This window comes from Bufo bufo, chromosome 7 (genome assembly GCF_905171765.1).
Source record: "Bufo bufo chromosome 7, aBufBuf1.1, whole genome shotgun sequence".
Lineage (NCBI taxonomy): Eukaryota > Metazoa > Chordata > Amphibia > Anura > Bufonidae > Bufo > Bufo bufo.
In genome coordinates, this window is record NC_053395.1 from 170167969 (window position 1) to 170289864 (window position 121896).

The 121896-nt window shown below is 44.6% G+C and overlaps 1 protein-coding gene across 2 annotated transcripts; it reads left to right on the forward strand.

Annotated features, from left to right (window-relative positions):
* Positions 1-28298: 28298 nt before the first annotated feature.
* Positions 28299-121158, forward strand: SH3BP4 (SH3 domain binding protein 4). Of its 2 annotated transcripts, XM_040440578.1 has the most exons (6): positions 28349-28420; positions 47096-47176; positions 69575-69770; positions 95519-97878; positions 106348-106536; positions 119895-121158. In XM_040440578.1, exons 3-6 carry the CDS (start codon positions 69653-69655, stop codon positions 120117-120119), a joined length of 2892 nt encoding a protein of 963 aa, XP_040296512.1. In that variant the 5' UTR covers positions 28349-28420; positions 47096-47176; positions 69575-69652; the 3' UTR covers positions 120120-121158. The 2 variants fall into 2 exon arrangements, with proteins under 2 accessions (XP_040296511.1, XP_040296512.1); XM_040440577.1 differs by lacking the exon at positions 47096-47176 and having other exon boundaries at positions 28299-28420.
* Positions 121159-121896: the final 738 nt, after the last annotated feature.

Sequence of the window (121896 nt, forward strand, 5' to 3'; positions counted from 1 at the left end):
GTCCTCTTGTAGCAGTTTTTCTTCTTTTAAATATTCTCTCCTCTTTTACCTTGTTGATTCTCTTTATGTATTTAAACGTTTCTATCATATCCCCTCTGTCTCGTCTTTCTTCCAAGCTATACATGTTAAGGTCCTTTAATCTTTCCTGGTAAGTTTTGTCCTGCAATCCATGTACTAGTTTAGTAGCTCTTCTCTGAACTCTCTCCAAAGTATCAATATCCTTCTGGAGATATGGTCTCCAGTACTGAGCACAATACTCCAAATGAGGTCTCACTAGTGCTCTGTAGAGCGGCATGAGCACCTCCCTCTTTCTACTGGTAATGCCTCTGCCTATACTCCCAAGCAATCTGCTAGCATTTCCTGCTGCTCTATGACATTGTCTGCCTACCTTTAAGTCTTCTGAAATAATAACCCCTAAATCCCTTTCCTCAGATACTGAGGTTAGGACTGTATCACTGATTTTATAATCTGCTCTTGGGTTTTTACGCCCCAGGTGCATTATCTTGCACTTATCAACATTAAATTTTAGTTGCCAGATTTTTGACCATTCTTCTAGTTTTCCTAAATCCTTTTCCATTTGGTGTATCTCTCCAGGAACATCAACCCTGTTACAAATCTTTGCGTCCTCAGCAAAAAGACACACCTTACCATTCGCTGATAAAGATATTAAACAATATGGGTCGCAGAATAGATCCCTGAGGTACCCCACTGGTAACAAGACCATGGTCTGAATATACTCCATTGACTACAACCCTCTGTTGTCTGTCCCTCAGCCACTGCCTAATCCATTCAACAATATGGGAGTCCACGTACAGCCTTATTCTACATAATTAAAAAACTAATCTTTATTTCATGATGGAATAACCTTTGGATGGTAATATATTTTCCTCAAAAAGCATTTTTTTTTAAAAAAAAATCCGATTTAAATAAAAAAAAATTGATTTAAATAAAAAAAAAATCATATTTTTTTTTTTTAAATCATTGATTTTTATCCACCCTGCCTCACAGTATACAGTAGAGCAGTATAGCACCCCACAATATACAGCACCCCACAATATACAGCACCTCACAGTATACAGTATACAGCACCCCAAACTATACAGTATACAGCACCTCACAGTATACAGTAGAGCAGTATAGCACCCCACAGTATATAGCACCCTACAGTATACAGTACCCCACACTATACAGCCCCCCACAGTATACAGCACCCCACAGTATACTGCACCCCACAGTATACAGTAGAGCAGTATAGCACTCCACAATATACAGCACCTCACGGTATACAGCACCTCACGGTATACAGTATACAGCACCCCATAGTATACAGTAGAGCAGTATAGCACCCCACAATATACAGCACCCCACAGTATACAGCACCCCGGGTATACAGTAAAGCAGTATAGCACCCCACAGTATACAGCAACCCAACGGTATACAGCACCCCACAGTATACAGTAGAGCATATAGCACCCCACAGTATACAGCACCCCACAGTATACAGTAGAGCAGTAGAGCACCCCACAGTATTCAGCACCCCACAGTATACAGCACCCCACAGTATACAGCACCCCATAGTATACAGTAGAGCAGTATAGCACACCACAATATACAGCACCCCACCGTATACAGCACCCCACAGTATACAGTAGAGCAGTCTAGCACCCTACAGTATACAGCACCCCACAGTATACAGTAGAGCAGTATAGCACCCAACAGTATACAGCACCCCATAGTATACAGTAGAGTAGTATAGCACACCTAAATATACAGCACCCCACCGTATACAGCCCCCCACAGTATACAGCACCCCACAGTATACAGTAGATTACAGTATATTAGCATAACAGCACCTTTTCCTAATGCAATCTTCAGAAAAAAAGCTCCACAGTTAAGGCAAACTTCTCCTGCAGCAACACTCCTGATAGAAAGGACCTTTGGTTACCTCATAGCCATGTGACCAGTAATATTGCTAGGTTACTGGTCACATGGTGATGATGTCATCTAAGGTCCTTTCTCCTAAGAGAATCACAGCTCTCACAGTTCGCTGCCTGGAGTGCCCGCAGGCAGGCATGGCATGGCAGCACCCCCCTGTGTAGCTGACAGCCTGACACCCGGGGCAGTGGCCAGCAGGGCTCAAGAGGGAGCTGCCTTGGGCCCCCCCAGGAGCCCCTTGTTAAAGACAGCCCTGATGCCACCACTACAGACCCACATCCCTTGAAAGGAGGGTCCAATATTTGCTCACCTTCTGGACTACTGTTATTACATACCACTGTACTAGCTGTGGTAGTATATAGGACTGGACTTCTAATGATGGGATAGTATACAGCAATTGAGAAGAAGTAACAGGGAATAGTAAATATACAACTGGACTGTTAATGAAGGGGGGTAGTGTATACAGGAATACAAGTGTCAGGGAATATATTCACCATTAGGCTACTAATGATAGAAAGGCATACACCACTGGTAATACAAGGAATAGGATAAATACCACTAGATTGCCAGTGACAGGACACAATCTATATCACTGCCAGTAAAAAGGAATAGAATATCACCCTGCATTACCATGGACAAAATAAATATACAACTGAAATACCAGTATCAGAGCACAGTATATACCATTAGACCCATGACTTGAGGCCCGGTATAAACAACAGGCTTACTAATAACAGAGCAGATCAGAGGCCTGTGGTCTACAGCACCCTGGGACCAAGCAGAGGTTGTAAGTGTGTCGGCATGGGTGGTGTAATGATGTCACCACATTGTCATACTCAGACTCAGTCCGATTTCTCATTAGGGAAATGTGGTGAGTTAAATAAAAGTTTTAAAAAATTTTTCTGGAATATATATTCTGAAAGAGGGCGTGGTGCACTTAGGGGCATTATATCTTTTTAAGGCAGCAATTGGGGGCATCAAAACATTTTAAGGGGCACTTGAGGCAATATAAATCTTGAAGGGGACACTCAGGGACATGGTTACCTTTTTATTGAGCACTCAGGGGCACTCAGGATGCATCATTACTGTCTAGGGGGGATAAGAATCACTGTTACTCTCTAGGGGGCACACAGTAAGCATTTTAATACTTTCTAGAAGGCACAAAGAGAGGAGCGAATTCTTTGGCTTTATTTCTGCGTAGGGAACTTATAAGATCACAGTTATACTTTTGGATACAAAATATGGCACTTTTACTGTGTTGTACACTATTACAATCTGGGGTACTGGGCATTAGGGTTGTCACAATACCAAAATTTTATTTGATTTCAATACCATAAAAAAGTATTGTGATAAAACAATAAAAAGAAAACACCAAAACAGCCGCGTGCATTCCGCATTTTATGGACGTCCGGCCAATAATCGAACAGTCCTATCTGATTTTTTGGGGGGACAAGGTGACTAAAAATGGCGAATCGCGCAGTTTTTATTTTTTTTTCTGTTATGGCGTTCACCGCATAGAAGATATTTTTTTATATTTTAATAGTTTGGACTTTTTGTGGCGATATGTAATATGTAATATGGCCATTCCAACATATTCCCTATCGTGCAAAAATGTAGTATTATAGGGCGCCCAGTGTGAGACAACTACATTAAAGGGATGCTCCACTTATTTAGGAATTGCATCATGAAGGAATAATTTGGATAGGAGACCAGAGCAGCGAGCGGTAACATTTTCCCTAATGGCATTATCAGCAGAATAGAGACACCTTTCATGGCGCCTTCATTCCCTATATTAAGCAGAGGGGCTGACATGGGAGCAGGGTCCATCACCCAACTTTACTCACTTTGTTTTGATACGGTGACACGTGTATAAAATTGAATTTTTTTGTCCAAAGGACTTGAAGAGCTAAAAACATCTCAGCAATAGCTATATGAAGATTTAAAATACTGGTGACCAATCAGATACAGGCATGTGTGGAGATAGGAGCACTGAGACACCACAGAAGCTACTGAGGACCAATCAGATTCAAGTATGAAATCACACATGAGGGGAGAACCAATGAAATTACAGATTCTAGCAAGGACCAATCAGATTGCGGCAGGTGGGATGATGTCACAGAAGCTAGTGACATCACCGAGTTCTGAGCCTTGAAAAACCACTGCCTGACATAATCTCGGACAGAATATCTCTGGATATAGAGAGAGACAGATAGGCTTGTGCTTTTGCTCAGCAAATCCTTGTTTTCGCTTAGCGAGTCATTTACTTTGCGCCATGGAGATCCGGGGTTTGGCATTCTTGCCTTTCCTCTGGGTTATATGGACGCTATCGGGCCTCTGTGCCCTGTTTGCCTTGACTGTCATCCCAGGCCATGTAAAATATCCTTACATCAGGTAAGAGGGGACGGGGCGGGATTCCTCTGTAGTATCATTACTGTTATTACCGTATTATCAGTTTATTCCTGGAATGTTATGATTATTATTATTAGTGGATTATTAATAAGCTACAGTACATCTCATAACTGTTAGTAGAGAAAACATCCCATTGAGCGGGGGGTCTGTGAAGACTGAGGTTTCATGCACCGGCCTTCATCTAATCTGAGTGAGATGCACAGGCCTCTTCATAAATTAGGAGTATCTCTGACCTCCATGCACCAAAAAAAATCAAAACTGCACCAACTATGACAGGCATAATTTATAAGCAAATTTGCCAGTCTGCAGAGGCCCCACCCCCTCCTGCTGAGCCCGTTTAGAACACACCCACTTTTTTGGGAAACTTGCAAGCATGGCTTAAAAATGCAAAAAGTCTTACATTTTCTACAAAATGCCTCCTACTCAAAAATTAGATACTTTTCCAGAAAACTGAAGGAGAAGAAAAAAAAAATAGTGAATAAATGAATGATGATTATTGTGTTAATGGGTTTTACCACTGGTTGTACTGGGGAAGTAATGGCTATATAGTGGGGCAAGTGATAGTATGGGGTGTGAAATATGATGCAATTGCCCATTCAGTTCCTGATTTCCTTTTACAAAGGGCCTCTGACAAATAACAGTTGCAATCTGACTGGTTGCTATGGGTGACGGCTCCATATCGTCCCCATTGTTGTTTGTCTTCTATTTGTGTCTGGACATTAGATCATATTACGGAGGATGATTACAATGGAAGGAAATAAAGTCTCCTCTGCTATTAGAAGACATGACACAATCCTGCCGTTTGTGTCCTAATAACACCCAATATTTTGCTTTCTTTCTCAGTGACACGGGACGAAAATTCCCCGAATCGGTGGTCTTTACAGTGGTCTTCTTAATATCTGCCTTTCTAGGTAAGTGGATTTAGAGAGATATCACTGGAGATTATAATCACCATCACTGGAGATTATAATCATCACTGAGTCCTGGAGGTTATTACAAGTGTCTATGGACGTTCCCGGCTGATCCCATGTATTGTCTATTTCAGGAGCTGGCAACGCTTGCATCATGTACCGGTTCATGATCATCCGGTCTGAACAATCAGAGAGGCGACATATCCTCTGCCAGAGAATCCTCTATGTCGTTGCATGGATGGGCTGCATTGGGACCGTTGTGACCGCCATAGTTTCGGTAAGTTTATATACAGATGTCTCAGGACTAGTAATACAGAGGGGACATTGCTTAAAGTCAAGAGATGTGTATAAATACAATGACGCGCCCTGGTGACTATTCTTATGTATTACTGCCCCTGTATAATTACACCACCTGCGGCCTCTGCAGTTCTGTATTCTCAGATCTTCAGGACGTCCATATTGATGACATTTATTTCTCTGCTTTTGTTCTAGATGAGGATCAGTCCTACAGTCCACAGGATCGGCGCAGGACCGGCATTTTTCTTCTGTGCCGTTTACAACCTAGGTCAAGCTATATGCCTGTACAAGAAATCCTTCAGCAGTCGCCGCCTATGCCACATTAGATTGGCATCAACCTTGGTGCCCATTGTGGCCCTGCTGACCTGTATCCTCTTATAGCTGACTGGTACAGTGCCATGTTGTTTGCTGGATACACTTACACATATGTACTTACCATCATTGCTGCTGTTTGTAAATTTGGGTCAATTTAGCAAAGACCCCCGCCCCTCCTTTAAATGATCAGGTCACTATCACTCATTGGTGGAGTTAACTAGGCCCCAAGCATTTTTGGCCCAGGACAACCCAAATTTACAGAGAGATTGTCTCTGAATATTCGGGAAAGTTTTGGCAAATGTGGGACTATTGGCAACTAGGAGATTATTCGCTTCCTCCGACCCCATTGTAGCACAGATCAGACATCACAGTATAGGAAACACTATAATAATATAATTAATTCTGTTACTTGTCCTTAACACGTCCTTCCAGTTTCTGTGTGTATGACCATCAGCTTTTTCCAGCTATGTACTGGCCGATGTCATGAGGTGAGTCCATGCATCTGTTCACCGTCTTGTATAATCTACATCTATCCTGTGTAACAGTAATATAAAAGCTCCTATCTCACCTCCATCTTCCCATCTCACTCCATATAGAGTCCCTGGTGAGTACCGCCAGGCACTAATCCTCTATTCTGTCTTCTGCAGATCTACACCAGGACAGGCATGGTGGCTGAGTGGACTGGATTTGTTGGCCTGATAATATACCAACTAATGAACTATACAGATTTCCAGGTGAGTAGATGCTGTGTGAAGGTCTAATGTGCTCCAGAAACATTTCAGAGAAGTCATATATTATATAGAGCTGTTTTATAATTAATGGTCTTTCTTCTTTTTTCTCAGCGTTTGTCTTTAACGTTGTCCCGAGAAGGTGTCTCCATTGGCCTGAGAGAAAAGACCCAGGACCCTGAAAACCCCCAATAAGATCCAAGGGGTGGAGCGCCAAGACAACTGAAACCATCATGACATTGCTGGACATGAATCTTCTGGATCAAGAGGCAGATTCCAGGCTTGGTCTCTGTCCTCAATACTGGATGTGACATTTTACCGGACTTTCCTAATACTGGATTTGACATTTACCGGATTTTCTGGATTCAACATCTAGCAGAATTTCCAAATACTGGATGTGACAATTACCCGGACTTTCCATAGCTACCTCATCTCAAATGATGGCTTTTACCCCCTTGCCCAAGGGAAGGGCAGTCCTTCAGCCATGGTTCCCTGGAGGTTTCCCCCACTAGGGGGTTTTTCCTCCCCTGAGTGTTGAAGGATGAGTTGGGGGTTCACCATCATCAGGGCCATTTCAAAACCACTGGCCTGTTAATAAATGAGTCAATACATGAGGTAGCTAACAATGTGTCCGAGCCTCTTTATTGTAGGGAATGTATTGTAACTAATGTTACCCAATAAAGACCGGGGAACTTCATAGGGGTGATCAGACCAAGCTCTGGAAGGAAAACGATGAAGGTGGTAATGGCAGGGTTAGATTTTCCTAAAGGCATATATGTCTAGAGTTTTTCAAATTTTATGGGTATAATAAAAGTGATTCATTAAAAGGGCATTCTGCTTGGGATAATTTATCTCTTATCCAGCTATCACTAGGACTTGTGTCCCCTTGTTTGAATGGAGTGTTGGTCGAGCATATGCACTACAACTCCACCCCAAATCTATGTGATTGTTAGAGATAGTGATGTTGTATTCTGCTACAGAATGCACAGAGTGGTGGTGCGCAGACTCAACCAGTGCTCTTTTAAAATTGGGGGTGTGGGTCCCTCATCATTGTGACTGGTTGCAGTCTAAGTGGGCAGACTGCCACCAATCTACCAGTTATTTACTTTCCAGGGGATAAGAGATAACATATTCTAATTTGAATACTCCTTTAAACAATTTGGAAGAAAATGGGTAAAATTATTGTTAAAAGTCATATTTATAAAACCTCTGAAAATAGGGTGCACCTTCTAGAGAGGGGGCCCCTGAGCTTAAGTCAAAACGGAGCTTTCTTCTATTGCTGGTTCATGCCCCGCACATATTCCCTATAAAATAACAATTCTGGAGCATTTATAACTTTATGTTGTGCTGTTCTTCTCATGATTAAATTGTCAACTGGGTGTTACCATTTATCTTGCAAAAGTGGTGTGTCCCTACAGTCTGACCCTGAGTGCACTGATTGGACAGTGTGAAAGCGTGCGGTGACACACCCTCACCTGGGCCAGTGACGTCATATTTATCGGTCACCTGGCCTAGGAGCAGCTCAGTAGAGCTGCAATACCAAGCACAGCCACTATCCAATGGACAGCGTTGTTCTTGGCAAGCTGGGCTGTAGCATCTGCAAACAGCTGATCAGCAGGGTTGACAGGTTTTGGACCCCCACCATTCAAGGTCACTAGTATAAGGCTACGTCTACGTCTGTAAGGCAATGATCTCCCACTTGTGGCTTTCCAGCTGTTCCAACACTACAACTCCCAGCATGTCCTGATAGCTACAGCCTATTGTAGCTGGGGAGCCACAGACCACCACTGTAAGGGAAACAGCTTCTTTGGATGGCTTGCTTTACAACCTTGGCAACACAAACTGCAGCCGTGCCCTTTTTTCTCTCCTTTTCCAAATTCTGCTTTTATTCCTTATCAATCAGCGCTAAAACATAGTCATCTCCAGGAAATATCTGAGAGTTACACTAACACTGCATGTTACAGAAGAACAGATAAGCTTGTGGGGGATTAGAGATGCTTCAAAAGTAACCTAGAAAAGCTACATACATAATGAAAAGAAAGAAGTTCATCCAAAAGACTTGAAATGCAAGGCACAAGATATTTCAGAACGCTCCTGGAATGTTGGCAGTGCCCCAGAGACATCTCCTGCGCCAAAGAGTCAGAAAGTTTCAACATAAAATGTCAAATTTAACTTGCGTAGCTGGTAATCCTGCAGATTTACAGTCAGTAAAACTTCCCATAACTTTACCCCGAAAAACCTGCATAATTGATGTTTCTATGACATGAATTGAGGGTAAATTTATATGAACATAGTGGGGGCCATTTACCATCCTTGGTACACCAGAAAACTGGCATCAAAAAGTCACAAGGTTTGGCGCATGCTGTGCTGGTGCAAAAATGTGCAACTTTTTTGGGATTTAGAGCCTCTTTCGTCACCTCTCCCCCCCCCCCCAAAAAAAAAAAAAGAAAGGGTGGAGCAGGATGGTTCAAGGGTGACTATAGCTGGCCTGGCACATTTGTTGCTACTTGGTGCCTTCTCAAATATAGGATCGCTTGAGGGGATCTCAACTACAGGATTTATGTATGTAAAGCAACACATTTTTGGATCAGACAGGAGCCTAATGAAGGGATCTGTTATTTAAAGGAGCTGGTGGGCACCGACCAATAGATTATACCCTACTATAAGGGGTGCATACAGACAATACCCCAAAAAACTTACAACAATGGAAAAGTGAAAAGAAAAATGTTGGCATTGCACAAGAAGGTACTCAGAATGCCTTCTTTTCTTTTTTTATTTTTTCTTATTTTTATTGATAAAGGATTATGTTGAATGGATTTGTTTGATCCTGAATGTATTTTCTCCCAAGTAACGTTAGTGTTAGTTATTATAGCCTACCTATGGAAGTCACGCTGGACTGTATGTATAGCTGGTGTCACCCTAGGTGCTGAGTCACATTATGTCCCCGCTTGCATTTGTTACTTTGTTCCTGCCCAGTTGGGATCTACTGGTTACAATTTTTATCATTTTGCTTTACAATTATGTTACTTAAAGGGGTTGTCTCATCATGGACCATGGGGGAATATCACTAGGATATGCCCCCATTGTCTTATACAGTAGGTTCGGATTCCACTGCTGGGACCCGCACCTATATCGAGAACGGAGCCCCGCAAGGTGGTGGCTGGTGAACTCCGGTCCGGTCACGGCTCCCCATAGAAGTGAATGGGAGCATACCGCATATGCGCGGCCCCCGCTCCTATTCATTTCTATGGGGCAGACAGAAATAGCCGAGCAAGCGCTCGGCTATTTTCGCTGGCCCCATAGAAAAGGAATGGAGGGCGGCTGCGCATGCTCAGTGAGCCCTCCTTCACTTGCGGGGCTCCGTTCTCGATATAGGTGCGGGTCCCACCTATAAGACAATGGGGGCATATCCTAGCGATATGCCCCCATTGTCCATGATGAGACAACCCCTTTAAGCACAATATTTAACTCCTCCAGCATTCATAGCCTGGGCATTTTTGTGTCCCATGTGTCTCCCTGTTATTCTGCTGCTTTTCTCCTGGTTTTGACCTTGTTTTTTTCCTGACATTCTTCTTGCAGATTCCTTTTGGTTTGGTCATTCTTTTGGTTGACTCCCCATTCTGACTAATGCTGCACCTTTTTTTTTTTTAAAGTCATCTTTATTAAAACATTTTATATATAAAAAGGGAAACAATATTCAAAAGTTACATTGTTTGATATTATTTTCAAAAGCAGAAATACATCCCTAGCCTTCCCAGCACTCACTAGTTCCCGGGATTGAAAAAGAAAAGGAAAAAAAAAATTCAGTTTGGTGTGCCTGAAATCTAGCCAAGGTTTCCAAGCATCTGTTCCTTATCTTTTGATTTACAAACATTTCTTTCTTGGGAGATATATAGCTCAAACTATTTCATCAAATCCATCAAAGAAGGAATCATAGTTTGGCTATAGTTTTCCTAGCTGTAAAAAGAGCACAATATACTTTATTTCTATATTTCTTATAGCTAATATGAGGGATCATCTAGTAAACAGGGAAAAAGCATACGCAAAGACCCTTTGCAGAAAATTAGGTACGTGTCCCCAATGTCTGCAGTTAGGCTACTTTCACACCTGCGTTCGGTGCGGATCCCTCTTGTATCTGCACAGACAGATCCGCACCGATAATGCAAACGCTTGTATCCGTTCAGAACGGATCTGTTTACATTATTCTTTCCCAAAAAAAAGTCTAAGTCAAAATGGATCCGTCCTGACTTACATTGAAAGTCAATGGGGGACGGATCCGTTTTCAATTGCACCATATTGTGTCAGTGAAAACGGATCCGTCCCCATTGACTTACATTGTAAGTCAGGATGGATCCGTTTGGCTCCGCATCGTCAGGTGGACACCAAAACGCTGTGTTCGCCTAAAAAGCGGAATGGAGACTGAACGGAGGCCAACTGATGCATTCTGAGCGGATCATTTTCCATTTAGAATGCATTGGGGCTGAACTGATCCGTTTTGGGCTGCTTGTGAGAGCCCTGAAACGGATCTTACAAGCGGACCCAGAAACGCCAGTGTGAAAGTAGCCTTATGGACATCGCTATGTACAAACATAACCCAAGAGATTTTATTATTATTATTATTATTATTATTATTATTGAAGGAAATTAGGGGAATTTGGTTATATTGAAATCCAGGGGTCGCCAGATAGGCTTGTTTTTTTCTAGGACTAGTTGTACTTTGTAATCCCACCATTTATTATTGCACACAGGATGTAGTTGGAAGCTGGAAAAAAAAAATCTAAATGAAGCGGAACTGCTAAAAATGCAATTCTGCCATTGTTTTATGGGTTTTAGTTTTGCAACGTTCTCTGTGTGGTAAAACTGACATGTTCAAGGGGTTATCCGAGACTATAAAATGCTTCCCCATATGCCACGCCGGTCAATGAATATACTTACCTGGCTCCCCGCTCTCTGTGCCGCTTCTGACGCCCGCACCGCCGCTGCTGCTTCTCCCCGTGCGCGGATGAAAACATCCGGTCTCAGGGTGGCAGCCAATGGCAGGCGGAGCGGGGAGCCAGGTAAGTATATTCATTGTGAGGGGCCCGACATATGGGGGGAGCATTGATAACCACTTTGACTTCATTCTGCAGGTCAGTCATACCAAGTTATATAGTTTTTCTTGTGCTTTCATACTTAAAAAAAAACAATACACTGCTTTTAAAATGCTTTTTTTTAAAAACTGCATCGCCATGTTCTGACCCCCATAGCGTTTTTTATTTTACATCTACAGCGCTATGTGAGGGCTCAATTTTTGCGGGGCGATTTTTCATTTCTAGGAAGGAAATATGGAGGAGGAGAGGAGAATGGACAGTTATTTAATCGTCCCCTTCTGCAAGGTGATGACTCCAGTGACACTATAGTATACAGGCAGACACGACATCTCGTCTAGTCAGTTCTAGACTAGACATGATGTCCAGTCTACTCCTCTGCTCCTGGCTGCTGTATACTAACTCATTTTAATTAGTTCTGCAGCAGCTTAAAGGGGTTGTTCATAATGAGGGAGCCTGTCTGCCAGACTCCGCCACCACAGGGCCAAACCTGTAAATGGGAAACATACCTGTGCCCAGCCACTGGGTTCTGGCTCCTTTGATCCTCCGCTGTTGCTCTGGTCTCCATGTGTCAACATCCTGTTTGACGTGGGTCACATGGCAGTTGCCATCAGTGAGGGTCCGCAGTGGTGACATGTCCCTCATGTGTCATGTCACTGGGTTTTGTGACACCTGGGGGACATGTCACCGCTGCGGGCAGTGATTGGCTGCAGTGGCCACATGACACATGTCAAACAGGATGTTGACACGTGGAGACCAGGGCAACAGTGGGGGAACAAAGGAGCGGAACCCAGCGGAAGTAGGTATGTCTCCTTCTAAGGTCTGACTAAGGTCTGGCAGAAAGGCCACAGCGCCTGAGGAAGGAGACAACCCGTCTCTGAAACATGTTGCTTTCTGTCCTCTCTCTTTTTATTTTCCCATGTATTTTATTTATTAAATTACTTTTTTGGTGATCAGCGCCCTGAAAACATTTTTTATTTTTCTCCTCGTCACGTTTCATCATACGACATAGTTCTCTGTAATCAGAGACCCTGTTGGAATGCCATACTGTCCGTGGTTCGAGCAGCATAAAAACTGATGACAGGTTCCCTTCCCTTTATTTAGTGGACATTGAAATATATTATTAAAATTTGTCTTCCAACAATTAGGCTTTTTTAGATACAATATGTTAGATTATTAATTTGCTTTTTAAATCGATAGTGCTTGATATGTAAAGGTACCTTTACACGAGGCGATGATCGGTACGATTGAACGAACGTTTCAAAAATGACCCTTTATCATTCGCAAAATCGTAATTTCGATCACATTCCATCATTTGTAAAGCAGACTGATTAATCGTGGGTGCAGTGAGCGATTCCTGTTTACATGTATCAAATCGTTAACGTCCAACGATAATTTTTGTACACAAACGATCGAACCTATGAGAAATCCACCGATTGTTAGTCGACGCTCTTTCGTTCATTGCTTTTACACTGCTGGATAATCTGGCAGATTCACTCGATTTAACGATAATTTACACGATAATCGCCTCGTGTAAAGGCACCTTTGAATACATTTCCAGTTTAACTGCATTCTGTATTCAGAGGCTCAGCAACAGGATGCAGTCTGTAGCTAGAAGGACATAAGCAGGCCTGAGCCTGAGTACAGCACGTTCAGATGTTTAGTTTTCCAAAATGAAGTGTATAACATTTTGCAAATATATTAGCCAATTGTTACAAAAGCAAATTTCTAAAAACTGGTAGAGACTTCTGCACCAAAAAAAAACAAAAAACATTGACCCGCCTTTCTTATTTTGGTGGTCTGGACAAAAGTCAAGTCAGCTAGTGATATTATGACACATTCTGGTGGCGTCTTTGTCTATTTTTTCCTCTTGTGAATAGCAAGCAAAAAATTAAAAAAAAAAATGTATGAAAGAGTATAAAAATATTGTATACAGAAATCCTCGCTAGCTCTTTGGCTTTAGTGTTCAGTACAGCAGAAACACTGTGACAAATCACTCATAGCTGTAAATTACGGTATAATTTATGCAAATTTATATCTGAACTTGTTCAAAGTGTGATATTTTTTTGTGTGTGTTGGCAGAAAGTTGCGAACGCCTTAAAAAAAGCTGTACTAGTTCTATTATCAAAGAAGTCAATTATTTAAACAGCTTACAGTATAAGGCCTCATGCCAAACAGCTCGTCCGCAATACACGGGCCCCCCCGGTTGGTGCCCGTGCATTGCAGTCCGCAGCACGGGCCCGGCTGACACACGTCTGTGTGCATGAGGCCTAAAGAGCATTTCTTCCATATAGTACTTACCTTTTCTCCGATAACCTTTCCGCCTATAGCGTGCCGCTTGGCTATATTTGACGATCCTGTATAAATGAATTGGAGGCGGCCGCGGATACGCGGTGCGCTGTCATTCTCTTTGGGAGCTTCATTCTAGAGAAAGGGGCAGGTCCCAGAGGTGGGACCTGCACCTATCCGACATTGGTGGCATCTCCTAGCGATATACCACCAATGTTCCAGGTGAGACAACCCCACATCAGATAGAAGTTATTTAACGAGCAACCTAGAAAATGATAATTTCACAGACACGGAGACACGCGTTTTAATCCTTATCGACCATTAATAGTTGTTCAAACGGACTGTACATGTTCAATGAAACTGGGAGATGGACTAAATATCTTACTGGGAATGTTCTTTCAAAGAAAAGTCCTTGGACTATCGGGTGAACATTTTAAATACTTCTTTTCAGACCATGATCTGGTTGGTCGGCTAAAATTCACCCGACAACATATCATTTTGGTTGAAATCGTTCACTTTGATCAATGTCTATCTAAGGTTTGTGGCCACCTTTAGGTCTAAGGACAGATCTGTTGAGTTTTTCTATTGCCCTGCAACAAAAAGGCTTTAGAAAGTTATCAATAAGAAAACAAACACAATTTCTGTAATTTACTAATGTTTGGTATTTGTTATAAGACTGCAGAGAACTAAAAGGACATCCACCCAACCGCATGTCTTCCCCGCCTAACCAAATCACAACAGAGGCAACCGGTTTTGTTGGAGTGAGGGTCGGTCACAGCTTTAATTGTCTTTTAATTGTTCCTACAAAAACACCAAAACTTTATCTAATGCTAAAACCCATTTCCAGGAGTGTGAGAAGCGATATGCCCCACTGAAACCCCAGTGGGCAGGTCCGTCTTCTCCTCCGCTCTTAGTATTTTATTTCAACCGACCTCCAGCTGTGACTTAAACAACTGCAGCTGTGAAAAGAAAGATATGTGAGCCAAAACATCATGGAAAAACAACAAAAGGGGGCGGGAGGGTGGGAAAATTCCTGGTGAAGGTGCTGGTGAAAAGGGACCAAGATGGGGTAAGCCCTCCTATTTATTAACTCTAGGGGAGGGGCAGGGGACGACCATCTAGACTGAACCAGAAGGGGAGGGGAAGGGGGGAGTGCCCAGAAAAACAGAACAGGCAGCAGCAGTAACTAAAGGAAAAAACACCCCTGCGGGCCAAACCACCATGCCTCAGCAGGAAGACATGATGATTTAACCGATGGGCTACCAACCCAGTCTCTGCAGTACAAAACGCCCTCGCTATGTGCTGTGGCGTTAACTATGTTTGCTATTAGCATGATATATGTAGCCATTTCTAAATCTTACCATTCCCTCAAAGTAAATATATATATTTTTACAGCTGATGTATCGGCAAAGACTAATGCAAATATCTGGGCTATTGTCACGAGGGTGTCAAGAGCCATGCCTGACTCTGTTATACCCGGGGTCAGGAAGTCGCAGCGGGTGGGTGCGCGCTCTATGTATAAAGATAGTGCTGTTTCTTAATGGTAGCTTTCTGGGTTTGCCTTGCAACCCTTTTTGGCTCACTCAGGGATCCATATCTCCTTCTCCTCAGCTGTTTCTTGTCCAGCACTCCCAACCTCCTTATATTCCCCTCTCCCACTTCTCTGGTTGCCAGATATAGAGCTTCCTGCCTGGACTTCTATACTGACCCACTGGAGCTGTGTAGCTGTGATTCTTGGTTGTTGTTCCAGAGCGTTACCCTCCGGATCCCTGTTGGGTTTCTGTTGTCTGCTGTTGTCGCCCACCTGGGATTATATGTTTGTCTGTATTGTCTGTCCTCTCCTTGGTGTTTTCCTTTAGTGTTAGTGGTGCGGACTAGTGTTCCCACCGCCCTATTCACTACGTAGGGCTCATCTTAGGGAAAGCCAGGGTTTAGGCACGTGATCGGAGTACGGGTGAGGAACCCGTCTAAGGACGTCAGGGCAGTCAGGTGCCAGCCTCAAGGTGAGTTAGTGGACACCACCTTTCCCTCTCCCTTGGACAGGGCCTTCCCTTTTCCCTCCCCTTGCGTCACGTATGTGATCGGCACGCCGGTCATGACAGCTATCTTTAGAACAGCATTCCACAAACTCATGAAAAGTTATCTGAAAGTATGTATTAACGTCACTCAGCTGCTACAGTGTAGGAGGTAGATCTAGTTTTGCAACACAAAAAAAGTGTGAAAGTGACTGAGTCATGGAGGTGTTAATGGTTGTGACATTGGCACCTCCCAAGCACCTTATGCCAGGACTAAGTTAGGAAACGTCCTTGGTATAACTGAAGAGTCCCTTGTTTTGTAACAACATACAGCTTTTACAACATCATTTTTTTAATGTAATATCATCAAGATGGTTAATAAAATAAAATTTCTCAATAGATAGAATAACATGGTTCTCCTTTTTATCTTCAGGGAAGCATTAAGGACCTGAAAAATCGAGAACCTAGACACAATGAGTGAAATTAATACAAATGCTTCTTACATGCCACATTTACGGTCCATTGTGTCTAGGTTCTAGGTACAGTAGTTCATGAATACTTAACTTCCGCAACGGAGGCGTTTCCAGGATCCTCTTTGCGGTTATGTGACCGCTAGTGCAGCGTTTTCATGGCTTCCGGTCCAAGCCTGTGTTCTTCTCTTCCTCTCTGAGGCAAGAGATGGTGCATCATCACTGACATCAGCGCCTCATGCCAGCCTTCCTTGTTCCTGATGCCTGTACAACAGGATAGCGCTATTGTGTATGCGCCAGGACCGCTGGCCGTCTTGTCAGTGTACAGGCTTCTGTGTGAAGCCTGTTCTTTACTGACTCATGCACAGTATGATGTAAGTACTGTGCATGAGTCAAACCATAGCAATCAGACTCTGTGCTGCCGCTATGCTGGTGATGGGGCACTATGGATGGCACTATGGATGGCATTGTGGGGGCTACTGTGGAGCACTGTGAGGCACACTATGGATGGACAATCTGGATGGCACTGGGAGAGCACACTGTGGATGCCACTGTGGGACACACTGTGGATAGAATTGTGGGGCGCACTGTGGATAGCACTATGGATTTTACAGCCATAATATCGCCAGCTTCTGCATCCTTTCTGCCTCCCATTAATTTAAATGAGAGGCAGTAGTAACGATCGCGAAGCGGCAGCTTATAGCCGCAGCCATGCCAAGAGAGGATCCTCACCAATGCCCCCCATTGAAATGAATGGGAGGCAGAAAGAACATGGCGGCCGGAGGGTGTTCGGCAAAATTTCGGTGCGACTGTCCGCACCAAAATACAGAGGTAAAACTTTCCATGTGAACGGTCCCTAATAGGCCTCATGGACATGACCGTGCCTGATCCCTATTAACATCCCTATGCCTTTTCCACAAGGGATACAATGTGTCCTATTCTGGTCCCCAAAATGTGAACCGGGGGACTAATTGAAGTCGTTGATGGTATCCTTATTTTATATATTCGTGATTTGAACACCACAAAGGAGATACGGCCATGTGCATGAGGGTTAAGATACACAGCTCAGGCAGTATCACACATGAACATCTTTGATATGGGAACAGTAGACTGCAGGACAGCTGATAGACTTAGACATACAAGCACAGTAAATAGCATTAGACATGGTAAGCTTAGATACACATCACCCCAGACAGTATTGTACAAGAGGGGATTAGATACACAGTTCAGCAGGCAGTATCACACACAACAAGCAACGTTACAGCAAGGGGAGGATTGGGAACTTAAAGTGGCCCTAGAAAAAAAAAACTAAAAGTGGCCCCATATTGTCGGCGGGGACAACTGAAATAGGTGGTGCCTGCAATACCGTAGTGCAGCACAGAATACTGACCCAGCACAACATACTGCCGCCCCAGCCACAGATTTTAACTGTATCACCGTCACGAGGTTCATGAGGGCACCTGCGGCCATTGAGCATCAGATCATCATGTACCTGCCTGCGGCCATGAAGAGGGCTTGAGTGGCCCCCTGGGAAATTTTCCTGTATGGTCTATGGTCAATCCACCCTTTATACAGCCACAGCAGGCTTTATCGTACATGATAGGATTATATACAGACCTATTTTGATGTGCTTGCAGTTTATTGCACTCTTGGATAGAAGTGAAGGAAGAGCCTGTGGACTGTCAGTGATGTGATGCAGCAAGAGACAAGACACTAGCAGGATTCATGTATGGGTGTAGTAACATGGGCACAGGAGGTGTAGTAGGCGTGGTTACTGCAGACTGAACAGCGTGGGGGCGGGGCCAGCCTCATCTCTCTGCAGAGCAGCCAGGCTTGTTTATAAATAAAGCTAGGTAGTGAGCAAAACAGGAAGCACTGAGTGTAAACAGACCTGCCAGGATAGTCTGATGCCCAGACAGGATGAAAGAAAGCACAAACATTAAAAACAGGTATTGGGGGCCTATATATGCATTAGGAGGGGTGTTAGGAGCACATAAAAACCAGACCACCTCTTTAATTTTGGTCGCATAGACCCCGTCCCCTCCTACCCCCTTTTTAGAAAAGTGGCTGATGTGGTATGAAACAGCAAAAAAGTTGCACATTTTTAATGGAAAAATGTGTGACTTTTTGGTGCCACGTTTCTTTCACAGGGAACTTGATATATTCATCTTTTTTCTTTTGGATTGCCAGAGAAAATACAACATGCCTTTGGGTTAACAACCAGTATATCAATCAGTACCGAGCATGTGAATCATAATTTGCAGCTAAAGAGGCCAAAATGGAAAAAAATATGTTCCAATTCTTTATGACGCATACCTCCCAAATGGCCCAAATCCGACGGGATAGTCCCAGATTTCGGCAGCTGTCCTGCTTTCAACTGTCTATGCACAAAGGGGACTGGACTGGATTGGGTGTGTATAGATTCTCTGTTTTGAAACTACAAATCCCAGCATGCTCTATTCATTTATTATATGTGAGTTTGAAAACAGCTGAGCAAGTTTGCATTCTGGGATTTCTAGTTTCACAATAGCTGGAGTTATCAGTAGTTACTGACCCGTCACAACAGGACATTTGATCCAAGACTAAAGGTCACCATACACCGTTGATAGCCTTTGAACAAGTACTTGTTTGTTCAACAGCTATTCCTCCTGACCCCCAAGACACATGCAAACTCAGCTCAGCCAAGCGTGCATGTGTTATTAATAGGAGAGGGGAATAAGCCACCTCTAACAGTGGCTTATCTCCTGTGAGAACAAAGGATAGGGCATGTTGAAATCAAACATGCCTGGTTCTTCCTTCCCCTGACATCCGTCATTTGGGGGTGTTAGATTTCCCTCTTTAATGTGTATATTTTACTGACACATTAAATGATGAGTTCAGTCATTTTCCTGGGTGATGCCCCCTTCTGCTCTAAAAAGTATCATCCATCTGTCAAATGACATCACTATCGATTTTGGTGACTATGGAATCTGACCTAATTTGTGAGGTCAGTTCCCAGTTCAGGGGCCTAGGAGAGAACATGGCAGGGAAGCTACAGTCATGAACCAAGAAGCAGTTAAGGACGACAGTTCCCAGTCCTTGACTAAAATTGAGAATGGAAATAAATGCGCTCAAAGAGTTGTTTTGTGGCAGACTTTTGCACAAGTATACTGTCATTTTGGACTATATACAGTTAAAGGGCTGTCCTACAAAAAATATTCTACATTTTTCAAAGTAACACCTGGATCTTTTGCAACTGCATGTAATAAAAAAATTTGAGTAGCGACTGAGTTATTGAATAAAATGTATCTGTATAGCGCCACCTGCTGTTTGTTAGTTTCCATTTTTTTCTGTCCACCTGCTGAGGTGGACACACATGTTCAGTTCAATCCTTCTACTGCCACCAGCTGTATCTAGAAGCTGTTACAGTTACAGGGAAAAGGCTGCAGCAGACAGGTCGCACTCCCTGAGAATGGACTCACACCATGAGCTGCAGCAGAAAGGACATGTCCCCTGAGCTGCCAACTTGGAGCAAATCTTAGCTGAACAACTGGAGCAATGAATGGGGAGATCTCTGGATCCATGTGAGGTACAGGGATGGTTTAAGCTTTGTTAAAAAGAGACTGCAGCAAGGAGCTAGTGGAGAGGATGGGAGTGGTAGGGGCCCTAATGGAGTGTTGTGTCACAAACGTATTCCCTCAGGTCGTTGCTCCTGGGGATTGGTGCAGTGAAAATGTAATATTGAAAAATGAGGCCATAATGAAATGTATAAAAGTCTCTTTTATTAAGTGTAACATAGAACTTCAGGTACACTGAATAGCAGCTGACTTCAAGTGCAATTTTCTGGCACCTGTAAGGCTCCTTTCCCACGAGTGTGACGGATTGGCTCCGGATGCGCTCAGTGAAACTCGCACCATTTTGCAAGCAAGTTTAGTCAGTTTTGTCTGTAATTGCGTTCAGTTGTTTCTGCGCGAGTGCAGTGCGTTTTGGTGCGTTTTTCATGAGCGTGATAAAAAACGGAAGGTTTACAAACAACATCTCTTAGCAACCATCAGTGAAAAACGCACCGCATCTGCACCTGCTTGTGTTTTTCACTGAAGCCCCATTCACTTCTATGGGGCCAGGGCTGTGTGAAAAACGCAGAATATAGAACATGCTGCGTTTTTCACGCAACGCAAAACTGATGCGTCAATTGAAATGAATGGGTCAGGATTCAGTGCGGGTGCTATGCGTTCACGTCACGCATTGGACCTGCACGGAAAACTCGCTTGTGTGAAAGGGGCCTAAGGAATATGGAGGTTGATTAGATGGCTGATCACATTATACACTGCTCATATCCAGGGGTTATGACCACCCTGCAATCCATCAGCGGTCATCGTGCTTGCACACTATAGGAAAAAGCACCTACCTTTCTGGTGGCCGGGACTACGGCAGTGCAAATAGTCCAGCACTTTCTTCTATAGTGTGCAAGCACGACCACTGATGCTGGATTACAGGGTGGTCGTAACCCCTGGATACGAGCAGTGTATAATGCGATCGAAAAACAAATCTAGCCAGCAAAGGAGGCAATATGGAGAATCACAATACATTAGTAAGTGCCTTTTATTAACCTTCTCTACATGATAAATGTTCATTTGCTGAAGTGAGACAACCCCTTTAATGTTTGTTGTAGCAGTTCACTCTGCTGTCTAGCGGCTCAAGACTTCACTTGAGACAAAAGAATAAATTATCTCTCTGGAGAATCGTCTTTTGGAGCAGGAGCTCAAGCTTGTTCTTCCTCTTCTTCACTTCGCCTTAGCAGGAACTCCCCCTTCTGGCAGGAAGCAGGACCAGCCCACTCCTACCAAGAGGGGAGGAAGAGGGAGGTTAACCCTATTCCTTGTCAACCCTTTGCCAACCATTCCTTGCTGGAACAAACAGCCAGAAGTATGCAATAAATTACATAATATTGTAATACAAGCTAAGTACAATTGTAGTACCCCTAGGTCTCGGGTACTACAAATGGCATGTGCTATATGATGTCTGATTGTAATTTTTTATTACATTTTTTTTAATATTAATTAGAAGTTGGATTGAGTCTACAATAGGTATTATGTATTCATTACAGATAGAGACTGCTGTGTACATACCACTGAAGTGCCAGGAGCTGAAAACAATTTACATACAAGCTTGATTGAGGTGTGATTGCTAAAAACATGGCTGCAATTAATCCTGCTTTTATTAGATTTTAATGAAGTTTATTATCTAGTGGACTGAAGTCTACACCGCATTGTAAACAGAAGACTTGGAAACACTCTGCGCTCCTTCTGTATGAGATCACTTTCTTCCTGGAGACAGTCCTGAAGCTAGGCACCTTCTTCCTGCAGACAGCCCAGACATTATCTGTTCCTTATTTCCTCTATCTTATCTACTGGTACAGAAACTTTTGCTTCTAGATGAGCTAGGTCCACATGACCTTGAAGAGCTGAGCACCAGGCTTCACTTACTGGTAGAGAAGTATGTGAATGCATTTTATTAAAATATTTATTTGATTTGATTTATCTTTATTTCAAAATCAAGAACTTACTCATTACTCGCACCAATAAGATTATATAATGTACATGACTCTCCCATATATTTTTTTCCTTTATTCTGTTGTTTTTTCTAGGTTTACCTTACCTGGCAAGGACTTGGAGCTGAAATAGGTTGTACAAAGCGAATATACTGTATATACCATTGGCATACCACTTATAGAGGTAGGGCATGTGATTGCTGTGGAGCCTGTGCTGGATGCTGTGGACAGTCATCCAACAGGCGTAGAGCTACGAGTGTCTGGTGGGTCATTTGCAGCGAGCCCCTGAGGAGTCGGTGCAGAGGATGGGAGTGGTAGTAGCCCTGATGAAGTGTTGTGTCACGGTGTACTCCCCCAGACCGTTACTCCCTGGGGATCGGTGCATTGGAAATGTAGTATTCATGGATGAGTTCAGAATTAAATGTAACTAAGTCTTTTTTTTACCAAGTGGAATTTCAAATACATTTAACAGCAGCAGATTTTAAGTGCAATCTTCTCTGGCAACAGGAAGGATTATAGAGGCAGGTTGGATGGCTGCGATTTAGCACTTAGGTTGTACTGGCCCAGTAAAGTTCTGAGTGATGGGCGTCTTAGCCATAGTCCCTCACCTAACGGCAGTGTCTTCAAATGGTGATATAGCTGTTCACTCTGCTGTCTTCTCAAGGCAGAATATAACTGTAATTCACTTTGAAGAATCCTCTTTAGGAGCAGGAGCTCAGCAGTGTGCTTCCTTCCTTCTCTGTGGTTACCCAGGAACTCCCCCTCCTGGCAGGAAGCAGAAACAGCCCACTCCTATCAAGATTGGAGAAACAGAGTGGTTAGCCCTGTTCCTGGTTGACCCTTACCATTCTCTCCTTACTCATAGCAATGGCCATAGCATACAAAATAATACATAACATTACAATATAAAGCACAATACAATAAATAACAAACTATATACAATGGTAGTACCCTCAGATCTGTGGTACTACACATGTGCCAAGGGTTCTTCGGTGCCAGGGGAGTGGCACTAACAAGCTACTCTATCTTAGCCAAGGTACTTTTTTTCTAGGAAGTCAACTATTACATCTGAAAGCTTGAAGCTCATGGGGGAGGGGGGATTTAAAGACGACCTTTAATGCGATTTTGTAAAGGGAGATATATACCTGTACTTGCGGGGTACCCCCCGCTAATGCTGCCACCCTGCTTGATTTTTTTAAATATGCCTCCTATGCCCCGCTGTGGCCCGTCGGATGTCTTCCGCTCAGTATGCTAATACTGAGCTTTGGAGCAATAAGGAGGAGGCTGAGTCTTTCTCCGTGGGCGTCTCCTTTTCCCTGGCTGTAGCGCTGTCCAATCGCAGCGCAGAGCGTCACAGCCAGAGTTTTTTTTTTTCTCCCTGGCTGTGACGCTCTCCGCCGCAATTGGACAGCGCTACAGCCAGGGAGAAGGAGACGCCCACGGAGAAAGACTCAGTCTCCTCCTCATTGCACCGATGCCAAAAATTTGCATACCAGGCGGGAGAATACAACGGGGCCACAGCGGGAAAACGGAGCAGCGCCCAGGAAAAATATTAAGTGCAGTTAGATCCACGCTGTATGCCCTACATATCCTGATACTTAGTTTATAAAGTCTGGACCCATGAAAGGTCCTCTTTAAAGGGGCCTTTAGGCTGCTCTCTTACAAGCTTCTGCTTGCATGAAGAAGTCTTCTGATTGTAGGCGTTGGCACATTTTCTAGAGAGGACAATGTCTAGCTCTTCCTCAAAATCATCAAACTCAAGATACCCCGCCCGTACGTGTAGGCACCCCGGTCCTTTTGAGATTTTGAGACAGTTGAATCCAGTCAGTTACACGTTACCTCTTCCTGTATCTCTTTGCATCCCTAATTCTTTTCAGGAGTCTATAGCAGTGAATGGTGACCAAACTGCCCATGTGCAGTGCGCTCTCCTTTACTTTGGGAGCCCCATTCTGGAGATAGGAGCCGGTCCCTGTCAGACATTGATGGCATAGCCTAGTGAAACGACCACCCTGTAATCCAGCATGACCACCGCTGCTGGATTACAGGGCGGTCGTAATCATGGAAGCGAGCAGTGTATAATGTGATGGAAAAATGAATCCAGCCAGCAAAGGAGGCAATATGGGCAATCACAATACATTAGTAAGTGCCTTGTGGTAACTTTATCTACATGATAAATACCATTTACTGAAGTGGAACAACCCCTTTACGCTAGGGATACAATAAGTCGCGCAACAAAAAGAATACAACTAGACGGCAATATGTGTTGAAGCAATGTCACGCAACATTTTTTGGAAGGGTAGTCAATGGTGTCGCACTGCGACATGCTGTGGCTACAACAGTCGCACAGAAATCCAACTTGGATGGATTTTTGTGTGACTTTCATGTCGCAGTCGCAGCATGCCGCATGTCTTAGTGCGACACCATAGAATACCATTATAAAAAAGGTTGCGCAACATTACTGCAACCAATTTCATAGTGTAGCCGTAGGCTTAAGGTTGCATGTTGTTGGCACCACACCCCCATACCCACAGGGTGATGTGCTGCCAACAGCTGCCAATTTTAGGTGCTACATGAAAGATACGATCATATTAACACTTTGCTTGTTTATCAGGTGATCAGCTGCACTTTTACTTTCACACTTGCGTTGTTTGATTCCGGTAGGCAGTTCCGTTGCCTGAACTGCCTGCCTGATCAGGCAAACTGTATGCAAACGCATGTCATTTTTTCTGACTGATCAGGCATTTTTCAGACTGATCAGGATCCTGATCAATCTGAAAAATGCCTGATCAGGCAGTAAAATGCATTGCAATACCGGATCCGTTTTTCCGGTGTCATCAGGCAAAACGGATCAGGTATTTATTTTTTTCTCATTTTTTGAATGCCGGATCCGGCACTAATACATTCCTATGGAAAAAAGATCCGGCATTCAGGCAAGTCTTCAGTTTTTTTCGCCGGACATAAAACCGTAGCATGCTACGGTTTTCTCTTTTGCCTGATCAGTCAAAATGACTGAACTGAAGACATCCTGATGCATCCTGAACGGATTACTCTCCATTCAGAATGCATGGGGATGTGCCTGATCAGTTCTTTTCCGGTATAGAGCCCCTGTGACGGAACTCTATGCCGGAAAAGAAAAACGCTAGTGTGAAAGTACTCTTACACGGGCATTTGTAGGAACGTTTATTCTTGATAATTGGCCCGATTCTCAGTCAGTGTAAAAGGCCCTAAGGCTAAGTTTGCATCCACGGCACAGACTCTATTAGAAGTCCCAATTGTGATTATTGATTCTGCTCCTAGGACCGAGCAGTACAACAGAAATCATTCGCTGTGATGTGAATGTAGGGCCTTTCACATATAGGTTTTTACTATCTTTTTCTGCACTTTTGCATTTTTCTGTGGCATTTTTTGCACTTGCACGTTTTGCATCAGTTCCAGATGTTAGCGGAAAGTCTAAGAGAATATACATGAAACTCAGGACACACAAGTGTTTTTTTGCTCCTTACTTTTTCGTACATTAGGTGGGGTTTTTTGTCTTTTTTGCTTCTTTTAAAAAAAAGCAGCATGCTGTAGGTCTTAGTATTTTTTAGGTGCTTTCATATTACCTTCTATATAGGGGAAAAAATGCCACCATAGTTAGTAACAGACTGTGTTCTGACTTTATTTTCAGCTGGTAAAAAAAAACGCCAGTCCATATGTATTTGTAGGGACTAGTGTTGAGCGAACTTGTGTTTTCAGGTTCGGTGTACATGGTCCGTGGTAGCGGAATACATAACAGAATTCTTAGATCACCTGAACCTTCTACGCTGACCTTGAAAACACAAGTTCGCTCAACACTAGTAGGGAACCTTAGGCTACATGCACACAGCAGTGAAGTTTATGAAGATTTTCCGTGTTTTTTTTTTTTGCTGTGCTTTCTCACTAAATCCACACCAAAATCCACATGTGTTACTTGCATATTTTGTTGCAGACTTTGCATTGCAAAGAGAAAAATCTGCACTAAAAATCCACAGGAACAATTGAACAACGCAGGTGAATGGCCACGCTGAAAATCTCCTAGCTGGTCCTGAGTCACACTTTTAGCCAGTGGCTAAAAATGAGTTTTCAGGATGAATAAAAAAAAATACAAGAAGTTTATGCAACAAAACTAATGAGTGCCGTTACCCGTAGTCTTTTGATTACACTGCGGGTTTTCCACATGAAAATCTGTGCTGAAAATCCTTGCATAATAAGCCCCGTGTGCATGAACCCTAATAAGACGTATATAACTTGTAATCCTTATCGTTTTCCAATATTTCCATGATACAAATGTTTGTGGTCTGTGATTTTTGGATAAGATGTCCAGAAAAAAAAAAGAAAAAGAAAAAATCATGTTCCAAACGGCTGTAGGGCATGTTTACACAGTGCGGGGGAAAAAATTGATGCGGAATCCGCTTCCGGATTCCTCTTGTATTTTTTTAGGATGCGGTTTTAAATCTGATGTGGTTTTGACATGGTGTTTAATCCAGGACACTGATTTCACGTGAAATCCGCAACAAGAATGAACACGTCATTTCTTTTTTCTGCAGCGTGGTTTATAAAACCACAAGCGATAAAAATAAATAAAAAAGTGCAGAAATAAATTAACCACCGGTTTTCCCTTTTAATTCTATGCAGATGAAATGCAAGCATTTCAGATGTAGTTTTCTGATCTGTGCCAAAATCCACGTGGAAAAAAAAACCTTAATGTGAACAAGGGATCAGCAACCTTCGGCACTCCAGCTGCTGTGGAACTACAACTCCCAGCATGCAAACATACTCGGCTGCGCTTCTAACTCCCTTAGAAGTGAATGAAGCATTCTGGGAGTTGTAGTTTCTGAACAGCTGGAGTGCCGGAGGTTGCTGATCCCTGCTCTAATGCCTTGTTCACATTTCCATTTTTCACGGACGTGTGCTGTCCGCATCTTCCACAGACAGCACACGTACCCATTGATTTAAATGTGTCTGTTCACATTTCAGTATTTTTTTACTGACTGTGGGTCAGTAAAAAAATAACGGAGGCATGCCACTACTTGGTCCGTGGGAGCAAACACGCCCATTGAAGTCTATGGGTCCATGAAAATCACAGACACAACATGGATGGCATCCGTGGTGCATCCGTTTTTTAACGGAAGTGCTCTTGAAATTAATTTTCAGCTGAGCAATCCGTGGATTACGAATGAGACACGAAGGGTTAGGGTCCATTCACACGATCCGCAATACACCCAGCCGGCACCCCCCCCCCATAGAACTACCTATTCTTGTCCACAATTGCGGACAAGAATAGGACATGTTCTATTTTTTGTGGAACCGCGGACCGGAAGTTCGGGCCGAAGACCAGAAGTTCGAGGCCGCGGCACGGAAATGCAGATGCGGACAGCACACTGTGTGCTGTCCGCATCTTTTCTGTCCCCATAGAGAATGAACGGGTCCGCACCCATTCAGCAAAATTGCGGAGCGGATGCGGATAGGGTTGCCACCTTTTTTAATGCCAAACCCGAACAGAAGGGAGGGAGGGTGTGTCTAAAGTCAGCGCCGCCCTGGGCTAGCATCGCATCACTCCCAGCTGATCGCTGTGCCCGGGTATGAGAAAGGCTTGTACCCGGGCACAGGATTACAAACCCGGACTGTCTGGGTCATTCCCGTACGGGTGGCAACCCTAATTTGCGGACGTGTGAATGGAGCCTAAAAACGGACACACAGACCAACCACGGGTCCTTCACAAACATCTTCACGGATTGAATAAGGACGCTTTTTTCACATATACGTAATACTGACACGGAAATGTGAACGAGGCCTTAGTGACCCAACACATCTAGGATATGACAGTCATTAGGAGTTACCATTGTGGAATCCAATGTTATTCCCATCTGACTGGTATTAGAAGAGAGGGTCTGATACAACTGCACCGCCATGCGTCGCACGGCATTCATGTTGCGCAACATTTTTTATAACAGTCTATGGTGTCGCCCTGCAACATGCTGCGACTGCGATGCGTCAGTCACTCAAAAATCCAACGTGTCGCAGTGCAACACCATTGACTATTGCGACTTTTCTGCGACAAGAAGTGGCCGTGTAGCCCTAGCCTTATAAGTGATATGTTGTATTATGATACAATACTACTGTGACTCGTGTCGCTTCTTTATGTGTTTTCTGTAACATTTTGGGTGACGTCTGCCTCTCCCCAGTCCAGTAACCTGACCCTCATCATCAGGAGACAGACTGCAGCTCTGCAGGAGTTAATAAGGATCCCAGACTTCCCCCCACTCCGGCTCCTCCTCCGGGGCGGGGCCACGTGTAGCCCCTCCCTCCCGTCCTCTGAAAGCAGCTGGGTCTGTTCCCTTGGCGTGAATGCAGCTAGTAGCGGAGAGGATGGGGCTGCGGTGACCGGAGATCAGGAGGATCCCGTTATAACGGAGGTAAGAACACGGCGGAGCCGCCACTGCTCTGCTCTCGGTGTGATGCGTTACTTTGTATGTGTACTGCACAGTGTGCACGTTACATGTGCGTCTGCGGTGGACTGGTATCGTCTCTGCGTTTCTTTGCCAGCCTGTCTTGTGCACGCTGCCTGTTCTAATTGCCCCTCTCTGGGGTATTACCTTGCAAGATGTTTCTAGAGCATGGTGTGTGTGTGTGTGTCTGATGTTCTGTGTAGCGGGGCTAAGTTTGTCATTTGGCATACATCTCTGCTACATCCATCCCCCCCCCCTTCCCCAAAGTTTCCGGAGGTTCCCACAACTTGACATCTGCAAGTTGAAGCAGTGGCCATGGGGGCAGACATTTGTCTGGGACTTCCTGTCAGTAATTCCATGGAAGGATTTTAAAGGGGTTCTCCAGGAACTAGAAAAACATTGCTGCTTTTGATTATTTTATTTAAAGAAAAAAATCCAAAAACAGCACCATCCCTGTCCACAGGTTGTGTATAGTACTACGGCTCAGCCGCATTACCTTCAAAGGAGCGCCAATACCAGATACATCATACAACCCATGGTCAGCTATGGCGCTGTTTTTGGAATTAAGCGGGCCTTGCCCCTGCCACCTTAGGACAACTCCGCTGCCTAGCAATTAAGCAACAGTTGATAACATTTTGGACTTGGGATTTAATATCCCTTTAAGATTTGGCACATTGCATGATGGAAGTATCCGGCAAGCTCATGCCATAGGAATGTAATTGTCATTCCTCCCTTATGTAGATACCTTGGGGGCAGAAAGTGCGCGGTTCTTACGTGAGCCTGTTAACCTGCCGGTGCCGGATGTCCACGGAACACGGCGTTCTGGAACTTTTCAAGTAGTCTCTCTGGAGCGCTACCTAATATCTCCAGAATGTCAGCTGGACCCTTCCACAAAGGAAATGACTGCACAGCTATCCAAATAGCTCCTGATGTATTCCCCGCGCTCAGTTGTAACCCGTCCTCGGACTCTCCATCATGCTAATGACCCTAAAATTAGCTCCCTTGCTGTAAATGTTTACCCTCCCTGCATTCTCCTTCCATGAAATACCTTCTCCTGGGTCTAGGAGCCACTGTTTGCGTTCATGCCCCTCTCCCGCTGGCTCGGGATTATTCTGGATGCGTTTGGATTAGCCGTGTTATTTAGTAGGCACTATATATGCTTATAACGTGTGTGTGTGTGCTGTATTACATGTCTGCCGGCAGCTGGTGTGTCAGGTTACCTGGCCTGTAGGTCATGTCCTGGTTCCTGAGTGTGACGCCAACCGGTACTAAGCTCCAGTAATGATCGTTTTGGACCCATAGGCAAAAAAAAATTTAATTGCGAGAAAAATATCAGGTTTATTTTACTTTTTAGATTGCCATTTTATTATAATTGAGACATGCATGTGAATCGTAGTGATCATGGACAAGAACCTCCACTATAGAACTAGGTCTGGGTTCAGTCCGCACCGCAAAAAAAAAAGTAGAACATTTTGCAGGACCAAATCCCACGTAGCGCCTCCACGCCGTAGCTTGCTGATTGCGGACCCATTCAAGTGGATGAGTCTGCATCCGTGATACGGAGTGCACGCGGCCTGTGCCCGTATTTGCGGACCCGCTGTTTGCAGGTTGCAATATGGGCATGGCCGTTCGTGTGCAAGCCCCCTACAAAAAGAATTGTGTGAACAGACACATTGAAATCAGTGGGTACGTTGGCTGTCCGTGGAAAAATGCGGTCAGCACACATCAGTGAAAAATGGAAATGTGAACAAGACCTTAGGCCTCATTCCTGCGTCGGTGATGAAATCCATGATCAGACGCTCAGTGATTCATCCTTGATTATTTCTGTGAAGAGTCCACGTTTGGTCCGTGTGTCCGTTTTTTGCTCTCTGTGTGCCATCCGTGTTCCACGGACACTGCACAGCTGAAAATTAATTTTCAGAACATCTCTTAATGGTCTGGAGACACGGCATCAATCTTGTGTCCGTGTTTTTCACAGACCCATAGACTATAATGAGCATGACAAAATAGGGCACGGACTGTGGTAATACACACATTAAAATGAAAGGGTATGTGCTGTCCGTGAATCACTGACGTGTGAATGCGGCCTTAGGCTTCTTGCACACGACAGTATGCCCCCCGTGGCCGTATTGCGGCCTGCATACGGCGGGGCTGCAATACACGGGACATCGGCCATGTGCATTGCGCATCACTGATGTGGAGCCATTCACTTGAATGGGTCCACAAATCCAGAGATGCAGTGCGGCATGGAACCACAGAACGGAAGCACTACGGAGTGCTTCTGTGGTGGTCCGTTCCCGCAAAAAGTTAGAACTTGTCCTATCTTTTTGCGGAACGGACAGATCGCGGACCCCATTCAATTGAACGGTTTCACAATCCGCATGTGGTTGGCCCACGGTCGATGCCCGTGCATTGCATTTCAAATTGGGTATTGCCAACTGGAACCCCTGACAGAAACATAAAAAAGGCAGTGTGACCTGAGAACATACCCTTTTGGCCTAATGACTGTATTTTTAGTCTGCATTTTTTACAAATCAGATTCAGACCCATTCATTTTAGTGGGGCCACAAAAAATGCGGACAGCAAACTGTGTGGTGGTGTCTGCATCAGTATGTCCGTTCTGCGGCCCTGCGAAAAACATAGAACATGTCCTATTCTTGTCCGTTTTGTGGACAATAATTGCCATTTCTAACATAGGGCTGGACCTGCGGAAGGGTAAAATGCAGGATGCACACAGCGTGGATCGCAAAACCGATAGTCGTGTGCATGAGGCCTTCGCTAGCAATTTGGTTCTAACACCTGGCTAGACCTGTCCATCAGGGGCCCCTATTGAGTAACGGTGCACATGGTACTGCACACGTGCTGGTTACTTATGCCATGCACAGTGTAACTTATTTGTAAAATTGAATACACAGTGACCGCCCCTTTAATAGATCAGCAGGGGCTCTCTTGTCCCGACAGAGTATCAGTAGAATGCAGGTTTCCACACAGACCTCTGGCCTAATTCGCGCAAACCTAAAGCTACTTTCACACTTGCGTTGTTAATTCCAGTATTGAGATCCGTCACCCAAAAAAAAAAACGGATCCGCTGCTATTGATTTACATTGTTTTCAGTGCCGGATCCGATTTTACGACCGCATACAAAACCGCAGTTTGCAGTCACAAAACGGAGTGCTGCCAGAGGAAGATCTTTCTATTCCAAACGCATGAGGACTAAACGGAAACGTTTTTTTCAGGTATTGAGATCCTCTGCCAGATTGTAATACTGGAAAACAACAGCTCAAGTGTGAAAGTAGCCTAATTTTACATATGTGCTTGTCCGTGTGTACAACAGACTCCGCTCTGGCCCATAGAAGTAAATGGCGCTAGTCACGCCTCCATGTGGACAGAGGATTCCTGCACAGAAACTCAGGGCATGCGCTACTTTGGCCGTTTCTCACAGAACATGGACCTGGAGACCATAGTCGCCAGGTCTGTGCCCTACATGAACATACGGATCTCTCTGCCATATATAAAATTGTATAAAACATTGATGCAGGCGGTTGAGTCTGGCCTCGACCTGTGTCATGCCACAGGGCAGCACCCACAAGCTGTCCTAAAACAGAGGAGCAGTCTTCCATCATACAGAGGCCTAAGTGATGGCAGGCTAATCGCCTAATAATCACTCGTTCACACACACTGGGCCTTTTGCATAAAAATGTGCACACAAATGTTTTGCATAGTAGTCGCAATATAGCTTTCAACTTTGTAAAGTCGGTTTAAGCATGAAAGTACTACTAGGAGAATTTGGGGGGGACATTTATCAAAACTGGTGTGAAGGCAAGCTGGCTTGGTTGTCCATACCAGCCAATTGGATTCCAGCTTTCATTTTCCAAAGAAGCCCTGAAAAATGAAATGTGAAATCTGATTGGTTGCTATGGGCAACTAAGCCAGTTTTCCTTTACACCAGTTTAGAGAAATCTACTCCATTGTTTGCACTGGTTTTATGCATGAAGGCCTCATTGTGAATAGAAAACTACATTTCCTTTTTTCCTCAGGACTAATATTTGACATGATCATATCTGACAATAAAGCCTATTAGAGGAAACTGTGGGCCAGGGAGACATCACTGCCGTCTCGGCATTCAACTGTATTGCTGTCCTGAGTACAGCAATGCAGTTGAATATGTAGAGCTGAGCTTTTCCACAATGAAAGCGCTCATTGCCCAGGGCCCTTCTGCTGCCCCCCTCTTGCCCCTACCTGGCCTCATTGGTGGTGCACCCCTGGTTATCAAAATCAGATTGTCGGGGGTTCAACACCCGGGATCCCCACCAATCTGCTGTTAGCGGCCAGCGCTCCATGAGTGTCGCGGCCTCTTCCTAGGCCATGTGACATCACCGCACATCGGTCACATGGCCTAGTTGCAGCTCAGCCCCATTGAAGTAATTGGGACAGAGCTGCAGTGCGAAGCGCAGCCACCACACCATGTACAGCTCTGCGCTTGGACAACTGAAGGAGTCGGCTGCACTCACCAGAGCTCTGATGAGCGTGACTCCCTGAAACGGCTGATCGGCGGGGGTGCCGGGACTCATGAGGATAGGTCATCATTGTCCATTTCTGGATAACGCCTGCTTCTGCTATTGAACGATGTATACTTGCCTGTCCCAGCAGCTTCGGTCCTGCGAGCTGGCTCATGTGTACACATCACTGCTGAAGCCAGTTATTGGCGGTAGTGGAGCAGGTGACCGTGCCCGGCTCAAAGCAAATAAGCCAGGGAACAGGACATGGACACACGTGAGTCAGTGCAGGGAGCAGTTACGTATGAATCTGTCCATAGCGGAAGCAGGCTGTAAGCAACACTTAAAAGGGTTCTGCAGTTTGTTTAATGATGATCTATCCTCTGGATAGATCATCAGCATCTGATCCGCGGGGGTACAACACCCTGGACCCCCGCTGATCAGCTGTTTGAGAAGGCAGCGGCGCTCCAGGAGCGCCGCGGCCTTCTTGCTGTTTACCGCAGGCCCAGTGACGTCCGGACTAGTATCAATGGCCTGGGCTAAGCGCTGTTCACTTGCTGATGCTCTAGCCAGAGGATAGATCATCAGTTTAAACAAACTGCAGAACCCCTTTAAGTTAGTTAAACCCCTTTTTTAAGGAAGACTTTCCAAAGCCAGCACTGGGATTGGATCACATCCTGGGTGCTCAAGAACGCCCTACACACGAGTGTAGCCATTTTTGTGGTCTGCAAATTGCAGGTCCAGAAAATACGGATACCAGATGTGTGTTCTGCATTTTGCGATCGGTACATCCTGCCTTCTGTTACAACTGGCTGTTCTTGTCTGCAAAATGGACAAGAATAGGACATGTTCTATATGCAGTATGCAGGCCTGCAGGGTATTGCGATGAGAGGTCACGGTTACTTAGGCAAACGAGGGTTGCTAGGGGTTACTCAGTTTGTAGGATGACCCTGGGCAGCGTACAGCAGTGATGGAGAGGCTGGCACAGAAGTCCTCTGGGGCGCACTCTGTATATAGGGACCAGGCCTGATGGTGGGTGAGGTGCCCTGGATGTTGCAGATGTTTAATGTGCCTAGGGCAAGGTCCCTTTTAAGGTTCGTGACGCCAGTGCCTTTAACGGTGGCACACCGATTGGTAGTAGTATTAAGTGAGGAACACGTTGTTGTGGTGAACCAAACTTTCTTTACTGGAAACAGTTCAACTTTATACTGTTTGAATTCAGTTCCACTTTGCAGCAGTAATCAATAGCAGGCTTTACATCAATGGCAGGTAATGTTCTTTGCAAGATACTCAGAGGGTAAAATCATCACTCACAGACCAGGCTGCACTATTCCTCAGATATCCTGGCTGTCTGTATCCCAAGGCCCGTATGCCCTAATGCTGGCTTTTATCCTTGGTAGCAATCCTCCTCAGGTATATATCCCTTGCTTTTAGTTTAATGATCCTTCATCTTGACTAGCTGGAACACTGGCTCTGCTCTGGTTAGGGAACTCCAGGTTTCTCCCAGGAGGCAAACTCTTCTTTTGGGGTAAATCTTCTGAGCTAACAGAGGCTCAGGAACTTCAGGCAGGCTAGACTGCACTTACTAGCCTCCTGGACTGCTCTGATCCTTCCTGTCTGGGCCTAACTATATCTATATATCTATATTAGGGGTTCCCTAGCTCCCTCTAGTGCCTAGGGTGTAGTTCCTCCTCCTAACAGGCCTGATACCCAGATAACACAGGAAAAATACACAACACATCATATCAATTATAATGATCATATTAACCCTTGTGTAGTACCCACATTTACCTAGTGGGACACTATATATATTTTATTTATTTATTTTTTATTAATAAATGGAAAAAAATGCAATTCAGATGCAGACCAAAACTACAGTTGTGTGCATTAGCCCTAAAACTGTCTTGTAATTGTCCGATCTGATGCACTAAATGTACATGGAGCCATAATACCGCCATGTGCAGGAGCCGTTATTCTTGTACTGTGAGGAGGATGGGAGGTTTATGGTAGGTTTATAGGCCATAAAAGTTGTCTATCTCGGCTGTAAAAGCTGTGACTACGTATTTACTGCTTCCGTAAAGCTGATAAAATTAATTGCCTCGTTTTTCTGTGCTAATTTCCCGAACCTGTGGGACCTGACAAACATGAAGGCTCCTGGCGATGTAAACCTCGATTCCACACCACACCTGCCTCTTTCTTCCATGAAGGAATTACCAGTACAATGACTGGGATAATGGGAAATCTTACAGCCTGGTATAGTAAAGCACAGTTGTGCTTGATGGCCGCAGCTTTTTTACCTCACGTCTTCTCTCGGACGCCCTGTGTTTTACGTAAATGAGGCTCGCAAAGCTTGAAAAGGGAGACAACAAGCGGATGTCAGGGCAGCAGCTGAAGTCTCCATGGTAATGTGTGTAAGGCCCAGGCTCTCCGGAGGCTTTTATCAGGGTAAATGTACGTTCATGGTCCCAGCTGCTCTGAGACTGTACAGTACGTGACGTGCAGCTGTACTCGGATTAACGCTTTCCTTGCGCCCAAGGTGTATTGCAGCGTAATTTCCATCTACCTGTATCTGGAAAGGTTAAGGTTGCGGTTTATTTATATAATTGTGACGAGCGTCGGCTGCCAGTACTCTGCTTTGTATTACTCCAGCTGTTCTCCTCCTGTGTACTACTCCTGTCTTCGTAAATAAACCACATTTGCCACGTCTCCAGCAGTGACATCTGAGCTCAGACGCCTGCGGGCGTGTGTATGTCGGGGACACAGGTACTAGACAATGAACTATAATTTGTCATCCATTCTTAATTCTGCGAGCGTCCGAGGTCCATACTACCAATACACCTGGTAACGGGTTTTAGGTTTTCTTCAATTCAAAGCGTCTGAATGAAAGGGAATGTCTCGTCTGAAAATGAACAATTGATTCCATCTTGGTGCTTGCACTTGCTCATTTATGTATAAATAAAAAAAGGGGTAAGGGCCCCTTTCACACGAGCGAGTTTTCCACGCGGGTGCAATGCTTGAAGTGAACGCATAGCACCTGAATCCTAACCTATTCATTTCAATGGCTCTGTGCGCATAAACTTTGTTTCTCACGCATCATCTCTGCATTCCCTGAGAATCGCAGCATGTTCTATATTGTGCGTTTTTCACACAGCCCATAGAAGTGAATGGGTCTTCAGTGAAAAACGCATTGCACCCGTTTGACATGCGATTTTCATTGATGGTGATGTTTGTAGATCTTCAGGGGTTTTCGTTTTTTTTTTTTTACGCGTGTGAAAAACGCATCAAAACTGATTGCACCCGGGAGGAAAAAAATTAGCAACTGAACGCAATCGCAGACAAAACTGACTGACCTTGCTTGCGAAATTGTGCGAGTTTCACTGAACGCATCCTGAGCCAATCCGTATAGTTCGTTCGTGTGGCGGAGTCCTAACTCTGCAGCGATTCAACATACAGACAAAATAAAGGTATTGTTTTGATCAGCATGATCAACTCTACCAGACAACATGCCTGCTTTAATAGGGTTGATCATGCTCGCATATGCTCTTTTTAAAGCTGGCCTCACACGTCCCTCAATAGCTGTGGCTTTGAAGTTGCAGATTTTTCATGCGGCAAATCCGCAGCATTGTACAGTACCTTGAAAGTGGATGAGAGTTTAAAAAAAAAATCTCATTCACACGCTGCTTACAAGAAACTCAGAGTAAATTGACCTGCGCTGCAAGTTTGAAATCTGTAGCAATGTCCGTTTATGCTGCCCATCTCCCCAGTGGATTTCACACTTTGCAATGGAGAGGGTGAAATCCGCTGAATTTTTCTGTGGCAAAAACTGATGCGATATTTACTGTCTTTGTTGCGGTTTCTGCTGCAGAAACGCAGAAAAAAGAGTATTTTTCCTGCTAAAATGTGTGGATGAACCCTACATGGTCCTTTTGGCTATGCTGGAACTTTTGAGCCCCTAATGAAAATTGTAAAAAAAAAAAAAAAAAAAAAAAAATTAGCTTTTAGAGGTTTGGGTTAAAATAAATAAAGCTATGCCTATATTTACATGTATGCATCATTTTATATTGTGTTTGTATTTTTTGTGCTTTCCACTCTTCTAGCTGAAGCAAATATTATGCTCCAGCATTAGGATGCCTGGTGTGCGTGCCAATCTGCTTGTGTGGATGACAGCCTTTCACGCCAAATCAAGCAGCTGGTAAAGACATATGTTTACAGTCAAAATTGTACATGGCTGCCTTTAATCAAAAACCTTTTAATCTCCATGCAGTGGTGGCTATACAGTCATTAGTGCCCTGTTTCACATTAGTTTGCTTTAATGTGTTCTATCACATTTCCATCAGGTAGTTTATATGGTTTGTGGTTTCTTGAGTTGTTACATTCTTTCAATACGTTTCCTTTTATTTATTTACTCGGTGCAGGAATATTTGTGAGATGTTTTGGTGACATCTTGTTTCAGGGCAAGCAGTTTGCATAGGAAAAGGTGGATCTCCTATTTGCATGCCTTGACCCCGCTCATTTAGGCAAATGTCAGGTCTTAACCACAATTTGTCGTTTCAGGATTTACTGCACTGTTGTCTGCATATAGGCAACTAACAAGCGTTTTACTGGTAATAGCCATGCAAATGTCTATAAATCTTTCCCTTCAGATACATGATGGTTCTGCGGACAAATACCCTTACATTTCCCACCCATGGGGACATAAGCTGTTTGCCTGCCACGTTGGTTTGTTTATGTAACCCACAACTAGCTTATTGTTTCTGAATGATGGGGGCGGTTGCAGTCAGCCCATATCATAAAGCCCATCTATAGAGTTGGTTGTATTCAGCAAGAAAAATCATGGCCAGGGCCATGACCTTGCTGGGTAAAGACGCACAGCAGCATTCCTGGCCTTAGAATGTCTGATGAACTTTAGGCTCCAGACCGAGCTTTGGACGGGGAGAAGCGTTCAGTGACCACAGTACCTATTATGATGTCTACGTGGGCATCAGTGGATAATTGGTAAGGATTCAGGAACATTGGCTGCCCTTCTTCTGCTTCAAGTACAACAACCTGTAATGTAGATCAAATCGCAGGAATACAAACCCTATAGGTGGTCATACCAAACGATTATACAGCCAACAGCCCTCTCTTCCGATTTCCCCTATGCATATACACACTCGGCTCAGCTGCATGCAGCAGCGTTTGACAAAAAGCTGGCATTTAGGCGTATTTCGCATGGGCGATATGGGATGAGTCGGGGTCTGTGCAGGGAAAAACTGATGGTTTTGCACACAGGTTTAATCAGTTTTGTTTGTGATTGCGTTCAGTGTTTGTTTTTTTCCGCGTGCACGTGATCAGTTTTTGATGCGTTTTTCATGAGCATGAAGGAAAAACTGAAGATTAAAGCTAGGGCTACATGCGACAAAAAAGGCACAGCTAGTCGCGCAACATTTTTTGTAATCCTAGTTGTGGTATCGCAGTGCAACATGCTGCAACTGCGACCCAACCGTTGCTCAAAAATCCAGCTTCGACATCGTTGAGCATCACAAAAAAATGCCGTGTGAGTTTTCAGCGACAAGAAGTTGCGTGACACATGTCGCCGTGTAGCCCTAGTCTAAGGATACGTTCATATGACCGTGTATTTTGCAGTCAACAAAAAGTATAGAGGACCGTGTGACGTCCGTGTTGCATATCTTTTATCTAGCTCCTGAAGATACGTGGTGAATGCATGTCACAATTTTATTTATTTTTTTTTATTTTATTTTTTCTCTGACCCATTGTAACAATGCCTATCCTTGTCCACAAAACGGACAAGGATAGGACATGTTCTATCTCATTTTGTGAGGCTATGGCACGGACATACAGATGAAGACAGCACACGGACAGCAATTGCAATGGGCCCGCATCCTGTGCACAAATAATGCGGATTGGATGTGGACGAAAAATACGGTCTTGTGAATAGGCCCTTACACTGAACACTCATAGCACCCAAAAAGTGATAAATGCGTTGCATATGGATGTCCTTTGTTTCTTACACAAGTCGTATTTATTTCTATGGGGCCATGGTTGTGTGAAAAACGCACAATATAGAACATGCAGCGCTTTTTCCTGAATGCAGAGACGATACGGAAAACTCGCTTGTGTGGAAGAGTCTTATACCACCGGATCCCTGTCTGATCCAATTATAGTTAATGGGGATCCGGCAGTCTGCGGTGGTAATCCGCTATGACTGTTACAGAAATTCTGGGAGTCTGTTGCTCTGCTGGAATGGACTACCGGAATTAAAGGGGTTATCCAACCCCTTAAATACAGCCAATAGCAAGCTGCGATGGGAATAAGCCTCCCTAGCAACACCCGCGATGCTTGGGAGGCTCGTCCATCCCGGCATGCTATTGGTTGCCCACCTAACCCACACACAACAGCCCCCCCCCCCCCCCCCCAAAAGTCTGATTTCATCCGCGTGATGGGGAGAGGCAGTGGCGACTGTGCGGGCATCAGAAGCGACCGGGAAGCCAGGTCAGTACAACCTGTGTGAGGGAACCGGGCGTTTGGGGGAAGGGATTTTAGGGGTTGGAAAACCACTTTAGGGCCGGAGATGTGAACCTACACTAAAGGAAGGTTTAGGTGCTCCAATGTACAGATTGTTGGGAACGAGCGTTCAGAGGAATGTTTGTTCTCGATAATCTGCCTGATTATCGGGCAGTATAAATCCACCTTAAAGCTACGGAGTTTACGAGATACTGCCGGACCCCATAGACTATAATGGGATCCAGCCACTTTCCAATATAGGCGCCGGTTTATGGTCAGACATAAAACCGCAGCATGCAGTGGTTTCTATCCGTCTGAAGCAATTATTTTGCCGCAAAGCAGAAGGATCCTGTTATAGTCTATGGGGAATGGCAGTATCGGGTTAGGCCAGATCTGGTGAGCTGTGGCAGATGTTCTCTGCTGGATACTGTGGATGTGGACGTAGCCTAACTTGTGTACACCTGACACCGTCCCCTCTGTGTGCAGACCTGCTCCGTCTCAGTTGCCCTGGATAAACCACTGAGAATAAATACTGCACTTGATCTTTGTCGCGATCAAGGCCGAGAAGCAAATTTTTATAATTTTTTTTTCCCTGGTATAAATCGCCCATTTGCGCCATAGTTTTCAATAACTTTCACTCCTCTCTTGGCGGCCTCTGCTGCATTTATTATAGCTGAGATGGCGTGTTGGTTGTCGTTCTTGGAGAATGGTTGTCATTTTGTCCAGGCGGTGCGGGATCCTGGGAGGGAGAGGGTGCGGGAACTCTGCTTTCTCTTTTGATGAGAGGATTAAGGCCGATTTCCCTGCCCTCTCAGATCCTCCATCCTCTTGCTGCTTCCTAAACAAGTTAACCACTTGCTGTCTGGCACGGTCTCTCCTTGCTGGCCAGCCACCAGCCGCAGGATGAGCCATCCAGTTCCTCAGTACTGCCATTGTTTATTCAAAGATATTCTTGGCTCGTTCATTGATGTAAACCTGCATTGTGCCAGGCATTTCTGATTCCTGCCTGCCCTTTGTTAGCTGCGTCTAAAAGCACTGAATGTACACCTCAAAGGTTAAGCCGTCATTAAGAAGCATTAGTTTTATTGCAGTACATTGTCGTATTAATGTTCACGTCACAGTGATCCAAAAACTGTTCTATGAATTCTTGCCGCTATTTTGTTTGTTTTTTTTGTTTTTGTTTATTTTGTATGTTCTCTTCCTGATGCTTATTATTATTATTATTATTATTATTATTTATTATTATAGCGCCATTCATTCCATAGCGCTGTACATATGATAAGCGGTGCACATACATAATACAGACTGGGATGGGATGGAGCTACAATCTCCTGCAGAGCTGGTGCCAAATGTATGAAGCTGCTCCTGGTAGACAATGTACGTCATGCAGGACATCGAGGGCCCCGTCAATCAGCTAATTGATGTAGAAGAGCCCCCCCCCCCCACTAATTTGATAACCGATACTTTGGGTAAGATATCAATATCGTGGTCCTGGAGTACCAATGTACCCCTATAAAGTGTATCCTCTGTTGCCCAGTTGTTCAGTCTGACATTCAGTGGCTCATCTGACCATCCTCTGACCACCGCTGAGATCGGACCTTCCAGTTCCATCACGTTGCACTGTTAAGCACTTGGCAAGACTGGTTCGTTACTTACAGAATAAGGCCTCATTCAAATGTCTCACACATTTCCATTGAGTTTCATGTGTTTATTCACACATCCTTCTCCAGTGACCATGGGTCAGTGGAAAAACAACGAAGACGTGTCAGTGGCGCAGACCAAACTTGCCCATTGAAGTCTATAGGTCAGTGAAAACCACTGACAGAACACAGATGGCACCTGGCCATTGGTAAGAGAAGCTCTTGAAATCCCTTTTAAGCATAGCAGTGCACACGGAATACAATAGACACGCCAAGGTCAAAAACTGACAATCATGATGGGTGATTGAGATGTCAGATCTGTACAAGTAAGGCTACTTTTACACCTGCATTAGGTGCGGATCCGTCTGGTATCTGCACAGACGGATCCGCACCTATAATGCAAACGCTTAGATCCGTTCAGATTGTCAACTTCAAATGGATCCGTCCCCATTGACTTACATTGTAAGTCTGGACGGATCCGTTTGCCTCCGCACGGCCAGGCGGACACCCGAACGCTGCAAGCTGCGTTCAGGGGTCCGCCTGCTGAGCGGAATGGAGGCCAAACGGTGCCAAACTGATGCATTCTGAGCGGATCCGCATCCTCTCAGAATTCATTAGGGCAGTACGGATGCGTTCGGGGCCACTTGTGAGAGCCTTCAAACGGAACTCACAAGCGGAGCCCCGAACGCTAGTGTGAAAGTAGCCTTAGGCTGTATGTATGTGATAGTGTATTTTGCAGTCCACAAATCATGGATACCGGCCATGTGCATGCCACATTTTCCTAATAGAACTGCCTATTCTTGTCTGGAAAATGAACAAGAATAAGACATGTTCTATAACTTGTGTTATGGCATTTTCAGCGGCCCTGTAGAAATCTATAGGTCCATGTACTAAGCATGAGCTCTTAATGTGGCCTATGTGATCAGTATGCTATACAATCATAGTGTAAGGGCATCCACAAGGTATTTACACAAGGTTTTTCGTATGGAAAAGAGTAAGGTCTCTGTGCATTGGGGACTGCAATTTGCGGTCCCCAATGCATGGCTAACATTCGTGTGGATTCCACAGACAGATCCATTCAGCCTAAATGGATCCGTGATCTGTCCGTACTGCAAAAAAATAGAACATGTTCCTTGTATTTTTTTGTGTGCCGAGGCACAGTGAGAAACCCCATGGAAGCACTCAGTTGTGCTTCCGTGGAGTTCAGTGCCTCCGTTCCGGATCCATTTAAGGCTACTTTCACACTGGCGTTTTAGTTTCCATTTGCGAGATCTGTTCAGGGCTCTCACCAGAGGTCCAAAACGGATCAGTTTTGCCCAAATGCATTCTGAATGGAAAAGGATCCGCTCAGAATGCATCAGTTTGGCTCCGTTCCGCCTCCATTCCATTCCGCTTTGGAGGAGGACACCAAAACGCTGCTTGCAGCATTTTGGTGTCCGTCTGAGCCGAACGTATCCGTTCTGACACACAATGTAAGTCAATGGGGACGGATCCGTTTTCTATGACACAATAGAAAACCGATCCGTCCTCCATTGACTTTCAATGGTGTTCAAGACGGATCCCTCTTGGTTATGTTAAAGATAATACAAACTGATCCGTTCTGAACAGATGCAGACGTTCGTATTATCTGTACGGACCTGTCTGTGCAGATCCATGACGGATCCGCACCAAACGCGAGTGTGAAAGTAGCCTAAGTGAATGTGGAGTGCACATGACCGGTGCCTGCATATTGCCAACCCGCTGTTTGTGGGCCGCATTATCGGCATGGTCAGGCAACGGCTGTGTGCATGAGCCCTAATACAGTACCAGCATAGTGAGTGACCATAGACAAATCTCAGATTTAGGGTCCATTCACACGTCCGTAAGTGTTTTGCGGATCGCAAAACACTGACACCTGCAATGTGCGATCCGCACATCACAGACACTATAATAGAAAATGCATTTTCTGGTCCGCAATTGCGGACAAGAATAGGACATGTTCTATTTTTTCCAGGAACTAAATTGTGGATCCCGGAAAAACGGATGCGGATCCTGAAAAAATGAATGCGGATCCAGGAAATGTGGATTTGCATCTGTTCCAGCCCCATTGAAAGTGAATGGGTCCGCAAATTGCGGAACGAATGCGGACCCAAATTACGGACGTGTGAATGGACCCTAAGGCCTCTTTCACACTACCGGGTTTTTTTTCCGTTTTGCGGTCCGTTTTTTGCGTTCCGTATACGGAACCATTCATTTCAATGGTTCCGCAAAAAAACGGAATGTGTTCCGTATGCATTCCGTTTCCGTAGTTCCGTTTTTCCGTTCCGTTGAAAGATAGAACATGTCCTATTATTGCCCGCAAATCACGGTCCGTGGCTCCATTCAAGTCAATGGGTCCGCAAAAAAAAAACGGAACACATACGGAAATGCATCCGTATGTCTTCCGTTCCGTTTTTTGCGGAACCATCTATTGAAAATGTTATGCCCAGCCCAATTTTTTCTATGTAATTACTAGGGATGTCCCGATACCATTTTTTTAAGACCGAGTACGAGTACCGATACTTTTATTTAAGTACTCACCGATACCAATTACCGATACCAATTATGGTGTGGTAATGTTTTTACAGCAAATTCTAATTTAATTTACAAACCTTGTACAAAGAAACAGTGGCGCAGTTGCTGATAGCAATGAAAAAAATTAAAGCTGGAATTTGGTTGCTATGGACAACTGCTTTACTTTTCCTTTTGTACAAGGGTTAATAAATGGGCATACAGTGTTTCCCAACCAATGTGCCTCCAGCTGTTGCAAAACTACAACTCCCAGCCAAAAGCTGTCCGGGCATGCTGGGAGGTGTAGTTTTGCAACAGCTGGAGGCACACTGGTTGGGAAACACTGGCATATAAGGAGGGGAATGGGCACATGAAGGGAGAGAATGGGCCAGTGTTTCCCAACCAGCGTGCCTCCAGCTGTTGCAAAAGTGACAAAACTACAACTCCCAGCATGCCCGGACAGCCTTTGGCTGTGCGGGCATGCTGGGAGGTTTAGTTTTGCAACAGCTGGAGGCACACTGGTTGGGGATCACTATTATATGCCCATTTCCCCCCCCCCCCCCCCAACATTATTTTATTATTCATTGTTTGTCTGTTTTAACATGAAATGGAGAGAAATTAACAGAATTTCTCCTCCATTTCATGCACCGTACCCATCTGGCCTGCTGCAATCCTTCCCATGCAGATGCACCTGGGAGGAAGTGGCTTTAACTTCCTCCCAGTGCCAGTGTTCCGGCAAAACGGATTCGGCATTGCGGTCAGACCGCAAAAAATTAGAAAAAAAAGAAATGCCAGATCCGTTTTTCCGGATGACACCGGAAAGGCGGATCCGGCATTTCAATGCATTTGTAAGACTGATCAGGATCCTGATCCGTCTGACAAATGCCATCAGTTGGTATATGTTTTGATGGATCCGGCAGGCAGATCCGACGCTAGCATAATGAAGGCGACTGAGTATTCACAGACTGTAGGAGTGGTCCCAGTCTGGTAGATCCTTGGTGACAACCACAGCGGACAGCAGTCACAGGGGTTGTCACCCACTTTCCCTGAAGTTCTCAATGCCAGCTCCTCCCACTCCTGCTCTGGATGAGAGGCGGCCATATTGGTCACCCAGCTTTCTCAGACTCAGATGTGGCTGGCAGACAAAAGAATGGACTGCAGTACCTGGGCTCCGGCAGCTCCTACCATCTCTCCACCTCCGGCCCAGCTTCTTGCAGTCCCCTGACTCCCTGAGGGTAATATCCAGAACCCCAGCCAGGGGCGGCCTCCTCCTGCCGCTGCCGAGCCAGCACGTCCCCAGGTGGATAATATCCGCTGCCATCCCCAGGTCTGTGCGTAGTCGACATGAAACCGCATGGGACTTAAAACACCGCCGCAAAGAAGTCCTGCCCACACGCCGATCAGCTGGGAGCAGCGCCACTGCCGCCCGGAAGAAGATGGGACAAGCCGCCACCACCGCTGATCTGGGCCCTTAAGGTATCGGCCGTGGTATCGGCGACATTTGCACGAGTACAAGTACTCGTTCAAATGTCCGGTATCGGCCCCGATACCGATACTGGTATCGGTATCGGGACATCCCTAGTAATTACTGTATATGCCATACGGAAAAACGAAACGGAAACACAGCGGAAGCAAAAAACAGAACGGATCCGTGAAAAACGGAACGCAAAACACTGAAATCGACATACTGTAGTGTGAAAGAGGCCTAACTTTGATTTTTTTTTTTTTTTTTTTTTCTCATGTGGAAGTTGACCTGCCGTGCAGATTTAGAAATCGCAGAATATCAATTTTATTTTTTTATTTTTTGGTTTGTTTGTTTTTCCTGCAGATTTTATAAATCTGCATCAAATCCACAAGTAAGGCCACTTTCACACTGGCGTTTCTGGGTCCGCCTGTGAGATCCGTTTTAAGGCTCTCACAAGCGGCCAAAATCAGATCAGTTCAGCCCCAATGCATTCTGAATGGATAAGGATCCGTTCAGAATGCATCAGTTTGGCTGCGTTTGGTCTTCGTAGCGTTTTTTAGACTGTAACTAAAACGCAGCTTGCAGCGTTTTGGTGACCGTCTAACTATGCGGAGCCAAACGGATCCGTCATTTTTCACTGACACAATATGGTGCCATTGAAAACTGCTCCGTTCCCAATTGACTTTCAATGTAAGTCATGACTTCGACTTCGCCGTTTTTTTTTTTTAAAGAATAATGCAAACGGATACAGACGTTTGCATTATCGGTGCGGATCCGTCTGTGCAGATACAAGACGGATCCACACAAAACGCTCGTGTGAAAGTAGCCTGACGTGGTTATTGCTGCAGAAACGCAGAGAGATCTGCGGATATTCTGTTTCTAAATGTGTGCAGGTAGCCGAAAAGTCGGTATTCTGCCACGTTAATAGCGATATTCTGCGAGATTAGTACAGAGGCCGTTCTTATACTGTGATGTACAGGCATATGGAGAGCTTAGGTAGTGATAATGAGCTGTCTGATATCACTGAGTGAGCAGAAAGGGTGCATGTAGCCACCGGATCAGACGATTGCTAGAATTAAATGAAGGACTACTTCTTATTTGCATACATATTGAATAATATATATATATAAGCGCAGTCTATGTTGGAATTGTTAGGGCACCCGTAACCGGTTTGCTCTGTCCATAAGGTCCCTTCTTCTGACATCTGCTGCTCCTTATTATAGGATCAGGATGACGCTTGGCCCCTGCTCAGGATTTGCTGACGTCCAGGTGCTCCCCTTAACTCTTCCTTATCCTACTGTCAAGTTATGTTTTTTTGTATACTTTATAACCTGAGGGCATTCCTTTATTAATGCACAGCCGTTTTGTATGGTGCAAGCAATCGGTGATCGCTATTTGGTCTGCTCGGCTTCTTATCTTCACCTCTAATGACCTACGACCAATGAGGCCTTGAAGGCTGCTAGCTGTGGAGGAGGGGATTAAATGACTTTCTCTTTATATGGTAGCTATTTCAGTTTCTAAGAATGTCCAGGTGTGAAAATACGTGGTACTAATGAAATAATTCATCACCGTGCACTGCGTTCTTACCTTAACTGGAACATTCTGTACCAGTTGAGAGGTTTAGTCATTATATCGGATCGCTGAGCTATAGACCGTTTTTCACGAAGCATATAGTATATAGGTGAAATTGACAGTATGTAGTGGGCCAAGCGGAGTTTGTCCACCGCAGCACAGGTGGCAGTGCGGCAGAATCTGCACCAGTCTGATCTTGCATGAAGGGACGTACGTCCACGCGTGGCATAAATACAGATATTCTGGAGCCATATTCCGTGCACAAAACCTCCAGAATTTACAGTAGAAGCAATGTGGATGAGATTTTATTTTCTCTGCAGCTCATCCACCTGCTGCAGAAAGTTTCCACAATGAAGTCTGCAGATATCTTGACCTGCGCTACAGATTTTAGATCCATAGGGTGTAAATTTTTACTGAATATTTCAGATTTTTACAGATTTCAGCCTTTGCAATGAAAAGGGTGAAATCGGCGGCAAAACCGCAGCATTTCTGCACCAAAATCAAAGCAATTTTGCTGGTACGGATTTCGACCAGATAAGTTGCAATACCTAAGGGTTTGTACACATGGCAATTTTTGTGCGCGCTGTTGTCCACATGACCGTGGATTATTTTTATGAAGATTTCTTCACCATGTCAAGATGGTACATCCAGTTCTACTGTGGAAAAGTCACAGCATACCACCACCACCACCACCACCACCACCACCGATCAGTTGTTTGAGGAGGAGGCGGTGCTCCATGCTAGTGGGGGGAGGGAGAGTCAGGAGGACCCCCATATACATATAATGGTATGAGGATCCCACCAAAATTAGCAGGTCCAGAAGACATTGTGTGTGTAACCATCCTTGTGATATGGTCGCACAGTCGCAGTTCTTGATGCAGTTTTGGAATCCAAAAGAAGTCTTATCTGCCCTTTTTATACATTCTCTTTTATGATCCACTCCTGATTTTGGCTTCCAAATCTGCTTTAAAAGGGTTCTCCGGGATTTACATATCCTATCGGGATAGGCCATCAATATGAGATTGCCAGGGGTCTGTCAGTTGTTTGAGGAGACCTCAGAGCCCCGGTGAGCGCTGTGGCCTTCTCTCTGCTAACCAAGCTTAGCCCTGTACATTGTATAGTGGCTGTGCTTGAAATTGCAGCTCAGCCCCACTTTTTGAATGGGGCTGAGCTGCGCCTAGGCCATGTGACCGATGAACGTGACGTCACGTGGCCTAAGCGCTCACGAAGTGACGTTGCCTCTTTGTACAGCTGATCTGCGGGGGTCCTAGCAGTTGGACCTCTGCTGATCTCATATTGATGACCTTTCCCAAGGTTAGGTCTCGGTATGTAAATACCAGAGAACTCCTTTAAAAAAACAACCTGAACAGGTGATGCTAGGGAGGCTCGTCCATGTTGTGGCCTGCTATTGGCTGCACCCCTGACACCAGATGTTTTCATCCGTGTGAAGGGGAGATGCAGCGGCGCCCGTCAGAAGCGTCGCGGGTGCCTGGGACCCAGGGAAGTGCAACCTCTGTGAGGGGTCTGGGAATATGGGGAGGTGTTTTAGGGGTTGGATATACCCTTCAAGGGTATGACCACAGGTCAGGTTCCGGGTGTTTTGGGGAGGCATTTTAGGGGTTGGATAACCCCTTTTAAAGATTTCCCTCATTTATGTTTTCAGTGACCCAATATGACACTGAATTGGTTGGGTATGTGTCATGTCTCAGTAATCCTTTCAGTGATACTTGTGAGGGGATAGATGGGCTTAATATTTAATCCTGGCTAGGTTACCCGGTGCCTTTGTAAAATTTGGTTTGTACAATAGACCGGCCTGCAGCTATCTTTAAGGTGAAACCTGATGTCCCGCCAGCTGTTTCCCACAATTAGAAGGCTGAGTTTCCCTAGAGACCCCCTGGAGAGGAGGAGACTTTAGATACCGCACACCCACCCGGTCTGACCAGACTATTGAGTATTTATAGCTTTGAGCCATTGTGTATATGTAAACCGGAAGGGAGCTAATCCTGATGGTTACTGAGGGGGAGGAACACAAGGCAAGCAAGGAGTCTAGCCAGGGGATAAAGGCTCTCTAGATGTCTTTCAGGGGGTGTTCATCAATGTCAGTAATTATGAAGGATGACCCTAGGAGCTCTTCACCAGTTTTGCCTAATTTGGGATTCTGTCGTAGTTTATGAAGCTTCTCTCAGAAGGGATCTAGTGGTATTTTCAAATATGCCAATTTTAGGCTAGGTGTAAGCAATGTTCTTGGTAGGGATCTGCAAAAGTAAGGGTAAGGGCTCGTTCACATGACTGTGTGAAGCCCGTGCTGTGGACCGCAAATTGCGGTCTGCAATGCACGGGCACTGACCGTGGCCCTGCCGCATGGGGATTGTGGACCCATTCACTTGAATGGGTCCGCGATCCCTCCGTTCCGCAAAAAGAACATGCTCTATCTTTTTGCGGTGCGGAGGAGCGGAACCCCAGAAAGCACTCCGCAGTGTTTCGTTTTGCATCTCCGGATTTGCGGACCCATTGAAGTGATGCGGAATGCACACGGAACGGTGCCTTTGTATTGTGGTCCGCAATACAGCAACGGGCAGCACACGTTCGTGTGAGAGCATGAGTTCTGTCAGTGGAAAAACTGATGGTTTTCCTCAGTTTTGCTTCAGCATTTTCTGTAATTCTGTTGCCAGCTGCACGGAAAAGAATGCATCAGTTTTCATGCGAATGAAACTAAACTAAACAAAAGAATTGGGTACATGAGATTTGGGGAAAAAAAAAACATTAAAGCTGGGTTCACATCACCATTTTGTTTTCCGTTCTTTTGATCCGTCATAAAATCAGAAAAATAATTTTAAAAAAATGGATCCTTTATTTTGAGCCTCTGTTTAAGCTAATGTTGCATCAGTTTTCCTTTTTGTCACTTCTGTCAGAGATCCGTTATTTTAGATGGGAGAAAAAACTCATTCATGTGATGCCGTGCAGCAGTATTTAGTCAGTGGTTCTTTTGTGCCATCCTTGGCACTTGGGAGAGACTGGTACCAGGTGATGGGCCCCAGCACTGACATTTACCCCTGGAAACAGGCATAAAAGAGGAGTGAAAACTGCTTCAGTCAGGAGCTGGCGTAACTTTCAGTTCAGGCGCACGGACTGTCGGAGGTACACTTATAATTTAGGATTAGGCCTTCACCTCGTCATAAATTAGGCACATATTTCAGCAGTGCAGGGTATATCGAGGACCGGCGTAAAAAGCCCTCATTAAATGCGGGTGTAGACGGGCTGATGGAGCGCCCAATTGTTGGGAAGGAAGCGTTCCTTTCCGACAATCAACTGCTCGCTCGGTGAAGGAGACTGCGCATTTACATGTATGAGGACGAGGGATTTCTAATGCCATGCATCGTCCCCATTGTTTCTGGGCAGCAGATCACTGTTTAGATGACACGATCTACTGCCCAAAAACCTATCATCGATGGTGCCTGCACGAACGACAGGCAGCACAATTTGATGGCCAGTTTATCGGACAATTATTAGTTTGTCTAAATCCACCCTAAAGCAATGCCTGCGTCAGATGCTTCAGTTCAGGGAGGCTGTGGGGTGCGTGGTGTCCGTCCTGCTGCTCCAGCCATTGTTCGGCAGTTTCACTTGTACACACACCAGACTCGTGTTTGTTTTGCCTGCAGTTTCAGTGTTGCACTTGGTGTTTGTTTGCTTTTTAGTGTTTTCTTGTCCTGTGCCTTTCCAGAAACTCTGTTGTGAATTCCTGAATGAGCCTTTTAGATCCCTGCTGTTTGTTTCCAGTTGTCGTTCCTCCCAATGGCACCCCCCCCCCCTCCTTCTATGATTTCTCTTGCAATAACAATGATGTGTTACTGTGTACCATGCAGTATTGGTGATGTGCCATGGAGCCAGCTTGTTCTTCTCCATTTCATGACTTGTTTGGTAGCTCCAGATGTCCATATTTAGTGTTTTTTAGGTCGGATTTATAGGCGTTTCATCTCACTTCAGAGAATGCATTTATCATGTAGAAGAAGTTAATACAAGGCACTTACTAATGTATTGTAATTATCCATATTGCCTCCTTTGCTGGCTGAATACATTTTTCCATCACATTATAAACTGATCATTTCCAGGGGTTACGACGTTCCTACCATGAGGGTCCATTCACACATCCGTGTGTGTTTTGCGGATCCGCAAAACTCGGACAGCGGCAATGTGCGTTCCGCATTTTGCGGACCGCACATTGCCGGCACCAAGAGTATATGCCTATTGTCCGCTATTGCTGACAAGAATAGGACGTGTTCTATTTTTTTCAGGATCAGAATTGTGGGTCCGCAATTCCGGATCGGGGCCGCACGTCGTGTGGCCCCATAGAAATGTATGGGTCCGCAATTCCGTTCCGCAAAATGCGGAATGGAATTGCGGATTTGTGAATGGACCCTTAAGCAGTGGTGGTTGTGCATGTAGATTATAGGAAAAGGCGCCAGACGCTCTGGTGGCTGGTACTGCAGGAGTGTGCCACCAGAGAGGCTGGCGCCTTTTCCTATAGTGTACAAGCACGACCACCACTGCTTTATTGTAGAAACGTCGTAACCCCTGGAAACGACCAGTGTATAATGTGCTGGAAAAATAAATCAAGCCAGCAAAGCAGGTGTGGAGAAAATGTAGTGCAATACAGTACCAGCAAAGTATGAGATTACACAATCCCATGTACTCTTTACGGATTATTTTTTTTTCCTGTGCTCACACGGGAGAGTATTCCGCGCCCTTGCGATGCGTGAGGTGAACGCATTGCACCCGCACTGAATCCGGACCCATTAATTTCTGTGCACATGAGCGGTGATTTTCACACATCACTTGTGCGTTGCGTGAAAATCGCAGCATGCTCCTCTTTGTGCGTTTTTCGCAGGCCCCATAGAAATGAATGGGGTTGCAAGAAAATTGCAAGCTGATGCGGTGCGATTTTTCACGCACTGTTGCTAGGTGACTATCGGGATGGGGACCCGATCATTATTTTTTCCCCTTATAACATGGTTATAAGGGAAAATAATAGCAATCTGAATACAGAATGCATAGTAAAATAGGGCTGGAGGGGTTAAAAAAAATAAAAAAATAAATAAATAAAATAAATTTAACTCGCCTTAATCCACTTGTTCGCGCAGCCGGCATCTCTTCTGTCTTCATCTGTGAGCAATAGGACCTTTGACGTCACTACGCTCATCACATGATCATACCCATGGTGATGGATCATGTGATGAACGCAGTGACGTCACCATGTTATAAGGGCAAATAATACAATCTACACTACAACTAACCCAAACCTGAACTTCTGTGAAGAAGTTCAGGTCTGGGTACCACAGTCAGTTTTTTATCACTCGCGTGCAAAACACATTGCACCCGCGCAATAAAAACTGAACATCGGTACGCAATCGCAGTCAAAACTGACTGCGTACCTACTCGCGCGGGTTTGCCGCAATGCACCGGGACGCATCCGGACACGCTAGTCTGCAAGGGGCCTTAGGCTACTTGACGTCATGGACGGATCCGTTCAGATAATACAACAGTCTGCATCCGTTCAGATCGGATCCATTTATACACTGCTCAAAAAAATAAAGGGAACACAAAAATAACACATCCTAGATCTGAATTAATTAAATATTCTTCTGAAATACTTTGTTCTTTACATAGTTGAATGTGCTGACAACAAAATCACACAAAAATAAAAAAAGGAAATCAAATTTTTCAACCCATGGAGGTCTGGATTTGGAGTTCAACTTTGAGGCTCAGTAGTGTGTGTGGCCTCCACGTGCCTGTATGACCTCCCTACAACGCCTGTGCATGCTCCTGATGAGGTGGCGGACGGTCTCCTGAGGGATCTCCTCCCAGACCTGGACTAAAGCATCTGCCAACTCCTGGACAGTCTGTGGTGCAACGTGACGGTGGATAGAGCGAGACATGATGTCCCAGATGTGCTCAACTGGATTCAGGTCTGGGAAACGGGCGGGCCAGTCCATAGCATCAATGCCTTCGTCTTGCAGGAACTGCTGACACACTCCAGCCACATGAGGTCTACCATTGTCTTGCATTAGGAGGAACCCAGGGCCAACCGCACCAGCATATGGTCTCACAAGGGGTCTGAGGATCTCATCTCGGTACCTAATGGCAGTCAGGCTACCTCTGGCGAGCACATGGAGGGCTGTGCGGCCCTCCAAAGAAATGCCACCCCACACCATTACTGACCCAATGACAAACCGGTCATGCTGGAGGATGTTTCAGGCAGCAGAACGTTCTCCACGGCGTCTCCAGACTCTGTCACGTCTGTCACATGTGCTCAGTGTGAACCTGCTTTCATCTGTGAAGAGCACAGGGCGCCAGTGGCGAATTTGCCAATCTTGGTGTTCTCTGGCAAATGCCAAACGTCCTGCACGGTGTTGGGCTGTAAGCACAACCCCCACCTGTGGACGTCTGGCCCTCCATATCACCCTCATGGAGTCTGTTTCTGACCGTTTGAGCAGACACATGCACATTTGTGGCCTGCTGGAGGTCATTTTGCAGGGCTCTGGCAGTGCTCCTCCTGTTCCTCCTTGCACAAAGGCGGAGGTAGCGGTCCTGCTGCTGGGTTGTTGCCCTCCTACGGCCTCCTCCACGTCTCCTGATGTACTGGCCTGTCTCCTGGTAGCGCCACCATGCTCTGGACACTACGCTGACAGACACAGCAAACCTTCTTGCCACAGCTCGCATTGATGTGCCATCCTGGATAAGCTGCACTACCTGAGCCACTTGTGTGGGTTGTAGACTCCATCTCATGCTACCACTAGAGTGAAAGCACCGCCAGCATTCAAAAGTGACCAAAACATCAGCCAGGAAGCATAGGAACTGAGAAGTGGTCTGTGGTTACCACCTGCAGAACCACTCCTTTATTGGGGGTGTCTTGCTAATTGCCTATAATTTCCACCTGTTGTCTATCCCATTTGCACAACAGCATGTGAAATTGATTGTCACTCAGTGTTGCTTCCTTAGTGGACAGTTTGATTTCACAGAAGTGTGATTGACTTGGAGTTACATTGTGTTGTTTAAGTGTTCCCTTTATTTTTTTGAGCAGTGTATTATCTTTAACTTAGCCAAGGCGGTTCAGTCTTGAACACCATTGAAGGTCAATGGAGGACGGATCCGTTTTCTATTGTGCCATTTGGCTCAGTTTCATCAGACTGACCCCAATAACTCTGCAAGCAGCGTTTTTGTCTGTCTCCAAAGCGGAATGGAGTCTGAACGGATGCATTCTGAGCGGATCCTTTTCCATTCTGAATGCCAACTGATCCGTTTTGAACGGATCTCACAAACGGAAAGCCAAAACTCGAGTGTGAAAGTAGACTATATTGTCCATTGTCACCATAGTGTAGAAGTGCATGTATAGGTGTGTATTTCTATAAAATATCTGTACAGAATAAATCAAGGCAACTGGACTTACTGTTACTGTGTGTTGAAGGCCCTGAAAAGAGCCGTCATTGCAGCTTCTGTCAAACAGCACTGCATGCTTTTCTATTTACTTTAGCAAAATGATGGATACACTGGAGAACGCCAACAGACCCCCATTATGTCACTGGGGTCTGCCGAGCACTGATGGTGCCCATTGATCAGTTACAGTTTCGGTTCTGTTTGCTGCGATGACTGTGAAAAATGGGCCCTGAAGTAATCTCTCCGACTCCTAAAGTCTACAATAATTTGTACACCCCAGGGTTCAGGACCAGGCCAAATTATTTTATTTTTTTCAAATGTTTATTTTTCCTCTTTAAATATCCAAGGGCCCTAACATTTAATGTTCGTTGTGAAACTGCTAAATTATTTGTGGGATGAAAAAATACAATTACTTCATTCTTTGTGTTTCATGGCAACCTTATTTTGAGAGTACGTATATTTAAATTTTTGTTTTACTACTTTTAAAAGAAGTATATTCTTTTGTGATATAATTATTATTTTTTTCCTAAGGCTGGGTTCAGACCTGAGCGTCTTTGATATGCGCGTTTAACGCGCGTTTTTGACGCGCGTTTTTTGCAATAGTAAACGCGCGTTTGACGCGCGTTTGTGTGATTGACTGCAATGTCCTATGGCCACAAACGCGCTGTAAAACGCCCCAAAGAAGCTCAAGTACTTGTTTGAGCGTAGGGCGTTTTACAGCGCGTTTTTCAGCGCTGTAAAACGCTCAAGTGAGAACCAGGGCCATAGGGAAGCATTGGTTTTCATGTGTTGAGCGTTTTACAGCGCGTTTGAACGCGCTGTAAAACGCTCAAGTGTGAACCCAGCCTAATACTTAAACATGTTCTCACTGATTTTTCAGTTACAGAAATCTGCCATATGTAAAGGCACCCTTAGGGGACATGAACATGCAATCACTTTTGCGTAACTCGGTAAATGACGATTTTACTGGAATCCAATTATACCTTGCTAAAGGCGAGGTGTAATAGGAGTCCTAACATGGCAGGCGTGGGGCCTTGACAAAGCCATGATAACAGTTCAGAACCCCTCAACAGCAGGTGGGGGTCAGCTGTATAATACAGCCAGCACACACGGTGTAAGTCCCCAGCCTGTCCCATACACTGCTCGCACCCCTGTGCAAGGAGGAGTTAAATTACAGCCAAGTTAACCTTGTCCATTACTATTTAAAGAGAAAATACTGTTCATTTCAGATGAGCGTGTCCACTGGAGCGTGATTTTCAGTTATGGACACTGCTCCTATGACACGAGCAAACGGCATTTTGATGATTTATAATGCTGTTTCTCTGCTTGACCTCCTTTACAATGATTTATATTCTCTCATGTCACAGGAGGATAAGGCTACTTTCACACTGGCGTTTCTGGGTCCGCCTGTGAGATCCGTTTCAGGGCTCTCACAAGCAGCCCAAAACGGATCGCTTAAGCCCCATTGCATTCTGAATGGATAAGGATCCGTTCAGAATGCATCAGTTTGGCTGCGTTTGGTCTCCGTTGCGTTTTTTAGACTGTCACTAAAACGCAGCTTGCAGCGTTTTGGTGACCGTCTGACTATGCGGAGCCTAATGAATAATGCAAACGGATCTGTTATTAAAGGATACAAGCGTTTGCATTATTCGTGCAGATCCGTCTGTGCAGATACAAGACGGATCCGCAGAAAAAACGCGAGTGTGAAAGTAGCCTAAAGGGGAAGGGGAAATTGCTCTCCCAAATGGCACACATTTCCCACAGTGGACACTTTAATCTGAATTTAGACTAAGGCTCCATTCACATGTCCGTGGTGTGTTGCGGATCCGCAACACACCTGCCCGGCACCCCTATAGAAATGCCTATTGTCCGCAAGCTGCGGACAAGAATAGGACATGTTCTATCTTTTGCGGACCTGAAGATTGGGGCCGCGCTCCGCAAATGCGAATGCTGACAGCACACTGTGCGCTCTCCGCATCCATTCCGTCCCCATAGAAAATGAATGGGTCCGCACCCGTTCCGCAAAATTGCGGAACGGATGCGGACCCATTTGCGGACGTGTGAATGGAGCCTAAGGGCACTAAAAATTATAATTTATTGGCAGCACATTTCTCGTGACCACCCAACCAGAGGCTCCAACTCGTGGCCCTTCGATCAGAGTCCGACACTCTACTGGCCGAGCTATGACAGCCTTTATATGACTTTGCGCCACAGCTTGAGTTCCGTTTTTCTGATACTGTGAATAGAAGAAGCAAATTCACAATGCAGGTGTGAACGCAGACTTAGGGCCCTTTTTTAAATGAGCTATCTAATATGGCTAATGGAGTAAAATAACCAGCTCCAGTATTTTATCTGCCCCTGGGTTCTAATGACCGCATTATTAACCTCATCCATTAACATTTTAAAGGGACACTGAGAATTTTTGTAGATTTTTTTTTTTTTTGTTTACATTTTTCCACGGTATTGCATAAAAAACAAACAAACAAAAAAAACTAAAATCATGCAGCTTTCACACTGGCCAGTAGGCCTAATATGTTGAGGCTAGCCACCACTAGGGGGAGCTGAATACCTAGGAATTGACACAGTTACCACTGATCATAGATATGGGAGCTGTAAATAATTACTTTGCACTGAGCTCGCTCTAGTGATGGCTTCTGGAAGAAGCAGTGAGTCTGTCTTGGAGAACAGGAGAAGAAGTTCAAGGCCAGCCTCCCCTCTATCATAGTGTCTGCCACTTCTGGTACTACAAGGTTTAGAGGGTACACACATTCTCACTGAATGCAGTCAAGCTGGAAAGCTTACTTTTATTTTATTTTAACCAGTGCAGAATTGCTAATATGTCCCAGTCTTCGTGATATGCTAGTGGTCAGTGTGCGTTTTCATCTCATGTCTCTGCTTCTTTTATGGATGATGTGAAATACAATTTGTAGTTTCTTTGTTGCAACAATGTTGCAAAAATTTCGATTTAAAATAGTACAAATGTTTTTCTACCACGTCGCCCCTGTTTTACAGAGGAATCCCATTATCGCCTTACAGGGTGTAAAGAAATTAATAGTCAGTGTTTTAGCACATGACCTCTCGGGATGTTGGCAACTCAAAACCCCATTTTCTTCAGTTTTACTGTTATAAACATCCTTTTACATGACTGAGAAAAGTTGGTCAGTACAGAAGTGTAAAAAGTATGTGAAGTAGAATAAAATATGCGTTCAGTTCACACAGCACAATGGTAACACGTTCCATCCGAGAAAAATAGTTTCCAGCACAGAGAATTAATTAGAGATGCTCATGAAAATGTTTCTCCCTCAATTACCATCTGTGATCGTAGAGATGATGTCTGGCGTAAGTATTTCGTTAGGATGGTGGCTATTTCCTATAGAAACTATTTATGTTCGTGGATGTAAGGACAGAGCCAATAATGAAGTATTGGGCTACTTTCACACTGGCGTTGTTAATTAAACAGATCTGTTTTGATCTTGCACATCAGGATGCATCCGTTCTGTGTGAAATCAAAACAGAAAAAAACTAAAGTCAGTGGGTGATGGATCCAGGATTTTTTAGGCTCCTAAAAAAAAATTATGGATCCTTCACCATTGACTTATATTGCTTTCAGTGCCAGATCATTTTTTTTTTTTCAATTTTTCTGACCGGACACAAAACCGCAGCTTGCAGCGGTTTCGTGTCCGGTCACAAAACCGAATGCTGCCGGAACAGAAGACATCCTGATGCATCCTGAACGGGTCTCTTTCCATTCAGAATGCATGAGGACTAAACGGAAACTTATTTTTCCAGTATAGAGATCCTACCGGAAAACAACAATGCAGGTGTGAAAGTAGCCTTAAATGTTCTGTGTCACATGCAGAGAAGCTGCCATATAGTACATAATTTTTTTATTTTTGATAAAAAGGAGGATTCAACTTTTAACAAAAAGGAGAGGAAGCGTTGCCTAAGGCTATTTTCACACTAGCGGCAGGACTGATCCGACAGGCTGTTCACCCTGTCGGATCCGTCTTGCCGCTATTTCGCCGTCCCCATTGACTGCCGCTCCGTCCTGCCACTAGTGTGAAAGTACCCTAATATCGAAGATCCCATCCTTTTGATCTCCCAAATGTGCAATGAAAGGAGACTTAAAGGGGTATTCCGGTAATTTGGAGCTTTCCCTTATCCACGGGAAAGGGGATAACGATAAGATTGGTGGGGAATCTACTGCTGGGACCCTCACATTCACAAGAAATGGGTCACAGTACCCTACAGGTCCCTCAAAATGAGCAGAACAGCAGGTTAAAGGGGTTTTCCGAGACTTATACCGATAACCTGTCCTCTGGATAGGTCATCAGTATCTGATTGGTGGAGGTCCCACACCTGGGACCCTCGCCGATCAGCTTTTTCTCTGCTCAAAAGCAGTATAGTATAGTATAGTATAGTGGCAGTGCTTGTTTTCGCAGCTCATTCCCATTCACTTCAATGTGGCTGAGCTGTGCCTAGGCCACATGACCGATGAACGTGATGTCACATGGACTCGGCTAAGCTATTGCGTGCACCAGTGCCTTCTCAAACAGCTGATCAGACCCCACCAATCAGATATTGGTGACCTATACAGAGCATAGGTCATCAGTATAAAAGCCTCAGAAAACCCCTTTAAGCATGTTCTCTGCTGCTCCATTTATCTCTATGGGATCTGCTGGAAATAGGATGCTGTATTTGGCAGTGTCTTATAGATGAATGGTCACTTTTATATACCTTGCAGATAAACCTTTCCCTGTCTTGCATAACATGAGATTATCTGTTGTCCTATTTAGAACATTTCTCTCGGAGAGGTTAATATGGTGATAAAACAAACATTGTGTACTTTTAAAAAAAATAAAATAAAAAAAAGGACCTGTAACCGATCCTCTTCTTAATGTGTTTTAGTAACTGCTTGCATTCCCTATGTATAGAATAGATGCTCCTGACTGGTTATTACTAGGGTGTTGCAAGAAGTTACTAAAACAGACCTGTCAGGAGAAGGGACAGCTCCTCTTTACAGGGGTTCTCCGTGAATTTAGAAAATGAAAATACTTAAATATTACTTTATTGTAAATATATTCCCATAGACCTTTCATAATGGCTCTTTTTGTCTAGGGAGCAATTATTAGGAGAAACAAAATGGCCGCGTCCTATTAGTACACACAAAACCTGTCCTAATCATACAGGAGGACAAGTTACTTCGCAACACTGAGCCAAAATGCTGCCTCGCCCTCCTCTCTGCTCTACTTGTCAGGGGTTATGATCCTGAATACAGATTATAAGAAATTTTACCTGATTCTCTTTGGGAATGGAGTCCATTAGGAGACATGAAGTACAGACAGGACAGACTGTGTTAATGGAGACTGCATACAAGTGCTGCTGTCCATGATCTACATCACCCCCACCCTCCTCTCTACTTCATGCCTCCTCATGAACTCCATTTCTACAGAGATTTAACTGAAGATCATATTAAACTGTATTCAGGATCATAGAAGATGATGAGGCAGCTCTTTGACTCACTGCTCTGAAGTAACATGTCCTCCTGTGTGATTAGGACAGGTTTTCTGTGTACTAATAGGATGGCGGCCATTTTATTTTCATTATAACTAATGAAAGGTATTTAGGAATATATTTATAATAAAGTAATATTTTAAGTATTTTAATTTTCCTAATTCCTGGAGAACCCCTTTAGGGTCCATTCACACGTCCGTAAGTGTTCTGCGGATCCGCAAAACACGGACACTGGCAATGTGCATTCCACAATTTGCGGACCGCACATCTCCAGCACTATAATAGAAAATGCCTAATCTTGTCCGCAATTGCGAAAAAGAATAGGACATGTTCTATTTTTTTGCGGAAACGGAAGCACGGATGTGGAAGTGCGGATCCGCGGATGCGGACAGCACATTCTGGCCCCATTGAAAATTAATGGGTCTGCACCCATTCCGCAAAATTGCGGAACGGATGCGGACCCATTTTGCGGACATGTGAATGGACCCTAAAGGCTACTTTCACACTAGTGTTTCTATTTTCTGGTATTAAAATCTGTCATAGGGTCTCAATACTGGAAAAAGAACGCTTCAGTTTTGTCCCCATTCAGTGTCAATGGGGACAAAACGTAACTGAACAGAACGGAATGCTCCAAAATGCATTCCGTTCCATTTGGTTGCATTCTCATACCAGAGAGGAAACCGCAGCATGCTGCGGTTTTCTTTCCCTCATGGGATGCGGAGGAAGACGGTTCAGTCATGACCCACAATGCAAGTCAATGGGGACGGATTTATCTGACACAATTTTAAAAAAGCATCCGTCCCCCATTGACTTTCAATGGAGGTAATGACGGATCCGTCTTGGCTGTGTTAAAGATAATACAACCGGATCCGTTCATAACTGATGCAGATGGTTGTATTAGTAACCTGAAGCATTTTTGCTGAACCCTGCCGGATCCAGCAAAACGCTAGTATGAAAGTAGCCTAAGCCAAACATGCAATCAATTAGAAAAGAATCAAAGCCTGAGGACAGACAGTTGCCCGAATACCGTAGACATTTAGGAGACACTTGGGTCCTTCCAGGAGCAGTTTTAAGGTGGCCATACACCTTGTTCTAAAGTTGATCAAAACAGTTGATTTAAACCAAAACAAACATCAGTTGAAGTTTTACAACAATCAATTGTTTTAGCCAACAACGGCCAAGCAATAAAGCTGGCCATACACATTAGATAGAAGTTGGTTGATGGTTGAACATCAGTTGAACAATCAACTGGTAAACATTAATTTCACAGATATGGCCCCACATGCTTCCATATTGGCCGTTACAGTTGCTCAAGTACCCATACATGTTCAATGAAATCGGTTGATGGTTGAAAGATCTTTCTTGGAATGTTCTTTCAAATAAAGATCTTTTCTTCATGAAAGATCTTTTTTTGAACAAAAGATCATTCATCCGACTATTGGGCGAAAATTAAAACGCGGCCGACTACAAATCATAATGATCTGGCATTGGTCGGGTAAATTTTTTTTTTGTTTTAGTTGAAATTGTCCATTTTGATCACCTTTAGACTAATGTGTATGCCCACCTTAAAGGGGTTCTTTGATAATTAATAAAATAAACTTCCTGAAAATACCTAATATTACTTTATTATAAATATATTCTCAAATACCTTTTATTAGTTATAAAGGCTCATTTTGTCTAGGGCGTAATCTTTAGGGGGAAAGAAAATGTCTGCCGTCCTATTAGTACACATAAAACCTGTCCTAATCACACAGGACAAGTCACTTCACAAGACTGAGCTAAAGAACTGCCTCTTCCTCCTCTCTGCTCTTCTTGTCAGGGATTATGATTCCAAATACAGATAAGATCTTCAGCTGAATCTCTGTAGGAATGGAGTTCATGAGGAGACATTAAGTACAGAGAGGAGGTGAGGCTGTGGCTAATGAGCAGCAGCACTTGTATGCAGTCTCCATTTTCACAGCCTGTCCTGTCCTTCCTCTGTGTACTTCATGGCTCCTCATGAGCTCCAGTCCTAGATCTTATCAGCTGTGTTCAGGATCATAATCCCTGACAAGTAGAGTAGGTGGGAAGGAAGAAGCAGCTCTTTAGCTCAGTGTTGTGAAGTAACTTGTCCTTGTGTGATTAGGACAGGTTTTGTATGTACTAATAGGATGGCGGCCATTTTTAATTTCCCTCATGATTGCTTCCTACAGAGTGGGAGTGAGAGTACAAATGAGCCATTATAACTAATGAAAGGTATTTAGGAATACATATTTGTAATAAATTTCAGTAATTTTATTAATTCCTAGAGAACCCCTTGAAGATCTTCCATTGACCTAAAGTTAAATTGATCCACAGAGCCCAAACTGGAAGAGGGTGTTGAATACCACTCCAGCAGAGTTTCTTGGAGAGGCATGTCAGAGGTTCTACCCCAGTCATTATCGCCACTATAGCACTTGGTAACTGTTGAAGATGTGAAGTTTGAGGTTCGTCCCCCATGATGGGAACGCTTTAGATCCCCTTTAGTAATGCCACTGCAATTGATCTGTCTACGAGTGGACTATGTTGTTTTAGTCAATTACTCGATTTTTGCTTTATAGGTGTGAGAATTATCTAAATTTTGCACTCAGAATCTCATAAAAATAAATGAATATTGCCTTGAAATGACTACCTGGCATATGTTTGCATAGCTTTTAGTGTGAGCAGTAAAGTATACACTGAAGTAGATACACTTACTGAGGGTTTATCTCTAGTGTAAAGTGGAGCTAGATCAGCAATAAAGTAAATTATGGTCTCCAAGCAAAACTGTGGATTGGAGTATGTATGTATATATGTGTGTGTGTGTGTGTGTGTGTGTGTGTGTGTGTGTGTGTATATATATATATTTCATTATTTTTTTTTTTTTATATTTAGCATTGGTCACTAGACCTAATGTGGTGATCTCCTGTTCTATACTGGTTACTTATCAGTAGCCATCGCATTATCATCACAGGCTGTATTACAATGACTAATATCACATCTGTATAGATTATACAGGATCCCCCATTCACGATAGGTGATATCACAGCTTATCTACTCCATCCTGACCTCTGCATCTGTGCCCCATGTGGCTGCCCTTTAAAGAACCGGAATCTTGCCATATTTTAATCCCAGTGGCTAGTGTGAAAACTGCATGATTCTAGGATTATTTTTAAAATCTCTAAGAATTTTTTTTAAACAATAACCCCAAAAAATTTGTTTAACCTAAAAAAAAATTTGGATTTATCAAAAGGTCATTTTCTGATGACATATTCCCCTTAATTTAAACAGTAAGATTAATTTAAAGGAGTGGTTCACCTCAGGGACAGGGACCTTTCTACAGACTCCCCAACCCCCCACCAGTGTGGCTGGACCTGAGGTGGTAATCATACCTACCTTATCTCCAAATGCTGGGTTCTGGTTCCATTGTTGCCTACAGGTCCCGGGTCTCCCGACATCAGCATCCGTGACCAATGCAAAGGGTAACTCGCCACCACTGCAGCGGTTATGTGACCCACGTCAAAACAGATGCCGACTGCAGGTCTTGGGTCGCCCTGCGTCAAGGCCACAGTGGATCTGAAACCCAGCTTCGAGGATCAGCTAAGTGTGATTACCTCCTCAGGTCCGACCACACCAGAGGTTCTGTAGAGAACGTCCATGAGGTGAATCGCTCCTTTAACCGCTTGCCGCCACGCTAACGCCGAAAGGCGTCATTGCGGCGGCTCCCCCAGGCTACGCTAACGCCAATAGGCGTCATCTCGCGTGAGCAGAGATTTCCTGTGAACGGGCGCTCACAGGAACGGAAGGTAAGAGAGTTGATCTCCAGCCTGCCAGCGGGCTGGAGATGTTTTTTTTTAACCCCTAACAGGTATATTAGACGCTGTTTTGATAACAGCGTCTAATATACCTGCTACCTGGTCCTCTGGTGGTCCCCTTTGTTTGGATCGACCACCAGAGGACACAGGTAGCTCAGTAAAGTAGCACCAAGCACCACTACACTACACTACACCCCCCCCCCCCCCCGTCACTTATTAACCCCTTATTAGCCCCTGATCACCCCATATAGACTCCCTGATCACCCCCCTGTCATTGATTACCCCCCCTGTCATTGATTACCCCCCTGTAAAGCTCCATTCAGACGTCCGCATGATTTTTACGGATCCACTGATAGATGGATCGGATCCGCAAAACGCATCCGGACGTCTGAATGAAGCCTTACAGGGGCATGATCAATGACTGGTGATCACCCCATATAGACTCCCTGATCACCCCCCTGTAAAGCTCCATTCAGATGTCCGCATGATTTTTACGGATGCACTGATAGATGGATCGGATCCGCAAAACGCATCCGGACGTCTGAATGAAGCCTTACAGGGGCATGATCAATGACTGTGGTGATCACCCCCCTATCATTGATTACCCCCCTGTAAAGCTCCATTCAGATGTCCGCATGATTTTTACGGATGCACTGATAGATGGATCGGATCCGCAAAACGCATCCGGACGTCTGAATGAAGCCTTACAGGGGCGTGATCAATGACTGTGGTGATCACCCCATATAGACTCCCTGATCACCCCCCTGTAAAGCTCCATTCAGATGTCCGCATGATTTTTACGGATGCACTGATAGATGGATCGGATCCGCAAAACGCATCCGGACGTCTAAATGAAGCCTTACAGGGGCATGATCAATGACTGTGGTTATCACCCCATATAGACTCCCTGATCAACCCCCCTGTCATTGATCAACCCCCCTGTCATTGATCAACCCCCCTGTCATTGATCAACCCCCCTGTCATTGATCAACCCCCCGTAAGGCTCCATTCAGACATTTTTTTGGCCCAAGTTAGCGGAATTATTATTATTTTTTTCTTACAAAGTCTCATATTCCACTAACTTGTGTCAAAAAATAAAATCTCACATGAACTCTCCATACCCCTCACGGAAACCAAATGCGTAAAATTTTTTAGACCTTTATATTCCAGACTTCTTCTCACGCTTTAGGGCCCCTAGAATGCCAGGGCAGTATAAATACCCCACATGTGACCCCATTTCGGAAAGAAGACACCCCCAGGTATTCCGTGGGGGGCATATTGAGTCCATGAAAGATTGAAATTTTTGTCCCAAGTTAGCGGAACGGGAGACTTTGTGAGAAAAAAATTAAAAATATCAATTTCCGCTAACTTGTGCCAAAAAAAAAAATTTCTATGAACTCGCCATGCCCCTCATTGAATACCTTGGGGTGTCTTCTTTCCAAAATGGGGTCACATGTGGGGTATTTATACTGCCCTGGCATTCTAGGGGCCCCAAAGCGTGAGAAGAAGTCTGGTATCCAAATGTCTAAAAATGCCCCCCTAAAAGGAATTTGGGCACCTTTGCGCATCTAGGCTGCAAAAAAGTGTCACACATCTGGTATCGCCGTACTCAGGAGAAGTTGGGGAATGTGTTTTGGGGTGTCATTTTACATATACCCATGCTGGGTGAGAGAAATATCTTGGTCAAATGCCAACTTTGTATAAAAAAATGGGAAAAGTTGTCTTTTGCCAAGATATTTCTCTCACCCAGCAAGGGTATATGTAAAATGACACCCCAAAACACATTCCCCAACTTCTCCTGAATACGGCGATACCACATGTGTGACACTTTTTTGCAGCCTAGGTGGGCAAAGGGGCCCATATTCCAAAGAGCACCTTTCGGATTTCACAGGTCATTTACCTACTTACCACACATTAGGGCCCCTGGAAAATGCCAGGGCAGTATAACTACCCCACAAGTGACCCCATTTTGGAAAGAAGACACCCCAAGGTATTCCGTGAGGGGCATGGCAAGTTCCTAGAATTTTTTATTTTTTGTCACAAGTTAGTGGAAAATGCTGATTTTGTATGAAAAAAAAAAAAAAAAAAAAAAATCATCATTTTCCACTAACTTGTGACAAAAAATAAAAACTTCCATGAACTCACTATGCCCATCAGCGAATACCTTGGGGTCTCTTCTTTCCAAAATGGGGTCACTTGTGGGGTAGTTATACTGCCCTGGCATTCTAGGGGCCCAAATGTGTGGTAAGGAGTTTGAAATCAAATTCTGTAAAAAATGACCTGTGAAATCCGAAAGGTGCTCTTTGGAATATGGGCCCCTTTGCCCACCTAGGCTGCAAAAAAGTGTCACACATCTGGTATCTCCGTACTCAGGAGAAGGTGGGGAATGTGTTTTGGGGTGTCATTTTACATATACCCCTGCTGGGTGAGAGAAATATCTTGGCAAAAGACAACTTTTCCCATTTTTTTTTATACAAAGTTGGCATTTGACCAAGATATTTATCTCACCCAGCATGGGTATATGTAAAAAGACACCCCTAAACACATTCCTCAACTTCTCCTGAATACAGAGATACCAGATGTGTGACACTTTTTTGCAGCCTAGGTGGGCAAAGGGGCCCATATTCCAAAGAGCACCTTTCGGATTTCACAGGTCATTTTTTACAGAATTTGATTTCAAACTCCTTACCACACATTCGGGCCCCTAGAATGCCAGGGCAGTATAACTACCCCACAAGTGACCCCATTTTGGAAAGAAGAGACCCCAAGGTATTCGCTGATGGGCATAGTGAGTGCCCCCTCATTTCTATATATATTCCATAGTGAGTTCATGGAAGTTTTTATTTTTTGTCACAAGTTAGTGGAATATGAGACTTTGTATGAAAAAAAAAAAATCATCATTTTCCACTAACTTGTGACAAAAAATAAAAAGTTCTATGAACTCACTATGCCCATCAGCGAATACCTTAGGGTGTGTACTTTCCGAAATGGGGTCATTTGTGGGGTGTTTGTACTGTCTGGCCATTGTAGAACCTCAGGAAACATGACAGGTGCTCAGAAAGTCAGAGCTGCTTCAAAAAGCGGAAATTCACATTTTTGTACCATAGTTTGTAAACGCTATAACTTTTACCCAAACCATTTTTTTTTTTACCCAAACATTTTTTTTTTATCAAAGACATGTAGAACTATAAATTTAGAGCAAAATTTCTATATGGATCTCGTTTTTTTTTGCAAAATTTTACAACTGAAAGTGAAAAATGTCATTTTTTTTTGCAAAAAAATCGTTAAATTTCGATTAATAACAAAAAAAGTAAAAATGTCAGCAGCAATGAAATACCACCAAATGAAAGCTCTATTAGTGAGAAGAAAAGGAGGTAAAATTCATTTGGGTGGTAAGTTGCATGACCGAGCAATAAACGGTGAAAGTAGTGTAGTGCCGATTTGTAAAAAAGGGCCTGGTCTTTAGGGGGGTATAAACCTGTGGTCCTTAAGTGGTTAAAGTGGCATGAAATAAATATAAAAAATAATGTGGTCAATCATAAGACAGTATGAAGAATTTTCTGTTAGGGCATATGGACGTCAGCTGTAGCATGCCACAGTTTATTTATTTTGTAATCTGAGGAGTGCAGCGATACAGTGAAGAGTCCTCTTACAAGGGGTATTGCAGCCACGAACAAGCCCCACGGCAATACAAAAGTTAAAGGGCCTGGTGCACAGTAAATGAGGGACAAATCACAGTCGTGTTCCTTCACCATCCTTGCAGTTTGCATTTTTAAACAGTTTGATGTGCTGCCAAAAAATTTGGATTTTTGGTACCACATGAACTATATGATCACCCGACATAGAAGTGATTGCTCACTAGCAAATGGCCTTTATCATATAGAGAAAGTTAATACGAGGCACTTACTAATGTATTGTGATTGTCCATATTGTCTCCTTTGCTGGCTGGATACATTTTTCCATCTCCTTATACACCACTCGTTTCCAGAGGTTGCAGCCAGCGCAAATATGAGGTGGCTGGGACAGGAGCTGCTGCCCATGGATGTCTATGCGCACTCCCACATTCCCGGCCACCAAAGAGGCCAGAGTTTTTTTCCTATAGAGTACAAGCACGGCTATCGCTGATGGACTGCATGGTGGTCGTAACCCCTGGAAGTACAATGTGATGAGAAAAATGAATCAAGCTGGCAAAGGAGGCAATATGGACAATCACAATACATTAGTAAATGCCTTGTAATAACTTTCTCTACATGATAAATGCTATTTGCTGAAGTGAGACAACCCCTTCCATCTGGTGCTTAGCAGCACATTCACACGGGATGTTTATCTAGAACAAGGGTTTGCATGTGTTGTAACATCTAAGACCATATGCAGTATGTTTCGGGCTCTATACGGCTGTTTTTGGGAGGCCTAGCTCTAGTTGGCTTGTAGGGCAAGCTGCACTCTTACCAGATTTTAACGGTATTTATTTACATATGACCTAATTGTGAGTATAATGGCTCTGCCTATTTTGATGTCAATAGTTTTGCATGGTCCCAGCAATCTTCCATCAGGGGTTATATCTGTAGGGCTGTTCTGTACTTTGGGTACGTTCACATATGTGGCCCGAACTCCAGTAGCCTGTTCTGGCAGAGGCTGGACACTATGGTGTCCCCATTTAACTATAATGGGATCCAACGGGGATCTGGTCGCTTTCTGGCATAAATGCTGGATTTCGGCCGGACAAGAAATACTGCATGCGGTTTTTGACCGGATAGTAAACTCTAGTAGTCTGTTCCTTTACCGGAGCAGAATACCAGCATATGTGAACCAACCCTAAGTTCTTTTTGATAACTAATTTATTCATCTACTTGTGGCTAATATTTTGTGTTGTGTGGTGGGAGATTAAATTCTAGTGTCCAGTAGTTCAGGCTCGCTGGCACTACCATGAAGCAGGTGTTAGCATGAAGAGCAGGATGCGTGCAGGAACATAGTTACTGTCTGCTACTTGTTATGGATTTACTGGCAAACATCAGCCAGTTTAAAGCAACCCTCTGGTTCAAGAAAAAATAATTCCACATTAACTAGGGAGCAAACAGAACACTTACCTGGTGACCTCCTTTTGATCTGCAAATCCACCACCTCCCGGGCTCCTCTTTTGTCATCCAAGATGGCCACACCGCTTCTCTGACTACCTGATGCATACTGTGCATTTGGTAATCCAAGACCATTTCTACTGCCCTTGGCTTGGCCAGAACTGCTCACGTGAACAGTACTTGCCAATCCAAGGGCAGCGGGAAGTGTCTTGGATTACCAAATGCATCGTATGCATCAGTTAGTCAGAGTAGCGGTGTGGCCATCTTGGTTAACAGACGAGGAGCCCGGGAACCGGCTGAACTGCAGCTGAAAAGATGAAAAAAGATCAGTATGTAAATGTTCTATTCATTGCCCGGATATAAAATCTCAATAGAGAAAATCTGGCAGCTCTCTCCAAGGCAAATGTAGGGTGCCCGCGGTAGTCCCTCGATTCAGGACGGAAGACAGCAAAGAAAGTCCGCAGCACTCCTTGAAAGATAAAATGTGCTCTTTATTCACACATATCAAATGTTGACAACATTTCGGTTCTCTCACAGAACCTTTCTCAAGTCAGGTCATTTTATCTTTCAAGGAGTGCTGCGGACTTTCTTTGCTATATCTATCTATCTGAAGGGTCGTTTTAAGGAGAGGCTGTAGGTTCTCCTCTGACGTTGGGTTCTTGGGTAGTAAGTCTGCAGTTGGATTTTCAACTCCACCTCCATTCTGCATATGGTTTAAGTGTTTCTGGAGTCAGACAAAATGTATATTATATGTGTTTAATATACTATTATATGTTAGATGGGAAATATTGTTGTTCTTGGTGAGCTCCTTTTCTATACTTCTTATGACGGCAATCTAAATTGTGAAAGATGGTTCCATTACCGGCAGCAGAATTGTTGGGTTCTATTTTGCAAAGACCAGAGAGAGTAGGAATAATTTTTTTGACCTGTAGAAATTTTTTCTAGTCTAACGAAAAAGCAAACTTGGACCAACTATTCTGCTATTGAAACCTGTGCTTGTATCCATGTGACATTTCTACTAACTTCAATCAGTACATTGCTGGGTCTTCCATTGCCTAACAAACTTACCTTTGTCATCTCTAGCTGCCTCCCATCTCCAGAGTGGATATTGTAAGAGTGATCCAGGAGGATATGTTGCCCTGACTGAGGAGAATCAACAAGATGGCTGCACAAAAGATCCGATCCGCTAATGCCAACGGCCTGCCGCGCTGCAAGTCTGAAGGAACACTCATTGATATTAGTAGCAGTGCCCCTGATGAAAGCCTTAGTGATGTCAAGGGTGAGCAAAAAATGTGTATTTTACTTTTTATATGCTTATATTTCATTGAATATCAAAAAGAGAAAGGAAACTGAGCTTTAAATACATTTGTGTGAACGAGTCCTTACATAGTTCATTGCACAACAAATCGCAGACACCTGGAATGTTTGTTTACATTGACTATTTCACCCCTGTATCTGGTCCTCTCTTGATTAGGCCAAATATAGCCCCCTCCCATCTTGTTCACACTTGATTGAACACTGAGTGGTATAAATCTAAGTCCTTAGGTCTTTCAGACCTTGGTCTTTTCAATGCAACATCTTTGAAGTGCAACTCTTTAAGTGCACATACCGAATTATACCAGAATGTAACCAAAAGGGGACCAAAGGTAATAACAGAAATAGTTAATGCAAACAATGTTTCAATCTTTCATCTTACTCTTCTCACTTTTCCAAAACCTCCTGAAATACCCCCGCATCCATTCACCCAGCAAGGAACTATTTATCTCTTCCTCCATCTTACCTTATCTCTCTCTGCTTGCACAAACCTGTTTGGCAACGCAAGACACTTCCTTCCCAAACACACACAGATACCTCATGCCCTCTCTTATTCTCACCTAACACTTTTTCTGCTTCTCCTCATTCCTGGTGATCTCTCCAAATCCAGGCACCCCTCAGCAAATCCCCACTATCACCTCTACCTCCTACTACAAATTTCCACAACCTTTACACCTAATAACCATTCCTCTGACCCCTGCTCTTTTGGTTCCTCTTGCAGGAGCATTATGTAATGCATGCTCTGTCTGTAACCAACTGTCCTACATTCATGACCTCTCCATCTCTCAAAAACTTTCCTTTCTCGGTCTCACAGAAAAATGGGTGACACCTCCTCCCCTGCTGCACTCTCCTATAGCGGATTTCATTGCACTCGCACACCACCGCCCCGGCTGAAAACATGGTGGAGTTGGTCTTCTCCTATCGGACACCAGCTCCTACAGCCCAACTCCATTGCCACCCTCCATTACACTCCCTTCATTTGAAGAACTCTGTTTGCTTCTACTCTCCCTCCAACCTACAAGTAGCTGTCATTTACCGCCCCCAGGCCCGGCCACAATGTTTCTTGACGACTTTAACACCTGGCTCCTATACTTTCTGCCGACATCCCCACTATCATTATGGGTGACTTTAACATCCCTATTGCCACCTGCCACTCAGCCACCTCTAAACTCCTATCACTCTCTTCTCTCCTTCGGCCTCTTACAGTGGTCTTCCTCTCCCACCCACAGAGATGGTCACACTCTGGATCTGATTTTTACCCACCTCTGCTCCCTATCCAACCTTTCTAATTCGCCTCTCCCCCTATCCGACCACAACCTACTCACCTTCTCTTCACTGGTCTCTTCTGCAGCTCCCCCGGTCCACACACTAACACACCACCGCAGGAACCTTAAACATCTCGACTTTCGCTTGCTTTCTGACTCTCTTCTGCCACTCTCTCTACCATTTGTTTCCTCCAAGACCCAGGTACTGCAACCACCCTATATAATACCACAATAAGTAAAGCTCTGGACATTGTTGCCCCCTTCACACACAACAAAACCCGAAAAATCAACAGACAACCCTGGCACACCAACCTGACCAAAAAACTAGCTTCCAGGGCTGCTGAGCGGCGATAGCAGTGATACTAAGGGTCACTTCACCACATACAAGCTATCCCTCCTCCTTTTGAAATCCTCACTTGCTGATGCAAAACAGGCCTACGTCTCTTCTCTCATATCTTCCCTGAACCACAGCCTTAAACAACTTTTTAACACTTTTAACTCCCTTCTCTGTCCCCCAGCGCCCCCACTTTCTCCTCTCATCTCGGCTGAGGACTTTGCCACATACTTCAAACAAAAGATGGTCAACATCAGAAAAGGCTTCAGTACACAGTCCCCACAGACCCCTCTACACAACTGCTCGGTCCTCTTCTCCCCAAACCTGCTTCCCCACCATTACAGAAGAAAAACTCTCCACTCTACTCTCCAGATCACATCTCACCACCTGTGCACTTGACCCGATCCCATCCCACCCCACCTAATCCCTAACCTCACCACAGTGTTTATCCCAGCTCTAACTCATCTCTTCAACCTATTACTAACCTCTGGTGTCTTCCCCACTGGTTTTAAACATGCTACCATTACACCCATCCTCAAAAAGCCTTCACTTGACCCATCATCTTTGTCCAGTTACCACCCCATATCACTTCTTCCATATGCCTCCAAAGCTACTTTAACAACATGTCCATTCTGAACTGTCCTCTCATCTCTCCACCTGCTCCCTCTTTGACCGGCTACAATCTGGCTTCCGACCCCACCACTCAACTGAGACTGCCCTCACCAAAGTCACCAATGACCTACTAACTTTGTCCTCCTTCTCCTTGACCTGTCCTCTGCCTTTGACACTGTCGACCACTCCCTTCTGTTACAAACTCTCTTATCTCTTGGCATCACTGACCTGGCCCTCTTCTGGATTGCATCACACCTCACAGACCAGTCATTTAGCGTCCCCCACTCTCACACCACCTCCTCGTCTCATTCCCTCTCTGTTGGTGTCCCGCAAGGCTCTGTCCTATGACCCCTGCTCTTCTCTATCCACCCTTTCAGCCTGGGACAGCTCAGAGTCCCATGACTTTCAGTATCACATTTATGCTGACGACACACAAATCCACCTCTCTGGTCCAGACATCACCACCTTACTATCCAGAATCCCACAATGCCTATCTTCCATATCCTCCATTTTCCTCTCCCTTTCTAAAACGTAACATGGATAAAACCGAATTCATTATCTTTCCCCCATCTTGCCCCCCCCCCCTCAATCATAATCAATGGCTGCGCACACTCCTCGGTCAACCAAGTCGCTGCCCTCTCCTTCCGACTGCACATCCAAGCCCTTTCCACCAACTGCCGCCTCCAACTCGGACATCTCCCGCATCAACTTTCAGTCTGCGAAAATGCTTGTACATGCCCTCATCATCTCCCACCTAGACTACTGCAACATCCTCCTCTGTGGCCTTCCATCTAGCACTCTCGCACCCCTCCAATCTATCTTCAACTCTGCTGCCCGACAAATCCACCTCTCACCCTGTTGCTCCTCTGCCAATCCATTCACTGGCTCCCCATTGTCCAGCGAATAGTTCAAAATACTAACAAATACACTGCCTGTCCAAAAAAAAAAAGTTGCCACTAAAAAGCCTTTGATTACAGCACTCATTCGCTGTGGCATTATTTCGATAAGCTTCTGCAATGTCACAAGATTTATTTCCATCCAGTGTTGCATTAATTTTTCACCAAGATCTTGCATTGATGATGGTAGAGTCTGACCGCTGCGCAAAGCCTTCTCCAGAACATCCCAAAGATCCTCAATGGGGTTAAGTTCTGGACTCTGGTGGCCAATCCATGTGTGAAAATGATGTCTCGTGCTCCCTGAACCACTCTTTCACAATTTGAGCCCGATGAATCCTGGTATTGTCATCTTGGAATATGCCCGTGCCATCAGGAAAGAAAAAAATCAATTGATGGAATAACCTGGTCATTCGGTATGGTCAGGTAGTCAGCTGACCTTATTCTTGCAGCACATACTGTTGCTGAATCTAGACCTGACCAAATGCAGCAACCCCAGATCATAGCACTGTCCCCACGGGCTTGTACAGTAGGCACTAGGCATGATGGGTGCATCGCTTTATCTGCCTGCCATCTTACCCTGATGCGCCCATCACTCTGGAACAGGGTAAATCTGGACTCATCAGACCACATGACCTTCTTCCATTGCTCCAGAGTCAAATCTTTATGCTCCCTAGCAAATTGAAGCCTTTTTTTCTGGTTTGCATCACTGATTAGTGGTTTTCTTACAGCTACACAGCTGTTCAGTCCCAATCCCTTGAGTTCCCTTGCATTGTGCGTGTAGAAATGCTCTTACTTTCACTATTAAACATAGCCCTGAGTTCTACTTTTTTTCTTCGATTTGATTTCACCAAACGTTTGTGATCGCCGATCATGATCATTCAGTATTTTTTCCCCGCCACATTTCTTCCTCGAATACGATGGGTCCCCACTATCCTTCCAGTTTTTAATAATGCGTTGGACAGTTCTTAACCCAATTTTAGTAGTTTCTGCAATCTCCTTAGATTTTTTTTTTTTCAGCTTGATGCATGCCAATGATTTGACTCTTCTCAAACAGACTAACGTCTTTTCCACGACCACGAGATGTCTTTCGACATGGTTGTTTAAGAAATGAGAAGCAACTCATTGCACCAATTGGGGTTGAATAACTTATTGCCAGCTGAAAGATAATTGCCCATGCAGTAATTATCCAATAGGAGGCTTATAACTATTTGCTTAGTTAAATTCAGGTGGCGCTTTTTTTTTTGGACAGGCAGTGTACATACAAAGCTGTCCACAACCCACCTCTTCAGACAAGCCTACAACCAGTGACCCTGCTCCCTCTATACTGCTGTGACCAACTTCACCCTCACCTACTGTGTCCTTCTCCCATACCATGTAGCTTGTAAGCACTCACGGGCAGGGCCCTCTCTCCTTCTGTACCAGTTTGTAACTCGTCTTGTTCATGCTTAGTGTAATTGTCTATATTATGTATACCCCTTTTCATATGTACAGCGCTATGGAATGAATGGTGCTTTAATAATTAATAATAACTAACAATGTTTTTGGTGACATCTTTCCTTTTTAAAGCCTGTATTACAAAGGGGAAGCATTCCCTCCCAGCAATTACCTGCTAGCTAGCAGAGGAGACCTTTTGCTATTATATGCAGCAATCTTTTCCACAGTATGGGGAGGAGTGATCGCTATGCCATCGCTCGTCCCCATGCTGTCTAGTGGTTTGCCAACAGCAGATCATAATTAGACAGCACAATCTGCTGCCGGCAAATGATGATTTTTAGGCGTGCTTTGCGTCTGGCAGTATTACACTGGAAGATGATTGCTAATGAGTGTTCATACAAATGCTTCTTAGCAATTATCTGCTGAAAAATCATCAGGTGTAATATAGCCTTAAGCATGAAGTTAAGCTAAACTTACTACAAGGAGTTTTTGTGTCATTTTGTTAGATGGGGAAAGATCAATATGCTTGTCTTTGCACAGTGATCTGGGCAGTTTCTGTACCTGAACTAAAAGCAACCAAGGTCATTTATACATAAACATCAGCCTTTCCACAGATACGAAGACGTGCCCTGCACCATTGACTGTCTCTAGGAAGTGTGGGATTGGCTTCTGTAAACACACATTTCTTCTTTTTAACCACCTCAGCTCCCCTAGCTTAAACCCCCTTAATGACCAGACCACTTTTTACAATTCTGCACTACACTACTTTCACGGTTTATTGCTCAGTCATACAACTTACCACCCAAATGAATTTTACCTCCTTTTCTTCTCACTAATAGAGCTTTCATTTGGTGGTATTTCATTGCTGCTGACATTTTTTGATATTAATCGAAATTTACCGAAATTTTTGCAAAAAAAAGACTTTTCACTTTCGGTTGTAAAATTTTTCAAATAAGTGGTAGGCAATTAAGAGTGCCGCATTTGTGTGAGGGGAGGCGGGGCGTTCACTATTTAAACCTGGCCCTCCTCCCCCCACTTGTCGGTTCGAACGATTTCGAATCGGCTTGTGGGTTGGTGCCAGAGAAGGGCGTGTGTCACTGGAGGATCGGCTGCGTCGGGCTCGTCGCTACGGTGATTAGGTAGGCAGGGTGGCTTGTACACCCGTCTCGCTATGTATAACATGTGGGGCTGCCGAGCGTGCCGCCGGTCCCCAGCTGCGATGGAGACTGCCCGCACTCCCGATCGCTTCCGGCACCCCGATACAGGCACCCCGATCTGCTCCAGGCCCTGCGCCAAGCACCCCCGCTCCCACATGCAGCGTCCCCCAGGCGGGCACCCCTCACCTGTAGCTCAGCAGCGACGGGTCACGACGTCCGCTCGCATACCCTGAGCATCGGTCACGCCGGCCGTCGGCTCCACGATGCAGCGTCATATATCACTCACTCCCGTATCAGAACATAAACCTTTGTTCCACCGTAGAGGAAAACTCCGTCCGTTCACACAGGGATCTATTCATTAGCTGCAATCAGTAAGTGGAGGTCCAGCTGCAGGATCAGGGGGCGGAAGCTGAAACCTATAGGCGATTAATACGCCGCGGCTTTCCCTGTACAAATAGTCGATAGCGGTGGGCACGGGATGCAATGTTCCACATGGCGGAGCGCAAATCCCTCACAGCCGATCCTGATGCACGTTCTCCTGGTAATTACAATTAGCGAGGCAGTGAAGGTGGACATGCTTATGTGACTTTCAGTCATGTCTAGGAATCCGCTGCAGAATAAACTCGTCTTCTTTACTGCGCCAAACTCAGGCAAGACAAGATAAGCAGATACTCAGACATGTGCACTGTATAACAAGTTATGATTTCAATGGTTAATTCTAACCTAGAAGGGAATCACTGGCTTGCTGCGCTCCAGCAGGTCCTGGCTTGATAGAGGGCGACACCTACAGGCCCATACTGGTACTGCAGTCCAGGTGCAGGGCTCCTCTGCTCAGGCACAGTGGCTAGGTACTAAGGCAGGAGTAAAAAAAAAAAAAAAAAAAAAAAAAAATTTTTTAAATAAATTTGGAATATGTTCAAGGATCAAATATAAAGAGGGCTTCAAGGAGGGGGGCTGGCCACATCACTTTGCGCACGCAGCCGGGCCGCCCGTAAGCCCATACGGTCAGTCAGGGGGTTGGTTCGGGCGCAGTCACAATAATCCGGTGGTTAGCTAGGGAGCGGTGGCATGAGTGAAGGGTCGCCCAGCCGGCGTGCGCTCACTCACACGTCTGTCCTTGGTTATTCAGGTCCACAGGTGGTGGGCTAACTTACGATACTGTGGGGTTCGTGGCTGTCATGGCCGCCAGGTGAGTCAGGGGTGGTGCATGCGGGGTCCAACCCCCTCTTTTCTCCTGCATAGGCTTGGGGGACGGGGGATGGTGGACTATTATGTCCAGGCCTCTGGCGCATCTCTTACAGGGTGGCGCCTACAGTCGTGGCCTTTGGTGGGGGGGAAAAGAAAAAAAAAAAAAAAAAAATAAATAAATAAATAAATAAAAATGGTATAGATAGGAATGTTGCTTTGCCAGGTCTGTCACGACTACAGACTCGTTATAAAGTCCTGCCACGACTGCAGGCATCAGTCTGTCACGACTACAGACCCGTTATAAAGCCCTGCCACGACTGCAGGCATCAGTCTGTCACGACTACAGACCCGTTATAAAGCCCTGCCACGACTGCAGGCATCAGTCTGTCACGACTACAGACTCGTTATAAAGTCCTGCCACGACTGCAGGCATCAGTCTGTCACAACTACAGACCCGCTCTAAAGCCCTGCCACGACTGCAGGCCCAAATCCGTTACGACTACAGACTCATTATTAAGACCGGCCACGACTGCAGGCATTGGTCTCATGTCAACAGACTCACGAGGTAATACTACCACGTCTACAGGCGATGGTCCGTTACCGCTACTCTCGATGTAGGGTCCCCTCACGACTACAGGGGCTAGTCGGTCACATCCACAGACTCAGTCGCACTCCCGTTAACTACAGGCACTGGGTGGGCATCTACGGGTAGTTGCGTCACGACTACGCACGTGGGTCAGCCACGGCCTGGGAGGTCAGCCTTCACAGTCACAGGTAGGTCCAGTTAGGCTTCAGTCTCCCAGCGGGTTCCAGTCACAATAACCAGCCCCTAGGTGAGGGGGGCACTCCCGCACCGGCGCACAATGCCAGGGAGCTGTGCGGCTCCTCACGCGGCACACGGTTCAAACCAGCGGGGGCCGGGGCCCACGGTAAAGGAAGGGCTTCCTCTGATCCGGTGCACATTGCCAGGGAGCGGCGCTGCTCCCCACGCGGTACGAGTGTCCAGCCGGCGGTGGGTCGGCCCTAGCTGAGGAGGGGGGCTCCCCCGCACTGGTGCATTCTGCCAGGGAGCAGCGTGAGCTCCCCACGCGGCTGGGGGGTAAGGCTCCTCATCTTCAATAAAGTCTGGCATGGGCCGCCGTGCCGTTAGGTAGGCAGGGATCAGGGGAAGGAGTACTAGGCTCGGTCAGAGGGAGCAGATCATAGGCGGTGGCTGGCTTCCTGCTGCCGGCCGTACATAAGGTGCCAAGGGGGTTAGTTAGGCACAGGATGTTAGTTAGTCCGTGCAGGTGATCTGCATTATACCATGCTCTTCATGCTCGTACTCAGAGCTGTGCCCATACGGGAGCTGCTTAAGTGGTTGATAGTGAAAAAAAAAAAAAATACATTTTTGAGTCTCTCACGCATGGCTTCTCCGTGTTAGTTTTACACATACGGATCCGCCATTAGAGTCTCTCACGCCTGGCTTCTCCGTTTTAGGTTTACACATATGACTCCGCCATTAGAGTCTCTCACGCATGGCTTCTCCGTTTTAGTTACACATATGACTCCGCCATTAGAATCTCTCACGCATGGCTGCTCCGTTTTAGGTTACACATATGACTCCGCCATTAGTCTCTCACGCATGGCTTCTCCGTTAGGTTGGCACATATGACTCCTAGAATCTCTCACGCATGGCTGCTCCGTTTTAGCTTTACACATATGACTCTGCCATTAGAGTCTCTCACGCATGGCTTCTCCGTTTTAGGTTGGCACATATGACTCCGCCATTAGAATCTCTCACGCATGGCTGCTCCGTTTTAGGTTACACATATGACTCCGCCATTAGAGTCTCTCACGCATGGCTTCTTGGTGTGAGTTTTGCACGTACGACTCCGCCATTAGTCTCTCACGCATGGCTGCTCCGTTTTGGGTTTGCACATGTGACTCCGCCATTGGAGTCTCTCACGCATGGCTTCTCCGTTTTGGGTTGCACATGTGGCTCCACCATTGGTCTCTCACGCATGGCTTCTCCGTTTAGGTTCACACATATGTCTCCGCCATTGGAGTCTCGCGCATGGCTTCCCTGTTTTGGGTTGCAAATATGACTCCGCCATCTGAGTCTCTCACGCATGGCTTCTCCGTTTTAGTTTTACATATATGACTCCACCATTAGAGTCCCTCACGCAGAGCTTCTCCGTTTTAGTTTTACACATATGACTCTGCCATTAGTCTCTCACGCATGGCTCCGCCATTAGTCTCTCGCGCATGGCTTCTCCGCTTTAGGTTTACACACAGGACTCCGCCATTAGAGTCTCTCACGCATGGAGGTAAAAAAAAAAAATTAAAAAAAAAATTCCTCAGCAGGCCCGTAGCTAAGAGACTGATGGCCAATTCCTTGGCCAGTAATACTCTGAGGGCTTACAAGACAGCTTGGCGCCTGTTTCAGACATATGAGAACACCTACCCGGCCACCGGCGGCCTATCACTCACCTATTGGGCTTTGTCGGGGTTTTTGCCACTCTCAATTAAACCTGTCCTATAGCATTGTTAACTATACATGGCAGGTATTCAGCACCATTGGTACAGGCTACATCCGGACCTACCGTCACTCTTCTCCGCCCACCCGATCAAAGCGGCGTCGAAGGGTTCGCGCAAGATGTCTGTTGTGAAACTACATGGGCGTCAGCCATTTACCGGTAGCTTGTTCAGGCCGTGACAGGCAAACTGCAGAGGCAAACCGTTCGGGCCGCAGGTTAGCGCTCTGGTAGAAACAGCCTTGTACCTGGCTTTCCATGGATTCCTCAGGTCAGGCGAGCTCATGGGCACCAATACACTGGCTGGGTGCTTGCGGAAAGGTCAGCTCATCCGGCGCGGGTCCATCTATGTCCTCACCTTGGCCTCGTCCAAGACGTCACGGCCGGGGCAATCAGTGGCGGTCAGATACTTTCCCACGGACAGCAGATGGTGTCCGATGCAGGCCTTGGAGGCTTGGCTGCGTAGTATTTAGTCCAAGCGGCATGTTCTCCCGTACTCGAACTAGGCAATGCCCGGCTAACCACCGCGGCCTTTCTTACGTACATTCAGGTTAGTTGACAGGTTCAGGGGTCGGTCCTCGCTGGATCACAGGACATTCCTTCAGCATGGGCGCGGCAGCGGCGGCGTCCATGCATAAGGTGCCAGTACATATCATCAAACGGTTGGGTCGTCGGAGTTCCGCGTGTTCCATGCATAATATCCCGGATCCTTATACGAAATATCATTGGCTTTCGAGTTTTGGTCTGTAGTTTCTGTTATCAAGTTTTCAAACTCCTATGCATGATTCTTTTGGCCCCTTTAGGCTACCCTTCGATAAGCAGTTCCGGCATAACTCTGCTGCTTCTAGGTTGGGGGGGTGGAGTATAGGCTTAGGTAGGGTACCCTCTCAGCATGAGCCGATCCGAGCACAAAACTACGTTTCTATATAAATTTTTCTCAAAATGTATTGTTCTACATGTCTTTGATAAAAAAAAAAAAGCAATAAGTGTATATTTATTGGTTTGGGTAAAAGTTATAGCGTTTACAAACTATGGTACAAAAATGTGAATTTCCGCTTTTTGAAGCAGCTCTGACTTTCTGAGCACCTGTCATGTTTCCTGAGGTTCTACAATGCCCAGACAGTAAAAACACCCCACAAATGACCCCATTTCGGAAAGTAGACACCCTAAGGTATTCGCTGATGGGCATAGTGAGTTCATAGAAGTTTTTATTTTTTGTCACAAGTTAGCGGAAAATGATGTTGTTTTTTTTTTTGTTGTTTTTTTTTCTTACAAAGTCTTATTCCACTAACTTGTAAAAAAAAAAAACTTCCATCACGAAATACCTTGGGGTGTCTTCTTTCTAAAATGAGGTCACTTGTGGGGTATTTATACTGCCCTAGCATTTTAGGGGACCTAAAGCGTGAGAAGTAGTTTGGAATCCAAATGGGTAAAAAATGCCCTGTGAAATCCTAAAGGTGCTCTTTAGAATTTGCTCCCCTTTGGGCACCTAGGCTGCAAAAAAGTGTCACACATGTGGTATCGCCGTACTCAGAAGAAGTAGGGCAATGTGTTTTGGGGTGTATTTTTACATATACCCATGCTGGGTGAGAAAAGTCAACTTTTCCCATTTTTTTCTTTTTATACAAAGTTGTCATTTTAGAGATATTTCTCTCACCCATCATGGGTATATGTAAAAAGACACCCCAAAACACATTGCCCAACTTCTCCTGAGTACGGCGATACCACATGTGTGACACTTTTTTTGCAGCCTAGGGGCGCAAAGGGGCCCAAATTCCTTTTAGGAGGGCATTTTTAGACATTTGGATTCCAGACTTCTTCTCACGCTCTAGGGCCCCTAAAATGCCAGGGCAGTATAAATACCCCACAAGTGACCCCATTTTGGAAAGAAGACACCCCAAGGTATTCAGTGAGGGCATGGCGAGTTTTTTTTTTTTTTTTTTGGCACAAGTTAGTGGAAATTTTTTTGTTTTCTCTGTCTTCCTTTCCGCTAACTTGTGACAAAAAGTTCAATATTTCATGGACTCAATATGCCCCTCAACGAATACCTTGGGGTGTCTACTTTCCGAAATGGGGTCATTTGTGGGGTGTGTTTACTGTTCTGGCATTTTGGGCGGGGCTAAATTGTGAGCAACCCTGTAAAGCCTAAAGGTACTCGTTGGACTTTCGGCCCCTTTACGCACCTAGGCTGCAAAAAAGTGTCACACATGTGGTATCGCCATACTCAGGAGAAGTAGGGCAATGTGTTTTGGGGTGTCTTTTTACATATACCCATGCTGGGTGAGAGAAATATCTCTGTAAATTGACAACTTTGTATAATTTATTTTTTTTAAAGTTGTCATTTACAGAGATATTTCTCACACAAAGTATGGGTATATGTAAAAATACACCCCAAAACACATTGCCCTACTTCTCCTGAGTACGGTGATACCACATGTGTGACACTTTTTTGCAGCCTAGGTGCGCAAAGGGGCCCAAATTCCAATGAGAATCTTTACGATTTCACAGGGCATTTTTTACGCATTTATATTCCAAACTACTTCTCACGCTTTAGGTCCCCTAAAATGCCAGGGCAGTATAAATACCCCACAAGTGACCCCATTTTGGAAAGAAGACACCCCAAGGTATTCCTTGAGGGGCATGGCGAGTTCCTAGAATATTTATTTTTTTGGCACAAGTTAGCGGAAAATGATTATTTTATTTTTATTTTTTTTCTCTTACAAAGTCTCATATTCCACTAACTTGTGACAAAAAATAAAAACTTCCAAGAACTCTCTATGCCCATCACGAAATACCTTGGGGTGTCTTCTTTCCAAAATGGTGTCACTTGTGGGGTATTTATACTGCCCTGGCATTTTAGGGGACCTAAAGCGTGAGAAGAAGTCTGGAATATAAATGTCTAAAAAAATTAACGCATTTGGATTCCATGAGGGGTATGGTGAGTTCATGTGAGATTTAGTGGAATATGAGACTTTGTAAGAAAAAATAAATAAAATAAAATCAATTTCCACTAACTTGTGCCAAAAAATAAAAAATCTTCTATGAACTCGCCATGCCCTTCAAAAGTGATCTTTATAGCGCCGCAGCGATTTTACTGTGTTTTTTGCAGTGTCACTGCGGTGGGGCGGACTGAACGCAAGTGTGCGCACAAGATCAGGCCTGATCGGGCGAACACTGCGTTTTTTGTAGAGCCTATAGAACATGTCCTATTCTTGTCCGCAATTGCAAAAAAGAAAAGGCATTTTCTATATAGTTCTGGCAATGTGCGGATCCGCAAAATGCTGAAAGCACATTGCCAGTGTCCGTGTTTTGCGGATCCATGGATCGGATCCGCAAAACACATACGGACGTCTGAATGGAGCCTGACAGGGGGGTGATCAGGGAGTCTATATGGGGTAATAAGGGGTTAATGAGTGACGGGGGGGGGGGGTGGGTGTGGAGTGTTGTGTAGTGGTGTTTGGTGCTACTTTACAGAGCTGCCTGTTTCCTCTGGTGGTCGATCCAAGCAAAAGGGACCTCCAGAGGACTAGGTAGCAGGTATATTAGACGCTGTTATCAAAACAGCGTCTAATATACCTTTTTGGGGTTAAAAAAAAATCGCATCTACAGCCTGCCAGCGAACGATCGCCGCTGGCAGGCTGCAGATCCGCTCGTTGACCTTCGGTTCCTGTGTGCGCGCGTTCACAGGAAATCTCTCCTCTCGCGAGATGACGCGCCTGCGCGTCCAGGAGGAATAACAGGGCTGCCGCCAGGACGCAGTCCTGCGTACGGCGGTCCTGGGGTGGTTAAAGAGCAAACTCGACGTGTCTGCTTACAGAAAAACAATGTCCAAGCTCTATTCACAAACGTCTACCAGCCTAGTCAAGGATGTAATGTAGTTTTCTTCTAGATTTTAATTTCCCACAACCAGTTATAAGCTACTTTCCTCATAAAATGGATTGTTTTAAAAAAAAAAAAAAGAATATGATAGCAAAAATGCCCTAGAAACAATTTCCAGATTTACAAAATTTGTTAGGGATGATGCTTTTTTAACTTGACCACTTCCAGACCGTCTATAGGCTATAAACGTCCTATGGGCGGTTGTTTTATCTCTAAATGGACATTCTAAAACGTCAGAGGTGGCAGCTGCACGCTAATCGTGCAGCTGCCGAGCGGGGGGGGCCCGCTGACAGTTACAGCAGGGCAACCCAGAGGGAAGGCAGGGACAATTCCCAGGTGTCCTTGCCTTCTAGATCGCTGTATACACTGTATATCAGGAACCAGTGGTCATGTGACGGCCGGGAGAGTGCAGGAGCTGTCGGGTCATCCACAGACCTCGATCAGCACTGTATTCTGCTATACAGCCTCTCTGGGCGATGTATTTCCCTTGTAACTGGGGCGACTATGTAAGCCCCAGTTACAGGAGTAATTAATAGTGAAGAAAAAAAAAGGGAAGTTAAATGTCCCTCAGAGGTCTTGTATGAACTTATGGGGGACGCAAAGTGTAAAATAAAAAAAAATTGTGTTTTATGAAGAAGAGAAAAATGTAAAAAAATAAAATCCCCCAATTTTAAGTAATAAAAACTGTCAAAAAAAGCAATTTTTGTCACCTTACATCACAAAAAGTGCAACACCAAGTGATCAAAAAGGTGTATGTCCCACAAAATGGTAACAATAAAACTGTCGCCTCATCCTGTAAAAAAATGAGCCTATACATAAGAAAAATGGTCAAAAAATAAAAACTATAGCTGTCAGAACATGGAGACATAAAAAAATCTTTTTGGTTACAAAAATGCTATTGTGTTTAAGTGAAATAAATAAAAAGTATACTCAATAGGTATCGCAGTGTCCGTAACAACCAGCTCTTTAAAAATATCAATGACCTAACCCCTAACACCGTAAAAATAAAAACAGTGCCAAAAAAGCCTCTTTTTTTTTTTTTTGTCGCCTAACATCACATAAAGTGCAACACCAAGCCCCACAAAAATAGTACCAATCAAACCGTCACCTCAGCCCGCAAAAAATTAGACCCTAACTAAGACAATTGGTCCAAAAATAAAAAAGCTATGGCACTCAGACTATGGAGACACTAAAACAATATTTTTCTTTTTGTTTCAAAACTGCTATTGTGTAAAACTTAAATAAATAATAAAAAGTATACATATTAGGTATTGCCACGTCCGTAAGGATCTGCCCTATAAATATATAGGTGAACGCTGTAAAAATAAATAAAAACTGTGCTAAAACCAATTTTCTGGTCACCTTGCCCCATAAAGTGTAATAATGAATGATCAAAAAATCATATGTACCCAAAAATGGTACCAATAAAAAAAAACAACTCTTCCTGCAAAAAACTAGCCCCTGCACAAGACTATTGGCAGAAAAATAAAAAATAAAATGGAGACACAAAAACATGTTTTTTTTCAAAAATGCTTTATTACGGTATGTAAAACTGAAACAAAGAAAGTAGACTTATTTGATATAATTGCGTCTAACAACCTGCTCTATAAAAATGGCACATGATTTACCCTGTCAAATGAATGTTGTAAAAAAATAAACCGTGCCAAAACAGACACTTTTTGGTTACCTTGCCTCACATAAAATGTAATATAGAGCAATTAAAAATCATATGTACCCCAAAATAGTACCAATACATCTGGCACCTTCTCCCCTAGTTTCCAAAATGCGGTCAATTTTTGAGAGTTTCTACTGTAAGGGTGCATCAGGGGGGGCTTCAAATGGGACATCGCATCTAAAAACCAGTTAAGCAAAATCTGCCTTCCAAAAACCATATGGTGCTGCTTTTCTTCTGCGCCCTGCCGTGTGCCCTTACATCAGTTCATGACCACATGTGGGGTGTTTATGTAAACTGCAGAATCAAGGTAATAAATATTACGTTTTGTTTAGCTGTTAACCCTCGATGTGTTAAAGAAAAAAATTGATTAAAATGGAAAGTCTGCCAAAAAAAGCGAAATTTGGAAATTTCTTCATTTTTCCTTTTAATTCTTGTGGAACACCTAAAGGGTTAACAAAGCTTGTAAAATCAGTTTTGAGTAACTTGAGGGGTTTATTTTCTACAATGGGGTATCCACGATGTAAGCCCCACAAAGTGACTTCAGACCTGAACTGGTCCTTAAAAAGTAGGTTTTGGAAATTTTCTTAAACATTTTAAGAATTCCTTAAAATTAAATGGCATTTACAAAATGATGCCAACATAAAGTAGGCATATGGGGAATATTAAGTAATAGTTTGAGGTATCACTTGGTTTTAAAAGCGGAGAGATTAAAATTTTAGAAAACTGAATTTTTCATTCACTTTTTGACTTTTTTGTTATAAATAAAGGTAAAACACATTGACTCAAATTTACCATTAACATGAAGTACAATCTCTGGCTTGGATAAGTAAAAGCGTTCCAAAGTTATTACCACATAAAGTGACACATGTCAGCTCACTTAAAGTAAGCACGCGGCCATGTAGGGGAGTTCAACGAAACATAAGTACAGTACACCTTTCTTGTGAAAATCCGGTCCACTAATCATGAGAGATGCTAATTTTTATTTTAATGCAAATAAAGTTTTTACAACTATAGGAGATCTTGAAACAAGTAATTGTTTATGTCCACCATAAGGCCTCATGCACACGGCTGTTGCCAGCTGCGGCCTGTATTGTGGCCCGCAGCGGGTCTGCAATATGTGGGCACCGGATTCACTTGAATAGGTCCGCAATCCGGAAGGTGCGGTTTGGAACAGAGGCACGGAAGCACTGAAACTTCAAGTTAAATGGGTCTGGATCCGTCGCGGCAGCCGCACGGATAGTGCCCATGCATTGGGGACCCCAAATGGTGGTCTCCAATGCACAGAACGGCCGTGTGCATGAGGCCTAAAGCTGTGGAGCTGTATTGGTAAGTCCCCCACTGTTTTTACATTCATCACCTTTCCTGAGCAGTCACTGACTATTTCAATGGCTGATGAACTCGAGATCTATTTCCATCATCTCTCAGTAGCTGATCCATTTATAGTTTGATCCTGAAGAATATTTTGCCTTCAAAATACGTGTACATTTTTGTGTAACTGTTCCCACTTGTAGTAGAATGTTATCACATTGTCATATCTTTCTGGTATTTACCAAATTTTAACTGATGCATTCTTTGCAAAATTTCGTCCTGTTATGACTTATCTTTATAGTAAACTCTACAGAGATTACAGTAAACATCATTCACAAAGTGTTTGAGCCCTAGGCCATGTGACATCCTGTTGATCGGTCACATGGCCTAGGCGCAACTCAGCCCTATTGAAGTGAATGGGGTGGAACTGCGATACCAAGCACAGCCGTTATACAATGTACAGCGCTGTGCTTGGTGAGCTGGGAGAAGGTTGCAGTGCTTTTGCAAGTGATGGTACCTTCTCAAACAGCTGATCATTGGGGGTCCCAGTTGTCAGACCCCCACCTATCAGATACTGATGATCTACTGTATCTAGAGCATAGGTCATCAGTATAAAAGTCTCCGAAAACCCCTTTAAAGCGTACAGAGAATTTTTTCTATTTTGGTTTTTAATATTTTCAAATGTTATTTCAGGTCGACATAATAAAAAAAAGTACATACAGTATGATGTGATAAGTAGTACTTTACACCATCGTTTACAGCAAGCCTTTGGTAAAAGTCCCAACATAGACAATTAGAGTAGTATATAGGAGCTATTACGTCAACCTTCCGACATCAGTTGGGTTTTTAGAAGGGGGAGGGGAAGGGGAAAGGATGAGTTATGGGGGGGATTAGTAGTACAGAAACCATAACTTGACTCCTTGCCAACGGCAAGGTGAATATAACATAACAGTAGATTTGTTTTTAATAATATATCACTCGCCGTCTAGCAGCTTGTAGAATCCCCAAAAATTTTAGTATTATAGAAAATGGAATAGAAGCAGTAAACGTTGTACTGCCTTAGACTCATGGCCGGTACAAGGCAGGGGCCGAAGGAGCGGGTGCCCTGGGCGCTACCATTTGCGGACAGGAGGGGGGCGCAGGTGAAGTGCTGTGCCCCCCCATCTAAAATGCCCCCCCAAGTGAGCCGCCGCCGCCGGGCACAGGGAGATGAGCGCTTCCATTGCGCTCATCTCCTTAGTAATCTGCCTGTGCCAGCGGAGGTGCAGGGGAGGGAGAGGCGTGTCCCTTCCCCTTCCTCTGATAGGCTGCAGGCACTAGGCCGGCAGCCTATCAGAGGCCGGCGAAGGCGGGGCGATGACGTCATCGCACCGCCCGAGCCTTACAGCGCGGGACACAGGAAGAGTCTGCATCGCATCGCTGACACTGAGGTAAGTATAAGTGTTTTTTTCTGTTGTTTTTTTTTTTTACAATAGTGTTACTGGCATTGGGGGGGGGGGGGGCTTATTACAATGGGGGGGGGCTTTTTACAATGAGGGGGGCTTATTACAGTGGGGGGACTTATTACAATGGGGGGGCTTATTACAATGGGGGGGCTTATTACAATGGGGGGGGCTTATTACAATGGGGGGGGCTTATTACAATGGGGGGGCTTATTACAATGGGGGGGCTTATTACAATGGAGGGGGCTTATTACAATGGGGGGGGGGGGTTATTACAATGGGGGGGCTTATTACAATGAGGGGGGCTTATTACAATGAGGGGGGCTTATTACAATGAGGGGGGCTTATTACAGTGGGGGGACTTATTACAATGGGGGGACTTATTACAATGGGGGGGGCTTATTACAATGGGGGGGCTTATTACAATGGGGGGGCTTATTACAATGAGGGGGCTTATTACAATGGGGGGGCTTATTACAATGGGGGGGCTTATTACAATGGGGGGATTATTACAATGAGGGGGCTTATTACAATGGAGGGGGCTTATTACAATGGAGGGGGCTTATTACAATGGGGGGGGGGTTATTACAATGGGGGGGCTTATTACAATGAGGGGGGCTTATTACAATGAGGGGGGCTTATTACAATGGGGGGCTTATTACAATGAGGGGGGCTTATTACAATGGGGGGGCTTATTACAATGGGGGGGCTTATTACTGGCACATGATGATGGGGGGGCTTAATACTGGCACATGATGATGGGGGGACTTAATACTGGCACGTAATGGGGGGCTTATTACAGGCACGTAATGGGGGGGCTTATTACTGGCACGTAATGGGGGGGCTTATTACTGGCACGTAATGGGGGGGCCTATTACTGGCACGTGATGGGGGGCTTATTACTGGCACGTAATGGGGGGGCTTATTACTGGCACGTAATGGGGGGGCCTATTACTGGCACGTGATGGGGGGCTTATTACTGGCACGTAATGGGGGGGCCTATTACTGGCACGTGATGGGGGGCTTATTACTGGCACGTGATGGGGGGCTTGTTACTGGCACATTGGGGGGGGCTCTTGTTACTGGCAGTGGCACGTTATTGAGGGCACTTATTACTGGCACATTATTGGTGGGCACTATAGGGGCATCTACTGAGGCCACAAAGAAGGGGTGTTTTATATGGGGGGCTCTGTACAGTAGCATTTTATACTGGGACACATTATGGTGGGTACTATGGAGAAGGGGAGAGAGGAGTACTATGGAGTCATCTACGGGGGGCACTAAGAAGGGGTATTTTATACTTGCAAATTATGAGGGACACTGAGGGCATCTACTGGGGCACGATATATGGGGCATTTTATACTGGTACATTATGGGGGGCACTAGCAGGAAGGGGGGAGAGGAGCACTATGGAGCCATTTACTGGGGCACTATATAGGGGTATTTTATACTGGCACATTATGGGGGACATTAGCTCAACTGGGGGCATTACAAAGGGGTATGTTTTGCACATTATAAAGAGAATTCTTTCTACTGGGGGGCATTATGGTGGGTTTTATTACTCCCCCATGGTATGACCCCCTAGTAGCAGCACCAGCCTCTCCCTGCTCTGCTATCCCTCTGCCCCTTCTCCAAATCCTTATTATGAAATCTTTCTCATTAGGATAAAACACAACATCAGCTCCGCCGAGCCCCCGGCCAAAGTGTTGAAGTGGCGTCCGAGATCCCCAAGGGCCAAGCCAAGTAACTGTAAGTGTTCATGTGAAATATGCTTTTTTTTATATATGTACACTCCTGTGAGAGGCGGGGAGGGAGATCTGTGGATGACACTGTTATAGGCAGGGAGATCTGTGGATGACACTGTTATAGGGAGGGAGATCTGTGGATGACACTGTTATGGAGGGGGAAATGGGGATGACACTGTCATGGGGTGGATCTGGGGATGACACATATAGCATAAGATGCTATATACGGTATGTGGCATCCACAGATCCCCCCCCATGGCAGTGTCATCCACAGATCCCCCTCTCTATAAAAGTGTCATCCACAGACAGCTGGACTTTTCTTCCCTGTTGCGGTTTTAGGTATTGGGTAAAGTATTGTAGCATTTCTAAGCGTACTTGTGTAAATGTATCATTGTTATAGCTGCCCCCCCTACTTTTGTCCTGGCCCCCAGTGTGCCCCCCCCAAAATTTGAAAGCTAGAGACGCCACTGCGCCTACACCGTCCACACCAGCCATGTCAGCGCTGCTCCTTCTCTCCCCCTATGAATTTTGTGCCGACTGCGCTCCTGGCTCGGGCTCCCTTTCCTCCTCTGCGTTTCCTCGCCCCCCCCCCCCCCCATGGAGGATTCATTTGGTTGATACCACCGGCGTGCGCCGTGTGACGTCACGCGGCTCACGCCGGAGGCGAGGTGTGAGGTGAGAGAGGGAGGACTCGCGCAGCCTACAGGGAGCTGTGTCGGCGCGTGAAGAACAAGCCACGAGGAGCCTGCCTTCACTAGCTGCTACTCACACACAGACTGTAAAAAGTAAGAAAATAATGTAATACAAATAACAAACTAATTTTTTTATTAAAAAAATTATGGTCATCTCAGTCCAATCCCCCCCCCCCCCCCCCGGGGGGGGGGGGGATTGGACTGAGATGATCATAATTTTTTTAATAAAAAAAAGCAGTTTAAAGAAATGATTTTGTGTTATTTTAAGCTTGCCTTTTCTGTAAAAAAAAAAAAAACATTAATTGCAGCTTCACTGTGCCATCACATGCAGCCACTCTGTGCCCACCAACCGTAGCCACTGTGCCATCAATTGTCGCCACTATGCCCATCATGCAGCCACTGTGCCAACACACTCAGCCACTGTGCCAACACACTCAGCCACTGTGCCAACACACTCAGCCACTGTGCCAACACACTCAGCCACTGTGCCAACACACTCAGCCACTGTGCCAACAATTGTCGCCCCTGTGCCATCACATGCAGCCCCTGTGCCATCACATGCAGCCCCAGTGCCATCACATGCAGCCCCAGTGCCATCACATGCAGCCCCAGTGCCATCACATGCAGCCCCAGTGCCATCACATGCAGCCCCAGTGCCATCACATGCAGCCCCAGTGCCATCACATGCAGCCCCAGTGCCATCACATGCAGCCCCAGTGCCATCACATGCAGCCACTGTGCCATCACACACAGCCACTGTGCCAACACACGCAGCCACTGTGCCACTCGTCAATTTTCGCCACTTTGCCCATCAAACGCAGCCACTGTGCCAATCAAACGCAGCCACTGTACCCATCAAACGCAGCCACTGTACCCATCAAACGCAGCCACTGTACCCATCAAACGCAGCCACTGTACCCATCAAACGCAGCCACTGTACCCATTAAACGCAGCCACTGTACCCATTAAACGCAGCCACTGTACCCATTAAACGCAGCCACTGTACCCATTAAACGCAGCCACTGTACCCATTAAACGCAGCCACTGTACCCATTAAACGCAGCCACTGTACCCATTAAACGCAGCCACTGTACCCATCAAACGCAGCCACTGTACCCATTAAACGCAGCCACTGTACCCATTAAACGCAGCCACTGTACCCATTAAACGCAGCCACTGTACCCATTAAACGCAGCCACTGTACCCATTAAACGCAGCCACTGTACCCATTAAACGCAGCCACTGTACCCATTAAACGCAGCCACTGTACCCATTAAACGCAGCCACTGTACCCATTAAACGCAGCCACTGTACCCATTAAACGCAGCCACTGTACCCATTAAACGCAGCCACTGTACCCATTAAACGCAGCCACTGTACCCATTAAACGCAGCCACTGTACCCATTAAACGCAGCCACTGTACCCATTAAACGCAGCCACTGTACCCATTAAACGCAGCCACTGTACCCATTAAACGCAGCCACTGTACCCATTAAACGCAGCCACTGTACCCATTAAACGCAGCCACTGTACCCATTAAACGCAGCCACTGTACCCATTAAACGCAGCCACTGTACCCATTAAACGCAGCCACTGTACCCATTAAACGCAGCCACTGTACCCATTAAACGCAGCCACTGTACCCATTAAACGCAGCCACTGTACCCATTAAACGCAGCCACTGTACCCATTAAACGCAGCCACTGTACCCATTAAACGCAGCCACTGTACCCATTAAACGCAGCCACTGTACCCATTAAACGCAGCCACTGTACCCATTAAACGCAGCCACTGTACCCATTAAACGCAGCCACTGTACCCATTAAACGCAGCCACTGTACCCATTAAACGCAGCCACTGTACCCATTAAACGCAGCCACTGTACCCATTAAACGCAGCCACTGTACCCATTAAACGCAGCCACTGTACCCATTAAACGCAGCCACTCTGCCCCTCAAACACAGCCACTGTGCCCATCAATTGTTGCCAGTTTGCCCCACTGTGCCCATCAATTGCCGCCAGCGTGCTGCCAGTTTGCCTGATCAATTGCCACCAGTATGCCGGGGGGGGGGGGGGGCGCAGTTTGCCATCTTCACCCTGGGCACCAAATGGCCTTGTCCCAGCCCTGCTTAGACTGAAGAGATACCTGGCTTGCAGCCTCTCACTAAACCTTTCCACCTTACAGTAGCACATAGTTTGTTGCAAATTGGTACTACAGATCTGCAACCATTCACTGCGAACCACGTGCACCTACAACATGGAAACCCAGCCCTCAGGAGTTTTCATGGAAGGATGAAAGATCAGCAGAGGCCCAATGTCTTGGATCAAAACTGATTACACAATGAGGCCAAGAGTAGGGTGTCAGTTTTTCTGGAGAAGCCTCTTTAACCCTTTCGTGACCAAGGGTCATTGATGCCCTAATGTCCAGGTCAAAATTTACAAATCTGACATGCGTCACTTTATGTGGTAATAGCTTTGGAACACTTTTACTTATCCAAACCATTCTGAGATTGTTTTCTCGTGACATATTGTACTTCATGATAGTCATATATTTGAGTCAATATATTTCACCTTTATTTATGAAAAAATCCAAAATGTACCCAAAATTTTGAAAAATTCACAATTTTACAAATTTCAATTTCTCTGCTTCTAAAACAGAAAGTCATATCTAATAAAATATTTATTACTTAACATTTCCCATATGTCTACTTTATGTTGGCATCATTTTGGAAATGTCATTTTATTTTTTTAGGACGTTAGAAGGCTTAGAAGTTTAGAAGCAATTCTTAAAATTTTTAAGAAAATTTCCAAAACCCACTTTATAAGGACCAGTTCAGGTCTGAAGTCACTTTGTGGGGCCTACATAGTGGATACCCCCATAAATGACCCCATTGCAAAAACTACACCCCTCAAGTTACTCAAAACTGATTTTACAAACTTTTTTAACCCTTTAGGTGTTCCACAAGAATTAAAGGAAAATGGAGATGAAATTTCTAAATTTCACATTTTTGGCAGATTTTCCATTTTATTGCATTTTTTTATTTAACACATTGAGGGTTAACAGCCAAACAAAACTCAATATTTATTACCCTGATTCCGCGGTTTACAGAAACACCCCACATGTGGTCGTAAACTGCTGTACGGGCACACGGCAGGGCGCAGAAGGAAAGGAATGCCATACGGTTTTTGGAAGGCAGATTTTGCTGGATTGGTTTTCTGAACGCCATATGTTTTATTTTTCTGCCGATCGTCTTGTGCAAGGCCTCGTTTTTTGCAGAAAGTGTTGAGGTTTTAATTGGTACCATTTTTGGGTACATAGGATTTTTTGATCATTCATTATTACACTTTATATGGCAAGGTGACCAAAAAATTGGCTGTTTTGGAACAGCTTTCATTTATTTATTTTTACAGCGTTCATCTGAGGAGTTAGGTCATGTGATAGTTTTATAGAGAAGATGGTTACGGACGTGGCAATACCTAATATGTATACTTTTTCTTATTTATTTAAGTTTTACACAATAATAGCATTTCTGAAACCAAAAAAATTATGTTTTAGTGTCTCCATAGTCTGAGAGCCATAGCTTTTATATTTTTTGGGCGATTGTCTTAAATAGGGTATCATGTTTTGCGGGATGAGGTGACGGTTTAATTGGTACTATTTTGGGGGTCATAAGCCTTTTTTATCGCTTGCTGTTGCACTATTTGTGATGTAAGGTGACAAAAATAGCTTTTTTTGGCACAGTTTTTTTTATTTTTTTTTAATAGTGTTTATCGGACTGGGTCTATCATGTGATATATTTATAGAGACGGTCGTTACGGACGCGGTGACACCTAATTTGTGTATTTTATTTTTTTTATAGGAAAAGGCAATTTCTTTTTTTAATTTACATTTTTATTTATTTATTTTTCATTTTTATTATTTTCACTTTCCTTTTTTATCAAGTCCCTCTTGGATCATGAAGATCCAATGGGGCTGATGGCTGTACTATACTTTGCAATGCTCTTGCATTGCAAAGTATAATACTATTAGATGCCCTGTAGGTGGCAGCACCAGATGCCTTTGCCATGGCAACCGGACGCCTTTGCAAAGCGTCCGGTTGCCATGGCAACCATCAGGCGCTGCTATCAGCGCTGCAGCCCCAATGGTTCAGAGAGGGAGCTCCCTCCCTCTATTAACCCCATGGATGCTGCAACCGCAGCATCTATGGGGTTACAGCAGAGTGTCAGCATAGAGCTGACACTCGCTGCTGATGGCGGCGGCTCAGGAATGGAGCCGCCGCCATCACACACAGCGGGGGCACAGGATCGGGGGCAGCGCTGGAATGGGGGGGGGGGGGGGGGTATTGGGGTACGGCGGCTAACCTTGAGGGTGAGGGAGGCTGGGGCAGGAGGGGCGGGGAGACAGCATGGGGCGGACCGCATCAGGGAGGGACTACATAAATATGGACGGGGAAACTACTTCATCAGGGGCAGGCGCGCACAGGGGGGTGTTGGAGGAGCACAGATCGGGGGGCACAGGAAAGGGGCACAGATTGGGGGCCACAGAGACACTACCTGATTTCAGGCTGTGATCTGCAGAGCGCAGATCAGAGCCTGAAACCGGCATTTTTTCCACTGCCGCGATCTGATTGGTTAGTCTGCACAGACTAACCAATCGGATCGATTGTCGGCAAGGGGCCACTCTGATTGGTCCCTTGCCGGCATTACTGAACTGTATGCTGTCCGTGACAGCAGCAGTGCGGGGGCAGAAGCTTTAATCCAAGCGCTTTGCAGCGCTTGGATTAAAGAACTGTCTTGACGTTTATAGACGTGATAGCTGCACGGGGCATGTGCAGCTATCACGTATATATACAGATTGCAGTCGGGAAAGGGTTAATGTAGTCATAAAGGTGATTTTTTTTTATTTTTTAGCTGTGCTTTAGGAACCTAAAATACCACTACTGATGATATCCAAGGGAATAAGAGTTGATGATTAAAGGGCAACTGTCTTATTTTTTTGCTAATTTATAAGAGCTAGGCATGTATACCTGAGTTAGTCTGTCAATGATTGTCAAAAGATCTGTAATTGCCTTAATTAGCTTTCATTAATGTCCTCTGTCCCTTTTAACTGCTCCCTTAAAAGACCGTTACTAGGGCTTGTCTGTCTCCCAACTTAATGTAAACAGAAGACTGAGAGACGGTCCTTCACACTGCATGCCTGCATTAATCTTCAGAGTGAGGAGGCGTTTCTCTCAGTAATCCAATCTGATTGGTCGGCAGGGAGCTGCTGGCTACTACTGTATGGGAAGTGAGGGAAAACCGTTTTGGCCTCAGAACTGGCAGAGGAGCCATCTTGAGAAGGTCATCATATTGTAAATGTTTAAACAGCTGTAACTAAGGGAAAATTCAAAGAAAACCGTGGGATGTGAAGAAGCTAAAGAATGCTTTATGCATAATGCTGCTGCAGCAGTAACACATGCTAAAATTGTTTGTTTTCATAAAAATAAAAGTTACCCTTTAAGATAGAAAGTGCCTATTCACACTTCCACCTTTTTGTTTTATTGATCCATTTTTCTTTCTTCTCTTCCAGTGCTGTCACCAAGCTCTTTGCGTATAGACAGTCCTACATCCCTCGATAATGTAAAGGAGGTGGTTGCTATTAAGGATTATTGTCCCAGTAACTTTACCACCTTGAAATTTTCTAAAGGAGAACATCTGTACGTGTTGGACACTTCTGGGGGTGACTGGTGGTATGCGCACAATACAACAGAAATGGGTTACATACCATCTGCTTATGTTCAACCTGTCAACTATCGGGACTCTTGTCTTAGTGACAGTGGTATGATAGATGGATTGATGGAAAGCATTGATGAAGGTGTTAAAGAGCTGGATCTCTTAGGTGACTGGACTGATATCCTCAATCAGAAAGCTGTCAAAACGAATAACAACAACCCCTTCTTGCGGCCAACTGTTTCAAACCCCTTTCTGAATGGTCCAGTGAATGTTCCGCAGAAGATAGCCGCGGATTCTGGAAATTCAGTTGATTTACTGATGTTTGATCCATTAGCACCATCTTCTGCTAGCTCTACAGAAACCAGCACTGATGTGTTCTTGGAATTTTTACCACGTGCCAATCAAATAGATGTAATGGAAGAGACAGCCCCTGTAAAAAGGGACAACCCATTTTTCCGGAGCAAGCGTTCCTACAGCCTCTCCGAGCTGTCCATTCTCCAGGCAAAGTCTGATAATCCAGCCACGGGCAGCTTTTTTGCTGGTCTCAAGTCCCCAGCTCCTGAGCAGTTCCAGAGCAGAGAAGATTTCAGAACTGCATGGCTCAATCACCGCAAGCTGGCCCGGTCCTGCCATGATCTGGACTTGTTGGGCCAGAATCCTGGCTGGGGTCAGACTCAGCCTGTGGAAACTAGCATTGTCTGCAGGCTGGACAGCTCTGGGGGTGCCGTGCAGCTGCCGGATACAAACATTAGTATTCATGTCCCAGAAGGACATGTAGCCACTGATGAGACGCAGCAGATCTCACTCAAAGCCTTGCTTGATCCTCCACTGGAACTCAACAATGATAGGTGCTCAACAGTAAGCCCTGTGCTGGAAATCAAACTTAGTAATATGGAGGTGCAGACCTTTCTGACATTAGAGGTAAAAGTCTCTGTACAGCTAAAATGTAATATACTTGCTCCAAACAACATTGGCATAAAGTGCTTGCGGAGTGATGCAAAAGAAGGTCCTTACAATTTATTGCCACATTCTTATACATATGGGGACACCATTCAAGTAAAGTTGGAAAACTTAGAACCAATTATGTATGTTGTGATGGTTGTTCAAGCCCAGACCATGGTACCCCCTTCTACTGTGTGGGAATATGTTAACAAGAAGGTAACTGTTGGAGTATATGGTCCCAAACATGTTCATCCTACATTTAAAGCTGTACTTGCTATATTTGGTCATGATTGTGCCCCTAAGACCCTTTTGGTCAATGAGGTAGGCCAGCAATCCCATGGAGTTGCACCCGTAACCTTACAGCTGTGGGGGAAACAACAGTTTATTCTTCCCAAACCTCAAGATCTGAAACTTTGTCTTTACTCCAACATGACACATTATAGAGTGGAAGATGGTGACCAGGGCAAAATTGTAAGAGGGTTTCAACTTAAACTAGGCAAAGTCAGCCGGATCATTTTTCCAATTAATTGCCATGACCCTGAACAGCTTTCCGACTTCACTCTTAGGGTGCAGGTTAGAGATGAAGTGGGTAATGTCTTATCACAGTACTGTGTACAAACGCCAAGGCCACCTCCAAAAACTGGTCTGAAATCCACAGGACCAAGAAGATTTCTTAAGAAAAAAGAAATTGGAAAAATAGTTCTGTCCCCTCTAGCTGTTACATGTAAGTATCCTACATTCCAGGAACTGCCAATAACCAACCTAAAATATGGCAAACTACTAAAAACTGTTGTGCGACAAAGTAAAAACCCATATCTACTGGAGTACAAGAAGGGAGATGTGATAGCACTTCTGAATGAAGAGAAGATTAGACTGAAGGGACAGTTATGGACTAAAGAGTGGTACATTGGTTATTACCAGGGCAAGATAGGACTGATTCATGCTAAGAATGTGCTCGTTGTAGGAAAAGCAAGACCAAATCTTTTCTCGGGGACGGAATTGACTACAAGCACCCTTTTAGAGCAAATCCTGCGACCTTGCAAGTTTTTAACCTATATCTATGCCTCAGTTCGTACCCAGTTAATGGAGAACATTGGCAGCTGGAGATCCTTTGCTGATGCCCTTGGTTATGGAAATCTACCCCTTTCTTACTTCTGTCGTGTGGAATTGGAGAATGAGACTGAAAGAGTGGCATCTGTATTGGAGAAACTGAAGGAGGAATGCAACAACAATGAGGGCAAGGAAAGGAAGTCATTCCAAAAGGAGCTGATTTCGGTAAGACTAAGTTCTGAATGACAATACCTTGGTTGACCTGTTTTTTATTTATTTTTTTCCCTTTTTAGAGGTGCAGGTTATAAAAAAGATTGTGCACACCATACTGGAACTTTTTGCAATCATCAAAGTAAAATATTGCTATAGTTTAAAGTGGTTTGCCAGGACCTAGCAGTTCCCGAAACTCTCCTTAATTACACATAACACACTTAGAGAAGTTGCAAGGATCGGGAATCCAGTCACATGAAGCTTTTCTGAAAATGCTGCACAGGTTTCTGGCCTGGGCTATGGATGGGATTTTACTTCAACAGGGATATATTTTTCTCCCTTGTGCATGCATAGATGAGGTGGTTTCCGGAGTTTGCACAGTCAGAGGAATTTTTCTGACCCTACCCACAGCAAAAGTGGTGTCCCATCTATATCCCAAAACTACGTGACATTGACAAAAGTTGGATATTGGCCTCACATGACGAGGTTCTTGCAACCTTGGAATGTTAAAGGGGTTGTGCCAAGATTTGAAGTTATGCCCTATGCATTGGATCGTGGATAACAAACTGATTGGTGGGGGTCTGACCGCTGGGTGATGGTCGGGCATGCTCCCTGTCGCTCTGTTCATGCTCTATGGGACCTTTGGAAAAAGCAGAGCACTGTATATCTCCAGCAGTCCTATATAGAATGAATGGAGCAACAGGGCGCATGCCTGAAGGGTGGCTCCATCAGATTGGGGGAATGGGGTCCTAGAGGTCAAACCCCCTTGATCACTTATTTATCCCCTACCCTGTGCATATAGGATAACATCAAAACTTGGCACAACCTCTTTAAAGGGAACTTGTCACCCAAATATTACAAAGTAAATGTCAAACTTTCTTCTACTGGCATGTTATTAGTAGTTAATGTAGGTTTGTGGGACCTGCGGAGTCCAGGAAAACCCTTTTTAAGTAATAAATATATACACATATATATACAGTTGCAAGAAAAAGTATGTGAACCCTTTGGAATGATATGTATTTCTGCACAAATTGGTCATAAAATGTGATCAGATCTTCATCTAAGTCACAACAATAGACAATCACAGTCTGCTTAAACTAATAACACACAAAGAATTAAATGTTACCATGTTTTTATTGAACACACCATGTAAACATTCAGAGTGAAGGTGGAAAAAGTATGTGAACCCCTAGACTAATGACCTCTCCAAGAGCTAATTGGAGTGAGGTGTCAGCCAACTGGAGTCCAATCAATGAGATAAGATTGGAGGTGTTGGTCACAGCTGCCCTGCCCTATAAAAAACACACACCAGTTCTGGGTTTGCTTTTCACAAGAAGCATTGCCTGATGTGAATGATGCCTCGCACAAAAGAGCTCTCAGAAGACCTACGATTAAGAATTGTTGACTTGCATAAAGCTGGAAAGGGTTATAAAAGTATCTCCAAAAGCCTTGCTGTTCCTCAGTCCACGGTAAGACAAATTGTCTATAAATGGAGAAAGTTCAGCACTGCTGCTACTCTCCCTAGGAGTGGCCGTCCTGTAAAGATGACTGCAAGAGCACAGCGCAGACTGCTCAATGAGGTGAAGAAGAATCCTACATTGTCAACTAAAGTCTCTGGCATATGCTAACATCCCTGTTAGCTAATCTACGATACGTAAAACACTAAACAAGAATGGATTTCATGGGAGGATACCACAGAGGAAGCCACTGCTGTCCAAAAAAAAACATTGCTGCACGTTTACAGTTTGCACAAGAGCACCTGGATGTTCCACAGCAGTACTGGCAAAATATTCTGTGGACAGATGAAACCAAAGTTGAGTTGTTTGGAAGAAACACACAACACTATGTGTGGAGAAAGAGGCACAGCACACCAACATCAAAACCTCATCCCAACTGTGAAGTATGGTGGTGGGGCCACCATGGTTTGGGGCTGCTTTGCTGCATCAGGGCCTGGACGGATTGCTATCATCGAAGGAAAAATGAATTCGCAAGTTTATCAAGACATTTTGCAGGAGAACTTAAGGCCATCTGTCCACTAGCTGAAGCTCAACAGAAGATGGGTGTTGCAACAGGACAACAACCCAAAGCATAGAAGTAAATCAACAGAATGGCTTAAACAGAAGAAAATACGTCTTCTGGAGTGGCCCAGTCAGAGTCCACTCCTGTGGCATGACCTCAAGAAAGTGATTCACACCAGACATCCCAAGAATATTGCTGAACTGAAACTGTTCTGTAAAGAGGAATGGTCAAGAATGAATCCTGACCGTTGTGCACGTCTGATCTGCAACTACAGGAAGAGTTTTGTTGAAGTTATTGCTGCCAAAGGAGGTTCAACCAGTTATTAAATCCAAGGGTTCACATACTTTTTCCACCTGCACTGTCAATGTTTACATGGTGTGTTCAATAAAAACATGTTAACATTTAGTTCTTTGTGTGTTATTAGTTTAAGCAGACTGTGATTGTCTATTGTTGTGACTTAGATGAAGATCAGATCACATTTTATGACCAATTTGTGCAGAAATCCACATCATTCCAAAGGGTTCACATACTTTTTCTTGCAACTGGTATACCCATTAGCAGAAGGACCCGGCTTCGCACGGGTATATTTCATATATTTCATTTTGTTTCCGTGTCGTAAAACAAAGATATCAACATTTTCCCCCATAACAGTGACCTCTACAGTACACGCCCCTTTAACAGTGAACTTCACAGCGCCCGTCCGTTTAATAGTGGCCCCTGCCCCCCATGCATGTAGCAGTGTAGTTGTGCTGTCATATAACTGAATAATTAAAGGGACACTGACAGGCCCTATAAACATATTTCGATATTCCTAGCAGTCATAGGTCTATTAAAGTGTATTCCAATGATATAAGAGTACCCCCTGTCCGCATTTTAAACCATGTAAAAACAACTTTATATTCATCTGTCAATCGCCTTCCTTTGTGCCCAAGGGCCGGTTTTTCTCCTACTTTCGTGCCCAGCCGCGCCCCAACTGTCGTTTCCTACCGCCACCTAGCTCATTATTATTCACTGCGCTGGGCGGCTCTTACATTCCCAGATCCTGTCAGATCCCGCGCATGCCCGAGGAGAGATCAGGCGCAGCAGGAGACACCGAGAGCAGCCTCATAGAAGAAAACGGGACACAGGCGCATTAAATTTCAGGCTTGGGAGGGTGCCGGACACAGGTTTCCTGCGCATGCGCAGATGGTCCGATTGAGGCCGATGCCCATAAGTCTCTATCGGCATGCGCGGGATCTGACAGGATCGGGGAATGTAAGAGCCGCCCAACGCAGTGAATAATAATGAGCTGGGCGGCAGTAGGAAACTACAGTTGGGGCGCGGCTGGGCACTAAGGTAGGAGAAAAACTGCCCCTTGGGCACAAAGGAAGGTGATTGACAGATGAATATAATATGTTTTTTTACATGATTTAAAATGCGGACAGGGGGTACTCTTATCATTGGAATACACTTTAATAGACCTATGACTGCTAGGAATATCGAAATATGTTCATAGGGCCTGTCAGTGTCCCTTTAAGGACCTGCTAAAACCTGTGATCAGTTGTTATGGCAACCTGGAGTAGGACTGCGAGCTTCTATTGGCTGATAAGGGACATGTGACTGTGTAAATGGCAGTTCGGATTTAAGTGAAAGGCTTGCTGGCTTGTATTGGCTAATGTGGGTCATTGGGAATATCTCAGGAACAGCAAGTCCTAGAGAGCTGAGACCCAGTCTAAAACCTTCCCGGACACCTGATGTACCTGTGTGCCAAATTTGGTGAAGATCGGTCCAGTCGTTTGGTCGCGCATAAAGAATGTCTAGATAGACAAACTCATTTTTATAATACTAGATATAGATATAGAGAGCTATATTATATAGATAGATCTATCTATCTCTATCGTTGTGTGTTTTTTTTTTTTTTTTTTTTATTATTCTCTCTCCCCCCCCCCCCCCCTTCCTGTATTTTTTAGGCAGGGGCCCCCTACTGAGGGAAAGAAAATGGCCCCCTCAATAACCTTTTAAGTCATCTGATGCCTTAGATGAGATGCAAATCATCCATTTTTAAAATAGATCTTTGAGTGTTGATGCGTTCGAGCAAAGGTTTATCCTTCCTCCCTACCAACAAATTAGATCTTCATCTATTTGTGCGTAGGTTGAAATGGGTAACATTTTTCACCACGCACTATAGGAGGCAATGTCTGGAATTTGGTATTAAGTAGGATGGGTTAGCCGATGTTCGTATTCTGGCAGGTTTATAGGAGGAGAGTAATAGGGGTCTAGGGGAGGGACCCTCAAACCATCCTCCACTAAGAACCCTCCGGTTGGGAAGCACACACCAAAGGCCTTTTTTTTTTTTTTTTTTTTTAAGGTGGTTGTGGACCAACTGTCAGTTCAATCGGGTTTTAACCCCAGACATACTAATTTATCGCAGGCTGAGAGTAGGGGTTTGGCGGCTCTAGAGAATGACTAGACAATCGTCATTAAGCCTTCTGACAAGGGGGGCAATGTAGTCGTCGTGGACCAGGATCAATACACGCAAATGTGTCTGCGGATCCTTAATGATAGGTCCTGTTATAACATTCTCCCATGTAATCCCACCACGGCAGACCGTAAGGAACTGGGTGTGATATTGACTACGGCCCTCCGTCAGAAGATTAGCAGCGAGCCGGAGTATAGATTCCTGCTCCCACCAAAGCCTTCAACTAGCATGTTTTTAGGGCTTACCCAAGGTACATAAAAAAGGTCTGGACCCATTGAAGGATAGGCCAGTTGTCTCCGGTACTGCCAGTCTCACGCACCCAATCAACACTTGTGTTGACCATATACTTTGGCCCTTTGTCACCTCCCTCCTGTCGTATGTACGTGATTCCATGGAGGTTATAAGGAAGGTGGATGGCCTCCATGTGGATCAGGATGTGATGTTAGCCAGTCTAGACGTGGAGGCTCTTTATAACTCTATGCCACATAGGAAGGGTGTGAGGTGGTGGCCTCCTTTTTACGTGAGAGGAGCACTCGCTACTGGCCGCACAATGAATTTGTGCTCACATTGGTGCAGTTCATCTTAGAACACAATTCCTTCCTCTTCAACAATGAAATCTACCACCAGGTAAAGGGGAGCCCTTGTGCCGCCACGTACGCTAATCTTTACCTGGGTGGATGGGGAGAGGGAGGTTGTGTTCAGTGATGCCATGGGGGACTTCATGTCGTTGATTGTCCTATGGCTTAGATATATCGACGACGTGTTGCTCTTTTGGAGAGGTACCAGTAAGACTTGAGCTATTTGTCCAATGCCTTAACAATGACGGGTGTGTTTTGTTTTTGTTTTTTTGTTTTTTTTAACCTTCGAGATCCACCCATCAATTATAACATTCTTAGACTTGACCATTTTCAAAAACGTGAATGGTGACATTGGTACCCGCCTCTTTAGGAAGAAGACGGCGACCAATTCTCTGTTGGAATGGAACAGCTGTCACCCGCGTACATTGAAGTGCGGTATTCCACAAGGTCAATACCTGCGTCTTCACATACACTGCGTGCAGAATTATTAGGCAAATGAGTATTTTGACCACATCATCCTCTTTATGCATGTTGTCTTACTCCAAGCTGTATAGGCTCAAAAGCCTACTACCAATTAAGCATATTAGGTGATGTGCATCTCTGTAATGAGAAGGGGTGTGGTCTAATGACATCAACACCCTATATTAGGTGTGCATAATTATTAGGCAACTTCCTTTCCTTTGGCAAAATGGGTCAAAAGAAGGACTTGACAGGCTCAGAAAAGTCAAATAGTGAGATATCTTGCAGAGGGATGCAGCACTCTTAAAATTGCAAAGCTTCTGAAGCGTGATCATCAAACAATCAAGCGTTTCATTCAAAATAGTCAACAGGGTTACAAGAAGCGTGTGGAAAAACCAAGGCGCAAAATAACTGCCCATGAACTGAGAAAAGTCGAGCGTGCAGCTGCCAAGATGCCACTTGCCACCAGTTTGGCCATATTTCAGAGCTGCGACATCACTGGAGTGCCCAAAAGCACAAGGTGTGCAATACTCAGAGACATGGCCAAGGTAAGAAAGGCTGAAAGACGACCACCACTGAACAAGACACACAAGCTGAAACGTCAAGACTGGGCCAAGAAATATCTCAAGACTGATTTTTCTAAGGTTTTATGGACTGATGAAATGAGAGTGAGTCTTGATGGGCCAGATGGATGGGCCCGTGGCTGGATTGGTAAAGGGCAGAGAGCTCCAGTCCGACTCAGACGCCAGCAAGGTGGAGGTGGAGTACTGGTTTGGGCTGGTATCATCAAAGATGAGCTTGTGGGGCCTTTTCGGGTTGAGGATGGAGTCAAGCTCAACTCCCAGTCCTACTGCCAGTTTCTGGAAGACACCTTCTTCAAGCAGTGGTACAGGAAGAAGTCTGCATCCTTCAAGAAAAACATGATTTTCATGCAGGACAATGCTCCATCACACGCGTCCAAGTACTCCACAGCGTGGCTGGCAAGAAAGGGTATAAAAGAAGAAAATCTAATGACATGGCCTCCTTGTTCACCTGATCTGAACCCCATTGAGAACCTGTGGTCCATCATCAAATGTGAGATTTCCAAGGAGGGAAAACAGTACACCTCTCTGAACAGTGTCTGGGAGGCTGTGGTTGCTGCTGCACGCAATGTTGATGGTGAACAGATCAAAACACTGACAGAATCCATGGATGGCAGGCTTTTGAGTGTCCTTGCAAAGAAAGGTGGCTATATTGGTCACTGATTTGTTTTTGTTTTGTTTTTGAATGTCAGAAATGTATATTTGTGAATGTTGAGATGTTATATTGGTTTCACTGGTAAAAATAAATAATTGAAATGGGTATATATTTGTTTTTTGTTAAGTTGCCTAATAATTATGCACAGTAATAGTCACCTGCACACACCGATATCCCCCTAAAATAGCTAAAACTAAAAACAAACTAAAAACTACTTCCAAAAATATTCAGCTTTGATATTAATGAGTTTTTTGGGTTCATTGAGAACATGGTTGTTCAATAATAAAATTAATCCTCAAAAATACAACTTGCCTAATAATTCTGCACTCCCTGTATGAGCGACTTTAAAATAGCAGCTAACGATCTTAGACACAGGTTTGAGAGGTGTGGATACCCTGCTCCAGTTTTAAAACTGGCATACCAGCATGCCATGAGCAGTGATAGGAATGAATTAATACATCCACGTGAACGTATGGGAGGTAGGGATCAGATGCGCGTCATGGCAAACTACAATGATGCGTAGGGCCCGGTCAGACACATTTTGTCACAGTACTGGGGCATTTTACAGGCTGACCCTGATATAGGGCATTTGGTGGGCAATGCCTCCTCAATTACATACCGGAAAGGAAGAAATATCAGGGATCGACTGGTACACAGTCTGTTTTCTCCCCCCCCCAGCGCACAATCCACCTTCTCTTTTAGGGACCAGCTGCGTGGCACATTTTAAATGTGATAGATGCATCGCTTGTGGGTACATCAAGAGAGGCAATTCCTTCTCCAGCACGACCACCGCGGGTGTTCGTATCAGATCCATTCATTTATCAACTGTAGATCGACGGGTCTGGTCTACTTGATCACATGTGTCTGCGGCCTCCAATACGTCGGTAAAAACTGTGAGGGAGTTTAGAAGACATATTGGGGAGCATTTAAATTATATTAAGAATGACGCAGATACCCCTGTGGCCAGGCATGTGATGGAGAATCACGCCAGCAATCCCGCAGTTATACGTTTTCAAGGGATTGAGATCATCGGCCGTCCCCCGAGAGGAGGGGATTTTGATAAACGTATTCTCCAAAAGGAAACCCAATGGATCTTTAGGCTGGGGACTGTAAGACCAAAGGGCATTAATGATCACATTTCGTATAAGTGTTTCTTGTGAACACACAGGACACGGTATACAATTGACTCTGTGGCATTGGAAGAATTAGATTTCTTCCTATCTGATTCTGCTTCATGACCCTAGTGTGAAGTCGCTTTGCTTGGGACCTTTTGTAAAGCGTGGCATTTTTATGGAGGTTTGACATTTCCCTTTTTTTCTCATCGATTTTTTTCCCTTGCTCTGATCACTGTTGTGACATTTTTTAAAGGGGTTATCCCATCATAATGATCACTGTTAAATCTGTTAATGATTTGACAGTGATCATTTTTGTAAATATATTTGATTAACAAATTCCCACCGTTTAGGATAAAATTCATCCCCACTTACCTCATTGTTGTCATACAGTCTCCCCTGGTTATGGGTTACGTCAGATAATAGCTGCCCCCTTGAAATTCAGGATGATTGCTTGGAATGCATATACTAGAGTTTTGTATAGGTTTTCTGTGGCTGATTGCAAGTGCAGACGTTTTTTATTTTCTGACGTTAGACAAATGTAATATTTTCAGTTTTTACTACAGACTGTACAACTCTTCTGATGGAAAATGATTAACACATTATTCTTTATTGCATATAGGCCTTACTGAAAATGGACTGCCAAGGCCTGGTGGTCAGGCTTATTCAGGACTTTGTATTGCTCACCACTGCAGTTGAGGTAGCCCAGCGCTGGCGAGAGCTGGCAGAGAAACTGGCAAAGGTGTCAAAACAGCAGATGGAGGGCTACGAAGCCCCTCACCGTGACAAAAATGGAGTACTGGACAGTGAGGTAAGGAGGTTCAGAGTGAATATGCGGTAAATGCACAGGGTATATGATGTGGTTACATCACACTCACATTACATATTATGTGAAGACCATACTACATAGACCAGGAGTTACACAGGCTTAAAAAAAAAAAAAAAAACATGGCTGATTTCTTCCAGAAATGCCACCACCACTGGTTGTGTTTAGCCAACTTCCCAACTTAAAGAGGACCTTTCACCTTGAAAAACATTGTGAACTAAGTATGCTGCCATGGGGAGCGGCGCCCAGGGATCTCCCTGCACTTACTATTATCCCTGGGCGCCGCTCCGTTCTCCCGTTATGCCCTTCGGTATCTTCACTCACTAAGTTATGGTAGGCGGAGTCTGCCCTTGTCCTGTGGGCGTCTCCTTCTCCTAGGCTGTAGCGCTGGCCAATCACAGCGCACAGCTCACAGCCTGGGAGTTTTTTTTTCTCCCAGGCTGTGAGCTGTGCGCTGCAAATAGGCCAGCGCTGCAGCCTAGGAGAAGGAGACGCTAACAGAACAAGGGCAGACACCGCCTACTATAACTTAGTGAGTGAAAATACCGGAGGGCATAACGGGAGAACGGAGCGGCGCCCAGGGGTAATAGTAAGTGCAGTGAGATCCCTGGGCGCCGCTCTCCATGTCAGCATACTTGGTTCACAATGTTTTTCAAGGTGAAAGGTCCTCTTTAACCACCTCAGCCCCCCTAGCTTAAACCCCCTTTAAAGAGGACCTTCCACAACTGTACAAAATAAAACCTAACTATATCAGTGGGCAGAGCTGCGCCCAGGGGTCCCCCTGCACTTACTAGTATGTCTGGGCGCCGCTCCGTTCGCCCGGTATAGGCTCCGGTGTCTGCGCTCCCTCTGACTGATTTCTTGTATGAGGCGTGTCCCTTGCTGCAGCGCTGGCTATGAGCTGTGCGCTGCGATTGGCCAGCGCTGCAGCAAGACACGCCTCATACAAGAAATCAGTCAGAGGGAGCGCAGACACCGGAGCCTATACCGGGCGAACGGAGCGGCGCCCAGAACTTACTAGTAAGTGCAGGGGGACCCCTGGGCGCAGCTCTGCCCACTGATATAGTTAGGTTTTATTTTGTACAGTTGTGAAAGGTCCTCTTTAATGACCAGACCACTTTTTACAATTCTGCACTACACTACTTTCACGGTTTATTGCTCGGTCATACAACTTGCCATCCAAATTAATTTTACCTCCTTTTCTTCTCACAAATACAGCTTTCTTTTGGTAGTATTTGATTGCTGCTAAGATTTTTTTGTTTTTCCGATATTAATCAAAATAGGCCGCAATTTAAAAAAAAAAAGTGTATTTTTAACTTTCTCTGGTAAATTGTTCAAATATAATTACATTTCTATACAAGTTTGTGTCAATTTATTGTGCTACATGTATTTGATAAAAAAAAAATCCAATAAGTGTATATTTATTGGTTTGTGCAAAAGTTATAGCATTTACAAACTATGGTACAAAAATTTGAATTTCCGCATTTTGAAGCAGCTCTGACTTTCTGAGCACCTGTCATGTTTCTTGAGGTGCTAGAATGCCAGGATAGTATAAATACCCCCCAAATGACCCCATTTTAGAAAGAAGACACCCCAAAGTATTCGTGGAGGGGCATGGTGAGTACATTAATTTTTTTGACAAGTTAGCGGAAAATGACACTTTCTGAGAAAATAAATAAATAAACAAAATTTCCATTTCTGCTAACTTCTGGCAAAAAAAATAAAAAATCTCCCATGGACTCATTATGCCCCTCAGTGAATACCTTGGGGTGTCTACTTTCCGAAATGGGGTCATTTGTGGGGTGTGTTTACTGTTCTGGCATTTTGGGCGGGGCTAAATTGTGAGCAACCCTGTAAAGCCTAAAGGTACTCGTTGGACTTTCGGCCCCTTTACGCACCTAGGCTGCAAAAAAGTGTCACATGTGGTATTGCCATACTCAGGAGAAGTAGACATTTGCATAGATATTTCTCACACACAGTATGGGTATATGTAAAAATACACCCCAAAACACATTGCCCTACTTCTCCTGAGTACGGCGATACCACGTGTGACACTTTTTTGCAGCCTAGGTGCACAAAGGTGCCCAAATTCCAATGAGTACCTTTAGGATTTCACAGGGCATTTTTACGCATTTGGATTCCAAACTACTTCTCGCTTTAGGGCCCCTAAAATACCAGGGCAGTATAAATACCCCACAAGTGACCCCATTTTGGAAAGACACCCCAAGGTATTCCGTGAGGGGCATGGAGAGTTCCTAGAATTTTTTTTTTTTTTTTTGGCACAAGTTAGCGGAAAATGTTTTTTTTTTTTTTTTTTTTTTTTTTTTTTCTCAGTCTCCCTTTCTGCTAACTTGTGACAAAGTTAAATCTTTCATGGACTCAATATGCCCCTCAGCGAATACCTTCTTTTCAAAATGGGGTCATTTGTGGGGTGTTTGTACTGCCCTGGCATTTGAGGGTCTCCGCAATCATTACATGTATGGCCAGCATTAGGAGTTTCTGCTATTCTCCTTAGGCCTCATGCACACTACCGTAATTTCAATGGGAAATTGCAAATTGCGGAAGTCAACACGGGCGCCTTCCGTTTTTTGCGCATCTGCGGTTTGCCCGCCTGCAAAAAACGGGACGGTCGTGTGCATGACCCATATTTAACATATGGGTAATGAGATTTTTTTTTTTTTCCGTTCAGCCTCCGGGCTGAAAGAAAAAATGAACGGCATAGATTTCTTCATTCGCATCGATCAATGTGGATGAAAAAATCTCTGCCCAAAAATGTGCAAAAAAAAAAAAAAAAAGCTGCGATCGCTAATAAAGTTCCAAAAAGCTCAAAAGTGATCTTTATAGCGCCGCAGCGATTTTACTGTGTTTTTGCAGTGATCAGAAAAAAAAAAACATTTGTCACTGCGGTGGGGCGGACTGAACACAAGTGTGCGCACAAGATCAGGCCTGATCGGGGGAACACTGCGTTTTTTGTAGAGCCTAAGGTGACCCTAATGTACTGATGTAGATCTGATTGCGATCAGTCTTGATCACTTACAGATACTATATAGTACTAGTGCTGATTAGAAACAGCGATGACGCTAATCAGCGACTGATCAGTGACTGCGGTGTGGTGGGCTGGGCGCTAACTACCTAACAAGTGGCTAACTAACTGGCGGTGATAAGGGACCCTTAGGCCCCATTCACACGTCCGCAATTCTGTTCCACGTTTTGCCGAACGGAATTGCGGACCCATTTATTTCTATGGTGACAGACTTTGTCCCGCTCGGATCCGGAATTGCGGATCTGCACTTCCGGGTCCGCACTTCCGTTCCGCAAAAATATAGAACATGTCCTATTCTTGTCCGCAACTGGGGTTAATAAGGGGTTAATAAGTGACAGGGGGGGGGTGTAGTGTGGTGCTTCTTACAGAGCTGCCTGTGTCCTCTGGTGGTCGATCCAAGCAAAAGGGACAACCAGAGGACCAGGTAGCAGTTATATCAGACACTGTTAACAAAACAGCGTCTAATATACCTTTCTGATGTTAAAAAAATCGCATCTACAGCCTGCCAGCGAATGATCGCCGCTGGCAGGCTGTAGATCAACTTGTTTACCTTGCGATCCTGTGAGCGCGCGTTCACAGGAAATCTCGCGTCTCGCGAGATGACACGCCGATGCGTCCAGGAGGAATAACCAGGCCGCCCGCAGGACGCATCCCTGCGTTAGGCGGTCGGGAGGTGGTTAAGACTCATGCACACAAACGTATTTTTATTTTTTTCGGTCCGTATGCGGAACCATTCACTTCAATGGAGACACAAAAAAACAGACATGCATTCCGTGTCCGTATGTCCGTTCTGCAAAAAATTTTACTATGTCCGGTTATTGTCCGCATTACAGACGTTTCTATTGGGGGCCGTGTTTTGTGGGTTTGTAATTTTCAGACCGCAAAACATCCAATGGTCGTGTGCATGAGCCCGTATGGTGAGTGTCCTGTTCTCACAACATGTACCCCCGGGGTCTGTATGCAGTTCAACAGGCAGATATCACCATTCTACTAGTTAATAAGATGAGACTTGTTTCTGTAGTCTGTGGTTTTTATTAACCGGCAGTAGATAAGGTAAACTATAAGAAAATGAACATACAAGAACTGAATATACAGCACAATGTACACAAAACCTATACAAAAACATTAGTTAATTCCTTACCGACTATGCTTTAGTAAGAGACACACAATGTGCAGCTGCTCCTTCAATGAGGTAAAGGAAGCAGGAGCCTGTCTCTTTCCCAGAAAGCACTGTGAGCAGGAAGTCAGGTGACCTAATGAATATGCATAGTTTAACAAGGCAGAAGATGCACTTACAGCTAAAGGTCATTAGATGGTGCTGAAGGCACACATATGAACACACACATTAACAAACTATGCAATAGTTAGTGAAAAGACAGTACACTCCCCGCTTGACATCAGCTGATGTCACTATTAGAGTCCTCTACAGATAACCGTAGGATTAGTTCGGAAGTAGGTCTGATAAACAGTTTGGTCTCATTTTGTTTGAAAATCTTGACCTCAACTTTATGGACACATCCATCTTCACTTGGGAACACTTTAGTAATGAGGCCCAAAGGCCAATGATTTCTTTGAGCCTGGGAGTCTTTAACAAGAACAATGTCATCAGGTTTCAGGTTGGGCTTAACTGTGTGCCATTTGGTTCTTGTCTGTAAGGTGGGAAGATATTGCTTCTTCCACCTATTCCAGAAGGTATTGGCAAGGCCTTGCACTTTTCTCCATTGGCGTTTGTAGAGATCTTTGGTGCTAAACTCTCCGGAAGGATCATTGACTAACACACTGTCTTTTGACACAGTTTTTTTTGTTGTTGATGCAGTAGAGTTCCTTAGTGAATGTCTCTTTGCATGGAACAAATTAGATTTTTCGATTGTTCTAGCTCACTTACTGAGTATCCATTCTTGCAATGGTGCCAACCTTTGCAGTTACATTCCATAACAAATGGGGCATGCTTGAAGGAACGGGCTGCATGTGCTAAGGCTACTTTCACACTAGCGTTGTTTTAATCCGGCGTTCAATTCCGACATCGGAACTGCCCGCCGGATCCGGAAAAACATGTCAAAACTGATTACATTTGAATCCTGATCAGGATTTTTATCACAATGAAAAAATGCATTGGAAAAAACAGATCCGCCATTTATGGACTTTAACTTTTTTTTTCACATTTTTCGGGTTTAACATGCAAAAGCCGGATCCGGTTTGACTGAACACACAGCGCCAGATCCGGCGTTAATGCAAGTCAATGGGAAAAAGACCGGATCCGGCGTTCAGTCAAAGTGTTCAGGATTTTTGGCCGGAGGTAAAAATACTGCATGCTACGTTTTTCTGAAAAGCCTGATCAGTCAAAAAGACTGAACTGAAGACATCCTGATGCATCCTGAAGGACGGACTCTCCATTCAGAATGCATTAGGATAAAACTGATCAGTTCTTTTCCGGATTTGAGCCCCTAGGACGGAACTCAGCGCCGGAAAAAAAAAACGCTAGTGTGAAAGTACCCTAAGCAGGTGAACGCTTCGACTTCCAGGTGGAAAACCTGATGAAACGGTGGGTACCAAGCTGATTGTACGAATTTAAAGTAAGTAGCACAGATATCTGGGGGCGGATTTCTTTGTCGGAATCTGCATCTAACAGCTCATACGAGTCACAGGCAGAAGAATGTTCTGAGTTGTATAGAAAAGCAGGACCCGTGAACCAAACTGTGTCCTTAAGGTGACTGGCAGCAACTGACCTGGTTGCTAAGTCTGGGTTATGGTCAGTAGGTACAAAGTGCCATTGCTTTGGGAAAGTGGACCTCCCGATTCTTAACACTCGGTTGTAAACGTAAAAACGCCTAGTTTGGTTGTAAATATAGCCCAGGACCACTTTACTGTCAGTATAAAACTCGGTGTCTCGAATCTCTAGGTTTATCTCTGATGTAATTAATTCAGCTAGTACAGCGGCACAGAGTTCTAGCCTGTGTGTATTGTATGTTCGAGAAGTGGTGCGAGTTTTGCTTTGCCCATGACAAACCCTGTGTGGCACTGACCTTTGTCTACAGTTTTTAGATAAGCTACAGCGGCAATTGCTTTGACGGACGCATCAGAGAATACGTAAAGTCTTTTGTGTTTTTACTTCTGTGGATGGCACAGGAGCGTAAGAACGTGGAACATACAGGCTAGATAGTCTTTAGGGAGTTTCTCCACTCTATCCATAGGTTTCTTTTTTCAGGGGAAAGTGGGTGATCCCAATCCAATGTCTCCTGAGTTAAGTCTCTAAGTAGTGATTTGCCCTGGATTGTAACAGGGGCCGTGAATCCTAAGGGATCATAAAGACTGTTTATGGCAGACAGGACACCTCTACGGGTAAAGGGCTTCTCTTCCTGGCTGACTTGGAAGGTAAACGTATCTGATTTTAGATCCCAGAGAAGACCAAGGCTACGTTGTATAGGAAGGGAGTCGGTCCCGAAGTCTAAGCTCTGTAGGTCACTTGATTGGTCTTGAGAGGGAAATGCTTCTATCAGCTGCTTACGCATGCGAGCATTTCTTGAGCTCTCTTAAAGAGACTTATTGCACCCTCAACAGTGGGTAGTGATTTTAGACAGTCATCTACATAAAAGTCTTTCTACAAATTGTCTGACCCATATTCTAGTTTGCCTTCCTGAGAAGAGTGTCTGAGGCCATAAGTTGCAACTGCAGGGGAGGGGCTGTTACCAAAGATATGTACCCGCATACGGTACTCCGCGATATCTTTTGTGGTGTCATTGTCAATAAACCAAAAATCTTAAGAAGTTTCTGTGTTCCTCTTTAACGAGAAAGCAATGAAACATCTGCTGAATGTGCGGACACATGAAGGCAACAGAGTCTTTGCGAAAACGAAGCAGTACTCCTAGGAGCCTGTTAAGATCTGGACCTGAGAGCAGGACGTCGTTTAAGGAGACTCCTTCATATTTTGCACTAGAGTCAAATACTACTCTAATTTGACCTGGTTTCTTTGGGTGGTAAACCCTGAATATGGGTAAATACCAACATTCTTCCGAGTTTTTAAGGGTGGGAGCTACCTTCGCATGACCATTCTCAAATATTTTCCTCATGAAAGTAAAGAAGTGATCTTTCATTTCTGGCTTCTTGTGGAAGTTACATCTTAGAGAGACAAAACGTCTGTAGACTTGCTCTCTGTTAGGCAAACGTTGCCTTTGAGGCCTGAAGGGAAAGGGTGCGACCCAACTATTTGTTTCATCCTTACTAATTTCATGCATGGTCTCTAAAAAACAATCGGTCTTCATGGGACATTGCTATCTGATTGCTCAGTGTTCCAAAGGACCAAGGAGGACAACCTAGCTGGTCTTTGTCACTGTCACAAGCTATGTCGTGGTCTACAGAGTCTACGAAAGAACAAGGTAGATGAGTACTATGTGGCAATTCCTTTATGAGGAAGTTGTTTTGACATGGTTGGAAGTTAGAGGGACGTCCATTATCTAATGTGCTTGTAAGCATGCTATTAATGGAAGTTGGTTTTGTGTATGCTTCCTAAGCAGACATCTCCTACTATGACCCATCCTAGGTCATGCCTTTGGGCATAAGGAGCATGATGAGGGCGATTAATCTGTTCTCTAGTTTTATGAACTTGTAAGATCTCTCCCTAGGAGTAGGATTATCTGAGCGTTAGGATCAAGTTTTGGTAAGAGATGGGCTATACGCTGTAAATGGGGTTGATGTATGACTACCTCTGGTGTAGGGAGGTGTAGGGATCTCGGGTCTATTATCAGGGATTTGGTTACATTCAGTAATAGTTGGTAAGGAAAGACACGTTTTACCATCTATGGACTCAATTAGGTAGCCACTAGGTCTCCTCCCCGCTATTTCTACAGTACCTGCACAAGTCTTTAGAGAATAAGGAGTGTTGGGCCCTTTGATGTTGAAAATGTCAAAGAAAGTAGATTTGGCTAGGGACGTATTACTTTTGGTCATCTAGGATAGCGTAAATATTGATGGCTTTGTCTCTGCAGCCCCTTGGGTATACTTTTGTTAGGCAGATTTTTGAGCAGGACCTGCCGCCTATGAGTCCTTTACAGACTTCAGTGCATTGTGAAGTAACTGCTGGTGGGTTAGCTTCAGAGTTACTTTCCTCCCCGCCATGCTCTCTGGCTCTGTTACTCGGTGATGAGGTCCATGGGAAAGGCCCAGGATGTAGGGCCGTGTTGTGATCTAAATTGTTGCATTCTGTGCATTTTTGTCTTTGGCAATATGTGATGTTGATGAGCAGCACTTGTAGCAAATGCGGTTCTCCTTGAGGAAGGCTTTGCGATCTCCTATGGACATTTCTCTAAAGGCTCTGCACTTCAGAAGAGGGTGTGGCTTCTTGTGTAGAGGGCACTGCTTACCAGGTTCTTTGACTGTTTCGTGGCTGGCAGAGCTGTAATGCCTGTAAGAATCTGCAGGTGAAATGTTAGTTTTGTGCACCGCCACTGATCCTTTGTGTGGTCTGTGGTCATAGGGAGTGGCACAAGACTGTGATGGATCAAAGCTAGGGTCATTACGAATATTGGCCTCTAGCCTTACAAAGTCAACAAACACACTGAAGGGAGGGAATGGCACATTGTAGGTATGTACCTTGACCTGTGGGAGACCCATTTCTGCTGCAGGTTGTGGGGAAGCTTTAATACAATAGGCTTGACACCTCTGGCAGTGTAGAGGAAAGCAAGCCCCGGTAAATCCCCTTCGGCTTTGGCAACCTGTAATTCCATCAGTAGATCACTTAAATACCTAAGTTTCTGGAACCCTTTGCTAGATATTTTAGGGAATTCGTCAATTCTTTTAAACAACGCATCCTCTATGACCTCTGCAGAACCAGAACATTCATCAAGTCTATCCCAGATCATTTTTAGGCCAATCTCTGGGTAGTTTATATTAATATCCCTGATTCTCTTGGCATGTTCTACAGGGTATTTTCCAAGCCGATCTACAAGGAAGTCTATCTCCTCACTGTATGACAGACCCAAGTCTTTTGTTATGTTTATAAAAGGAGGCCCGCCATGCTCTATAGTTTTCAGGGCGATCACTGAACTTCGCCAGTCCCTTTTGTAACTAGCTCTCGTTTAGTAAAGAACCTGGCAAAGTCGATTGTGCTCTGGTTACTACTAAGGTTAGTTGGAGGTGGAAAGTCACAGTGAGTGTGTGGTGGGCGATCATACCTGTATGGAGTCTCTGACTTAGGCCAGCCCATGTCATACCGTCTTGTGGGATAAGGTGGCTCTGCAGGCTGGACTGGAAGCTGGCTTCCTCGGTGTGCAGGGAAGTTAGCTGGAGTTTTGTCACGTGGCTCTGGGCTCTCTTGTTTGTAGGACTGGGTTCCGAGCGTGACTTTCTTTTGGACGGTATGATTCCTCTGTGGCATAGGTGACATCTTCGGATCCTGGGAATGGATCAGCATTGCTGTTTGGTCTAGAGTGTTGACGGATGTACTCTGAAGTGCGTTGTACAGGATCTTGCTGGCCGAGTTCTGGACTAGGCACACTGCGGTGACTTTCGGGTATTCCATTGCTTCCAAGAACTCTGCTTCAGCTATGGCGGCTGCCATTTCTTTCTCTACGGTGAGTTTCTCTAGCTTTGCATCTAAGAGGACCTTTTTCATGTCTATTGAAGCCTGTTGCTTTGCTTTCTCAGCCTCTAGCTGTGCCTTTTCTTCTTTCATCTTCATTTCTTGTTCGGCAAAGGCTGCTTTGACCTTCACGGCTTTTGCCTTTGCGCGGGCAATGGCAGCTGCATTGCTAACAGAAGACTACTTGGTGGAACCATCCTTCCCTGATCTTGTCTTGTAGCTTGATACTGTGCTACGCGACATGTTGTTGGTGAAGACACTTAACTGCATGGAGACTACTGTGCTGTGGAATGCTGGTCGCTGCGCTTAGAGAGCGGTCACAGTATGCAATCAAATGTGTCTAAATTGCTTGAAGCGGCTATCCCCTTGCAGCACTGGACTGTATAGAAGTCGCTGTGGTGTCCGTTTGCAGATATTGCGTGGACCGTATCAGACTTCTGTGTAGTCAGGTGCGTCTCTCTCGCTATAAGGCGTTGTTTACTGTCTTGTTCTCACAACATGTACCCCCAGGGTCTGTATGCAGTTCAACAGGCAGATATCACCATTCTACTAGTTAATAAGATGAGACTTGTTTCTGTAGTCTGTGGTTTTTATTAACCGGCAGTAGATAAGGTAAACTATAAGAAAATGAACATACAAGAACTGAATATACAGCACAATGTACACAAAACCTATACAAAAACATTAATTAATCCCTTACCGACGATGCTTTAGTAAGAGACACACAATGTGCAGCTGCTCCTTCCATGAGGTGAGGAGAAAAAGGAAGAAGGTGCCTGTCTCTTTCCCAGAAAGCACTGTGAGCAGGAAGTCAGGTGACCTAATGAATATGCATAGTTTAACAAGGCAGAAGATGCACTTACAGCTAAAGGTCACTAGATGGTGGTGAAGGCACACATATGAACACACATTAACAAACTATGCAATAGTTAGTGAAGAAAAGACAGTACAGTGAGGCTTGCATAAACCCATCCATTTTGTGGTCCAGTTTTCGGGACTCTCCCACAAAAATCTGGACAGTTCACGAGTATGGTCTGGTATTGCAGTTCAGCCTTATTAAAGTATATGGACACCTTTTTGTAAAAAATAAAAAAATAAATTTTTTTTACACTAATTTTGTGGAGAAAATAATTTCTCCAATTGGTTGTATTTATCTCTTTTCGTTTTTGTTCTACAGCCTGCTGTGCTTTTTATGCACAGCAGGCTGCTCTGAGTTTACAGAGAATCTGTCCTCTGACGGATTTTCTGTAACTCCTCCTGTGTGGTGGAGCCAGCATGGTCTCCCTCCTTGCATCAGAAGCTGCCAGATCCCGCCCTTAACGGACATCTCTCACCAGGAGTAGCTCATTACTGTGAATGACAATATACTGCAGTACACTATACAGTTTACTGCAGTGTATTGTAGAGGCATCAGACCCATTGGATCTTCAAGAACCAAGTGGGTCTGAGTCAAAGTGTAAAAAAAAAAAAAAAAAAATCTAACTTCCTATATCAGTACATATAATTGGTTAAAAATGTAAAAAATTAAAAACATTAAACATGTTTGGTGTCGTCGTGTCTGTAACGACCATTTTTTGGTTACCTTGCCTCACAAAGAGTTCTAGATATAGAGACATACATACATACGGCACAACTACCTCTAGCAAAAGATTTATATACTGCAGGAATTATATATAATATTATAACAATGGCAAATATAAATATGAAGGTGCAGGCCAATGGATCCGGCAACAAATCAAGACAAAAATAAGTAAAAAGAAAAACACTTTATTCACCCCTGTGGTCGCAACTAGAGATGAGCGAACTTGTGTTTCAAGTTTGGCGTACAAGGTTCGGGTTATTATGGATTCTGCTACCACAGACCATAACTAAGGGTCCATTTACACGTCCGCATAATGGGTCTGCATCTATTCCGCAATTTTGCGGAAGGGGTGCCGACACATTTATTTTCAATGGGGCTGCAAAAGATACGGACAACACCACCATGTGCTGTCCGCATCCGCACTTCCATTCAGCATGTCCTATTGTCCGCCACTGGCAAGAATCGGCATTTCTATCTTAATGCCGATGTTCGTGTTTTGCGTATACGCAATTCGCGGACGTGTGAATGGACCCTTATGGTCCGTGGCAGCGGAATCCATAACGAAATTCTTAGATAACCTGAACTTGTATGCCGAATTTGAAACACAAGTTCACTCAACACTAGTTGCAACGTTTTAGCTCCTAGCTTGAAAAAAAGACTCTGTGCATGAGCTGAAAACAGTGCAACCACAGGGGTGAGTTAAAAAAATATATATATATATCTATATATCTATATCTCTATATCATTTATCAAACTGGTGTAAACCAATAAGATTCCACCTTTCATTTGGAAAATGAAAGGAGGAATCTGGTTGCTATGGGCAACTAAGCCAGTTCTACTTTACACCAGTTTTGATAAATCTTCCCCACTGTGTACCTCTGTGTGTACATAGCATTGTATATGGTCACACTGTACTAATCTGTGTGGCGAAAGTGACCGCTCACTGTGTGGACTGCACACAATACTGTATTCAGAAGAGAGCGCATTAAAGATGGCACCTTCTCCAGAGCGCAGTGGGCACTATAGCCATTGGATTTCTGCTTTTTCACACAGCAGACACCCGGGGCTAATGCCTGTGATTGTTGATAATGCCTCAGATGCTGTAGTCAATTTTGAAGGATCTGAGGTTACCACAGCTGTATGAAGTCCTACCTGTTGCAGGGCTGCATAGGAATGTACTGAATGCCTCTTAGGCTGCAATGGTAATTCTTTGCAGTCTATGGGACAAGTGTTCAAGTCCCCAAAGGGGACTTAATATAAACTTCTTTTTTATTTTTTTTATTTTTTTTTCACATCTCTCCCTTTCCTCATAATAAAAATAAAGATCATATGCACCACTGAATCCCCAAACTATTAAAACACAACCAAAACTATATACACGTGGTATCGCTGTAATTGTACTGGCTCAGAGAATGAAGGGAACAGGTCCGTTTTACCACGTAGAGAAAAATCCCAGGTTCTTAAAAGGGTCACTAACTTTTCCTTTTTCCTACAGACATAACAAAAAAAATTAATTGACGAGGAGGGGGGGAGGTTCTAAACGTTTGATAGGTCTCTATGGTATATCAAAAGTTTTGTGAAAAGTTAGTGACCCTTTGAGCCTGACAGTTATTATAGTGATAGGTGTCGCTGTAACTTTCAGACTACTGCCTCCCTTCAGTGGCAGTATGGGAGAAGCAGTAGTCGAACACTGGGCTGATGCCTGTCTTGGTAAATAGAATGGACGAGCAGATATGTTGATGTTTCACCATTTACCTGTCTACTCCATACTGAAGCAGTGATCTACCATCGTGTAACTTTGTGGATGGCCTATGGCTGCCCAGAGGGACTACTAGGTCTTTCATCCTCTCCACAAGTATTGTGTATATTACACTGTATAAAGTAATACGTTCTATTAATGCCACCAGTACTGGTTTAAACTTCAACAGGGTTTGGATCAAGATCCATCAAATGTTAAAAAATGTTCATTTATATGTCAGCTCTAAGAACATTGGCAGTAAATGTACTGCTTTTATTACAGATTTTAGACTTGTGTTTTGAAGGGGAAAAAAATCTCTGGATCTATATAATACTGTACAGACTTTCTCTAGTAAGTAATAAGTCATCCATGATAAATTGGAGTAACAATCTGCTCTTGTTTTCAGGCCATGTGGAAGCCAGCCTATGATTTCCTTCTTACATGGAGCGCACAGATTGGGGACAGCTACCGGGACGTCATCCAGGAGCTCCACACAGGCCTGGATAAAATGCGCAGTCCCATCACCAAGAGATGGAAGCATCTCACAGGGACTCTGATTCTTGTCAATTCTCTGGACTCTCTGAGAGCAAATGCATTCAGCACACAGGACCAGGAGGACTGCATCATCTAACCTTCACATTGAGTTGGACCGATTGAGCAAAGGATCTCTACGGGAATGCATTAAAAGCCGGCCAAGACAAATGCAGCCTGCGATGGCCGTTTTGATATTGTGAATTTTGGACTACGTTGGCCACTAATGCACCGTAACGTTCCTGCGAACTGTTGTATATTAGTGAAGCAGATTAACTCTTTGGTTAAGGGTTATATCTGCACCTTCTGTTTAATATTTTTTAAATCCATGCAGACATGTTTTTTTGTTAGTCTGTACACTGGATGACCCTGTCTTTTAGTCGCCGGTTCGCTCTTGTTTGCTCTATCTCTAGGGTGTGTGTACAGTGTAAATAAGTGGCGATGGTTTAAAACACAGGGTGGTTTAGAGGCAGAGATTTAATCCTCCTGACTCCATGTCTTGACGTTTGGTTTCTGAAGGAGCACAATTGCATTCTATTCATTGTATTTTACCTTTTTGACTTTTCCTCCTTATAGTTGTTTATGGCCTCCTTGCACACGGTCGTTTGACTGCTAGTTCATGTTCTGCATGGAACATTTTATATGACTATGACCTATGTTTTTTTTGTTTTGTTTTTTTTATCATGTGATTTTACTTCTCGTTTTGGCTAATTGTAGCCATGTAGATATGTAGTTCTGTCCCAGAACCCTGTCCCTAACTATATGTAGGACATCTACAGGACAATCTTTTGTCACACGTGCCTGTTTGAAGCAATACACAAAGTGGGTTTAACATGGCAGAACTTGATGCTTTTAACCGATATCGTGCAATGTAGTCTGACCTGGTCTAACCGCTCTTGCCTGGTAATCCTATAGTAGTCCGCCTGGTTTTATTAGCGGTCCAGTTAATGGTCTCGATCTCTCTGACCGGTGCACAGGTTAATGTTTTCGCTGTGCCTTATACCTGTTGTATTATGACAGCGCTGCTCCCGCTAGGCAGATAGGCTTACAATTCCTACTCATACCATAGTGAGTGTGTCAGTGTTTGAGTCTTTCATTATATGTCTGCTTTCACAGCTTGGTGGATACCAAATGAATGGCTTTAAAGGGCTTCTACCACCAGATTTGGTCCTATTTAGCTGACTGACACTATTTAGCTGATGTGCTAGTGTCAGCAGTCCATAACAGTGTTCTTACTTATCTGTCTGCTGCCGTTCACCTTAAAAACGTACTTTTATAGATATGCTAATGAGCCTCTAGGTGCTATGTGGGCGTCATTAGCACCGAGAGGGCTCCGTCCACTAACCATTTCAGCCGCCCATCGCGTCCCTCCAGCCCGCCCCGCTCCTGTTGATTGACGTGAAACTTCTCAGTATCTCGTACCAATTCCCGCGCCTGCGCTCTGCGCTTCTGTATTCGACGCAGTGAGTGAATGCCGCGCTCCTGGTGCCGGCTTCGCGCAGTGAGGAAGCCAGCGCCGGGAGAATACAGAAGCGCACGGCACAGGCGCGGGAATTGGTACGCGATACTGAGAAGTTTCACGTCAATCAACAGGAGCGGGGCGGGCTGGAGGGACGCGATGGGCGGCTGAAATGGTTAGTGGACGGAGCCCTCTAGGTGCTAATGACGCCCACATAGCACCTAGAGGCTCATTAGCATATCTATAAAAGTACGTTTTTAAGGTGAACGGCAGCAGACAGATGATAAGTAAGAACACTGTTATGGACTGCTGACACTAGCACATCGCTTGTGCCAGTCAGCTAAATAGGACCAAATCTGGTGGTAGAAGCCCTTTAACTGCTGGACGTTGAAGGCTAGGAGCGGACATGTCTTTTTTG

Excerpts from the sequence above, each read along its gene's own strand:
- SH3BP4 (XM_040440577.1), top strand. The coding sequence starts at position 69,653 with ATGGCTGCACAAAAGATCCGATCCGCTAATGCCAACGGCCTGCCGCGC. Across the intron at positions 97,879-106,347 it reads TCCAAAAGGAGCTGATTTCG|GCCTTACTGAAAATGGACTG; the intron begins GTAAGACTAAGT and ends TATTGCATATAG. Across the intron at positions 106,537-119,894 it reads ATGGAGTACTGGACAGTGAG|GCCATGTGGAAGCCAGCCTA; the intron begins GTAAGGAGGTTC and ends TCTTGTTTTCAG.